At 38.1% G+C, this 144,179-nt stretch overlaps 2 protein-coding genes across 2 annotated transcripts in view; both read right to left on the reverse strand.

Moving 5' to 3' along the window:
• Nucleotides 1–1,973: 1,973 nt before the first annotated feature.
• Nucleotides 1,974–110,931, reverse strand: ADGB (androglobin; the record flags this gene model as incomplete). Its single annotated transcript, XM_084257862.1, has 36 exons — nucleotides 1,974–2,159; nucleotides 5,256–5,439; nucleotides 6,103–6,193; nucleotides 17,096–17,215; nucleotides 19,998–20,100; nucleotides 20,811–20,983; nucleotides 25,049–25,222; nucleotides 27,604–27,715; nucleotides 28,269–28,468; nucleotides 31,465–31,646; nucleotides 33,310–33,497; nucleotides 34,771–34,924; nucleotides 35,449–35,583; nucleotides 36,293–36,386; nucleotides 38,283–38,420; nucleotides 39,781–39,916; nucleotides 45,096–45,263; nucleotides 48,315–48,429; nucleotides 49,750–49,891; nucleotides 53,384–53,486; nucleotides 56,980–57,043; nucleotides 58,026–58,209; nucleotides 59,014–59,047; nucleotides 61,177–61,291; nucleotides 67,843–67,933; nucleotides 71,926–72,100; nucleotides 73,732–73,826; nucleotides 76,055–76,183; nucleotides 79,183–79,466; nucleotides 85,521–85,607; nucleotides 88,744–88,883; nucleotides 92,417–92,626; nucleotides 94,871–94,942; nucleotides 97,631–97,723; nucleotides 100,015–100,177; nucleotides 110,858–110,931. 36 exons carry the CDS (start codon nucleotides 110,929–110,931, stop codon nucleotides 1,974–1,976), a joined length of 4,908 nt encoding a protein of 1,635 aa, XP_084113988.1.
• Nucleotides 110,932–141,227: 30,296 nt separating this feature from the next.
• RAB32 (RAB32, member RAS oncogene family) overlaps nucleotides 141,228–144,179 on the reverse strand; it is a gene marked incomplete at its 5' end in the record, with an annotated part of 17,849 nt that continues 14,897 nt past the window's right edge. The window contains one exon of the mRNA XM_084228100.1: nucleotides 141,228–141,431. Coding sequence (XP_084084226.1) covers nucleotides 141,282–141,431 — 150 coding nt within the window. The 3' untranslated portion in view covers nucleotides 141,228–141,281. The remainder of the gene's footprint in view (nucleotides 141,432–144,179) is intronic.

A 144,179-nucleotide genomic window follows, 5' to 3' on the forward strand; every position in this document is an offset into this window, starting at 1 on the left:
TATTTTTATTGAGTTTCAAAATATTATATTAATTAAAAATAGACAAGAGGTTCAACCAACTCAACATTTTAATATGTTAAATATAGTTACTATAACTAATATGTACTCATGTTCCACTCACACATTCTTGCGCACACTGCACTCTCCCTCCACCAAACACCCTTGCCAATACCCTATCTACTCCCCTCCCCCCTGGTCCCTCTGGTAACTAGCAAATTGTTTCACTAAGTCACTCCAAGGATGGGCACAAACATCAGGTATCTTGAGTGTAGCCACTTGAAACATTTATATATGCTCAGTATTTTATCATAAGATTTTTATTTTATTTTTCCTTTATTTTAAATGTTGGACACTAATGTATTTGTTAAAAATGCTTTACTAAATCTATTGCTTGCTATTTATATTCTTGCCATTTTTTTTATTTTCCTCCTCTTTCCTAATCTCCTTTTCAACTAATTGAATTAGTTATTATGTCATTTTACTAGTGACTTACCTTTTATTTTTTACTAAATGATAAAGGTTAACAATATTATACTTTTTGAAGTTGTCTAAGTTTTCATTCAAATAAGACTCTAGCATCTTACATATTATTTAAGAGCATTACATTAAGAACTTTCATCTCCTACCTTCTGTCCTTCGGATTGTTTTCGTATGTCTGTGTGTTATGAGCCCCACAGATCACTGTAATCATTAATTTTTGGATATTAATAGATTTTTATTTTACCAAGTTTATCAAGATATAATAGACAAATAAAAATTGTATATATTTAAGGTGTATGGCTAAATAAATTACAGAGCATTTGTACCTCTGAGTATTATACAGCAACTAAATAGAATGATTGACTCAGAGATTTTGTATTGTTGGTGAGAAAAATCAAGATACAGGGAAGTATAAATAGTAACATATATTTTGTAAAATAAGCATGATATAATATTTATATGAGATGTGTGAAAAATATGGAAACATGCATACTAGGCTCTTGCCATGTGCTATTTTGGGGGCTAGGAGATCATAAGGTCATGAAAGTTATAGGCAAAGATTAAAAGAAGGAAAAAAATACATGAGTTCACATAAGTAAAATTTCATATACCTCTAAGTTTATATATTAAGAATTACATCTTTAATAATAAAGTGTTAAATAAATGAAAAAAGTAGGATCACCTACTAAAACGAAATGGCTTTGACTAGTAAAAATTACTACTGGACTGTTCATCTGAAAAAGTCATCAATTAGAAGTATGCTTTGGCAAAAAGTCAATTTCTTACTAAGTGTCTCAGTAAATTCATTTGTTATATTTTTCTAAAACTTGCTTACAGGTTTTTCAGTCTTACAAAAAGTACAATGTTGACACCCCTGAGGAGGGAGGTACTTATGATCTCTCCTTTATGCCTGAGTTACCGGATTAAGATTCAATTTCTTAGGACTTTGGCTGGGCATAACCCACAATAGTCCATGCCCAAGGAGGGAGGTTTAGGAAGCTCAGCTTAAAAACAAAAAACAAAAGCAAAAACACAAGTCTGAAGCATATATTTTTAAAAATATATTAAAGCCTATAAAGTTAGAGACAAAATTTCCTCTAACAATAATAGATGTTTTTCTCAATGTTAAGTTTTTCCCAAAGCAATCTGGTTGGATTGTTTCAGTCATAACTCAAAAGGCTGCAATGCAGTGAGAAACATACATTTTATTACACTCTAAATCTTTTGGAGCAATTTTTATTAAAACTAGAAAAGTTTAAACTCTAATGACTTCAAGTAATAGCTTTCTGAAAAAAGCTGACTAGTTAACATTAAAATACAGAAACTATTCCTAAGATAGAAAAAATTATTCTCAATACCTATCTACCAACAGGCAAAGCCACAGATCATTACACATGGCATAAAGAATAAATTTGGATAAGGGATAAGGAATAAATGGGAGAAGGAATAAATTCCTCTTTAGAACAAGCACAGTAGTATCTGGCGTCTCCTGCTTACTTTTTCTTTGATTTCTTTTTTCTCTGCCCATCAGGGGCCTGTGCCTTCTTCTCTGGCTCAGCCCGCTTTGCAGCTTCCTCTGCAGCCAGCTCCTCCAGTCGGAGGCGCTCAGCTTCCAGCAGCTTGTTTCTGTACTCTTCCCTGATGTGGAAGATCTTCTGCCGCTCATCATCTAAAGAATCCTATTCCAACACACAACCCCAATTAAGTCAATTACACTGACAAAGGGTTATGGTGCCAGAAAACAAAACAAAACAAGAAACAAAAACGTAACGACTTTATCCCTTCTTTATGCGATAGATTCACATGGGCAGTGATTAAGGAGTGATGAAAATTGGTTGTGTTCTCAAATGTCTATCAATATATAAAACATAAGCTAGCAACAAAACCTTCGTGAGGGGGGGGCCTCCCTGGTGGCCAAGGAGTTATAAGTCTCAGTGCTGTCACCACTACAGCCTGAGTTCGATCCCCCGGCCAGGGAGGTGACCCACATGGCGCAGCAGACCTCTCCTGTCTCCCCCGCTGCTCCCCTCAGCAGTGCATTTGAGTACATCTGCCTGTTCTGTTCCCCACTCTGTCTCTGGTGAATCCTCTCTGCCCCCCATCTCTGGCCTACACCCCAGTTCTTCTAAGCCAAAAAAAAAAATAAAGGTACTTTAGATCTTAACAGAATGGTAAATAAAAGTATTGGAGAAAATCAAAGAGAAAGGTGAAGAGAGAAACAGGTAAAGGTTTTAGGTAAAGCAACTATCTGCTTTAAATGAGTTCTAGTATAACCTATAAAGAACAGGAGGCTCAAAGTCTCTCACCTACTAACTGCTCAACAAATTACTAGTTCCCACATGTATTCTAGCTCTGAAAAATATGTCTGAGCTGTACTTGAAGAACTTTCAAATAATACCACCTCATCCCTGGGTTATTGCTGCCATTGTCGGTTTGTTTTCATTCCCACTACTCCAAAATAACTTTATCAAGGAGACCAGTGACCTATATGTAGTTAAACCCAAGATCATTTCTTTTTTTTTTTTTAAGATTTATTCATTTATTTATTATTTATTTTATTTATTTATACAAGCACTGGGTACAGTCAGAAGCGCGGGAGGGTGAGAGAATTCACCAGAGCCAGAGAGGGGAGCAGAGCAGGCAGAAGGACCGAAGGACACTGCTGAGGGGAGCAGCGGGCGGCAGGAGGGGTCTGCGCGCCATGTGGGACCCTCCTCCGGTGGCTGGGGAGCAGCCGGGGATCGAACCGGCACCGCAGACGCAGCGGGCAGCTTCGCAACCCAGAGCTCAACCGCTGCGCCACCAGGGAGGCCCAACCCAAGATCATTTCTAAGTCCTATTCTTCCTCTCTCCTCCTGATGAACTGATTTCACCTGGCTTCTTGGACACCACACACCTCTTGAACTTGTCATGGATCTCACTAGCTGCTCCCTCTTAGTTGCCTTTGCTGATTTCTCCTTCATCTCTTTGTGTTGAAGTGACAATGTTCAGGGTCACAGGCCCCTTCCCTGTGTGCTGTCATTCAACCCTCTAGTTAAATTACACTCATGTATTTTTGGGTCCCCAATTTTTTTAAAATCTCCAATACTTATCTCTCTGTCCCAAATTTAAGAGCCAATAGAGAGTGCTGAACTTCTACTCAACACCTTCACATGACTATCTGATATATTAAAATGCCCATTTTGATATAAAAGCTATATCTAAAATTGTTCAAAACTGATATCCTCATCTTTGTTCACAGACCATCAGATTTGAGAGTGACTCAAACAATCAGTTGTTTAGGGAAAAAAAAAAAAACTATTTGCTAGCTCCTCTCTTTCTCTTATAATACAACAACTGATCAGGAAATCCTGCTGTCTCAACTTTCAGAGTAACAGTGCCCAGTTGTTGCTCACCACCTCTGCCTCCCACCGGGTGCACCGCCATTACATCTCACACACTCAAGGCAAGGAAGTCCTGTGTAGCTTAGAGATGGGGATACTTTCTGGGAACTGCCTCATTAAGTGATTTTGTTGTTGTGTGAACACTTATCAGCAGAAATTTTGAACACTTTGGGGCTGCGATGAACCAAACAACCTGAGATTAAATCAAGCAGGTAAAGTGATGCCCTCAAGGGAGGCATTCCTTGATGTATGAGGCTATTGCTGGCATAAAACATAGGACATGGACAGCTATGAAGTCAAGAGGTGGCAGGGATTTGGGGACCACTGTAGTTCATGGTGGTCTGTCCTTGATCAAATGTCCTTTTGAAATGCATGATTGTGGCCTCTGCACAGATGTCTCTCTCTTCTTTTACATGTGCTCACTTTTCTGTATCTTTCCCATGCATGTGTGTTGCAGACAAGAGGGAAGAAAAAAATCATTCTATTTGGTGGAAGTTCATCCATGCACATTTACTGAATTTTCCCATTCCCAGTTTGGTACCTTTCAATTAAGTCTGATCTTTCATGCTGCAGAAATGTCTGGATAAAGCCCCTCTGTTCTCTGTTCTGCTGGACGTGTGACGGAAAGTTGAGGTAGAGAGCTGCAGTTCTAACTGCTGAGGAAACAGCTTTAATCTGAATGTTGGAATAACCGTGCATTTCTTCCTCTCACTTCACTTTCACATCCTAATATGGCTGGTATCTCCAACTTCTGAGCTTTTGGGAGACTCAATGAAGCAAATTAGGTGGATCTGAAGTTTTTCTTTTATTTTCGGCTTAGGATTTGACTGTCTCAAGTCTGAGTATGATCTTCATCCAGCTATTTTGCAACTTCACATATTTTGTTGTGTTCTCTGTCATTCTTCACATCTTTGTGGATAGATTTCCAATAATGCATTTTAGAGGGGTTTTAGGAAGTTGGTAAAATTAGCTGTGTATATGCAATTTGCCATCCTTTTTTTTTTTTAAAGATTTATTGGTGCATAAAAGAACTGGGGTGGTGTAAGCCAGGGGTGCAGAGGGGGTGGTGAAAGGATTCACCAGAGAGAGTGGGGAGCAGAACAGACAGATGTACTGAAATGCATTGCTAAGGGGAGCTGTGGGAGAGACAGGAGAGGTCTGCTGCATCATGGGAGCTGCTCCCTGGCCAGCCAGGGATGGAATTTGTGCTGCAGTGGCTGGCAGAGCCTGACAGCGCTCTTTAACCCCTGCACCACCAGGGAGGCCCAATTTGCCACCCTTTTCAAGAAGTTGTGAACCAAATGTTTTTAAGACATTTTAATATGCATATGCCATATTAATATTATAAAGTATTCTATCAACTATGGTCCATATATGCTCTTATAGACTCACCCGCATTTCTCCATACATCCTCAGGATTTCTTCCTTTAACTGAGACCTTTGCTCTTGGTTCCAGTTTCGGATACTAAGGATTCTGGTCCTGTATTGCCGGAACTGATGAATCTCCTCTGCCTTTTCCATTGCCTGCTGCTGGCTGAGTTCCTCTGTTTGCAGCACAGGCTCACTTTCTGTTTTCCTTGAGATGAAAACATCAAAAGAGATCTATACATCACTTGGGAATGCCAGAACGAAACTTAGCACTCAGTTAAAAATCCTATCAACAGTGTGGTGGTCTGAATGAAATCAAATATTAGAGATAGAAAGAATAAAACATTATTTTCAAATGACTATCCTTCATTGAGTTGCTGAAATTTTAGGAAATTATTTTCAAAAGCATCAGTAAATTTAGAAGTGCTATTCGATGAGGTGATTTGTGTTCACAACTGTGATAATATTTTCCATTTTAATTTTTGTAGCTCAATAATCTTGAATATATTTTAGAGCTTTTCAATATACCCAAGTAAAAATCTCTCTCATATCTGTTTAGTTCTTAAGGAAACTGAATCAAATTTAAATAATAGCAGCAGGTTTAGTGGTTATTTTCTATACTTAAACTCACCTTAATCAAACTACAAATTAAATCTTTATGGAAAACATTTAATAACTTTTATGACTGACTTAAAAGTTTTTTGCTAAATCTGAGATGGCAAATCATGTGCTTCTAAAATTTTAGATTCACTGAAATTTATATTAAGCTTTAATTTTCAAATTTTCAATGGTTTAGCAACTTCTCATTGGCAATGTATTCAAAACTCTATAAATGGGGATGTCTACATTAATCATACTTATTAAAACTTACCGTAGGTATTGAGTTATGTCTACGTTCTCTAGCTCTTTCTGAATAAGTTGTGGAGATACTGTGAAAACTGTCGGGGATTGTGAAAAAGGCCCTGTTTAAAAAAAAAAAAAGTCTTAGACATTTAAAACAGAATCAATAATGATTAACTAAATGATGTTATGTCTCATTTTATTTATTTATTTATTTTTTATAAATTTTATTGTTATATTCCCCATACAATTGCAGCCCCCCCATTCTGACCCCAATCCCTCCCCTCCCGCCCCCGCCCCCCTAAAAGTGTCTCTGGTTCATAGTTTTTTGTTGATTTTGATTTTCACTTTCTTATAGTTATTCATTTTCCTGGTCCCTTATTTAAGTTTTCTAGATTCCTGCTATGAGTGAGACCATCCGGTATTTTTCTTTTTCTTTTTGGCTTATTTCGCTGAGCATGATCCCTTCCAGCGCCATCCATGTTGCTGCAAATTGCATGTGTTTATCTTTTTTGAATGCTGAGTAATATTCCATGGTGTATATGTACCACATCTTCTTGATCCAGTCATCTATTTTTGGGCATTTGGGTTGTTTCCAAAGCTTAGCTATTGTAAACAGTGCTGCTATAAACATAGGGGTGCAGGTGTTCTTTGGAACTGATGTTTCTGTGTCCTTTGGGTAAATACCTAGGAGTGGAATTGCTGGATCATATGGAAGCTCTATGTTTAGTAGGTCCAGAAATCTCCACACAGCTCTCCACAGTGGTTGGACCAGTTTGCACTCCCACCAACAGTGCAGAAGAGTTCCTTTTTCTCCACACCCTCGCCAGCATTTGTTGTTGCTAGTTTTTTTAATATGTGCCATTCTCACTGGTGTAAGATGGTATATCATGGTAGTTTTGATTTGCATTTCCCTGATGGCAAGTGATGTTGAACATTTTTTCATATGCCTGTTGGCCATTTGCATTTCCTCTTCAGAGAAGTTTCTTTTTAGCTCTTCTGCCCATTTTTTGACTGGATTATTTTCTTTGTTGTTGTTGAGTCTCATCAGCTCTTTGCAGATTTTTGTGATCAGTCCTTTATCATTAGTGTTGGGTGCAAAAATGTTCTCCCAGTTGGTGGGGTTTCTCTTTGTTTTTGTTATTGTCTCTTTTGCTGTGCAGAAGCTCTTTAATTTGATGTAGTCCCAGCTGTTTATCTTTGCCTTCACTATCACTGCTTTGGGTGATGTGTCTGTAAAGATGTCTTTGATGTGCAGATCACGTAGTGTTTCGCCTATATTTCCTTCTATATATTTTATGGTTTCAGGTCTTATGTCTAGTTCTTTAATCCATTTTGAGTTGACTTTTGTGTATGGTGTGAGGTAGTGGTCGAGCTTCATTCTTTTGCATGTAGCGACCCAGTTTTCCCAGCACCATTTATTGAACAAACTTTCTTTGCTCCAATGCATAGTCTTTGCTCCTTTGGCAAAGATTAGTTGACCATAAATCTGTGGGTTTATTTCTGGATTTTCTATTCGATTCCATTGGTCTGTATGTCTGTTCTTGTTCCAATACCATGCAGTTTTGATGATTATGGCTTTGTAGTATAGTTTGAAGTCTGGGAGTCTGATGCCTCCATTCCCTTCTTTTTTTTTCAGGAGAGCTTTGGCTATTCGGGGTTTTTTGTGATTCCATATGAATTTCATCAATAATTGTTCTATTTCTTTGAAGAATGACATTGAAATTTTGATTGGAATAGCATTGAATCTGTATATTGCTTTTGGAAGGATGGCCATTTTAATAATGTTTATTCTTCCAATCCACGAGCAGGGGATGTCTCTCCATTTCTTTGTGTCTTCTTCTATTTCTTTTAACAGTGTTTTATAGTTTTCTTTGTATAGGTCCTTTACCTCTTTTGTTAGATTTATTCCCAAATATTTGATTTTTTTTGTTTCAATAACAAAAGGGATGGTTTTTTTGATTTCTTCTTCTTCAGATTTATTGTTTGTGTATAGGAAGGCTACTGACTTTTGCATGTTGATTTTGTATCCTGCCACTTTACTGAACTGATTGATGAGTTGAATTAGCTTTTCTGTGGAGTTTTTGGGGTTCTCTATGTATAATATCATATCGTCTGCAAATAGTGATAGTTTGACTTCTTCTTTTCCTATTTGGATTCCTTGGATGTCTTTCTCTTGTCTTATTGCCCTGGCTAGGACTTCCAGTGTTATATTGAAAAGCAGTGGTGAGAGTGGACATCCTTGTCTTGTTCCAGATCTTAATGGAATTGCTTTCAGCTTTTCACCATTGAGAATGATACTGGCTGTTGGCTTGTCATAGATGGCCTTTATGATGTTGAGGTATGTTCCTTGTATCCCAAGAATTTCAAGGGCTTTTATCATGAATGGGTGTTGCACTTTGTCGAAAGCTTTCTCAGCATCTATTGATATTATCATATGGTTTTTATATTTCTTTTTGTTGATGTGTTGGATAACGTTGATTGATTTTCGGATGTTAAACCATCCTTGTGCCCCTGGAATGAATCCTACTTGGTCGTGGTGAATTATCTTATGGATACATTGTTGGATTCTGATGGCTAAAATTTTATTGAGGATTTTTGCATCAGTGTTCATTAGGGAGATTGGCCTGTAGTTTTCCTTTTTTGTGTTGTCCTTGTTCGGTTTTGGTATTAGTGTAATGTTGGCTTCATAGAACGTGTTTGGTATTGTCCCTTCCTTCTCAATTTTTTGGAAGAGTTTGTGAAGGATAGGCACTAATTCGTCTCTGAATGTTTGGTAGAATTCATTTGTAAATCCATCAGGTCCTGGGCTTTTGTTTTTGGGGAGGTTTTTGATTACCATTTCAATTTCGCTAATTGTAATTGGTCTGTTTAGGTGTTCTATTTCTTCTTTATCTAGCTTTGGGTGATTGTAGAGTTGTAGGAATTTGTCCATCTCCTCTAGATTGTTAAACTTGTTTCCATATAACTGTTCATAGTAGTTACTGATTATTCTTTTGATTTCTGCTGTGTCCGTTGTGATTTCTCCTCTTTCATTGATGATCCTGTTTATTTGTGCTTTCTCCCTTTTTTCCTTTGTGAGCCTGACTAGGGGTTTGTCTATTTTATTGATTTTTTCAAAGAACCAGCTCTTGGTTTCATTGATCTTTTGGGTTGTTTTTTTAGTTTCAATTTCATTTATTTCTGCTTTGGTTTTTATTATTTCTTTTCTTCTACTGGTTTTGGGGTGTTTTTGTTGTTCTTTTTCTAGATCTTTGAGCTTCGAGATTAGGTTGTTTCTTTGAGTTCTTTCTTGTTTCTTGATGTGAGCTTCTATTGCTATATATTTTCCTCTTATTACTGCTTTTGCTGCATCCCATACATTTAGGATATTGGTGTCCTCCTTGTCGTTCAATTCAAAAAATTTTTTAATTTCTTCTTTGATCTCCTCATTAGTCCAGTGGTCTTCCAGTAGTGTGGTTTTTAATCTCCATGAGGTAGGAAAGTTCCTTGCCTTCTTTTTATGGTTTATTTCTAGTTTGATGCCTTCATGGTCAGAAAAGATGGTTGATATGATTTCAATCTTGGTGTATCTGTTGATGTTTGTCTTGTGCCCCAGTATGTGATCGATCCTGGAGAATGATCCGTGTGCACTTGAGAAAAATGTGTACTCCGTTTTTTTGGGGTTTAGTGTTCTATAGATGTCTGTTAAGCCCAATTGCTCTAGGTCCTTATTTAGAGCTTTGGTTTCTTTACTTATTTTTTGTCTTGTTGATCTATCCATTGTTGATAGTGGTGTGTTGAAGTCTCCCACTACGTATGTGTTTTCTCTGATGTCTGTTTTCAGAGAGGACAACAGTTGTCTGATATATTTTGGTGCTCCTTCATTTGGTGAGTATATGTTAATGAGTGTTATTTCTTCTTGAAGTATTGTCCCCTTGATCATAATGTAGTGACCATTGGGGTCTCTTTTTATCTTTTTGAGTTTGAAATCTGTTTTATCTGATATAAGTATAGCTGTTCCTGCTTTCTTTTTTGGTCCATTTGCTTGTAGGATTGTTTTCCATCCTTTAACTTTGAGCCTATTTTTATCTTTTGTAGCTAAATGTGTTTCCTGGAGACAGCAAAAGGTTGGGTTTTGTTTCTTAATCCAGGCTGCAACTCTTGTGTCTTTTTATTGAAGAGTTTAGTCCATTTACATTTAGAGTTAATATTGATATGTTAACATCTGTATTTGCCATTGTGTTTGTCTTTCCTTTGATTTTATTTATTTATTCTTTTAATAACTTTTTTTTTTTTTGGCCTTCTTTCATTGTTATTCGTCCCTCTGAGGTTCTGGCTTTAGGACTCCTTGTAGTATTTTTTGGAGTGGGGGTTTAGTTGCAATGAAATTCCGGAGTTTCTGTTTGTCTGGGAAGGTCCATATTCTTTCTTCAAAGAGGAAGGAGAGCTTTGCGGGATAGAGTATTCTTGGTTGGCATCTGTTTTCTTGGAGTCTGTTGACTATATCCCTCCACTCTCTCCTTGCCCGTAGTGTTTCTTCGGAGAAGTCTGATGTCAGCCTGATTGGCTTTCCTTTGAATGTTATCTGTTTCTTCCCTCTTGCCAGCTTCATTATTTTTTCCTTGTCCTGGATTCTTGGGAGCTTTACTATTATGTGTCTTGCTGTATTTTTTCTTTCGTCGTGGAAGTTTGGTGTTCTTCTTGCTTCTTGTATATCAATTTTCAGCTCCTTCTTCACATTTGGGAAGTTCTCTTCAATTATCTCTTTGAATATTTTCTCTGTTCCTACTTCTCTCTCCTCTCCTTCTGGTATTCCTATAACTCTTATATTTCCTTTCCTCATGGAGTCAGATAGTTCCCGAAGTCTTTCTTCATTCTTTTTCCTTCGTACTTCTCTTTCCTTTTCTGTTTTGGTTCTTTTTATTTCTGTGTCTTCAAGAGCACTTATTCGTTCTTCCATTTCATCAATTCTGCTTTCATTGCTTTTCCCAGAATTCTTTAGTTCTTCCACTAATTCTTTGATCTCCTGCATTTCTTTTACTTCCCTCTTTAGGGACTCAATTTCATTCTTCTGATCGTTGATTATTTTTCCCTTATCATTGTTTTCCTTTATGACTTCTGTCAGTTTTTTAATCACGGCAATTTTAAATTCTCTTTCTGGAAGGCTCAGAAGTTCTTCCAAGTTACTGTCGTTGCAATCTGGGGGCTGGTTTTCTTTTTGTGGTGTGCTTTTTCTCTGGAGAGTTGCTAGGTTGCGTGTGGTTCTTCTCCTCCCTACTGTCTGTTTTCTAATTTGCCGTATGCGTTGGGACACTGTGTTGTTGGGACTGGCCGGCATCTTGGGTGGGCTTCTCTGTTCCCCTCTGGTTCTTCCAGGAGTCATCTGTCAGTTTCAAGCAGCCTTTACTGGAGAAAGGTCCCTGTCCTAAAATGTCGATGTGGGGACACACTCCCCTGTGCGCCTGGTCTGCCCCGGCGGTGGGTTCCTGCTCCCCCTCTGGGCTTGGACTGCAGGCCAGAGGGGGTCTGGCGTGGGCGGACTTCCCCCGCTCACCTCTGGCTCCTGAGGAAGCCTTCTGCAGGTAGTCTTTACTGAAGAAATGTCCCTGTTCTAAAATGGTGATGTGGGACACACTCCCTGCGCGTCCGGTGTCAGGCACACTCTTCTGGGTGCCTGGTCTGCCCTGGCTGTGGGTGCTCGCTCTCCCTGTGGGCTCAGACTACTTGTTCGGAAGGGTCCGGGTGTGGGCTAAGTCCCCAGCTGGCCACTAGCTCCTTCAGGAGCCTGTGCTGGCTACAAGTCACTAGGTGGCGCCAAAGATCTCTCCTAGAGCCCTTGGGGAGCTGATTTTCCACCCCGTGGGACAGGGAGCAAAGCAGGGATGGTAGGGTACACCTCAACGGCTTTGGGGTGCTGTGTCTACCTTGTGCCCCACCGTCGTGGGGAACCCACGCCCCTAATTTCGTGCCCCGGGTCTCAGTTCCAAAGCCCTCAGTTCCAGGACGCGGGCTGTAGCCCAGTTCAGTGGCGCGGGAATGGCGCCTTTTGCACCCCTCCCGTGCCTGGGCGCCTGGTTCCTGCTTACTCAGGGAGGGACCTTCACCTCAGTGAGGACCTCCGCGCGTTTCCACGCAAGCCTAGGTCATCTCCCAAGCCTAGGTCGCAGGCGCGGGGACCTGGGCAGCCGCGATCCTGGTCTGCACTTGCTTTTCAAGCGCGCTGAGCGCGCCGCTATCCACGCAAACTTACCGGCAGCCCGGGCTGTGTGCGCATCTCCCGGGGTCTTTGTTCTTCTCTAATGGCGCCCGGAGCCGTTCGCTCACCGCTGCGGCGAATCCTGCAGGGTTCGCCTCAGCTCCCGTTCAAGGGGTGTGGTGGCTGCAATAGTTCCTTTCCATTCACAGTCCCGCTTGCTGCGTCCGTTTTTCTTGTTGGCCGTTTTGGTTTGTTGTTTTCCTCCTCTCTGCCGGTCGGAGAGTGCCGCCTCTGTGGGCGGGGGAGGGGAGCAGGGTTCTGCACTTCCCTCCCTTCTAGTCCTCTTTTATGGCCACTTTCTTCTTCGGGTAGTTTGCTGGAGTCACCCGTTTATCTTCCGTGTCCCGGTTCTCACTGGGACCTGCCGCTTTTCCCCCCTATTAACTTTTTTTAATGGGAGATCTTACTCGCAGCGTCTCCCAGCCGCCATGTTGCTCCGCCCCTCTCTCTGTTATGTCTCATTTTAATTGAAAATAGTATTTTCTGTTAACAAAATCATTGATTGGACTTGGCTTACTTAATATGGTTTTAATGTGGTTGCCGGGGTAGAATATAAATGTGTTTTAAGACACAGAGTCATTCCTTCAAGAAATATTTAACCCAATGAAGTAAAAAATATGTAAGTAAACACTGCAAAGCAAATCAGTAAGAGCTTTGACTCCATAGATCCATAGTAAACCTGGTAAGAAGAGACTTGAGACATAGACTGAGTCAAAAACATTAGCTATTTAACCTGTTTAGATCATTTCATCTTTTTCAATTATTGAAGTATAATTTACATACCATAATATTCACCCCTTTAACAGATATTTTAAGATTTTAGTAAATTTACAGAGTGGTGCAACCAACACAAAAATCTAATTTCAAAACATTTCCATCATCTTTTTTGTTCTTTCAAAGCCATTCTTCATTCCCAAGACAAGTTCCAGGCACACAATAATCTATTTTGTATCTCTAAAGTTTTGTCTTACCTGCATGTTTCACAGGAGTAAGGTACTTTGGTAAAATTATGTTTGACTTTTAAAGAAACTTTCAAATCATAATGCTTTAAGTACCATTATCTTCACAATATATTCTGAAGTCACAAAGGAAAAATTCTCCCATTTGGTTCTTTTTCTTTTAAATAATTGGTTTATAAAACATTATATAAATTTCAGGTGTACAGTATTACAATTTAACATGCCATCTAATGAATCTACCAAATGTCTAGTTTCCATCTACACCCAAGAATTGATCCCTTTTACCAAATACGCCCATCCCCCAATCTCTTTCCCTCTGATGACCAACATTTGCTCCCATTATCCATGATTTTGTTTTTTGTGTGTTCATTTGTTTATATTTTTATAAGATTCAGGTGTACAGTTGGCAATTCAACATCTGTATGTATTACATTATGATCACCACTGAAAGTGTGCTTCCCATTCATCACCAAACTATTCATTCTATCCATTTTACCCACTGCTACCCTCCCACCAAGTGCCTCTCTCTGGTAATGTTATTATGTTGTCAGAATCTAAGGGTTTGATTTTTTTTTCCACTTGTCTCCTTGCTTGTTTGCTTTCTTTCTTTATCTTCCACATGAGTGAAGTCATATGATGTATGTCTTTCTCCATTTGACTTATTTGACTTTAGCATATTCCGTGTAAGATCCTTCCATGTTGTCATAAATGCCAGGATTTCTTTTTTTTTTTTTAATAGGAGTAGCATTCCAGTGTGTGTGTGTGTGTGTGTGTGTGTGTTTGTGTGTGTGTGTGTGGTGGATGGAAACTAGACTTTCGGTGGAGCCATCACATAGCAGGCTGAGTTGTAATGCTGTACACCTGAAACATACAATGTGCGTGTCTGCCCATCAGTGGGCATTTAGGTTGTCTCTATTTCTTGGCTCTGTGAATAAAACTGCAATGAACATAACTTTTAGTTTTATTTAAATGGATGATCTGGGAGTTTTTTTAAAAAACCTCCTTCACTTGCTCAAATCCCTGCTCCTACTCCTTTCAGAATCTTTGAAGTGGGTGGGATAAAGGAATGAAAGGGTCTGAATTATTAAAAAATATTTCTTGAGCGCATACTTGTATTCCTTTTTTTTTTTTTGGATTTATTTATTTATTTATACAAGAACCGGGGTATAGGCCAGATGCACGGGAGGGTGAGAGGATCCACCAGAGACAGAGTGGGGAATAGAACAGGCAGACTGCGAAATACACTGCTGAGGGGAGCAGTGGGCAAGACAGGAGAGGTCTGCCATGCCATGTGGGACCCTCTCTGGCTGGCCAGGATCAAACTGGCACTGCAGAGGCTGCGGACAGCTTCACAGTGCAGCGCTCAACTGCCTGTACCACCAGGGGAGGCCCACATACTTGTATTTCACCAGAATCCTTTACTATTCTAAATGTGTCTCTGCTTCTAACTCAAATTGAGGAAATGTGAGATCTTTTAACAGTTTCTCAACACCAAACTATATTATTTTACATCATTTATAAATATATAGTATGTTGGAAATAAATGAAGTATGGGAAATTAGCTTACATACCTTCAATCAAGTTAGCTAATATATTTGTGTATTGTTTAAATAATGCAAGGAACAGTAATGTCATACTTATATCATTTGACCTAATACCTTGCATTTTCAAAATGCTTTACATCATTTTCTAAAAATTTCGAGCTCAAAAAAGAATGTAGGCTACAACTTTGATGTTGCTGTGGAGAAGAATAGAGCTATCTAGACCTAATCTGTGACGAGCAAGCTATCTGAAAATTATTTAACTTATGAACATTACTTTGTATATGACTATGATTTGGGGTATTATTCAGGTATACATCTTATATTAATTTACTTTTAAAAATTATTATGCTAAGGCATTATCTTATTAAAGGACATCAATAAATTCTCATAAATTCCCACTGAATGAATTACCTTTTCTTTAAGTGATGGGAGACTTCTAAAATTTGACAGCATTAAAGTTGTAGAATAAAGCAATTTCACTCTTAAGTATCTATCCATAGAACACAGAAACACTAATTCAAAAGGAAAGTGAATGCCCATGTTCATTACACCATAACCATTTACATTCATCAAGCTGTTGAAACAACCTCAGAAGGTTCAGATACAGATGAGTGGATCAGGAAGGTGTAGTGCATACACACAATGGAATACTATGGGAATCACACAAGGATATGCTTTAGCCATAAACTGTTTTAAGTGCTAAAAGTCTTAGGCTGCTCTAGCAATTTGGAAAAGAGAATCATTGTTGGTGAGAGTGGAGATGTCTCCTTCCAAAATAGTCCCTTTCCTGGCTGTGTTCTGAACCAGTAGAGATGTGACTGGAGAAATGAAGTGTCCTGTTGGAGGCCAGGGGCCATTTTCATGGGATGCTAGAACAGGCCAAAGCCTCCACACCCTAAGTCTTAAGTAGTGCCTCCGACCTAAGGCTAAGCAGTGGACTTAGACTTGCCATGTGAGTCCAGTGCATTCTTTCCAAAGGTATCAATCAGATAAGATACTTGGCGTCCTTAGCCACAGAAAGACAAGTAGTTGCTTAGGGGGAAGTCCTTCCTCATAGTGACTAGGAATGTGACAGACATTTCACTGTAACACCTTCCAAGAAGGATTTAGGTTCATTTTAGTGAATAAATGCAAATCCACTTCACACAGAAATAATCCAAGTTAGGGTGTGGTTTGCATACCATGGAACATTTCTCTTCAACATTTTGGATTCCAAATAACTAAAACTTGTTATATAAGGTACAAAGAAAATCTAAGGTGTATCATACTACAGTAAAAAAAAAAAAAATCTGTGTTTACGACAATTTTATATAGAATAACTGTGGTGGTCTAATGTTGGGGTGAGGTCAGGGGCGCAAGGGTGAAATAATTTACCAGAGACAGAGGGGAAGACAGAAAAGGCAGATTTTGAAATACCCTGGAAGGGAGCAGTTGGCAATAGGAAACATACATCTATGGGGAAAGAAGGATTTCGGGCTCTCAACATGTTTCCGTGGGCTTTTTCATAAGTGGGGGAGTTGGTCTCTGCTGGTTGTTATCTGTTGGGTCATCAGGTTTTGGTGGGTTTTCTCACAGGTGTCCTGCCTGGTTCTGTTTGCCTGTTTCTACATTCCCCAGAATTCTCCATAGCTCCCTATTGGTCATGTGGACCCATGGCTACTCCATCAGTTTCTCATCCATTTTGTCTCTCCCAGCATTGTTCAGCTTGAGCAAAGTGCCGAGACTATATTTTAACTCTATTAAATGACACCCCAACAGGCACTGCAATTTTATCTTCAAGATTTGTAGACACAAACAACAGTACAAAAATATACCTACACTTTATTTTTTAAGTTTTGTCTACTTTTATCTTTAGGTAAAGACTCTAGTAATGAGGTCCTAGAGTAGATTATCAGCACCAGTAAGCGAAAGGGAGAGCTATGAATCCAAAATACATGTTTCCTATGTGATAAGCTTAGCCATCATATGTTTAAGTTACTACCTTTGCCAGAATTTCTACTTCAAAATATTCATTTATGATGGCTGTCTACAGCCACTGCAGCATGAGTTCGATCCCTGGCCAAGGAGTTACCCACATGGTGCAGCAGACCTCTCTATACTCACCTGCTGCTCCCCTCAGCAGTGTATTTCAGTAGCTCCACCTATCTGCTCCCCACTCTGTCTCTGGTGAATCCTCTCACCCCACACCTCTGGCCTACACCCCAGCTTTCGTGTGCACAAATAAGTAAATCTTTAAAAAATATATTTGTTTATAACAATGATAATGACAGCAACACTTCCTACCTTTTTCTTTCTGTTCTCGTTCCTCCTTCCCTGCTGCAGATATTCCACTTTCATTGTTCACCATTTTTGCCAGATCCCTGAAACCCTTAGTCATTTGCCACTTCTTCCACAGTAAGGAGCCTGATGGTATGGTCTCTCTGGTTTCCAAACGCTCAGAAATCTTGGAGCCTGGCTCTTTCAAGGCACTTGAAGATGTTTCCACTACAACATGAAATGTGCATTACTGAAAACACTTGTGTGGGATAACATCACATGCAACAAGTAACAGGGCTGATGGGAGCACAGAATTGGAGCAGAAGACTGGAGGAAAGCTTCCCAACGTCTAGCCAGAGCAATCCCAAGTAATCCATGGTACCTCAGAAGATGGCATAGATGGCCCTGGCAGCCAGTCTATATAGAAGCTGCCTCAAGATGGGATAGTAGGGACTTTTTGGAGGTGAGACATGACAAATAGAAAGGGGCTTTCTGGACCAGTGGAGCTGCTGTTAGGTGGGGCACGAGAGGCGTGTGCTTGGAGAGGGCTCTTCTCTCTGGGGAGGGAATCCTGTGTATAGAAACATGGTGACATGTCCCCCTTTTTGAGACGCATATGGTGTCATATTTCACTCTGAATGAGTGGCAGTACTAGGTTAGTGCTTAAGAGCAGGGAGACATGGTGGAAAAAGAGGAAGTCATTCAGTAGTCAAAAGTTGGTTCTTTAAAAATGTTGTTAGAACAGGTGCACTCCCTACAGCAAGACTGATAGAGGGTTAAGAAGAACTGGTGCACTCCCTACAGCAAGACTGATAGACGGTTAAGATAAAATTTGTTGCAGGAAGTTTAACTTAGATAAAATAGACAAACTTCTTGTAAAACAAAATTTACTAGCCCTAATTCAAGAAGAAATATAACGGCATATAGAGGACAAACTGATGAGTGCAAATACATGAAGTTCAAGAACAGGCAAAATTAATTGATGGTGATAAAGGTCACTCTGGTATTTACCTGAAGGAGAAGATGACTGGGAAGGGAATGAGGAGGACTTGGAGAATTTTTAAGTGTTTTATATCTTGATCTAAAGGTGGCTCCTGAGTGTACACATATGAGGAAATTCATCAAGCTGACCGATTCAGATCTGTGGCTTTATTACGTGTAAGTCGTAGGACTAGGCCAGAATCCTTTGACCCCTATGTCCTCTAGTTCTTCTCTTTGGAAGGAGATCTCAAGTTTAGCAAAAATCCTGCTGAACTGATTTATTACGAACCCACACACTATATATTTATAGTCAAGCAGCCCTCTCCTCCCCACTTTAATCAAGTTCCTCTTCTCCGACCTTGACACCCAACCAGGTTCCTCTGGGTAATTTTCCATCCACTCCTTGTCCTGCTTGTTGGCCGAATGTCCCATTTGCCCAGTTCTATGAAGTTAAGTTCAATGTCTCTGCTATCACAATAGTCCTAAATTTTTTCTCGCCATTTTAAACATATGTCCAGAGCAATGTAGATTTTTACTTAATAGTACATTTTTAACAAAATTTAGAGCCTAAAAGCCAAGAGCTGCAGTCTATTCATCTCTGTATTCCTAGACTTTAATGATCAGGGGTGTGAGTGCATTAGGAGTTAGAAATGTTTCAGATGCCAACTTCGTCACTTTTTAAAGGTGGGGCTTAGGAAAAACAAGGCAACTTTGAGTTTGGTCTCTTTATCTGTAAAATGGGGGTAGTTATGTCCACTTCTTAATCACTGTAAGTTAATGTAGGGTAATAAACAAAAGGCTTTGAACAAATGCTCTCCTCAGGATAACATGATTAGGGTGATATTTGTTGTTCTGTACTCTTCACATAAAAACTTAAAGAACATTATTTTTATAACAGTTATTAAGTTATACTCCTGCAGATGTGAAAGTGTAAAAGCATGACTTGGTATGTGACTATCTTTAGACTCCCTAGACACAGCCCCCTGTAGTAATGGACTGAAGCAGCCAGGTGTTTATGAGAAGACACTGGGTTCAGAGAGAGCTCTGTCTCTGGGTATCTTAGAATATTACTCTGGCCCTGTATCCTTATTTTTTTTTAAAGATTTATTTATTTATGTGTACAAGAACTGGAGTGCAGGCCAGAGGTGTGGGGGCGGTGAGAGGATTCACCAGAGACAGAGTAGGGAATAGAATAGGCAGAATGACTGAAATACACTGCTGAGGGGAGCAGCAGGGAGACAGGAGAGGTCTGCTGTGTCATGTGGGTCAGCTCCCTGGGCAGGGATCAAGCTCATGTTGCAGTGGCTGGTGATAGTTTGATAGTGCTGTCTTTTACCCCTACCCCACAAGGGAGTGGGCCTGTATCCTTATTAGTAAGTTGGAATAATATTATTTGTCAGTGGGTTGATGTAAGTAGAAAATGAAATAATTAGTATTTTACAGTTCTAGGCCCAAGGCAATAACTTAAAGCAGTTAGTTTTACTATTATTATAATTATTAGTTATAATACTTTTACTATTATAATAGTTTTACTATTATTATAACTATTAATTACTGTTCTTGTTATTAGAAAGTGTTGTCAACTTCATATACCACAATCTTCTACTCAGATTGTACCCTGATTTCTGGTTTATCATTTTTTAAATAGGGAAAATCACATCTGCTAGGGGACGAGGAAAACATAAACTGGGTAAAAAGAAAGCATCTCAAATTTGTGTGGACTATGAGTGATTTGTTGGTCACCGCCCCTTGGCGGTGATAGCTGAGGGGGGCTCCTATGCTTCCCAAATACCAACAATAATGTCAGCCAATGTTTCTTTCTATTTTCTTACAGGGTGGTATGAAACTATTTACAATGCTTGAAGCAGTACAGTCTGAAATGTTTTCTTTTTATCAAGTAAAGCTTGCTATCTTTTAAAGAAGTGCAAATAGGTGGCGGGACACTGACCTTCTTCTGGTGGTTTAATCTGGCTTTCGGACACAAAGACATTCTCAGCATCAGGTATTTTCTTAAGATACTTGGTCACGTAACGCAGACGAGCCTGCAAAGCCTGAAGAACAAACATGATCAACCAACAGTAGAAGTGATAGCATCTGCATACTCTTAAGAAAACAGGAAAATGTGCATGTGTAGGGCAGTTTGAACCACTGAGGCTCTTATTTTCACATAAACTCAAATTCTGAACCCTCCATGATTGTGATAATTATTTATGAGAACTAATGAAGAAGCAGTCTTAAAACTAATTCCCTGGGCAGGCTGCCTCAGAGCCAGTGTCTCCAGAACCTTTTTCATCTGCCTCACAAGCTCTGAATTGGAACATGAAGTGCATGTAATAATGTTTCACTCTGTTAGTGATTCTTATATACACTGTAGGGCTTGGGAGGTAAGAGGTATGTGTGTCCAGCAAGGACCAACACCAGCTCTGCATCTAGGGCTGTGAAAGCACACATCAAATTCTGTGTACTTTCTTACTGGAGATCCTCAGGGACAGATATGGGTACAGCACAGATGAAATGAAACCCACAGTTGTGTCAACAGCGACACGATTACATGATTTGCTTTTGCAAATCATCTGGTGTCAGGAGGGTGATAGCTCATAAGATGTCCAGGTGCGGTGCTAACATTTAGGTGGCCCATGTATCACAAAATTTCAGAGACCTTTCCTAAAGGAAAGACCATGTTGCTTCTCTAGTGTGGCTCTTCCCCCAGACCAAGCTTAGGGATTAAAAGTAAAAGTACAACTTTTCAAGCCATGGTGACCTTAATTGACCGTCCTGGCTCGGCCATCTCCCAGGCCTGCTTCATAGCACGGATTTCATCTGCTCGCTCTGTATCTTTTTTCACTTCAATAAATTCTGCTTCATTGTGTTCAGTGACCAGCCTCAGAATCCAGTAGGGTTTATTTGGGTCTTCTTGTTGAGAGTGAATCGTGGCTATCTGAGAAAACAAAATCATTTCTTTGGGTCAGATGCTTTTCCTCTTTCCAAAAGTTCTAGTTTTCATCCTCTATTTCATCATTTTACTTTATAAGTATTTGTCCAGGTGAAGTAAGAACAGATATCCACAAAAGATTTGGACAATCTTTTATTCATAATAGCCAAAAGAGGAACAATATAAAAGTCTACCAGCTGATGAATGGACAGAAATTTTGTAATATATTAATAGGAAGGGATATTAATGAACATTAAAAAGTAAATTAATAGCATAACCCACAGTACAATTGGATCTCACAGGCAGACATTATACTGAGAAAAGAAGCTGAGCACAAAAGAAATCATCTTGCATGATTCATTCATATGAAATTCCAGAACCGCAAAACTGTTGTCTGGAGTTAAATTTAAATTTAATCACATGTATTTTCACTGATAGGATCACTTTATAATTAGTAACATTGAATCCAAACTGCACATGAAAATTTTGTCCAGTGGCCCCACCATCCCTACTTTGCCCCACCTGCGTCATTAGAGATAGGCAATTGACATTGTCTGTAAAGTGCTAGTAACCACACCAAATTCAAGCCTTTCTCCCTATCAGATTGCCATCAGTGAATCTCAATTATATAGACATTTTCAAGCCATATGTCAAGCTGCTCCCAACTTATGGTTCAAGAAAGTGATCCTATGAGACAGAAATATTGCTGATGTTCCTAATAAATTGATATCAGGTATGCACAGACCTGGAAATGAGCAACTATTGCTGCCCTCCTTTTCGTGAAGAGATCCTGTATGTGTTTGGACGATTGATAGAGTAAAAGGCAGTATTTGCATTTTAGAAAGTAGATAGTAAAAATAAGCAATTTAAATTTAAGAAAAAGTTAGCTTTTCCACATGAAAGAAAATCAATGATAAAATAAAGTCAACATGATTATGATGATTAAAGTGAAAACACAAAATATAATATGATTGTTTCAGTTTCTTACTTGGGACATATATTAACAAAATTTCAAATATTTAGTCAATTTTCAAAAACCTAATGTTTGCAGGCAGAAAGAGGAGCCCCCAAACTTGCATGCTCTAAACAGATCCTGCCATCCCCCACATAAAGACAACACACACACTAGTACACAAGACCTTCAATAGAAAAGAACTTTAATAGACTTAGTGTGCATAACATAAAAAAGATAGCAGATAAAGGATAATTTCCCAATAAAATTCCCAAAGTTACCCATCCCCTGGTGTATAAATGCCCAGCCAGATAGGTTTGTCCCAGAGCGGGACCACTGAGGCCCAAATGCTTGCCACAAGTCTAAGTCATCTTCTACTGGTAAGCCATAAGAAAAGGGCAGAATGGGTCAGGCAAATCTGAAAGGAAAGGAACAAAAGCAAAGCACAAGTCAAGATAAAGCCTGCCCCTGTCAGCCTCCCCATGTGTCTCTCACCCATGTCTCTTGTCTCATCCAAGTGTCTAGTTCTACATGCCCTAAGTCCCTGATGTACGTTCAAGGCCAAGAAGCAAGCATGGCTTGCTATGCACACTACCTCTATTGATGTTACTTTCTATTCAAGGTCTTACACACTACTAGTATATTTTGTCTTTATGCAGCAGATGGCTGAACCTATTTAGAGCATGCAAGGTTTAGGGGAATTTGGGGTGCCCTAACAGAATGACTCTCTGAATTGTGTAGTATGTAGTTATGTAATGGAAAAGAGTTTGTTTACCTTTATTTTCATTTGTGCACTGTGATTTCCCTTTACTGGAAAACTCTTGAAAGCATTCAGAGATTTGATGGTTTGTTTAATATTTTTCTGTCTTAACGATCTGATTCTTAATTGATGCTTTTTAAAAGGTAGTTGAGAACTTGACTTAAAATGAGCTAAACTTGAAATCATTTCCTCTAATTGCCAAAAACAGCCTTTGAAACGGAGCTTGGCAAACATTTAACATGGAACCGAGGAATGTTCACACGTGGAAGTCCCTGGCAGAAGTGCTAGGTTGCCAAGTCCCAACACATAAATGTGACATATTCTCTGATACTGTTTAGGTGAGCACAAGAACGGCAGTTGCTGCTTCTTTGCTTCCTGCACAGAACTCTTGCACAATGGACCACAACTACTTCTGCAGCAGCAGCTCCTCTCCACTTCATGGTATTGACAGAGGCTCAGTTGGTTTAAATCAGCGGAACTCCCAACATAAATAGAAGAGCAGCAGCCCCTGCACCATCCTCTCAGTTACCACCCCACCCATGGCGGAAGTCACCTCAAACTCGTTTAATGCACAGTGTTTCCAGGGTAGACTCCAGCTAAGAGAGTAAGTCTTGCACGTACAAGTGAACAGGTGTTTTTCATTATCAGACAAATCACCATCATCTCTTATCCTAACCCATTAATTTTCCTTTATTGTCTATTTTATTAGTGGTGCCGACATCCTATATTGTTAATTCAGCTGGAAATCTGGAGCTTATATTTTATTCTTTACCACCCACCTTGGTTTAATAACTGAGATGCTCTTTTTTTCCCAGGAAGCTCATTAAGTCCCCTTCTCCCTTTGGACCAGTTCTTGGCACACCTTGTAGATTTTTGCCTGGAGGAAGCAGCACTGAACTATTTCCCCTTATCTTGTCCTTCCCTCTTTAAATTACTATCCTTAAAAAGCCACGAGAGAACCTGAAGTATAAATGTGATCATGTCATTACACTTCTTAACCACCATGCCCTGCTTAGCCTAAGCAGTGCTGACAAATGCTGGGGAGATTTTGTGCTCTTAAGAATTTAGTTTTGGGCCGCCCCTGGTGGCGCAGGCAGTTGAGCGTAGCACTGTGGGGCTATCCGCAGCCTTGCAGTGCTGGTTTGATACCGGCCTGCCAGCCAGTGAGGGTCCCACATGGCGTGGCAGACCTCTCCTGTCTCGCCCGCTCCTCCCCTCAGCAGTGTATTTCAGTCAGTCTGCCTGTTCTATTCCCCGCTCTGTCTCTGGTGGATCCTCTCACCCTCCCATGCATCTGACCTGTACTCCGGTTCTTGTACAAATAAATAAATAAATAAATAAATAAATAAATCTTAAAAAAAATAAAATGTTTAAAAAAAAAGAAGTTAGTTTTGAGTTCAGTGTTTTTAAATAATTTGCATTTGAATATCTTTTGGTCTGTGTTTGCATTCCATAAATTTGCTACCCCTATCCTCTTCCTTTTATCAAATCATTGTAATTACCTAACTGGAGGCAATTTGGAATGATGACCTCTGGGCAGTAGATAGAATCTCTAATGAGATTTCTAGGTCCTTCTCTATCTGATCTTTGCCCCTCTAGCTTTATCACTCATATTTTCATGCTCTCACACACAAAAAAAGCATTGGTTTTTTGCCTTAGATGTCTTTGCTCATTGACATTTCAGGACTTGGCTCCCCTAAAAAGAGGTTGAAATCGGTATCTATTCTACTACCATTGCATATACAATATCTAGCATTAAAACTCTGTTCACATTGAGTGCACTCCATTAGAATATGAGTTCCTGAAGGGTAGAGACGGGATAACATTAATTTTAGAAATCCAACTGACAATAATGGTGTCTTATGTGCTAAAAGTTGTTAACACTTTCTTTTTTTTTTTCAAATTTATTTATTTTTATACAAGAACCCGGGTACAGGTCAGATGCGCAGGAGAGTGAGAGGATTCACCAGAGACAGAGCAGGGAACAGAACAGGCAGACCCACAAAATACACTGCTGAGGGGAGCAGCGGGCGAGACAGAAGAGGTCTGCTTTGCCATGTGGGATTCTCACTGGCCCACCGGGATCGAACCCAAGCTGCAGAGGCTGCGGACAGCTTCACAGTGTGGTCCTCAACCGCCTGCGCCACCAGGGAGGCCTCAGTTAACACTTTCTGATTCTGAACTATGGAAAGGAAATTGCAGAAAGTTCCAGGAAAGTCCTTACAGTATCTAGGAGGTTGCTGGAATCAGGACGATGGAATTTTTCACAATTTTGTATCCAGGAGTGATGAGCAAGTGGAGACCCAATGAACCTAAATTTATTAAATAACTTTAATTAAAAAAAAAGTAGTACACCCACCTGAGGCTCAAAACGAGGTGTTAGTTTTTCTTTGGCTATCTTTTCCTTTTCAGACTTTTCTTTGCCTTTCCTTGTTGATTTGGAAGTTCCTGTAGATTTCTGTCCCTCGCTAGGGGTATGGATATCTGGATTTCCAAAGGTAATTAATTCTTCATGTTTCTCTGCATGAGCTGGAGAAACATAACAATATAGGACAACAATAGACCAATGAGACATGATATACAGTAAAATAATGTATGCATAAATAGAAACAAGGAAAGCAAGTCAGGGGGAAATGGTTCAAGGGTTTGAGTTTCTTTTTTTTTTTTTTTAAAAAAAAGCAAGACATTTTATAAAGATGTGTCACTTCCTTTTATAAAATTGAGAAATAATTCACATACCATAAACTCATCCAATACAATATTGAATTGATTGATTTCTATTTTAACATTTTTTTTTGTTCTCTTCCTTTTTCCTGCTTTGGGCTTAGTTTATCCTTCCTTTTCTAGTGTTATGGTTGTTTGAGTTTTGAAGTTTAAGTTACTAATTTGAGATCTCTTTTAAAAGCAAGCATTATAGCTATAAATCCCCTTCCCAGTACTTTTTTCATCATATCTCATTAACTTCAGTATGTTGTACTTTGTTTTTCATTTATCTCTTAAGAATTTCTTCATTTCTCTTGATTTATTCTTTGATCCATTAGTTAAAAGCATGTTGCTTAATTTTTATATATGTGAATTTCACAGATTTGTTATTCATTTCTATTTTTTTCTGTTGTGATCAGAGAAATCATGCTTACCATGATTTCCATTCTTTGATGTTTATGTAGACCTATCTAACTGCTCTAGACATGGTTTATCCTGCAGAATGTTCCAAGTGCACTTGAGAACAATGTTTATTCTGCTGTCATTGAACAGACTGTTCTCTAGATATCTGTGATGTAAAATTTGCTATAGTGTTGTTCAAGTCTTCTACAGCTTCTGACTGATTTCTGCTTGGTTATGTGTATCCATTATTACAATTGGAATGCTGAATTTTGAACCATCATTGTTGAAGTATCTATTTCTACATTTAATCCTGTCAGTCTTTGCTTCATATCTTTTGAACTCTTGTTAAAGTCATATACTGTAAAACTTGTTATATTCTTTGATGGAATATTATATTCTGAATATATCATTACAGTTAAAGAAACAGTGTTATAATCCCACTAGTAAAATTTGGGTGGCACTTGAAACCAAATACTTTTGAGAATAATACTAAAGTTTATACGTGTATTTTCAAACAGATAAGAATTTCAAAGGTACAGATAGCAACATTTGGCAAAATATACGAATGCAACATTTGGCAAAAGGATTGCAACATAACACCACTTCTAATTCTATATGAAGACAGTCACTATCACTATGTACTACCAGTTTAAGAGCCTCCTATTCTATTTCCTTAAGTGAAAGTCAGTTTCTCAGTAATTTTTGCTAAAACTTAGGTATTGAGTTATACTAAAGGTGGCGCTGTTGCCTCATTTTAAACAGAGACCAAGCCTCCAAAACTTTACAACAGAAATATCCTAAGCTGTACAAATCTAAATTTCAGTTCTTACATTTAATCATGAGTTATAAAGATGTGGGCTTCTGTTTCACCGTATCCTTACTAGCTTTTGGTGTTTCATTATATTTTTCTTGTAATGTCTGTTTGTATTTCATTTTAAAATAATATGCTATTTTTTATGATTAGATGATCTGCTTAATTTATTTAAAAGAAAATATATTGAAAATGCTTATCCTTCAGATTCAGTTATTACATTGTATAATGTGATATTAAGCTATTTGATATTCCACTATTTACAAAGCACCAAACTATCATTTACTACTCAGGAATATTGACAGCAGTTTATATTTTGAGAAAATAAACCTAAAGTGTCCTTCATGAGCATATTCTCTCTCTCTTTTAATTATTGTAACAATTTATCTTTTGCCTTATACTTTCTGAACAACTTGGAAAATAAGTATAGCTAGAGACAATTCCTGTTCATTTCTAATGTAATCATCAAAGAATTTTACCAAGACAAAATGTATTTAAACTAGTTTTAAACAATTAAGTATTTTTGGCTTTTATAAGCTGGCAGTAAAAATATTGAAATGTGGGCCTCCCCAGTGGTGCAGCGGTTGAGCGCTCGGTTGCGAAGCTGCCCGCAGCCTCTGCAGCACTGGTTCTATCCCCAGCTGCTCCCCGGCCACTGGAGGAGGGTCCCACATGGCGCGCAGACCTCTCCTGCCGCCCGCTGCTCCCCTCAGCAGTGTCCTTCGGTCCTTCTGCCTGCTCTGCTCCCCGCTCTGGCTCTGGTGAATTCTCTCACCCTCCCGCGCTTCTGACTGTACCCAGTGCTTGTATAAATAAATAAATAAATTAATCTTTAAAAAAAAAATTGAAATGTACAATTAGTTAAAAAATATGAAATGTTATGGGATAGGAGAGATAAATTATGAGCAATACTGTCTTAATAATTACATGACTAATTTATTATTAAACATTATGTAAAGTATAATTTCATGAATAACCATTTAGAGTGACATACCTTTGGTGTCATTTTTCTCTAAGTCCTTTAGTGCTTGAACAAATGTCATTTGACTTTCAGTGAGAGGCCAGCTGTTATACAATACCACACATTGTATAATATACTTGGAATTCTGTGAAATAAAAATGCAATGTGTAAGCACAAATATGAGACCCTCATACTTTATGATGTCAGGTATATAGTAAAAGCATATTATTTTTCTAGATCATGCATTCATGATTTAATTAAATACTACCAGATGTTTTCAGAAATTGTGTAATACCACATCAATAAAAGTTTATCCTCACATCCCAATCAATACATTAGCATTTACAACTTTTGCATTCAGGTTTATAAATAAACCTTTTTTTTTTAACTTTTGTTAGTCATCAGTTTGGGAGTCAGAATTACATTACTCTCGTAAAAAGGATGGGAAAGTTGGTATTGTATTTCTGTGTTATAGAACAAGTCACTCCTAGAAAGTCTGTTGTATCTACCCCCTAAATCCAGACTAACATGCAGATTTTTTGAAAGGGAAGACTTTATTATTTCAGATTTACTATTCATTATTGGTAGTAATACTACTACGAGTAGTAGAAATAATATTAAGACCATTACTATTATTTCATATTGTGTTAGATGTTTAGGAGTCACTCAGTGCAGTAGTTTTCCTTAATGACACAGACCTGCTGTGGGGTGACCACAGATTCTTCTGTGGTAGACACACTGGTAGACTCTTCATCCATAACAGACATACCAATGTCTGCTATTGCACTTCCAGGCCTGCTCTTGTAGGATTTCTGACTTCCAGCAGTAGATTTCTTCTTAACAGACACTTCTTGTTCTTTCTTGGATGAAGAATGAGATGATAGAAGTTGCTTGCTAGCTGAGTAGGAGAAATAATAAATTTAATCTGTAATTTGTGAGCATTTCCACATCTTAGCCATTGTGAATAATGGTTCAAAGAGCTAAGTGGTACACAATTCTTTTCAAATTAGCATTGTCATATTCTTAGGTATAGTCCCTGGAGAGGGATTTCTAGGTCACATGGCATTTCTATTTTTAGATTTTTAAGGAATCTCCATACCATTTTCCATAGAGGCTGCACCAGTTTGGAAGTCATAATTACATTACTCTCATAAAAAGGACTGGAAAGTTCATATTATATTTCTGTTTTCTAGAACAAGTCACTCCTAGAAAGTCTGTAGTATATACGCCCTAAATCCAGACTGACCTACAGAGAAGGAGAGTTCTTTTTTTGTCGCACCCTCTCCAGCATATATCGTTTCCAGTCTTTTTGATATAGGCCATTCTCACAATGTGAGGAGATATCTTATTTATAATGGCATAAAGAATATATGGCATATACATTCAATGGAAATACTAGCCGGTTGCCAGAAATAAGCCAGAAAGCGGAAGACAATTATATAAACAAGACATGATGGCAGATCCAGAAAAGTATTTTTATCAATATGAGTATAAATGGATTACATTTAAGATGAATATGGGACTGAGTAGGAAAAAAACATATAAAATAAAAATTCAAGAACTAAGTGGACAAACAAAAATGAACAGGTGAGTGATAACATGGAAAAATGAGTGTTAATATCAGACAACTTATTAGTGTTGAAGAAAGACTTGCAGCACAGCATGGAAATATGTTGATATGTAAGAGATAAAATTTTATAGATTATACAATGAAATTATGGAAATACTCATTTTTCTAAAAAACTTACAAATTAAACAAAATGAAAATGAAAACCTTGAGATTTTTTTAAATACTACAATTAGAAAATTTTATTTTCATTAGAGAGAGTGTGGTATTTAGACATCATAGATATTTAATTTCAAAATAAGAGTATCCATATTCTACAGAAAATGCAGTGCAACAATGATCAATCTGGTTGTTAGAATAAGGTCACAAGAAAACACCAATGAAATCCTCAAAATAGAAAATGTATAATCCACATTATCTAACCTCACAAAATGTATTTAGATACTGATAATATAAAAAAATCTTGCCAAGACTGTTTTATTACTTAGAAACTGTAAAAATACTATAAATGTTTAAAGTTACAGACAAAATAAAAATTCACGGTTAACTACAATACCACTCATAAAACTTTATAGTTTCCTGTACAATATTATATTGTAAAGCTATACTTATAAAACATATCATTAAATATATTTAAATTAATAAAAACAGACTCAAAACATGAAACTAGACAAAAGAACATTAAACTAACTTTCAAAAGTAGATGGAAAGTTTTAAAAGATTAATATGATCACTGATAAAGGTGATGATAAATATGAGCTATTAGGAGTGATAAATGAACCCAAGAGTTTATTCTAAGAAAGAAGCAGGGAAACTTCTGAAAAGTCTAATCAAGATTACATTTTAAAAAAACAAATGAATGGCAATATTTAAAAATATTCAGACAAACATACATAGAAGAGATTTGAAAATTATAACAGAATTTTGGATACAAATGTATGCAAATAATTTTGAAATACTAGATCAAACTGTCATTTGTACATAAAAATTCATGTTGTAATATTGAAAGTTTGAAAAAATTAATCATGGGGAATTTTTACTTATTTATTTACTTTTCTTTGCCTGGATATTCCTTAAGCTTTTCAAAGGAAAACACTAGTCATAGAAAAAAATTAATTAAAAGTGGGATAAAGGCAGCCTTTGAAAGTTAATCCTTTTAAATTGCTTGAGTGTCTCAGAATTATTTTCCCCCTTTTAAGCAAATATAATATGTAATAATATATCTGATTAAATTGGCTTCCTGACATTGCTTTGAGGTAGTTTTGCCAGAAATGGAATTCCAATGAGGCTGATGGAGTGAAGCCTTGAGGATCCTTACTTCCAATAGTGTCAGCTAAGACCCTGGAAGCAGGGGTCCTAGGATTGAGTTTTAAATGGTCATATATTTTGTAAAATTTAAAAATCATAAGATATTTTAATCTGCTGTAACAGCAATCTGTTATATCCACTTTCTCCACTCCAGATTTTTAAAAAGGTTTAAAATGAAGAAAAATATATACCCTAATATCAGACTTAGTTTCAAAGTCAAACCTAAATTCTTAAAAAATACATGATTTCTGTAGCATTTACATGGTTTCCAAAGTTAGATTCCAAATTTATTTCAAGAATTTGTTACATATCTAACTTGAGAACCTGAAAACAGTAGCAGATAGTCATAATCGCACAGAGAACTCCCATATAGATCTACAACTACTACTATAATCCAGTAAACTAACCAAAATAATATATTCTTAACATGAATGTACTAAAACATCATTGACAGATTGTATTCCAAGAATGCATCAAAATTAAAAATTAATTTATGAAATTCAAAAGGGTAAATTTTGATAATTTCTATAAACAAAATGTAATTAATTAATAAATTTCCAAATCCATTCCAAGTTGAAATTCCAAGCTATTAATAAAAGAACTGTTTAAAATTTTACAAAGCACACTTATTAAAAGTCAACAGTAAACATAATGCTTAATAGTAATCATATTACATTGACAGTAATAACTTTAAAGTTTCTGTTAACTTTATAGAATTTTTTTAAAAAGAGTGTATTGGGAACAAAAAAATTCATTCAAAACAATAAAAATGTTATTTCTTATTCAGAAATTTAAAAAGATGAATTAAAAACTTTTTAGTACAATACTATTTAGCTTTCAGAGACTACTCTGACACATAAATATAACAGATTTTCTGTAAATATTTTATTCTAACATCAACTTTTACAGATTTAAATGCTTAGTAGCTATTTATCTTAAAACATTTCTTTAAAAATCAGTTATATGATCATAAGATCTATTTATGGATCACAATAATCAATTTAGAAAACCACACTTACACTGGGAGCTCAAAGCTCTTTCGCCCAGGAAATTAATTGCTGGGATGATAGCTTGGCCTTTTCCAGTAGTGCTGATGATAGTTTCCTCATTTTCGAGGATCTGTAGCTTGATGAATGCATCAGGTTTGGATGTGCGTACATGTATGGTAATAGGATATAATAATGAAACTTTAACTGAATACCTGCAGAGAAAATTCAATTTCAGGAGCAAATATTTTGGATTTCCCCTCAAAACTGTAAAGGAAATGAAATCATTTGCTGATACAATCTTAAAGCAAAACCACTTTGTAAAGTCAACTAGAATTTTGGAAGTATTATTGCTATTATAGATTTTGGCAGATCTTCTATATGCCAAAATCTCTATGCAATGGTCAACTGAAATAAATATGGGATGTTTATTATCATCCAATTCTAAGGAGGAAATGTAGCTTTCAACACGAGAAGCAATTGCTTCCGTAACTTGATAGATCTGAAAACTAATGCCACACTAAACCCTGTCATTACGCTCTGGTCTTCAACTCTGAAAAAGAGCACACACAACTGGCAGGAGCAGTGCCCTTCAAATCACTGTCAACAGTGTTACCTTTGCTTCACAAAAATACAGAGAAGTTGACAACAGTCCCCACTGATTGCACTTAGGCCTTGACCATGCAGGCTGAGAACTTCTTGCAAATAGACTGGCATGGAATGTCTAACTCCATGCCAGCACCCTACCCACCCCAGCTGCTCCCTGATAATACAATTGAAGAGAGGTTTTATTGGTGGAGGGGATTTTCACCCAATTTTAGGTGAACTACTTGGAAGTGCTAAGGATCCTATCAACTTTAAATTTCTCTAGAAGTTTGCTTTTCTGAGTATCCTATATCTTGAATCTCCCCCTTTATTCTTTCTCTTGTTTTTTGTACACAAACAGATTTTTTTTTAAAAAAGATTTATATTAATGCATACAAGAACTGGACCACAGAGCAGAGGTGCAGGGCGGGGGCGTGGGGTGAGAGGATTCACCAGAGACAGAGCAGGGAGCAGAACAGGCCGACTGACTGAAGTACACTGCTGAGGGGAGCAGCGGGCGAGTCAGGAGAGGTCTGCTGCACCATGTGGGTATCTCCCTGACTGACCGCAGATTGAACTCATGCAGCAGAGGCTGCAGATAGCTTCACAGTGCTGAGAATTAACCCCTTATGCCACGAGGGAGGCCCCTGTAGCAGATCTGACTCTTTAAAAACAGATGAAAACAAAATCAAAAACAAATCAAAAAATCTTCATTCAACCCTATGGTCTCACCTTGACTCTATTTCACTCTTCTCTGACTCACCATTACAGGAGAGTTACCTATTTTCACTGTCCTCATCTTATTCCTTTCACTACCTCTCAGCTGTCCACTCTCCCCACCTGAGTGCTGAGCTTGCTCTGCCCAGGGTTTTAAGCAGTTTATCACCACACTGTAAAACGTCAGTTCTCTGGCTTACACCCCAGATCTTGTATGCATAAACAAATAAAATAAATTTTTAAAAATAATAATAAAAAAAAGAAAAATAAATAGATCCCACTAGATACAACTACAAGGAGTGATCCTACATAAGCTTTACCAAATCACATTACCTATGTTAGTTGTTTCCAAAAGAGTGTAGAAATTGGAAGTCAAAACTGACTCAGGATTTTACTATGCAATGCATTGTTTTTAAAGATACAAGAGAAAAGAAAATTATTATTTACTAGATTTGGAATTTATCATTTTGATAACATTCATATTTAAAATAAAAATTCAATAAATTTAAAATAAAATATTTAATAAAATGAAATATTAGTTTTTTAATAGAAAGCATTTCCCTTTTAGTTTTATACCTGAATAAAATATTCTTATCATTGGGTATGTAGTAATCTCTGATTTCCTTTACAGCAAAGGTATTGCAGGGGAATTCCCGAATAAGGAATGGGAGTGGATTATAAGGGCCAATGAGGCGCAGTTTCCATCGTGAAGATGACACATACATGTCACCAGTAAATGCTTCAGCCACGAATGTGTAACCTTTCTGCAGGGGAGAAGAATTACACAGAAGTAAGTGACACTGTCATTAGTCTCTCAATTGTACAATGCGTTTTCATAGCACTTAAATGCTCTATTATCTTGATGTACATAAAGATACCATAATCTCCTAAAAAACATCAAATCACTAGCATGATGTCTTGAAATCCCTTTTAGAAAGCACTGTCTTACAGGCTTTCAGAGAAAATGAACAATCCCAGCATTTTTGTTCACGTAGTTTATCACTGCCTCGTAATGGAATAGCTCAGTACCCTTCTACTTATTTTTTCTGTATTTTCCAGAATCATCTTTCTAAAATATAAAATGAGAGAAGCAGAAGAGTTTATGGAAATGTAGTTCCCTGAGATCACAGTCAGCAGATGAAGTCTCAAATTAATGTCAGAGCTAGTTCATGGAACCCAAATGTGACCCAAAAGATACACTGTTTAGGAGGGAGAAAAACAGCAGCTAAGGAACTTAGGAAAGTGGTAACATCTTTATGGGTAATAAACAGGTTCACCATATTTGGATATCTGGTCAAGAAATCAGTAAAGCATGAGCATGATATTATAATGAGGTACAAAAGTTCAAAGCAATGCCGAGTTTATAATTCCAGACACTTCTAGTAAAGAAGAAAAGTTAGATTTGTATTCCAGTTGTTCTCTGATGCAGAGGAAGTTCTCTGATATGTTTAGATTTCCAGAAACACAAAATTAGAAATACAGAGACAGAATGAATTCCTACCTTGGAATATTAACCAGAATCCAAATATCTGTAATGGAATGAGAAGGGCAAGACCCATAAGGACTTTTTAACATTATTTTTGGGACTAAGATAAAAGGAAGGTAAATTATGTTTGATAAATTATTTTTACATGTGAAGTTTAATGCAGAGATTTATTGTAGTTTTCGGCTTGCAGTACTAATGCACTAAGGAAGCAGAAAAAATGAAGTTGGAGAGTTAATACTACTTAACTCTAGGACTTACTGTGAATTTTCAGTATCCAAGGTGGTATAGTATTGGCAAAAGAATATACAGATAGATCAAAGTGTAGAGAAGAAAGTTGAGGGTTGTGAGAGTGAATGTTCTAGTCACTGTGAGAGTGAATGTTCTAGTATCTCCTGCTGTCAAATAAACAGGACTTTAACAGAGAAAGACCAGGATCTTGTCTCTCTGCTAAGTAGATAGAAAACCCATCTGCTTCTCCTTCTGGAGCCTCTGCAAGGTGCTGGCCCCTCATCATGTTTCTATCATATGGGGAGGATCAATTATATACTTACCTTATTTTTGGTGTACAAATAAGGCACCACTCTTTGGAACACCTTTGGCACTTGCTCCATTGTGTCATTGTTAACGATGTGAAGCATGCAGACTGGAAGTGTAGTGTATACTTTGGGAAGCAAAATCATATCTTGAGGAACTAAAAATGTTTCTCTGTAATTACAAAAGCATGAATTTTCCCTTGACATGAAAAATACAGCTTGAAATTCACTTTGAGGCACAAAAGTGTAAATATAAGTTTAAAATCCCAAATAACTATAAGGTGTGCACACACATTGGTTACTTTTAAAAAATACTAATATGCTCTTTTCTGACAAAAATGCAAACCCTTTAATAAATCTAATTTTGTATGTAATTTTGACTTTCACCAAATAGTCTACTGACTAGAAATGAAATTATTTCTTTCTATACTGGAAGAACATCAATTTATTATGGTGTGTTTATCAAAATATACAAAAAAATTATAATAATTTCACAGTGTTTATATTTTATTTAAAAACATGAATAAAAAGTTCTATAGCATTTTATTTATGCATAAACGATGTGGAAGACATTTTAATTAAGCTGTAAAAACCACCTAAAAATTCATACTTTTGATACTCAAAAAATAAAACTCTACAATATGAATATTGCATTCCATCTACAGAGAGACCACTCGCAATGTATGATAGCCTCACCTGAATACTATAAACCAGCTATTGGGTGGCTGGTCTCCATAAGTCACAGTATAGTCAACAAAAGCAATCTTAGTGTCTTCATCTTGATAGCATGGATAAGCTTTCATGGAGTCACACTTGCTTTTAAACATTAGTCTGTAAATGAAAAAAGTAACTGAAGTACCAATGACACAAAGCAACTTTTAAAATAGATTTTACTTACAGATCAAATAGGCAAAAACTTATCAGAAAAGAGTGAGTCCTTGCTCAATTCCTTCTGGGGATTTCTTTTTTTTTTATTTATATAAGCACTGGGTACAGGCCAGAGGTGCGGTAGGATGAGAGGATTCACCAGAGACAGAGTGGGAGCAGAACAGGCAGATGGACTGAAAACACTGCTGACAGGAGCAGCGGGCGCAACAGGTAAGGTCTGCCGCACCATGTGGGTATCTCCCAGGCTGGCCGGGAATCCAACAGGCACTGCAAAGGCTGTGGACAGCTTCACAGCACTGTGCTCATCCCTCTGTGCCACCAGGGAGCACCCCCCCACCCCCACCCTCTTCTGGGGATTTCAATAAGCAATTTTACTGTTTACCAGAGTCTCCTCCCTAACAGGATCTAAAGCTCTAATTTTTGTTTCCTCCAAACCATAGGCTTCAAGAAACTCTGTTCTTCGCAGAGGCTTTCTGCTTAGAGGTTTAGGTATGTACAATTAAGAGAAATGAAAGTGAGTAGCATAGATGTGAAGCTGACAAAATACTGTGGAAGTTCAGAGCAATGGTGTTTCTAGCAGCAGTGATTATGGAAAACTCAATGAATATGGCTGCCAAGAGACTGCAGTGAGGAACTGCATCACAGACTTTACCTTAAGAGAGAGGTTGCATATTGTTCTAGATTCTGCTCTAGCATAACCCAAGTCTTCTGTAGAGTGTCTGCAACACTGGTATTTTCCTTTGTGTCTAAACAAACAATGGAAAACAATAGAAATGCTGTAAGGTGTCTGAAAGATGGTCTTGTTCAGAACTCTTTCACAGACGAAGCTGAAATTCACAAGTAAGGTGGTGTCCAAGGCATGGGCTTTATTAGCAGCAGAATCGTGTACAAAATATAGAGCTGTGAACTCTAGTCAGGAACTCTGCTTGCCTTTCTATGCCATTTCCATTCAGCTTTGGTTAAAAATTATAAAATGTTTTTTGATCTAATTATAGATACTCACCAGAGTTTACAGCCTGAGATCTTTCATTACATCAAAAAATTCCTCAGCAAAAACTCTTCTCTCAGAAAAAAGAATCCATCCATTTTTTTCCAAAGAACATGACTACTAGCACCCCACTGAAGTTCAATGTAGAGTGCATTCCACAAGGGCCTCAGCAGGGAATGATTTGACAAGAAAAAATGTTAGTCCATGTGATGTACCTCAAATTTAACATGCCAGAGACTGACCTTTTTCCTAACTAGCCTATCTATCTTGATTTCTTCATAGCACTTACCAATGACTGAAATTGATGTCCTAATATAGTTACTTGTCTTTTGAATGCCTACTACTACCAAATACAGGACGCCTCCAGAGCAGAAAGCTTTGTCAGTTTTACTGACTTTTGTGAGGCCACGGTCTAGAGCCAGCACTGTGCACACAAAGCTGGCCAGTAAACACAAATGTAGTGAAAGAAAAGCAAATGTTATTAGACTGGCCCAGTTTTTGTCTCTAAATAGAGAAAGGAAAGCATTAGAGCAGCATGATTTTTACAACGTAAATGAGCACCAACAATATATTTAATTTGATGTATTTATGTGTTCTAATAGAAAAACCATAAAAATCAGGCCACAGTTAAATTTTTCTGTTACAAAATTAGGAATGTAGTTTGCTTTATGTTGGTATATTTGTAGTTTTTACTGCTAGATGAACAGTGGTTATTCTCATTAAGTGTTTCAAACAGAAATATTTTTCAGACAAAGCATTTTAATATACTTAAAGAATTCTATTGGAACTGAGGATTTTCTGATGAAAATGCCAGCAAAATTGTACCATGAAAATACCGAGTATCATTTTTGCCTCCAGTGTTTTGTTTTAAGCGGTAAAGTAGATCATTTTGCAGATATAGTTTATTTTACATACATATATTTTATTAATACAGTAATACACCTAAAATGCATTTTGTCTTCTAAGTGTACATCATTATTAGTACACTTCTTATGCTATGACAGACACATATTATGACACTTCTACATTCATCATTCAATTTTTTAAAAAATGGTCTAGAAGGTAAAATGATCTATGTCTTCACATACATATAAATATATTTTATTAATAATGTAATACGCCTAAAATGTATTTTTGTCTTCTAAATGTACATCATTATTACATACACTGCTTATGATATGACAGACAGATATTATGACACTTTTTCATTCATTTATCATTCAATTTTATTAAAAAATGGTCTTGGAGGCAAAATGATCTATGTTCTAACTGAAACTACAGCCTTCTGCAAGACACTGGGGATGCACAGAGGAAAGACCAGCTCCCTGTTTTCAAGAATTCACAGTAGATTGGGGACACTATTGATTATTCTCCTTGTTCATTCCTTTCTTCCCTTCTCTCCCCCTCTACTCTCCTGCCCCCCCCCTTCTTTCATTCTTTTGCTCTCAGTTTTGTGTTCATACTTTGTGCCAAGAACTGAGCTAAATTCTGGGAACAAGAAAGGGAGTACACTGACCTCAAGGACTTCAACTTTTATAGCAGTTTTAAAATTTATCTGGGCCATAATGGATGACTCCAAAATAGGTTTCATTCACACAGAAATACGTATTCTTACATAGGCAAGTTCATTTCATAAACAATTGGAAAATGATACCTGGTGTTCTGGCTTTCATAAGCAATCTAACATAGGTTCCTCTCCATACGGCTTGAATTTTCGTTGCTGCTGATACTTCCTCAGGAGAATACTCTTTATCACTTACTGGCACAGAATATTTAATGTCTACCCATTCCGCTGGAAAAAGAAAAACAAACTTTGGACTGAAAGCTACCTTTAAAGCCTAGCCTTGTTTTCAGTGCTAGTGACATTTGAAGTATTGAAATAATTAATTTGTTATTATATTTAGACTTCTTTGCTGTTGATGCCCCTTTTTAGCATGTAAACATTCTTGAGGAGGAAATCGATACTGAATATTTGACATCATAGTGAACTGTCATCGTTTTCCTCTGTAAAAGTAGCAAGATGCTCTCTCAAAATTGAAAAATAATGTTAAGATCATCTTCATTAACATTAGGATTTCTATGGATCTTATCATAGCATGATATCCTTAGAAAGGGGAGGTTCCAGGTTCCTGGGCCCAACCAAGGAAGGTGGAGCTGAGCTGTGAAGAGAAGCTAGAAAAGACAGGGAGAAGGGCATGGGAGAGGAAGGAAAGAAAACATTTAGGAGAAGCCTGGAGATACACGGAGGAAAGACAGTGAAGTAGTAGCCATGCTTGCCTCTCTTCCTTGGATATAAGGGACTTGGGGGACATGGCAAGAGACGCTTGAAAGAGACAGAGACGTGGGTGAGAAACACAAGGGGAGACTGACAATGGCAGCCTTTACCTTAGCTTGTAGTTTGAGTTTGCTCTTTTCCTCCTAGAATTGCTTGGCCCATTTTGCCCTCTTCCTATGGTTCCAGGCCAGAAGGTACCTTAGGCTTTGTGGCAGGCTTCTGGGCCTCAGTGGCCCCACTTTGGGTCAACCCTGTTTGGCTGGACATTTACCCATGTGGGGATAGGTAATTGAGTGTTTTGTGGTGAAACCATTTTAAGTATATTCTTTTTTTTCTCTCTATTGCACACTAATTGCATTAAAGTTGTATTAATGTACACTTTAATTATTATTAAATTATATTAATATTAAGTTGTATTAAAGTACACATAACTAAGAGTATGTTTTGTCTTTATGTGGTGAATGGCAGAACCCATTTAGAGCAGGCAGGTTTGGGAGTCCGAGGGGGTGCCCCTTATTCTGCCTGCGAACAACAGGAGTAGAGCTGAGCAGAAAAAGGGAGGGTTACTTGACTGTTAGAATTATCCCAGAATTCCTCAACTCACCCTGTATAGATTAATGGACTTTCAGGCATTTTAAGGTCAAGGATAAAGGGAACAGGAAAATCTAGGGCTCCCTTGAACATATGTGGGTTCAGGGAACTAGATCAGAGTCTTGGAACTTTGTGTATTCCCCAGAGGACAGCTTCAACTTCACCTCTGTTGGTAAAAACCTATTCTACCGACTCCACAAAAAACTCTGAGGACCTTCTTCTCTATTATTTTACATAAGTTTAGGAAAATTCTTTATCAAATACATATCCCAGAATATGTCAGTACCTAAGGAGACATCTTCCAAGGAGGAATCGAGTAATTCCATGTCCAAGATCATGGCACGGAATGCAAATTTGAAGTTCGGGGGAGGTTTTGATGATTGAACTTTTTTCATTAACCGCCATAAAGAAATTTGAAAAATCTGAAAAATTAAAATGCATTAGTATATTTATTAAACCAGGAAGATGCCATTAACTGGCACGACACACTTTTGAAAGAAAAATACATATGTATTTCAAATCCACACATAATCTGACAGGAGACACTCAAATTCTCCTTCACACAGCAAAAGACCAAAATTATTTATCATTGGAGTATTTCTAAGCCAATAAAATTTAATCACTCCAACCATGTTTATAAAGTACACTCATTCAAAATATAATATTAAACTGATTAAGGAAGCATACAATTCTTCAATAATGCGGTCCTTGTATTTAAGCAAGTTAAATACCACAGTTCACTGATGATAAGGCGCCAGCCATTGTAAGAGGCACTATTATTTCATTTATTACCAAAAAAAAATGCCACTAACAGGTTTTATTATGTATTGATACAGGGCAACTAGGCACACTAAAACTGGCCCAGGACAGTGCCCAGATAGTTACAGGTCACTGTCTGAGTTCTTCACCAGCACACACAATTGCAAGACTACTCAGGTTCTGGGAACAATAATGGGATTTATTTAACAAACCAGGGAAAACAAGGAGTCACTGAGGCCAGAAATGGCCATCGCATTTTTTTTCTACTTTTCCTGAGCCCTGGAAATCACTGTCCTTGTTCCCTTGAGAGGCTCTGTTAAGCCATCAGTTCTCTTCCCCAGATTAGGTTTTTGTCAAACAATACATGTATTGCTTTTGAAGTGGTGACAATATGAAACCTTATTAGCAAATCCTTGCATGGAGAAGTCTGCAGGCCACCAAGCCAGCAAACGTTGGAAGGAACCACCAACTTGAAAACACATCCTGATTCCATTCTGATGTGAAAACATGAAATGTTTGGATTAAAATTGATGAAATACAATGCCCTTCAAAGGGATGTGACTTGTATTTCTTGCTTAGTCCACATTTTCTGACAATCTCACCCCATCCCTTCAGTAGAGAAATAGGAACCTAACTCCACTATCTATGTGCCAGCAGTAGTGGGAAGGCCCATGAGCAAGCATTAACCAATTAAGCAAACTAAGCTGGACCAGTCACTGTCATTTTGGACAATAATTTGAAATCAGGTCCAAGACCTTCTAAGCTAGTCATATATGGGGAAGGAAGGTAAAGCTCAGGAGTCATAATTGTCATGATGTACACTTGAGAGTAGAGAAAACATGACTGTCAAGGGGGCTGGGGGGGAGAGAAGATGATTAGTTTGAAGGGCCTTCCAGTCTCTTTTTGAATTTCCTCCAAGTCATTCTTTTCTGTGTGCCAGAAAGATGTCTCTGTATCCTTATAATAAATCAAATCAGCACACCCAGCTCCTTGTTTTGTCTTAAATGAGTTAAATGTGTTTCTGTGACTTGTTAATGAAATGCCATAACTATTTCAAAATCTAAGCTGAAAATAAGAAAAATACATAATTATGTTAATGCTCCCACTGTAGTTAACTGAATGTTTAACAAAACTGTCTTCTTTCGCATAACTGTCTTCTTTTGCTTCTACATTTCTGAAAAGATTTTCTGGATTTGCAGGAAATTTTATTTTAAAATCATTTTCTCCCAGCAACACCAACTTAAACTGGAATTACTAATACAATGAACTTCTGGTATAGGTAGGTGAAGCTAGAGAGAGACTGGGAGAAGAGAACCTAGAGGAGGCACATTGAGCAGAGAGACATGTGAAGAAGCTACACTTTTTTTTTTTATTTATGCATACAAGAACTGGAGTACAGGCCAGAGGTGTGTGTGGGGGGGTGAGAGGACCCACCAGAGACAGAGTGGGGAACAGAACAGGCAGATTGACCGAAGTACACTGCTGAGGGGAGCAGCGGGCATGACAGGAGAGGTCTGCTGCGCCATGTGGGTAGCAACCTGGCCAGCTGGGGATCGAACTTGTGCTGCAGAGGCTGCGAACAACTTCATAGGTTGCGTCTTTATCCATTGTGCCCCCAGGGAGGACCCTACACTTACTTCTTGGCCTTGGACTTTAACCTGAGACTTTGGGTCAAGGAAACAGATGAATGAGACAGAGATGTGAGTGAGAGACCTATGGAGAGGCTGACAATAGCAACCTTTATCTTGATGTTGATTTTGCTCTTTTCTTTCCAGACTTGCCTGGCCCCTTGTGCCCCTTTCCTATGGGTCCCCACCAGAAGGTGCCTTAGACTTGTGGCAAACTTTTGGGCCTATTGGCCCTGCTTTGGTCCAACCCTATTTGGCTGGGCATTTACCCATGAAGAGATAGGTAATTTTGGGTGTTTCATGTGGGAACTATTTTATCTATTCTTTCCCTTCTCCTTATTGCACACTAATTGTGTTATAGTTCCATTCCATTGAAAGTCTTATGCATTAGATTATGTTTTGTCTTGATGCAGTGAATGGCAGAACCCATTGAGAACAGGTAGGTTTGGAGGTATTGGGGTGCCCCTCAGTTTCTCTGTAACAGAATGACTCCATACAGATATTACAGCTTCATGAAAATTAACTCAAAATTCTAGGCTGAAATGTTAAATAGAAGATTATGAAGGGCCTCCCCTGGTGGTGCAGGTGGTTGAGTGCAGTGCTGTGAAGCTGTCCGCAGCTTCTGCTGTGCCAGTTTGATCCTGGCCAGCCAGTGAAGGTCCCAAATTGCGCGGCAGACCTCTCCTGTCGCACCCGCTGCTCCCCTCGGCAGTGTATTTCATCAGTCTGCCTGTTCTGTTCCCCACTCTGTCTCTGGTGAATCCTCTCACCCTCCCGTGTATCTGGCCTGTACCCTGGTTCTTGTATAAATAAATAAATAAATCTTAAAAAAAAAAAAACACAAGATTATGAAGGTCTTAGAAGATGATAGCACAGGAGAAAATCTAAGACCTTGTGTATGGCAATGACTTTACAGGTACAACACCAAAGTCATAATTCATAGAAGAAATGACTGATTAAAATTTTAAAATTTTCCTCCATGAAAGAAAATGTCAAAAGAATGGAAGACAAAACAGATGGAGAGAAAATATCTGCAAAATATACATATGATTAAGGATTATTATTCAAAATATACAAAGAACTTTTAAAACTCAACCATAAGAAAACAAATAACTGGTTTAAAAAATGGACCAAATACCTTTACCGAAACCCTACCAGAAAAGATACACTGACAAGCAAGCATTTGAAAAGATTCTTCATGACCATCATCAAGAAAATGTCAATCAAGACAAGACACCGCTACATACCTAATAGAAAGTTTCAAATCTGGATTACTGTCAGCACCAAATGCTGATAAGGAGATGAGCAAAAGGAGCTTTTATTCATTAGTGGTAGAAATGAAAATTGGTACGGCCACTTTGGACAATTTGGTGATGTTTTTAGAAAACTAAATAAATCTTACTATACAATCCAGCAATAGTGCTCCTCAGTATTACTCAAAGGAGTTGAAATCATATGAAAACTCAAAAACCTATACATGGATGTTTATAGCTGCTGCACTCACAGTTGCCAAAACTTGGAAGCAAGTAAAATGTCCTTCAGTAGGCGAATGGGTAAGTAGACTGTGCCACATCCACTCAACGGAATATTTATCAGGACTGAAAAGAAATGCATTATCAAGCTATTAGGGTCCAGGGAGGGGAATGAGGAGGGCACGAAGCATAATTTAGGAGTCATTGTTTGACCTCTGGCCTGTTTGCTCTAAGCTAACTTCCTAGTTCAGGAGGTACCTGGAAGACTGATGGATGCATCTGCAGAGACTGAGCCTTCCCAGAAGAGTGAAGTGCTGTAAATGAGATGCCAGTGGAAGGGGAGCTGCCAGGGAGAGCAGCAATAAAACTCCCAGAAGTTGTTAACCGCCTAGAGTGAAGGCTCCTCACTGATAATTAATGGTCTTTGTTTAAATCACCATAGAACAGCCAGTTAGAGATGAGGTATAGAACGGTTACTTTGGAGCATGATTCCTGGCCCTTCTCAGATTAGCTGATTTAATAAAAAGTGCATATTAAAGATCCAATCCTCCCCTTTGTCTTTTGGTTTTGACAATTGCGGCAGGCAGAAAAGCATCCGGTATTTCCCAGCAACAAAGACATGGATGAATTTTAAATGCATGATTTTAAGTAAAAGAATCCAATCTGCAAGGTCTATATACTATATGACTCTAACTTTATGACTTTCTGGAAAAAGCAAAACTATAGAGACCATAAAAACATCAGTGGTTGGCAGAGGTTGAAATAGCTGAAGAATGAACAAGTGAAGAACGGAGGGTTTTTAGGGCAGGGAAAATATTCTGCATGATATCATAATGGATGTATGACATTTTACATTCATCCAAGCCCACTCAAAGTGCCGCAGCAAGAATGAACCCAAATATAAACTACAGACTCTGGGTCATAATGACCTGTCAGTGTGGGATGATCAACTGGAACAGAACTTGACAGCAGGAAAGGCTCTGCTTATGTGGGGAAATGTGTCTATGAGAGAAATCTGTAACTTCCTCTCAATTTTACTATGAAACCAAAGTTGAGCAAAACTGCTGTCCTGTATTTTTACTTGCTTAAATTTGAAATGTTATCCCTCTCCTCACCCCCAACTTTTGGACATTTGACAAAGTCTAGACTCATTTTGATTTGCTGTAAGTTGCTACTTGTGTCTAGCTGGCGTTGGCTGCCCAAGATGCTATGCATTTTAAAGTGCTTGGGGGGGGGTGCCCCAACAGCACTAGTTACCTGACCCAGAAGGTCAGCAGTGTCCAGGCTGAGGAACCTGGGCCTGTGGGAGCCACCGTGCTTCACTCCCTCAGGGCCCGCTGTGAAGTCAGAACGAGCTCACCACAGAGGCCCTACAGCTGTGAGGAGGCTAATGCCCGGAAGGCAACCACCTATCCGTGGGGGAAGGTCTGGTGCTTGTGTCACAGTATCCCCATTAGTTAGTAAGGACCCCAAGTGCTCACCTATAGTCTGTCAGGTTCCCGGATGGAAGACAGAGTTCTAGTGCCCTATAATCATCACTTCCTTTCACAGTTTTCTGTTTCTCATTTCATTCTCTCCACTCCCTTATCTCTGCTTGCTAAAGTCACCTCCCAAATAAGTCTGTCTCCATTGTCAAGTGTCTTCTCAGACTCTCAATTTGGGTCGGGAGGGCACCTAATAAAATATATATTATCGCTACCACAGAGCATCCCTGCGGGAGCTGACATCTTGGGCCTGCTCACCCGGAAGTGCTGCGCCACCAGCACTTTGTCGTGGAGGCATCTGGGGTAGAGGACAGCGTGGAGGTCCCTCAGGGCTGCGTTCAGTTTTTCCTTCTCTTTGAAATTAGCAATCACGTGGCCAACAGCTTTCATAATGACCATCGCCTGCTCTGTGAACCGGTAGCTCTCCTGTGAAGACAGAGCAGAATTGCCAGCCTTGTTTTCCATTACTTGGGTGTACTGAAGTTTACAAAAAATTAATGTCTGCTAATATATTAAACCTCTGCTAAACAGCTGACTTAATAATTATTGATCCAGGACTTGATCAAGGCTTGATTGTGCTCCAAGCTGTGGCCCTAGAGACCTTAAACAGGGACATTGTTCTTGCCATGCAGGAACACAACCTCTTATTGGGGGCAGGGAAATTTCTCCACAGTATAAATACCTTATTTAGTGTGGAAAGATGTCTAGAGTTTAATTAGTTTGACAACAACTGTGGGGTCTGATGGGAAATGAAGAGTAAGGCAGAGAATAACAAAGATCAAGAAGACAAAATGGTGAACAGGCTGCCCTACTGCTTCCCGCCTGGTGTGAATTCTGAGGACAACTGATGTGATGAGGAGATGGGGATTTGAAAACAGCATGGAGGCTCCTCAGAAAACAGGCCCACAATATGATCCAGGGCTCCACTGCTGCTGATGTAGATAAAGGAAAGCAAAACAGAATATCGAAGCAACCTAAGTACTTCCACATTCACTGCCCATCATTCACAATGGAGTGGAACATTAGTCGTAAGAACGAAGGAAATCTGCATTTGTAACAACAGGGATGGGTCTTGAGGTCATGGTGCTAGGTGAAAGGATTCAGATAGAAAAATACAAGTGGAGCCTCCCTGGTGGTGCAAGGGGTTAAGCACCGCACTATGAAGCAATCCACAGCAGCATGACTTCAATCCCTGGCTGGCCAGGGAGAAACCCACATGGCGCAGCAGACCTCTCCTGACTCGCCCGCTGTTCCCCTCAGCAGTGTCTTTCAGTCAATCTACCTGTTCTGTTCCCCACTCTGGCTCCTGTGGATCCTTTCACCCCCCGCATCTCTGGCCTGTGCCCCAGCTCTTGTATGCATAAATAAATCTTAACAACAAAAAAGAAAAATACAAGTGGTAACACATACATAAAAGCAAACAACAACAAACAACAAAAATTCAAACACATAGAACTGGAGTAGAAAAGTGGCTTCCAGAGGGAGTCTGAGGGTTGGGAAACAGGGAGAGGCTGGCAAAAGAGTACAGACTTCCAGCTGGTGGATGAATCAGGTTCAAGGACCTGATATAAAACATGGTAACTACAGTTAATAACATCATATTATAATTGACAGTTGCTAAGAGAGTAGGACTTAAATTTTCTTTAAAAAAATAAGATAAACATGTGAAGTGTTGGCTATAGTGAGAATCCTTTCACATTGTGTATGTATATCAGCCCCTATGAAGTGCATATACTATAAATACATTACCATCTTAAATTGGTCTGTAAGAAATGGATAGTATGAAACCAAAAGAAAGTGTGGAAGAAAGGAGGCAGAGAGGGAGAAAAGAAGGGAGAGAGGGAGGGAGAGAAGGACAGAGAGAGTCCTGAGGAGTCTGCCAGGTTTCTAGGGGTGTGGGTTGACATTGGTGGAGCTGATCGGAATAGAGGTGTTTAGAGGCAGTAGAAAAACAGTGAATGAAGTTGGAGAAAAAAAAAATCTGTGGAGTTTGTTTTTGACCCCTTTCCTAGGGATTTCATGACCCAATTTTCTTCTTGCTTCCCTGGAGAATATTTGAACAATGCTCCAGCAGGTGTGCCTCCTCCATTCCCTGCTCTGGGGAGAAGAAGATGCGATACACTTGGACCCTGATAGCAGTTGCTTCCATCACTTATTTTCATTCCTTCCAAAGTCTAAGGGAGCCCCTGCTCAGTGATGTCTTCCCCAGGTGAAAGCACAACCAGGAGAGCTATCTTTTCAGGGGCAGCATTGCAAGTGATCACGCATGACACTGAGCGACAGGAGCCTCTGCTCTTAGGTCAGTCCATTCCCTCCTGCACCCTCTCTTCTCGCTCCTCTTGCAATGTCATTAGAATGGAGGAAACACAGGGCCATTGGCCATTGGCTTTGAGTCCCAATAATTTTTATAAGCTGGAGGAGGTGATAACCTCAGGGGAATATGAATTCACAGACCAAAATAACTGAACATCTAGGAAGCTGAAACATCTCAAGAAACAAAGTGGATAACCCCTATCTAAAGCAGCATTTTTTTAAAAGAAAAAAGAAAGAAAACAAGAATTTAAAATAAGCAGCGTAAACACAACGAAGGAAGGAAGTGACACAGACATATAAGGTGAGCCTGCTGATCTTCCTTCCCTGTCTGTTGAACAGAAGAGAGAGGGATGGTGAGATATGGCAGTGATGGCGATCCTGTGCACCCCTGCCCAGAGAGGCAGGAATGGGTGACCGGAGCTGGCTTGAGCAACCTTGACCATGGCCACGAGGTTTGCTGGCTGGCAGAGCAGAGCCCATCCCATTAACATGAGACTGTGCTACATGGAGATGGGCTGGGGTGAGGGGATAAAGTGCCATTATGACCCCAAGATGCTCATGCCCTTTTATCTAAAAAGGGTCTATTTAGGAGGATTCCTAAAACCAAGCAGAACCCCAGGAGAGATGCTGACACCATTTATTCCATGTTTTCTTTCAGAACTTATCAGCAGAGGAGCAAGAGAAACTAAGACATCACGAGGAAAAAGAGAAGATGAAAGAGAAGTGACAGACATTCCGTGGACCCTCTCCCTGAGTCCCAGAGACACACACTCCAAATTCCTGAGGCCAAGGAAGGGATGGGAGAAGCATATGATACCCAAACATTAAATTGCATTAAAAGGGGCTGTGCCAGTCTTTTATACCCCCAAAGGACTTACTGTACTGTGGGATCTGCCTGAGCGATTAACAAATGTGAAAGAAATTTAACAGAGCAAAGGCAATGGTTGGGGAAACAAAACTAAAACTATTTTATTTGTGTACCCACAGAGTGTAGACAGTTTACTGCACATGCTGGATTTGGAAATTTCTTGCAGAGTATGTTTAATAGTTTTAAAAGGTTAAAAAAAAAAAAGGTTAAGCTGAATAAAGAATAGAAATACGATTTAGTTAAAAATCCTGGAAAATAAGGCACACCCCAAAAAGTATTGTTGTTAAGATATTTACCAGCTCAAAGTTGGGGAGCACATTGTCTTCATCCCCAAAGACAAAAGTGACCATACTGCAGATGTGAATCGAGTGTCCGACTGCGGAATACGTATTGAAGAGCAGCATGTGTCTCCTAGAGAGAAGGGACACTGTGAGCACCAGGAGCTTCCTTTGCAGCAGTCCTGACCTGTTCATTTCTTGCTGACGGTTTGTGCTCAAATGAAGTAACGTGTTAGGAAGAGTGGAATTCTTTTTACTCTGAAAAGACTCTGAAGAGAGGATGCAATCTATCTTTCACTAATTATGTTGGCTAGAAACAGTTACACTAAATGACAAACCTGCACTTGCTGGAGATCTCTCCCATGCACTGCAGTCACACTGCAAAGGACTCATCTTGTTCTTCCCCAAATAACAACAATAATTCATGCTGGCATAGGGCGTTGTGGATTTCCTAGTCACTTTCTCACAAATGCATGATTTCATGTGTATTAACTGTGCTTTCCCTACCAGCTTACACCATCACTGAGAACATTCACCACCCCTCAGTATGACACCCTCAGAACATGGTGACGGGCTAGGCTTTGTGGAGGGGGAGAATTTGATGTAAGAAGATTAATAATTTGGTGGATGAACACTCAGAGTAGTGATTTCTGGGAGAATCTCACTATGTCAGAGTCTTTAGAGAAGATGTGAGAAATACAGATGTTTTCAAATTTATTATTTTCTAGGAATAATGGATGCTTGGTGTGCATTATTTTAGCATTTGATTTTATATCTTAGTTTTGCTTCCTGTGCAAGAACCCTGGTTTTTCATTAATTACATAGAATTAGCATGATTTCTCCTAGAAAATCTAGCAAAAACAATACTAATTTAATCTAAATAGTAAGTCAATATTTTGAATTTTATTTATCAAAATCAAGGAAACATTTCATTGGCCATTTTTTCAATGGAAAATGTGATGTATTTAAGCAGATGTATCTTAATTTAAAATAAAGTCTAATAAAAACAAATTACAGACAAAACTATAACTTGGCAGGCGGAAATGCTACATTCCTCAATCTGTTTTGAAATAAAATCATGGGTCTTGGTAAGGAACATAGCAGGATTTAAAAGGGATCAAAAGGGATTCTTGATAAATTAATTTTAGAAAAAGCTGGCTTCAAGAGGTTTAAACTACATTCTTTAATAGATAAATTACTAGACTCCCAATAATTATGAATCTTTTGAAGGGAGATTCATAATATAGCATTTCATTTTTTATATCTAAAGAATCATTAAGAATCAAGATCGAAAAAAACAAAAGAATCAAGATCTGTATTTATGAATTCACGCTAGGAAGCAATATCCTAGATTCCATATCATTTAGTTACTTAGTCATCAATGGTTTATAAGACTTAAAAAAAAAAAAAACAACTGTTAGAATGGGAGAAATGAAGTCCCCTTCTCACATACCCGAGAGGCAGGCGGATCACAGTGGCTTTGGTGGCATAGGTGTGAATCTTCAGTATGGGATCACGTGCCTTCACAGACTTCCAAGAAACTGTTTCAGCTGTGAGGAGTCCAGGCTCTACAGGAGGACTGTCTTTTGTTAAAGCTTTAGAAAAAGTGAGAACTATTAGGGGCCTCCCTAGTGGCGCAAGGGGTTAAGATGCAACCTATAAAGCTATCCTCAGCCTCTGCAGCACAAGTTTGATCCCTGGCCAGCCAGGGAGCAACACACATGGTGCAGCAGACCTCTCCTGACTCGCCCGCTGCTCCCCTCAGCAGTGTACTTTGGTCCATCTGCCTGTTCTGTTCCCTACTCTGTCTCTGGTGAATGCTCTCACCCCCCCCATACCTCTGGCCTGTACCCCAGCTCTTGTATGCATAAATAAAATCTTTAAAAAAAAGGGAGAAATATTAATATTTAATTGTGAGAGTATAAGTGGCCTTCACTAGTATTGCCTTTTATCTAGTAACAATATTAATGAATTATAGCAATAATAATAAGAAGAAGAATACACATCGAGGACTAGAAATTTTCTAAACATTTTCATGACACATTAAAAATTAACATGGGTGAATCATGCTTGGAAATATACTCAAGTGACACCCACATCTTCCTCCCTGTCCTTCCCATAATCTTCCCTGAAGGTAAGAAACCAGGAATGGGAAAGTTAGGAAGAGGACAGAGAGGGTGTCTCCCTGTAGTACACCATCATTTTTATTATATATGGCAATAATCACGACATCCCTCTAGATACAATCTTAAAGGAGGAAACAAAAAAACATCATATCTGGAAAAATAAGAGATTTTTGACCTGACAAAGCCAGGTCCACATAGCCCATTGTTATTTTTGTTTGTTTGTCTTTTAAAGATTTATTTATTTATGTATACAAGAGCTGGGGTACAGGCCAGAGATGTGGGGGAGGGGGTGAGAGGATTCACCAGAGACAGAGTGGGAAGCAGAAGAGGTAGATCTACTGAAATACACTGCTGAGGGGAGCAGCAGGAGAGTCATGAGAAGTCTGCTGCACCATCTGGGTAGCTCCCTGGCCAGCCAGGGATCTAACTTGCACTGCAGAGGCTGCGGATTGCTTCATAGGTTGCATCTTAACCCCTTGCGCCACCAGGGAGGCCCCCACATATCCCATTGTTTATCTAAGCTTTCACCTTTGACTCTAAGCTTTCACCATATGTAGAAATAGCAAATCATTAGCAAAACTTTAATTTTAATATCAAATGTTTCCCTTAAAATGAATAAACTGTAACAACTATTCTTCATCAGTAGCTTAATGCAAATTATTTTCTACCTTATTTCCAGGTAACAGTCAAGGAGACAAGATGACAACATGACTTGAAACCCCTCCACACAAAAGAATGTAAATGTCTGGCCATACCTTGTGGTTTAGGGGCTCTTTGTTAAGTGATCTTGGTTACAGACACACTGAACTCATACCACTGAAGCTTATTCAACAAGTACTTATTTCCCACCTTGGTAAACCAGACACATTTCAAAACACTGGTGGTATCTTGATGGAAAATCAGAGTTCCCGCCCTTCAAGTTGGGAAGACATCCCATATTAAGTATTCAGCAAATATTTACCAAACATTTAGAGTGCCAGATTGTGTGTTAAAGAGAAAGTTTTAAACCAAACAGGTCAAAGAACTGAAGAATGATGTTTTGTGCCCGTGCAAATGTGTGTGCAAAGGGCTGCATTCAGGGAAGAGCAGGGACAACCCACCCATTAGGACAGGAGGGAAGGCTGGGGGCCTCCCTGGTGGCACAGGGGGTTAAGCACCGTACTAGGAAGCGATCTGCAGCCTCTGCAGCACAAGTTTGATCCCTGGGCAGCCAGGGAGCAACCCACACGGCACAGCAGACCTCTCCTGACTCGCCCGCTGCTCCCGTCAGCAGTGTACGTCAGTCAATCTGCCTGTTCTGTTCCCCACTCTGTCTCTGGTGGATCCTCTCTCCCCACCGCGTCTGTGGCCTGTGCCCCAGCTCTTGTATGCATAAATGAATAAATCTTTAAATAATAAAAAAAAAAGAACAGGAGGGAAGGCTGCCCAGCGCTTGTAGAGTTCATTATGAACAGATAAGGTGGCTCGTTTCTGATTTGGCCTCTCTCTTCAGTGAAAACAGCCACAAGGTCACGACTTAGGGAAAGAGTGAGGAAGAGAGTAGGTGTTAGCAAGAGAGAGAAAGCAGAGGTACGGAGGGTGGGAGAGGAGAGATTTGAATGTTTGAGGTTGTCATCCACGAGAATGAGAGTGGGAGAATGAATGAACTAGTGAAATGCTGGCATTGCGTTGGGGAGTTTTTAGGAGTTTTTAGGGATTTGTGATCTTTGATGTAAGACAGGGTAGCTAGTATGATTCTTTCCCTCCCCAGTTGAAGCTGCTCTGATTCAACTCCAGGTTAGGCACAGAGATGAATTCAACCAATATTAGGATTTTGTCAGGAAAGTAAGATGAGAGCACAGGAAAACGCCTATGTTGAAGGCAGATGTGAGGATAAAATTACATGCCAGACCATGGAAACTATGTTGGAAGTGATAAAACTGAAGACAGGGGTGAAGGGCGCAGAGCGGGGTGTGGCTGACAGATGGCGGATCCTGAGGAGTCAAAGGACTGTCGAGTTGGAGGTGAAGAGTGACCAGGAGTGTCAAGGGTTGGTGGGCAGAGAACTTGAAACTGAGATGACGGAGATGGTGCAGCTTTTGGTCCAGTAAGTTTATTTTAAAAGATTTATTTATTTATGCATACAAGAGCTGGGGTACAGGCCAGAGACACGGGAGGGTGAGAGGATTCACCAGAGACAGAGTGGGAAGCAGAACAGGCAGATTGACTGAAATACACTGCTGAGGGGAGCAGCGGGCGAGACAGGAGAGGTCTGCTGCGTCGTGTGGGTAGCTCCCTGGCCCAGTAAGTTCTAAAGTACAGACATGAAGTAGGAGGTGAGGTGGGATAGAAGAAAACATCTTCAGAATTGTGAAATCAAAGAAGAAAGTGGGGCCTCCCCTGGTGGTGCAGCGGTTGAGCGCTGGGCTGCAAAGCTGCCCGCAGCCTCTGCAGCACCTGTTAGATCCCCGGCCACCGGGTGAGGGTCCCACATGGCGTGCAGACCTCTCCTGCCGCCCGCTGCTCCCCTCAGCAGTGTACTTCGTCAATCTGCCTGCTCTGCTCTCCACTCTGACTCTGGTAAATTCTCTCACCCTCCCGTACTTCTGACTGTACCCCAGTGCTTGTACAAATAAATAAATAAATATTTAAAAAAAAATTAACAAAAGAAGAAAGTGTTCGTGTCCTCAATATATTTGGAAAATATTAAAAAAATATGATGTATAAGTGGAAAGAAAAACAGAGTGGCTTGGGGTGCCAAAGAGGTAAGCAGATGACAAGAAGTGCAGGTGGCAGGAGTGAGCATCAGCCTTGATGTCTGAAGAGAACGAAGATCATAGGAGATGGTTTAAGTGTGACTCTTAGAGAGGCTAAAGAGGGAATAATCTCCTCCATCCAGAGCCTAAAGCCCTGTTATTGTATCCCCCCTGCAGTGAAGATGAGCTGGGCATTAGGACTATAATTTTCTCATCACCCTCTTACCTCCAGATTCTCCCCAGCGTACCAAGGCTGAAAAGCAAACCAGGAGCTCAATAGGTTTTAGACTGTCCACAAATAAATAGTAGGACACACGCTCATCTGAGAACTGCAAGAAACGAGACCAGTCAGTGAACTTAATTTTAGTCTAATAGGTGATTTCCCACTTCTACTTATAATGCGATGGCTAATGCTTACTTTGTATGTTGTACTGTGTTCTAGCTCGATTCACAATAAGAACTTGATGGTGTTTAAGGATGGGAAGAAAATCACACCAGATGAATGCTAGGAATAGTCTACAAGTAAGGCTTAAGTAAACTGGGAACCATGTCAGAGAGTGAAATCTTCTCTCCATGAACAGAGAAAAGGAATATGCTTGTTCTAGAAATGATGATGAGGGGGACACTGGACCATGGCTGAGCAGCAGGCTTACAGAAGGGTTCCTGGGAGCCAGGCCAGAGAAAATTTGGCAGAGGCTAGAATGGTCTTATGGGAATGTAGTATATTTTACAGAGTGATATATGATAGAAACCCTCTATTCCTTTATCTACAAGATCTGCAGAAACACACCCACAGCCATGCTAGCACACAAGGCTGAAATTTGGTTTTGGAGATGCAAGAAAGTACTGAATAAAACCAGAACTTCTCTTAAAGAGAGCCACCTAAGGGAGATATATATATATATATATATATATATATATATATATATATATGTATGTATCTCCAAGGTCTCAATTCATTCTATGTGGGCATCATCAATATTCATAATTATGGTTAAGCAGCTGAAACACAGGTAAGGCAAGCATTTGCCTCAGGTCACCAAGTTTGCAAGGTGCAAAGCTGAGATTTCAAAGCAGGTCTCTGGGGCCTCCCCTGGTGGCGCAGCAGTTGAGTGCTGAGTTGAGAGGCTGCCCGCAGCCTCTGCAGCGCCAGTTCGATCCCTGGCCACCAGTGAGGGTCCCACAAAAACAAACAAACAAACAAAAAAAAAGACAAAAGCAGGTCTCTGTCCACCTGACTGCGGGTGGTGTTCTGACTGTTGAGCTATTATTGCCTCTCAGTTTTCAAAGTCCCAACCTAATTGTGACTGACAGCAAATGGTAAAGGTGTTAAATGAATTTCACTGCCATCCACATTAAAAGTATTTCATATTAACTTCCCACAATATTTAAAGAGCTCAGTAACATCTGACAGGAAGATCTCCTGTAATATGGTGTGCAAGGACACTTTCTTACTTCAATCAAGTATGACAAGATTTTTAGAAATGCTTGATGCAGTGATTGCTTGTCCCAATTTAGCATCTGACACGAACTCCTTTGTTTCCTTTTAGCTGGTAACAGACCTTGGTTTTAAATAGCCCCTCTCTGAAAGAAGGGCCCTGGATCCTGGAATCCTGGATCTGCGAGCCTACAGTGCCAGCCTTGTGGGGGTTTCTACTCAGAGACCACATGCTGTTGTTTTAGGGGTCTGAGTATGTGGAGGTGTGATGACAGGGGTGGGGATGGGCACATGGAGGGACTTCACCCTGGTGCCAACACAAGGCATCCTAGAGAGTCCTCAGCCCCAACCTCACCAGCATCAGAGAGCCTCTGTAGAATGTGTGCAGGGGAAGCCTCAGGCTCGCTACCTCTAGCTCACCAGGCAGTGCCTGTGGCCACTAAAATCAGAAATGTTGGTCTCATATCACCAACCCTTCCTGTCAAGTCACACTAAAGGCCATTGAGTTTGAGTTCCAATGCTCTCCAAGGAAAAGTTATCATTTTCTCACACCATTAATGTTTACAAAACTTTCAGGGAAATAGAGACTCACAGAAGAATCTCATTATTTTATGTTCCCACACTGGGACTTTAAAAAAACAAACAAACAAAAAGCCACTATGTCTAGCCATCACTTCATAAAATCAGGGTCAGAATAAAGAGGAGCGGGGCTTGTGACTGCACATATACACGTATATACCAGATGGTGATGCAAAGGGAAACTCCTGCAAACATCTGACCTCGATTTTCACTTGTTAAGCAACAGGCATTCTTCTAAGCATTTTGCATACATGATTCCTCAATTCCCTGATAAAGGTCTCTTATTTCTGCCATTTTGTAAATAAGCATTGAGACAGAAAACACACATAAATTGCACAATCGCACCCCAAGTGGAAACTTTTCAAAGCCAAGTGGTCTGGCCCAGAGCCACTTGTCTGCTTCTTCTAGCAGTGACCCTGGTGGAGAAGAGCCCAGGCCCCCCGCGTCTTGTGACACTCACACCACTGAGCAGTTTGGTGTCTTGGGCATTTGACCGAAACCTGACATGACTGCAGACCTGATTCTTATTTCTGAATTTAAAACTAGGGCCACAGAGCCCCCTTTGAGGCGTGGTCTGGTTTTCTCTGTCTATATTTCCATGCAGTACAAATGTGATGGAAAAAGTCAACTGTAAGACTCCTCCCACATCCCAACCCCCCATCCTGCTGATGGAGAAGACGTAAGAGTATCACTGGGGCTTGTATGGCCTTGTTCTAAGATAGGAAAACATGCAAGTTTGGGTATAATTTGCTTTCCCGGAATATGTTTCATGTTTTTCCCCCAAATTCCACTCAATGTGGGATTTATTAATGAGCTCATTTGACAATTTTGTATTGAGTTCTTACTCTTGCCAACACTGGCATCATAGTGGTGAATGAAAGGATAGCACTAAAGATGCTGAACCAAAGTGACCAGCAGTTGAGGAGGGGGAGGGGGTATGGGTTAGCATGGAGTGTGTGCAGAATGTTTGCGCAAGACTCCAAGACCAGGGAAGAAGGCCTCAGAGGCTCAGGGACATCAACGGCATCAGCCTGATGGAGGCATTAAGATGAATAGGATTAATCTACAGCAGAGGGATGAACATGGGCAAAAATAACAGAAATGGTAATGAGAGGTGCTCATGTTTTAATAACTGCACACTCCTTAGAAAACACAAATTGAAATCAAATATGCTGAATTTTATTTGTGTTTCTCCCTCATAAATCAAAAGTTTCTTCATGTGAATTTGCATTTCTATCATAAAGCATCCCATGATTGAACCACTGTTCTGAATAAAGGATATGAAGAAGAACCTAAGAATTAATTTTTAAAATATAATCATATTAACAGTTCAGAAATGGGGCCTCCCCGGTGGTGCAGCGGTTGAGCGCTGGGTTGCGAAGCTGCCCGCGACCTCTGCGGCGTTGGTTCGATCCCCGGCTGCTCCCCGGCCACCGGAGGAGGGTCCCACATGGCGCGCAGACCTCTCCTGCCACCCGCTGCTCCCCTCAGCAGTGTACTTCGGTCCTTCTGCCTGCTCTGCTCCCTGCTCTGGCTCTGGTGAATTCTCTCACCCTCCCATGCTTCTGACTGTACTCAGTGCATGTATAAACAAAAACAAAACAAACAAATAAATAAATAAAACATGACTCTATAAAAAAAAAAAAAACCTTAAAAAAAAAAAACAGTTTAGAAATGTTTGATAATTTTTTTGTTTTGTTTTGTGTCCCTCCCCCAATGTTTGATAAAGGTATCATTCACAAGCATGGTTTTATCCAAAATTTGAGTGTTAGGGGGGGAAAGAGGAGAGATAATAATATACTTACCTTAAATTCTGATTTTTGAAAGTTAATACAATATGAATTTGGCCTGTGGAAAATATATATATTCCTGAAAAACATTATTTAGAACAGGCTATTATCATTATATATCACAGACTGATACTACATGCTAAGATTCTTAGAGTCAAGTAATTCTAGGCATAAGAAGGTAAAGACAGATGTAAGCTTAAAAGTAACAGTTCAGGGGCCTCCCCGGTGGCGCAGCGGGTTGAGCTCCATGCTGTGAAGCTGTCTGCAGCCTCTGCAATGCGGGTTTGATTCCCAGCCAGCCAGGGAGATTCCCACATGGCACGGCAGACCTCTCCTGTCTCACCTGTTGCTCCCCTCAGCAGTGTGTTTTGGTCAATCTGCTTCTTCTGCTCCCCACTCTGTCTCTGGTGAATCCTCTCACCCTCCCACACCTCTGGCCTATACCGCAGCTCTTGTATAAAAATAAATATATCTTAAAAAAAAATAAAAGTAATGGCTCAGTACATATGTATTCACTGGGGACTGGGAGCTGGATGGGAAATAGGGAGAGGCTGGGAATAGGGCAGAAGTTTTCAGGCATAAGACAAAGTCTGAGGGTCAAATGCCTAGTACTACCATTGATAACACTGTATTGAAAATGTTCTCACTAAGGGGGAAAAAAAAAACATATGTAAGCTAATGCGTGTGTTAATGTTATATATATGGAGAGAACATTTCACAAAGTATATATATCAATTCATCACTACATACACTTTAAGTATCTTACACTTTTATTTTCAATTATACCTTAACAAAGGTGAAAAAATAATAGCTATTGAAATGGTTGCTGTAAAGGGACAAAAATACTCTCTCTTTCAGTGAATAAACTGTCCTCCTCTTAATCAACAAATAATTTTTTGAGGAGAAACTGAAACTGGCCTGAGATTGGTTGTTTTCCCTTCTAAATTTTTGATGTTTTAGCTACGCCCGACTAATGCTGGTGTAACTCTTTTAAATGATAGCTAAGAATTAATAGTTTCTACAACTACTATTTAAATGCACATAAAATGTTATATACTTACTGAAAACATGCACAGAAGTCTTCAAAATCAAGCCATATTTCATCGGAAATACCCGCATTCATTGCTATTATTTCCTCCTGTGATTTTTCCTGTGCTGCTGTGGTCAAGCTGACCACCTCTCTTTCCAAGCTAAATCCCTCAGATTGGTGGACAGCATCATTCACCCCCATGTCTGTTAGTTCATCTGTACACAGAAGACAAACAAATCAAACATGCCTATGTTATTACATAATGAGTTATTATTAATAAAATAGGAGAATCCAGAGAGGGGAGCTCATCTATCAGAGTCTATTTTTGAGAAATTATTAATTGAGATAATCATTCACATGCAAGTCTCAGAGGATGGAGAATTGAATCATAATATAAAGATCATAGAGTGGTCAGGAGTCTTGAAATCACATCCATACATTTGAACTCACAATCTTTAGTGATTGTGAAGTTATAAAAGAAATCATCTAGATTTGGTGCTTAAACTTTGTTGCAGGCAGACATACTGATTTAAGAGAGACGGCTCAGTCACCAGAGGAGAGAGAAAACCTGAAAGATGTGTTGTGATTCATGTATTTCCACAAACCATTGAACAGCTCCCCACATTTGGTGATGCTATATGCTCATGTTTTCAAGTAATACAATACAGTGCTTATAGACTTCTTGAATCAAAATCATCTATACACACAGGCTACCTAACACTTTTGTTTTTATATTAAGGAATTGAGAAATCTGCCATAGTCCTAGTGCCTTGACCACAAAATGCACACATAAACTACGTAAATTTCTTCATGGACCCATGGTCTTTGGTTCTGACTTTAAACTTGAATTTAGCAAATGATATTATCTGATCTTTCTGTCTCTGAGCAGATCAGCCTCAGCATCACGGGACACCTTCAAAGGAGGCTGGGAGTGAGGAGAAAGGTGAACTAAACAATTGTCAGGTGGAGGCTCCTTTGTACTTTGATGTCTGAAACAATGTCACGGAAGATGATTTTACCTTTTCCAGCTGCAACTTGTGAAACAAAATTACCCTGCAATTGAAAGGAATACATTAAGAAACTACTTATAAATCTAATAAAACACTGCAGCTGCTTAAAGTACCAAAGTTTTTAAAAGTTAACAGTCTTTTAAACATTGAAGAAAATAGACTTCCTCAAATAATTACTAAAACATACAGTAAGAGAGAAATTAATTTTTACTTTTAAAATTTAAATGAGGTAAATTTAACTTTAAAAATTGAAAATTTAAGTTTATGAGTCTTATAATAAAGTTAAATTAACACAATAATATACTTAAGTAGATACATTACTTGCTTTGGGTCATCTGTCATCAATACAGACTGGGCATAATGAGATTATGATTGGCAATTATGATTTTTTGGGTAAGTTTGCTCTTTACACCATTATATACAAAAGGTTAAAATTTTAAAAATATAAAATTTTCTTCCCCTTATATCTCATTTGTTAGTTTCAATTAATATTAAAACATCTTTTCAATTAATATTAAAACATCTATTTTCCTGTACACGATGGTTGCCCTCTATATATCTCATACCAGATGTTGAAATTGATAAACTATGGCTAATACACATACTGAAATATCATGTAACTTTAAGAATAAAGACACTCTTTAGGTATAGAATATAGAATCGATAATTCTTTTGCTAAATTTTTAGTAGGAAAAGAGGTGGTAGAACATTTTGTGTGTGCTTTGCGTTTACATGAATTAACCCTAAAGTGCCATACAGAGGGCTGAGGGGTGAAAATGGAGACGTGCTTAAATGGGAACAAGACTTCTTAATGAGTGTCTTGTGTTTTTATTTTTGAACACGTGAATATATTATCTCTTAAAAAATACCTTTTACAACCAAAGTTGAAATATCAGACGGTATGTATTGGCCATGATGTGGACAATAAAGAAAATTCTCAGCTAGCACTGATTGGAATGGATGTTGATAGATGGGTATTGAGGAAAATTATTTGGCATTTTTATCCTAAGGTTAAACAGGTGACAGCCTCAGGACCCACCAGTAATACTACCTGACACACAGTCTAGAGCAGTGCTTGCTAGTCTAGTGTCCACTGCGACCAATGGTTAGATTTCAGGAATCCATTAACACGGATGATTTTTAAAAACATTTGGCTGACATTCAGCATTTTCTTCAATTATACAATTTATCAATGCACTTATCGCAACATTGTTAGTAATAAATGACTTCATTCACAAAAGAAAGTTTAAAATGACGGTATATTATAGTTGTTGCAAGTATCTTAGAACACGTATGCTGGCCACTGATTTGCAATTACAGCCTTTATTAGGCTGATGGTTGCATGTCATGCGGTCACGTCTTCCTGTCTACAGATATTTCCCTAACCCACAATCACCCAGCTAATCGGCAACTCTGCTTAACAGTCACACAGCCACTGCTAGTCAAGCGTGGGCTCTTGCAGTGCTGAGCAGACAGCTATATTCCTCCCACTATCAACAATATTTAACGAATATGCAGAAATAGATGAGTTGTTCTCATTGCATGTTAAAATTTGGAAAATTGACAAAGGGCATCATGGCACATAAAAGGTTACAAACCCAGGAGATAGAGAGATTCTTGCCCATATGGGACATTCAAGAAAGTCAAGGCACCCTTTCTGGCAATAATAAGAAACAAGCAGCCATGAACAGTGCTATTAACACTGTGAAAGATTAATGGAAAAGGTAGTTAAATACCCTTGACCAGTGAAATGAATGAACTGGGATATGCAAAAAAGACAATGTTAAGTAAGAGATGTTCCAGAAGAATTGATGATGCAAGAATTCACTTAAATAGAACTATGTGATAATTATAATAATATTTATATAAATACATAATATGTATAAAAGAATTATAATAATATATTATTTATAAATGATACCTAATTGGCCAAATTGGAAGTATATGGAGTTAAACAATTCTTCCAGAATGGCAGACAAGAAATACAAAGGAGATATATTGGGTCCTTCTATATGACAGGAATAGGTGATGCTATAGGAGGGGCTATTCAGAGCTGTATTCCTTACTCTGTTCAGAGGAATGGTATATATTCTTTTTTATGTACATTTCACAATTTGAGAAAAAATCTTTTATAATTAAGAAGGGGGCCAGTAATAAGAGTAACATAGTTACCTGAGATGTACTTTTGGTCAAATGATTGAATTCGGTCTGGCTAAAGGTTATCATTTCATCATTTTCAGGAAGGGAAGATAAGGTAGGTGCTTTCTTAACAGATGGTACAAAATGACTAATGGAGAGGGGAAAAAAAACACTTGTTATCTTGCTCTCACTGAGAGTTACTAACCAATGAATACAGTTTTTTATTGAGATATAATCAACATATTACATTCATTTCAGATACACAATGTACTGATTCCATATTTGTATATTTTTAAATATGTTCACCACAAGATCTAGTTGACACCTGTCAATAACTTTACAACCTTTTCTTCCTTGAGATGATCTCATTGAAATCTATTCTGTTGGCAACTTTCAAATATATAATACGGCATTATTAACTATTGTGACTACTGTACATATTACACCCCTTATTTATTTATTTTATATCTGGAATTTTGTGCTTTTCAACCTCTCCTCTCATTTTGCTCTCCCTCACTGGAAATCACCAATCAGTTCTTTGAATTTTTAGTTTGGGTTTTTGTTTGTTTGTTTTGTTTTGTTTTAGATTCTACATGAAGTGAGATCATACATTTTACTCATTTTTCTCTGATTTATTTTACTCAGCATGATGTCTTCAAGGTCCATCCACACTGCCACAAAAAGCAAGATATACTTTTTGTTTTTTCTTAAGACTGAATAACATTGTGTTTATTAAAAAACTACACTTTTGTCCACAATGGAAAGCTCTGTAATTGCTCATTTTATCATTCTCATTCTTTTGCAACCATTAATATTGTTTTTTGCTTCATGTCAAAAACACTGAATTGCTTTCTGCTCTTCTGAAGAAATATCTGCTGTCTGTCGATATGTTGGTATACAATAATCTAGAATACTATCTATTTTAAAGCTATGGTCATCATTTATTGATCAGAATATAGGAATATGACAACATTTAGAATCAATTTAACTAAGTTCCAGAGAAATGGATCAATGAAATAGGACTCAGCATCAGAAGCTGAATGATGACTCTTGAGCACTTAAATATCTAACTGTGGCACACATACCAGATGCCCAATTTCCTTCCAAGTAATTGCTGATATGACCCAAATCACTGCTGCCAGAGGCAGAATAAAAAGACATTTGTTATGGTATAGATATTTTAGGTAAATGCACTTTAAAGGATAAAGTTAAATTCCATGTAGGCAGACTTCCTTACCTTTCAGATTTTTCCTTGCTAGTGCTCAGTAAAGCTTAATTGATTTTAAACTGGATGTCTCTGATTCACCTGCCACTAGAGGGTAGCACAAGCGCATTTGTGGAGCTCAGATTCTATCCAACAAAGCCAGGGGCCAGGAACCAGCAAGCCAGGCTTGTTGCTCCAACAACAGTGTTCCAGTCAGAGGCAATTGCCATTGCAGTGGCCCTGAGCACTCACCCAAGAAAGGGCTACTCTTAAGCTGACCTGAGAACTCTGACTGCAGGAAAGTAGGACAAGGGATGTTTCTTTCACACAGGATGAAATGCCTTTCACCTCACAAATGCTTTCTGCTCTGACAACAGAAAGATTACGCAAGTGAACTCCTAACATACTCAAACAGTGCGAAAAGTGGCTGCATTAAGTGTGCAAGTCCCCTGCATCTGGGTTATAAAATTTTATCCACCTTTGTTGAGTAATACAGGTGAAAGAAGGCATAATAAAATCAGGTAAGGGAGTAACTTAAGTTCAGATTTGAAACCAACTCATTTGTATTCCTTATTGGCATAGGGATTCTAGAGGTCTGGGTGTGGTGTCTTGAATCACAAAAATGTCTGTCCTAGGCGTCTCTAGCTCGTTATTACAATCCAGAAAATCTTTGATTAGTGTGCAACTTTAGTCAGCTGAAATAATCCAAAATTATTTGTAACGGTAAAATCACCATTTTAGTGACAAGATGATTAAGCATAAAATTAATTACCAAAAGTATAAAGCATTAGCATATTTATGTTAAGTTCAGGAAAATCCTGAGGATATATGACATTCTGAACCTATAATATGCAAAACAATTTATTATGCTACATAGTCCAGAAGACTAAATTTTAAAAAGTGTTGCTTGATATTTAGTTTTAGTTTTATAATTAAGTTCAAAGGTAAAGATTTATAGATGTGTAGGAAAAAATAAAATAAAAATAAAAATAAAATTCTGCAAATACATGAGTTTTAACTTATTATTTGAACTTTTATAATGATTTTAATACTTAGCAAGATCTACTTTCTACAACTTTTGGCTTTTTGTGTAATTAAGGAGAAAATAAAAAAGAGAAAATAGGTTGTCAATATAATTTTAAATGTTTATGTTAATTCAGCTAACAAAATGTATTCCACCTATATGTTCTTTAAAAAAATAATTTTAAAAGGAAGATAAATGGAAATGTACTGACTTAATAAGCTTAATAAGTGCTAAACTCACTTGCACAAATCAGTTGTTGAAACATCTGAAAATCCAAAGATCCAAAAAAATGATTACGTAAGTTTGCATTCTTATTAAGTGAGAAAATGTAAAAAATCTGTATGTTAAAGGAAGTGTTTAAAATTGGGTTCAACTGAATGTGGGCCATGCCACTCCCACCATCAAAACACCAGGCACCCCCCCACACAGGCAGCATTCATTTGAAGAGGTGTGGACCTGTACGGAATACATACGCAGTGCTGTAACCCAAAATTACCTCAATAAAACAAAATTGTTTGGTAAATATATAAATGAAGTTGTTGGATTCAAAATACAACAAATGTATTTCAAACATTCTTAGAAATTAATGTTTATGTAGAAAATAAGATTTATATTAAGTTAAAACAAAGTGGGAGAAAAAATAGATTTATGAGTTGGTAACAGTAACACTGGACGGACAAATTCTATTACATTTGTCACCAAAGCATATATTTCAATTCTAAAATAATAATGAAAAGGTTCAGATGCTTTTAACTATCACATTAGGATTTAAATTCAACTGGCCTTCTTAGTAGAGCGAAGGAAATTTTTCTAAGTTACACTATATAACATAAATGGATTTGATCTCCTCATGTTAATTTATAAACAGAAATATAGGCCCAACAATAAAAACTATAGTAAAAGTGCTACTATAAAACACTTCTTAGGAGAAGTCATTTATTCAATCCTTTTAACATTTAAAAAATATGAATTTAATGATGAAAATATTACTTTAGAATAACTCACCCTTTTTTTTTTAAAGATTTATTTATTTATGCAAGAACTGGGGTACAGTCAGAGGTGCAGGAGGGTGAGAGAATTCACCAGAGACAGAGAGGGGAACAGAACAGGCAGACCGACGAAATACACTGCTGAGGGGAGCAGTGGGCGACGGGAAAGGTCTGCCGCACCATGTGGGTTTCTCCCTGGCCAGCTGGGAATCGAAACCACACTGCAGAGGCTGCGGACAGCTTCACAGCGCTGCACTCAACCCACTGTGCCACTGGGGAGGCCCTAGAATATTTCACTCTTGATCACTTGAACTGTGACTAGTTCACAGTTACATTAAATTTACATAGTCACATGTGCCTAGTAGGTACTATATTGGTCAGTACTCACTAAAAATTTTGAATAACTTAAAATGCCTCAAAGGTATTTTCAGTTCAGTTGATATTCACTGAGCACCTGTCACAGCCAGGATACTATTTAAATATCAAAGCTTAATAATATAGATATAAAGTCCATCTGCTACTTTGAAGGTGCCCATTCTAATTTATATAAGCCTACATTAACTAATTGTAAAAATTTAGTAATGTTTCTCATTGTATGCAGAAAAGTGGAGGCAAATTTGGAGAAGACAAGGCTACAGGAAGCAGACAATATTGAGCAGAGATAATGAAGTCATTAGTACTGTGCATACAAAACTAAAACTGTAACATAACCAAGTTGAGGTTGATATTCTGGAACTGCCAAATGTTAGCATAAGTGGAACTTCTTAAAATCTCTCTGACATAAGAAGACAGTGTAGTAATAGTGTTGGGTATGATTAGTCCAGGGAACAGGGAACCTTTTAATTATGTTTTATTATTAATAAGGAAAGACAGTGCTTAATATATTTATAACACTGATATATTCATGCACATTCACAATATGGAGAACACAACACAACTTTTGTCCAGGATAATGTCCAAAAAACCAAACAAACAAACATGGCAATAGTAATGCACTGCATTTATGTTTTATTGCACTACCAGTTAGGACTATTTGTGTCCCAAGTGTCAAAATGTCTGATTCATAGTAGCTTTAATAGGAAAGGAAATGGCATTGGCTTACTTAGACAGTGTTCTATTCCTGTCTAGGAGCCTAATGAGCAAAATGGAGTGTAGCATATAATTGTTGTGAAATATCTGCAGGTGTTTCAGATAGAAAGAGAATGAAGGGCTGAATCCTATTTTAGCTGCTTCATAAGTTATGCCATTTAGGGGAAGGAAGGTATTTACTTAGGATTCACCTTGACAGAGCATGTACTTGCCACATAAAGTGGGTTGGGTGATGTAAGTGGGGCTTTGAGGAGATAGTCTGAAGAGGAAGCACAAGAGAAAAATGGAGGGTTAGCTTGCTCGCTGAAGACAAAATCGGAGGGTGGTAAGAGAAGCAGAAAACATGGAGGCAATAGACTATCCAACAGGATAAAAGCTGGGTGATGATGGATAATGGCCAGTGGCAATCCCCAATGAGGAGTGATGTTAAAAGTAGGAGTATCTAATTTTCTCTTCATTATTTCAGTTACTCTAATGTTGGTTTTTAATGACGAAACCATTAGAAAATCTGCTATGTTCACAAATAATTTGAGCATAATTCTTATTGTTTTGGATTTGTTTGGTTGCTTGGTTTTAATGGAATGGAAAATGGAAGGAGCTAAGGCTAAATAAGTCCAATCGTGGTAGGAACAGAGGGAAGGAATAGCTACGGGAAGTGAAATGCACATGAAAAGAGCAGAAGCAGGAAATCACAACCAGAGACACACATTCACTTCAAGATGATAGACAAATCAAATGTGTCCCTCTTCCTCCCTCCTGCAAGCTGATCAGGGTCTCTTAAGAAATTAATAAATAAAAACATTCCTACAGAATTAACAGAATAGGCTTGCCATGATTAGTGATACCAGCCCAGCCCAGTGGGCTCCAGAGTCTCTCAGTCAAGAATGCAGTGTGGGGCCTCCCCAGTGGCGCAGCGGTTGAGCGCTGGGTTGCGAAGCTGCCCGCGGCCTCTGCAGCGACGGTTCGATCCCCGGCTGCTCCCCAGCCACCGGAGGAGGGTCCCACATGGCGGCAGACCTCTCCTGCTGCCCGCTGCTCCCCTCAGCAGTGTACTTCGGTCCTTCTGCCTGCTCTGCTCCCCGCTCTGGCTCTGGTGAATTCTCTCACCCTCCCGTGATTCTGACTGTACCCAGTGCTTGTATAAATAAATAAATAAATAAATCTTAAAAAAAAAGAATGCAATGTGACTTTGAGACCCCAAATACAGCAGAAGCGTTGGGCTTTGTAAGACATGGAAGAGGAGGATTGGCAATATAGAGTGCCATGATTGGAACAATACATTCCTCAGTGCTGGATGGAACAGAGAGATGGCAAAGTCCAACAGAGCAGGCCACTCTCTTGTTAGTACAGAAGAGAGGGCATCTAAAATCGGTGAGGCTACCCAGAAGTCTATCTGGGTTTTAATCTTAAGGTTAATACAGCATGTGGGCAGTGTAGCAAGAAATGCTGAAAAGGGAGGTGCATTAATTACCCAATCACCTTCACAGCAGCAGACTCCAAATTCTGCCCTCAGGTAAAGCCTCCATGTGGCTTTGATGTGCAACTTTAAATTGGAAGGTATACATGGGTGATGGGGAAAAAGAACCTCAAACACGGGCTATTCCTATGGCCACCATTATGATGAGGACTCCTGATATCTACAAAGGGTGTCCCCTGTATCACAGGCTGATGATAAGTTCACTGACATTAGGACTCCTTTAAGCAGGGTTCAAATAACTTCTGCAGAACATGTTCTTTGAGGTAAAAGCATAGAATTTGGGACATACCTGTGCAATGGCAATTCATATATTTTATGACAAGTTTTCACTTTTCTTCCCCCCAAAGCTGGTATCTATGGAGGGCAAGGGAAATGAACTGTTTCCTTCCATCTTCAAGTTAGATAGTGCCTCACTGTATGAGTCTACTGGGGTTGCCATAACAAAATAGTAACAGGATGGGTGACTTCAATTATAGCAATTTATGTTCTCACTGTTCTGGAGGCTGGAAGTCTGAGACCACAGTCCCAGCATGGCCAAAGCATGGTGAGGGCTGTCGTCCTGGCTCCCCTTCTCACCCAGCTCTCACATAGCCTTTCCTCTGTGCATGGGTGGGGGCGGAAGGGATCTCTCTGTATCCTGGTATCTCATCTTATGATGATACTATTTTTATGACCCCATTAAATGGCACCTCCTTAGAGGCCTGACCTCCAAATACAGCTATATTGGGTGAGGGTTTCAACATAGAATTTTAGGAGGATACAAACATTCAACTTATAACACTCACACCTAATAGGTGAGCAAAAAAAAAAAAATTGTTAAAGAAGTGAAATAATGAAATCATAAGCTGTACAAGATCAAGAGACGTCTTCATTTGTTAACAAGGTGCATTTGCAGAAATGAATGTCATATACTTACGTTTCTCTTGGAATTGTAAATGGAGTCATTCTGTAATCCAAAAATGGACTTGATATCTCAATAAACTGGTCAGGCTTCTTTATCACTACTTCTAAAAAGTAACAGAAGTAACAGACAATATGGTCTACCTTTTGAATAATTTTCAATGATTACATGAAGAACTTAACATTGAATGGAGGTCTGATGCAATCACTAATATCTAGTGAATGTCAGTGGAGTAAAGTAGGAATGTACTAGGATATATTTTGCATTATCAGAAAAGTCATGATGTATTTTTGCTTGAAAAACTGAAAAAAATATGTCATTACTTTACCAACAATTGAATATTTTTTTTTAAATTGAAAGTGATTTCTGGATCATGCCAATATTAGACTACATTAGTCCACTTTTCTTGTTTTCCAAATTTACAATGTGAAGCAATGAAGTCTCAAGGGGGAAAGTTAGCACATCTTCTAGAATTATCACTCAGGAACAGCTGCTATTTTAAACACAGGAGTGACTTTCTATAAAAGTATTCACTAAAAAATGTGTTCTCTTAAACTGTACAACACAATTGCTGAAGACATAAAGAGGAAATGTGGACTAACACAAGGAGGTAGTAGTCAAAGAACAGGAAATGTACAAAAACAAAGATCATAAGTAGAAAAGAAAGCAATAGAACAAGAAATCACCTGTGGAAACTTCTAAAGGAACCTGAGGCTGATGGAGAAGCAAATTCCCAATGGCTGTGATACATATCACCTCCCTCCTGTACTAACATGGTGAACACAGAAATTAACCATTAGGGATGATTATTTAAATAAAAGCTCTTGTTGTTGTGGGTAGGATGCACATTGGAGGAAAAATTTCAAGGTCTGACACAACACACAGAACTTTTCTGATTGTTCTGTGGCAATCTCTAATATAAGCTCTTTTTCCATTTCTTGTTAGTTTTCACTTTAAATAGTTAACCCACGAGAGAGAAGACAGTTACGTGGTGGAACAGCTATGTGGCACAACAAAATTACTGAATCTCAACAATCATTAGATTTTCTTCCCCACCTTGCAAAAGAGCTCTCCAATGCATCGATTTGCACAGCAACCCCTACTAAGTCAGAGAATGTGTATATTCAATATTTTTCATTTGCTTCAGGCTACTCTTTGATGTTCTGAACAATTTTTATTTATTTATTTATTTATTTAAATAAATTTTATTTTTATATTCCCCATACAATTGCGACCCCCTTATTTTGACCCCAATCCCTTCCCTCCCTGCCCCCCACCACCCTTAGAGTGTCTCTGGTTCATAGTTGTTTGTTGATTTTGATTTTCACTTTCTTATAGTTATTCATTTTCCTGGTCCCTTATTTAACTTTTCTAGATTCCTGCTATGAGTGAGACCATCCGGTATTTTTCTTTTTCTTTCTGGCTTATTTCGCTGAGCATGATCCCTTCCAGCGCCATCCATGTTGTGGCAAATTGCATGAGTTTATCTTTTTTGATTGCTGAGTAATATTCCATGGTGTATATGGACCACATCTTCTTGATCCAGTCATCTATTTTTGGGCATTTGGGCCCTGAACAATTTTTAAATTATGATTTTATGCATTGAATTAAAAATAGCATTTAAAAGCAAAAGATATTCTTTTCCTTTCAAGCACTATACAGATGCTGATCTTTAGTTCAGGGAAGACAAAAGAGAACAGGGAAGAAGGAGGAAAGAAGGAAGGGAGGAGGGCAGGCGGTTGAGCGGGGAGAAGAGCAAGACTGAAGGGAATAAAAAGAAAGAAAGGAAAAAAAGACTGAAGGGAAGGAGGTCAGGAGCTTTGGGAGCACCGCAATGGGAGCACCGTAAGTCCCAGCAGCAGCAGACACCATGCTGGCACCAACAGCCCATTCCTGAAACATTAAGAACTCTACAGAAATGACTGAGATCATCAAGCAAGAGGGAGAGAGGCCGACAGACCTAAATAAAGAATAAAGAGACCATATCTCCTCTCCATCCAAACCAGATTTTTCAATCTTTGTTCCTTTCTGGCTGGGATAAAACATGTTGTGTTAGAGAAATCTTTGCTTGCAGCTGTACTGGCTGTGTCAATGTAGGCAGAAAGCAAATGTGAGGAAAATTGCATAGCTATCGGTTGTTATTTATATTTTTTAAAATGCATGTAAGTTATAGGTGGCAGGAGGCAGTGAGGTGCAGGTATGTGTTGCAATCTATGTGACCATGGCAGTGTCAGGAGCCCGAGTGCCCCTGAGAGCGCGTGTTTCACTGTGACGGGCACACGATCTTTCGGACACCCTTGGCAAAGGATCAGCCAAGCCAGCACCACCAACAGGGGCACAAGCCACTATCTATGGGACCAGAGGCTTAAGTCATGTGTATAAGCGTCACAACGGTGCCTTCACTAAATGGGCACTCGGAATGTTCACTGCGGCTTTAATGCCACTTGTTCATTCAGATGAAAACGCACCCCCTAGGGCATTAACCTCTCCAACCCAACCCGGCAGTGGATGAATACAATCAGAAAATAAGGAGGTATCAGAAAAGACAGAAAACGCAAAAGTGAGACTATGAACACAAAAGACAAAACCAAAAAGGTGGTTTTTGAAGAAAAATAATTTAAGCTCTTTTGGAATTATACACACACTTACATATGCATAAGCCATAGCACTCCCTTCCTTTATCATTCTTCATTAAAAACTGCCAGCACTAAATTAGCAATGGGAAAGCTGTGTATGCTGAGTATACAAAAATTATGCTTCATGCTGCTATGTCTTAATTTTTTCAAGCTTATTTATTTATGTATACAAGAACTGGGGTACGGCCAGAGGTGTGTGGGAGGGTAAGAGGATTCACCAGAGACAGAGCGGGGAGCAGCACAGGCAGACTGACTGAAATACACTGCTGAGGGGAGCAGCAGGCGAGTCAGGAGAGGTCTGCCCTGCCATGTGGGTCAGGTCAGCTCCCTGGCCAGCCGGGACTTGAACTCAAACTCATGTTGCAGAGGCTGCAGACAGCTTCATAGGTTGTATCTTAACCCCTTGCACCACCAGGGAAGCCCTATGTCTTAATTTTTTAATTGTTATTTTTTATTTTTTAAATCTCTTCATGTTAAGCTTCTGCCTTAAAATCAATTTTTTTTTCATTTATGGTCTCATTCATTTCTTTTCTTGCCACCTTGTCTCATTTTCATTCAAACGTGGTGCTAATGATAACAGACTGATGAATGAAGACCTGCACAGGAAAAAGTTGACAATTCACATACAAATTGTGAGAAATTTAGGCATGAACTTGTAGACTGTCTCAGCTCCGCTCTCAGCCCAGGTGGGCTGATTTATGTCTAAGGACAACTACTGTTCACTCAGTGACTCTGTGTCAATAGTAACACAGAAACAGAACTCCTATAGAAGCTGCAAGTGGAAATCAGTTAATTCAAAGATTATGTCCTGCAGGGCACTCTAGATTGATTCCCGTAGTATAAATATACCCCAGGGGCTTAACAAATGCTATTTAAGTTTCTATATAGTTTACTACAAACCACTTTGCTTCACAGTAGTAATGACAATGTTGTCACTCAAAGAATGGCCTTGATATACCTGGTCAGTTTAAAAGAGAACAAACCATTCAATTCCTGAGATGTAAAGAACTGATCCTCTAAAGACTCAACATGGGGCCTCCCTGGTGGCACAAGGGGTTAAGCACCACACTATGAAGCTGTCCGCAGCCTCTGCAGCATGAATTCGATCCCCGGCAGGCCAGAGAGCAACCCACATGGTGCAGAAGACCTCTCCTGTCTCACCCACTGCTCCCCTTAGCAGTGTACTTCATCCAGTCTGTCTGTTCTGTTCCCCACTCTGTCTCTGGTGAATCCTCTCACCCCCCACATCTCTGGCCTGTACCCCAGCTCTTCTATGCATAAATAAATAAATCTTTAAAAAAATAAAGACTCAACATTTGGGCATAAAATTAAATGTAGCCTTTGTTGTGATGTTGGGTAGCTAACCATGATATTCATCTTTCATTACAAATGAATGAAACCATTAGAACTTCACATAAAAAAATGTTAATTTGAAAAGACTTTGAAATAATACAGGCCATACCTTTCGGTTCATCTGTTATAACAGTCTTCTTTTTTTGGCGAAAGAGCTTCCAGGCCGGTACAGGAGGTGATTTCGGTGGTACGATTAGAGGACAAGATCTCGTTCGAGTGACCAGCACAGGATGGCTGTAGATGTGGGAAAGGCCGTATTCTCTAAGCTTCTCAGAAGAACTGGACTAAAAGGTGGAAGCAGATTTATAAGGACTCTAGCAACTGACTCAGATCTTAAAAACAATACTCAGATCTTAAAAACAATCCTCTGTCAGAGGACAATAAAGGAAAATGAGCCATATTAATGTGTCCATTAATATAAGCACCATTACACTTACATCACTTCCTAGCATTTCACTTTTTCTGGGCACCCAGTTTCCTTCTTTACAAAACAAGAGAACTAAAGTCCACTGTGCAGTTCTAAGAGTTTCAGATTATATGAGACGGCAAAAAATTTAGCACACCAACTTGGGTTCAAAATGAATCGACTGTTATTTTTATGGATAAAAGCTTTGATGCAAGTGTTTAATATGTAATGTTTGTTGCTGTTGCTTTTCGCCACCAGCAATTGCCACACAGCATGCGAGGTCGAGCAGGAGCTACGTGGCTGCCTTGTCCATAGTTTATGGCTTCTTCCTCAAACAGCCGCTCCCCCAGAGGGAATCCCCATGATCCTGCCTAACAATGGGGGCTTTCATAGAGGACAGAGGCTGCCCAGCACGCTGCCACATCAAGAACTTTCTCAAGCAGATGCTTCCCCCATCTATCCTGAAGCTCCTATGCTTTGGAACAACTCAGAATGATTGCTGTTCACTTGTCTGGCTTCCTCATTAGACCCTAAGCTTGTGGAGAGAGACATTGTACTCAGAGCTTGTTCTCTGCTGAGCACATCAGGGACAAAAGACATCTGTTGTTGCACACAAACCTAAGTGAGCCTTTTTATCTTTGAAATTCAAAGCTCACTTTTGTTTTGATGTTAGTTTCTCAGAAGAACAGTGAAAAGATCAAATGGATGGTGCTATACTCTTTCCTTTTTGTAATGCATTTATCCTGTTCTTGTACTTTGCAGTTATGGAAAATGTTTAAGTACTTCCTGTACATGAGGCCATGACACTCCAAGCATGGTTTGTGTCCTTCATGGGCCGCTGTGTGGGTGTTCAGTGTGTCTGGAAAATCGAAGACAACACCTGGGCCTGTGCCACGTAAAAGACTAAAATTAAATCAGGGCTGAGATGACCAGTTCCAGCTATACGCATGACTCACATTGGATTTAATCATGATCAAATGAATTAACTCTGAATTAAAAACAGAAAAACTACCACTATCTCTGTATTGATAACAGCTCATTAGGTCCCATTATATTGATATTATCACTGTGGTTATAAGGGAGTCTTTTGGAGAAAGGAATGTTTTCTATATGAAATGGAAAGTAGAGGAAAAGCAGGGAGGAGGAGGAGGAAGAGGAGAGATGAATTACATTATAACTAATAAAAATATGTAATTTACATGCCTTTTCTTTGGCATATAATAGAAACAAGCAATTGATAAAGAGCATGTGAGCCTACAGCTTCATTTTCTTAAAAAAGGGAACTGCTGGAATCATTTGAATGTCCCGATCCCTGTGTTAGTGTCTAATTTTATAGATAAGGAGACTGAAATCCAGGAATACGATTTTAATTATTTCTGGTAAAATTCTGGTATTCCTTTCTAGCACAAGTAACTTTATTCTGTCTGCCTGTCTCTGTGTCTTTCTCTCTCTCATGTGCACACACACACAACATAAATAATATTGTGTTTTCTGGCCTTAAGTGCTTACCATCTTCTTTAATGAAAATATCTTCCTTTCAAACAAATAGAGAGGTGTGAAAGTAGCATAGACAACCATGTGAGGGTACTGTATTGCTGAAGAACCTGTAAAACCAAACATAAATAGTTTCATGGAATTCTAACCCAAATGGGCTTGTCAGCAGGTCATCTCAGCTTGATCAAATCCTTAATGAGCTCATCTGGGCTGGTAAAATGTACGTAAATAACTCTGAGAGTATTTAATAAATGCTAAATCTCAAATATGCACATATCTTATAGGCTGTCTTACTAATTCTACCTTCACAATAATACCTTGTAATTACCTAAGAAATAATTTTACTTCTCTGAAAATGCTATTACACAAACTTACAAGCTCTCAGTCATTGTAACTTAGAATGAAAATAATGATGCACAAATGGAGTGTTTTGGAATTGAGTGATTTATTGAGGATTCCATACTCCTGAATCACACACAGTGTTATAAACCAATGTAACCCCAATAAATCAATAACTAAAATTGAGATCATTAGTAACCTCTATAGATAACATTTAAATAAGACCAGGAGTTTCTATCTCATTTCAAAAAGAAAACATAAACAAATGAACACTTCCATGGAGAAAACATAAGTAACTTAATTTGAAATGTTTAATGCTTGTAGAAATTACTTGAGAGTATCACATTTACTTATGCATATGATTCTTAGCATCCCTGAAATTACTATATTTAATTCAGTATGATATTTTGTTCTTTAAAGATTCTGTCCAAAATTTTAGCACTTAACTTATTTTCCTTTCTTATCTTTACTTTTAATCAAAATGATTTATTTTATTCCTTAAAAAATATTAAGCACTTACATTTAATTCTAATATAAAATAGTATTTTTTTGAAGAAAAATGCCTTTACAACCACAAAATATCAATTACATATGAGCCCAGAATCTCTCTAGAATAGATTAAGATGTGAAATATGCCAAAAATAAAAACCCATTTTTACATTTAAAGGCTAAACTTTATATGTCTTTCATGGAATGGAGATTTGAACTTGGCTTCACCACACAGCACAACCTCTGAACCACATTCTGTATCTTGACATTGAACTTATCTGTGAGTTTGGTAGGAAAAAAAACTGTTACTTGTGACTTATGTTTTCGCAAAGAATGAAACTCAGAGAAAGATTTGACAGAGATGAAGAATTATTAATTTTGGGAGTGCTATGTCATCCACCATCAAAAACATTGCTTAAAGTCTTCAATATAAGAGAGAATATTTACTAAAGACGTAAAGATGTGACTAGGGACTTTTCTGTGTCAAACGACCAGATGCTTTTCTGTTAAAAAGTCGTAATTATTAAAATTTGCACACAAAAACCTTAATAACATATTGAAAAAGAGCATGAAGTGAAAATAAACTAGACATGGCATAGACCTGGAGTAAATGGAGGTATTTTTAATCACACAGTGAATTATGAGCTGAGAATCTTAATCTATACCCTAGAAATACCAAAACAGATGACTCAACGTTAGGACTATAAACTTAGCTATAAAAGGTTACATGTATGTATAATTATTTTAGCAGAGGAGGACACATACTTATATAACTTTATATGTATTATATATAACACTATATAATTACAAATAACATTTATTATGTGTATAAATACATGGTTATATATTTATATATATCTAAATATATGTAATCACGTATGATAAATGTCATGCAATAACATTTTAATATATTGATATATTAAAGTACAATATATATTTATTAGTATACACCTTCCTACTGAATCATAAGAACTTGGACAACCTTGGTGTTTATCACATGCAAAGGCCCTTGCCAGAATATGCACACCCATGTGAGATTCTGACAACTACTGGCAATCTTGAATGCATTTATGTAGATATTTTAGAAAAGGAAATACATTTCTATGCTTCAAAGTTGTTTTTTTTTTTAATTTTTCCAGTTGCCTTTGATTGGCTCCCAGCTTTATTTATTTTTTAAAGATTTATTTATTTATTTTTATGCAAGCACTGGGTACAGTCAGAAGCTCAGGAGGGTGAGAGAATTCACCGGAGCCAGAGCGGAGAACAGTACAGGCAGACTGACGAAATACACTGCTGAGGGGAGCAGTGGGTGAAGCAGGAGCGGTCTGTCGTGCCATGAGGGACCCTTGCCAGCGGCCGGGGATCGGGGATCAAACAGGTGCTGCAGAGGCTGCAGACAGCTTTGCAGCCCAGCGCTCAACCGCTGCACCACCAGGGGAGGCCCTGCTTCAAAGTTATTTAGTATTTTAGAAAGAGCCAGAACAGTGATTCTAGGAGACTGAGCACTTACAATCTGACAGAGACTGCAGAGAGTACTGTACTTCTGAGGAGGGTCTTGAACCATGAAATGACCATTTGAATTTTTCCTTCTCTCCATCTTTACTCCTCTTTTTCCCAATGTCTTTTACATCTGATCTTTCTAACAAATTAAAAAAGACAACCAACGTTTTAAGCACAAAGTCTCAAAGTATATATCTTATTCAGTCATTATGCTGAATAACAGACCAAAGCAGCAGCCCTATATAAATACAAAAGCATAGCACAGATTTCCCAAAACAGTATTCGCCTCTAACAAGAAGCAAAAAATAAAGCAAGGGAAAACTGACATGGATTGAGAAAGATATATAGCAATAGTTAATATTAACTACATAAACTATAGGTTAGATGCAGCTAGTCACTAGAATTTAAGTTATATATATATAATTACATGGTCAGGATAATTCTCTCATTTTCAACATGGAACAGTAAAGCATATACTTAAATTTGAATCCTAAATGTGGAACTCACTCAGATCTTCCTTATTTGAAGCTCCCATATCAAGGACACACAGCTTTCTGTTTCTAAGACATACAGTATTTTTTTTTAAAGATTTATTTATTTATGCATACAAGAGTTGGGATGTAGGCTAGAGATGCGGGGGGTGAGAGGATTCACCAGAGACAGAGCGGGGAACAGGACAGACAGACTGAAATACACCGCTGAGGGGAGCAGCGGGAGAGACAGGGGAGGTCTGCTGTGCCATGTGGATAGCTCCTTGGTGGCCAGGGATCGAACCTGTGCTGCACAGGCTGCGGATTACTTCATAGTGTGGTGCTTAACCCCTTCTGCCACCAGGAAGGCCCAATATCCAGTATTTTCCAATGGATTCTGGGTTCCTACCAACACTTTATTGCCAACACAGCTCACAGAATAAAACTCTAAACCCAGAACTACCTCTATCATATAATTTCAATCATTTTATTTGCATAATTCCATGAAACACATTCTCCCTTCATCTTAAAAAGAAAATCCGTCAAGATTTTTTATTCCCTAATAAATTTCTCCCAATTTCAGATTCTGCCATTTTATTTCTTCATTATCTGCTCATTTTTTGAAATTTACATAAATAAAAACTATGTATACTCACAACTGGCAATGTTCTTATTCTGAGGTATTCCTGTCTCATCTCCTAGCCTTCATAGTATATTAAAAATCTATGTCAGATAGTGAAGGCAAAGATAAACAGCTGGGACTACATCAAATTAAAGAGCTTCTGCACAGCAAAAGAGACAATAACAAAAACAAAGAGAAACCTCACCGACTGGGAGAACATTTTTGCACACAACACTAATGATAAAGGACTGATCACAAAAATCTACAAAGACCTGATGAGACTCAACAACAACAAAGAAAATAATCCAGTCAAAAAATGGGCAGAAGAGCTAAAAAGAAACTTCTCTGAAGAGGAAATGCAAATGGCCAACAGGCATATGAAAAAATGTTCAACATCACTTGTAATCAGGGAAATGTAAATCAAAACTACCATGAGATACCATCTTACACCAGAGAGAATGGCACATATTAAAAAAAAAATAGCAACAACAAATGTTGGGAAGGGTGTGGAGAAAAAGGAACTCTCTTGCACTGTTGGTGGGAGTGCAAACTGGTCCAACCACTATGGAGAGCTGTGTGGAGATTTCTGGACCTACTAAACATAGAGCTTCCATATGATCCAGCAATTCCACTCCTAGGTATTTACCCAAAGGACACAGAAACATCAATTCCAAAGAGCACCTGCACCCTATGTTTATAGCCACACTGTTTACAATAGCTAAGCTTTGGAAACAGCCCAAATGCCCAAAAACAGATGACTGGATCAAGAAGATGTGGTACATATATACCATGGAATATTACTCAGCATTCAAAAAAGATAAACACATGCAATTTGCAGCAACATGGATGGCGCTGGAAGGGATCATGCTCAGCGAAATAAGCCAGAAAGAAAAAGAAAAATACCGGATGGTCTCACTCATAGCAGGAATCTAGAAAACTTAAATAAGGGACCAGGAAAAAGAATAACTATAAGAAAGTGAAAATCAAAATCAACAAAAAACTATGAACCAGAGACACTTTTTTTGGGGGGGGGGAGAGGAGGGATTGGGGTCAGAATGGGGGGGGTTGCAATTGTATGGGGAATATAAAAATAAAATTTATTATTTAAAAAAAATGAAAAAAAAATCTATGTCAGAAACAAAAGTCAAGATAGCTATAATGTTAAGTTTTACGAGGTAGATCTAATTGGCGACCATACATACATATAAAAAGTAGGTTTTCAGAATTTTATCCTGTGAGTTTTCTATAAATATTTGATTTAAAACCATTTTTAGGTAGCTATATGACTGAATGTATTATTTTAAAGTAAGATTTTATAACACCTTCAAATTCCTACCCAGAATTCATAATATAGACATAATATATGATAAAATTTAAAAGGAGAAAAAAAATACGCTTTCACATAGAGATGCATATAGTGTGCAAGTCTTTTTTAAACTGTGCTACTGCCAATACTCTAGATAAATGTGGTGCTCCTCTGTCACTGTATCCCATCCATCTAGCAGGTCCCTCTCGCAATAAAATCAGCAGATGAGCTGTAGTGGAGATAATTTTCCTTTAGTTCTGTAAACATTTACCACATCTACTTTAAATCACCATGAGACTCTTTATCTTCCACTTTCCAGTGAATTATCAGCAAAGCATAATCTAACTGTGTCTACTTTCCATTTCTTGAAAAATCTACTAGTTTTCTCCTTTGCCTTTTAGTTCATTCTACTCTACATGTAATATACAAAAAAGCATGTATGTGATGAACATTGAAAATTTAATGTTTCTTCCTATATTAATACCATATGATGTAGCACTGTCAATATGTATATATATAATTATCTTCAATTTCTAAGAAAACGATACATGGAGTAATAATTAATATGAATCTGGTACGTTCTAGAATCTTAGAAAAGAAGGATCTTATTATATGGATGTTTTCACAAGAGTTAATAAATTATACTACTACTAATAAAGAGGCACTAAATTTAACAATGTTTCTAAGGCATTTATATACAATATTCATATTTAATAACATGGTGATAAAAAATATCTTACCCTTGGGAATTCTGTCACTTCTCTCAGGCACTTTTAGTGTTGACAATGAAATTTCAGGTTTGGATTCTTTGCTGTCTTTTCCATCTTTAATTTCTTTGCCATTTTTCACTTCTTTTCCTTCTTTCCCATCCTTCACATCTTTGCTATCCTTCAGTTCCTTCCCAGGTTCTTTTACTTTGGTTTCTGTCACTGTAATTTTGCTTTCAGAACTGTATTCTTCTGTCAGCTTAAACTCAGGCAATATGTCTTTTAAGAGGTCCCAAATTCTGTTTGTATATGTTGGGCTTAGATAAAACACATGGATATTAATTTCAACCACTTTCAACTTTCTTTCATTTCAGACCAAGAAATTATTACAATAAAAAATCAACTTACTCTTCCATATACAAGACTAATTTCAATAGCAACTTCAAATTTTTGTTAAAAACACCACTTGGTGCATTCACTAATTCAATAAACTTTGATTCAGTGTCTACTGTGTGCTTTCCTTTATTAATGCAAAAAGACCAGAGGGCCTCCCTTGTGGTGCAAGGGGTTAAGCACTGCACTATGAAGCAATCCACAACCTCTGCAGCACAAGTTAGATTCCTAGCTGGTCAGGGAGCAACCCACATGGCACAGCAGACCTCTCCTGTCTCTCCCGCTGCTCCCCTCAGCAGTGTATTTCAGTCAGTCTGCCTGTTCTGTTCCCCACTCTGTCTCTGGTGAGTCCTCTCACCCCCACATCTCTGGCCTGTACCCCAGCTCCTGTATGCATAAATAAATAAATCTTTAAAAAAAAAAAAAAGACCAGAGTTTTGTGTCCATTGATGGATGAACAAAGAAAATGTTTTACCCAAATAAGATGTGAGATATATGTTATATATTTTTTGTGGCTGTAGTCACACACACATAATATATATAACACATATTTGAAATATTATTCAGCCATAAAAATAGAAGGAAATTTTGTCATTTGTGACAAGTTGGATGAAACTTGGCAGCATCATGCTAAGTGAAATATGACACAGACAGACAGAGGTTAATATGATCTCATATGTGGGATGTAATCAAACCAAACCAAAACAAAAATATGTACTCACAGATAATAGAAAAGAAAAATTGGTAGTTGCAAAACTCAGAGTCTTGGAAGTGCTAAAATTGATGAAGGGGTTCAAAAGCTACAAAATTCCCAGTTTATAAAATAAACAAGTTTCTGGAGCACGATGCATACAGCCTGGTGACCACTGTCAAGAATACTGTATTACATATTTGAAAGTTCAGAAGGTGGACCTTAGGAGTTCTTATCACAAGAAGAAAATTTTAACTGTGGGGCAACAACTGTTAATAGAGTCAATATACGAATATTGAATCTTTGTGCTGTATACCTGAAACTAATATAATGTTACATGTCAAATACATTTTAATAACAATCATGGCCTTAGTCTTTTTTTTCATTTTTAAGATTTATTTTTATTTACTTATACATACAAGAACTGGGGTATAGGCCAGAGGTGTGGGGGTTGGGGGTGAGAGGATTCACCAGAGAGAGTGGGGAGCAGAACAGGCAGATCTACTTAAGTACACCGCTGAGGGAAGCAGCAGGCAAGAGAGAAGAGGTCTGCTGCACCATGTGGGTCAGCTCCTGGCTGGGGATCAAACTCAGGTCACAGTGGCTAGTGATAGCTTGATAGTGCTGAGACTTTAAACCCTGCGCCACTAGGGAGGCCCCACAGAAATATGTCTCTTAGTCTTAAGGGTCGCTCAGGCTGGCAGTAGGGATAGGCATATCACAGTCATGACAGGGAAAATGCATGTGTTTGAGTATTGAGTATCAGTCACTTTCCCATACATTATCATTTATGAAAAACAACTTTATCCTACCTGAATTCTCCACAGAATTTAACAATATTGCTATTCTACCTTTCTTTAAAGTCTTCCCTGAGGCATACAGCATCTCTCTTTTCTGGTATCTTTTTGTTATAGATATTATTTGCAGACCCCTTTGAAAACTCTCTTTCCTGTGGTTACTTTTGACAAATGAGGGTCACTCTCCCAAAGTACTTCTCCTTATGATCATATTATCTTTTAGACGCTTTTCTCAACAAGTGAGCAGCACCACATTTTTAGTTTACATAGATGTAACCCTCGAATCATTAACTTCAGCTTAAACCTCTCTTCAGACATCCAAACCTATATGTTCAGCCACCTAATGGATAGCTGTCCAAAAATAAACATAAAAATCCATGAACAAAACATACTATCATCTTCCCACCTATCAAGCAAGTCAAAAAACTGATTGTCAAATAAATCACTTTGTCCATCAATCCTACCACCTCTAATTCTAATAGATTACCTGTTCTCCATTCTTATCAATAATTCCTCTATAGAAGCTCTTGGCAAATCCCTCTGGATTCCTGCACAAGCCAGTTCCCACACTCCAGTCCAGCCATCTGCTCTATTGCTCCAAAGTGTCTTCCAGTTTCACAAGTCTGATAAGATCATTCTCTTGTTTAAAATTCCTCAATGACAATGCCTCCTCTACAATCCTGTAGCACAAATTCCAGTCATGCAGAACCACATGCTTTTCTGGGAGTACAACTACTTACCTTGCACTTCCATGCGATTGTTCTCTAAGTTGGCTTTCCTACCGCAATAAGTTGCATTGTCTTCAACTAATCCTTGAGGTCAGTTCAAGTACTACCTTTTTTGGAAATTAAAATACATGTTCCTGCTCTGAGTTCCCAAAGAATCTTTACATATTTTAAATTTAATACTTTTAAAATTTATGTTTTAGAAGATTAATCGGATTACCATATAGAGAATTATTTGGGGAAGAGGAAGGTAGACACAAGAGGATTGGTTATAAAGCTATTACATTTTTGCATGTAAGCAGTGACAAGGAGTTAATCTGGGATAGGCAATAACAGAGATTCAGGACAATGGATAAATTCAAAATGAGGGAAGGGTGTTCTATTGACAGAGATCAGTAAGGGCTATGCATGAGATTGAAGAAAATGATTAAGGCTGTCTCTTAGTCTTGTTCTGTTTGTGTTTTAGCTTGAATCTCAATACATGGCTGCCATGTATTGAGATGAGGTAGTCTAGTAAAGGTATAGGTTTGGGATATTGAAAATCAAGAGTGCTGTATATTTTCCATCTCATATAAATTTTTGATATCCACTCACTATCTATGCGATGTATGTGATTGAAGTAGTATATATACATACAGGCTATGGTTCAAGAAAGGTGATCAGGCCTGGCAACACAGACTTGAAAGTAACTGTCAAATATATTGTAGTTTAAGTTCATGGGATAGTATACCTATTACACTCTCCACTGTGGTTGAGGAGACAGTTATTGAGGAGCTATCCAAGAAGACTGAGAAAGAGCAGCAAATAAAATAGAAAAACTCAAAAGAGTGTTGGGCCTCCCTGGTGGTGCAAGGAGTAAAGACACAGCCTATGAAGCTGTCTGCAGCCACTGCAGCATGAGTTTGATCCCTGGCCAGGGAGCTCCCCACATGGTGCAGCAGACCTCTCCTGACTCACCCGCTGCTCCCCTCAGCAGTGTATTTCACTGTTCTGTTCCCCCTCTGTCTCCTGTGAATCCTCTCACCCTCCCCCACATCTCTGGCCTGTACCCCAGTTCTTTCTTGTATGCATAAACAAATATTTGAAAAAAAAAACTCAGAGTGTTTTGCGGAAGCAAAGTGAATTAAATTTTGCAAAAGAAATAAATTATTCAAGATCAAATACTGGGGTGCCACGTCAATAGAGAAAAAGAGGTGACCACTGGACTTGATAATGTCAAGGCTTTTGTTGACATTAAAAATCAATTTATGAGTTTAGTATAGGATGTACAAAAAGTTGGGTGAGAAAAGTTTGAGAGGTGAGAAAATAAAGTATAGACAATTCATTCTTTTAAGATTGTCTCTGAAAAGGAAGATCAGCTGGTGACTTCAAGATAATTACTGATTTTCTTTTATATCTGTGGTTTACTTGAGTACCTGAACTGCTTCCTGTTCATCACTGGGTCATCAGTGCTTAGCAGAGAGTGGGCACTAGTATATTTCACTTTGCTTTAATCTTACAACAACTCTGCAACAGAGGTATTAAAATCCTAAATGAGGCTTAGGAGGCTGTAAATTTTAATGCAGTAACACAATCCATATTATCTTTCCATCCACAATATAAGAAAGTGCTATGCTATGAACAAGAAACATTCTATCACAGAATTAGACCATATAACTTTTTGGGTGGTTAGCTAAAATATATTGGATGGCAGAATCTTCTATTCATGGATGAACTACACCGACATCAAAGAAGTATGCCAAGAAAAGTCATCTCTTCATTTGAAATTACCAGACTTCTTACATCCACTCACAACTATCATTGATTGTATTCTATTACTATATGGAGAATCTGAACTTTCTTGTTTTTTTTCCAAGTGGTAAAACTGCATTAATTGTAGAAAAGCATAATACACAAGGTCAACAATTGCAAATAGAGCAGCTGTCCTTTGCTCCTGTGGGAGAGTAAAAGGGTAGCTGGTGTCTGTGGGATATGCCAGTGAAACACTTTTCATATGGAAAAAAAAAATCAGCAGTCCACACAAGTTAGCACTCTCCTTGACCTCTGTAAAACCATGACTACGACTGGCACATTCTAATCCTTCTTAGTAGCAGAAACATTTCACTGAACATACTATTTCGTGACTTTGATCATACTGTTTGCCTACCTTTGGTGCCCCTGTCCCCTTCCATTCCTTCAAATCAAACCCAGCCAGTCAACAGGAAAGACTCCAAACAAGTCAGAAATTTCTCCATGAAGCCTTACTCGATCCCTGCCTATGCTGAGGGCAAAGGCGACTGTTGCCATATTTCAATTTAGCCAGTTTCATGACTCTTTTCTTTTTTTGGTGATTTCATAATTGCAGTATGATTGTAACTTAAAATTAGATGAATAACATGACAGAGTGTTCATAAGAAAAATCCCATAAGGCAGTTCACAGTATGTCTTTCTCAAGTTGTATTTAAAGGAAAATTGACAGGTTTAAAATTCTGGTTCAGTCTCACTTTTTTATACTTCTTTTCCCTGTATCTAATGGTTGATTACCACGTTTTTACAAAATAACCTAGTGAAAACAACTAGAGAAGGAAAAAAAAAAAAGCTTTTACATCCCTCTACCATATGCTGGCTACTTATTTTTGACAATTTCACCTACTCAGTTTCAGAATATATAGGAGAGGTCATTTTATCTCCATTTCACAACTGAAGAAACCAGGATACTGAGAGTTTACATTACTAAGACTACTTCGATCTTCTCCAGCTTCTACCCTTGGGAAGCATAGTTTCACCACATTGATCAAAGATCAGATATGATCTGTGTTGATAAATGTACTGTGGATTTGATCATCTTGTAAAATTTAGCATCTAAATTGGTGATTTGTGCAGATCCATTGATATAATTATTTTCTATGTACCTTACCCCTATCAATTTCCAATGTTAATGCTAATATGATCAAACTGTCCATAACATTCATGTAAAAACACAACTATTTGTGACATTTTACATATGGCAGTAAGTGGCTTCTCTGTTCCATTATTTACCTGCAAAGCATTATTTTTGGACCTAGATGGCAAATCTTCTATATCTAGAACCACATAAGAGAAGGACTGTGGGCAGCAAGACTGCTATCAAATTGTTATCGCTGCCTCATAATAAATTCCAAACTGAGCTTCAGTTTTCTCATTAGTAATTACTTATACCTAACTGATGGGGCCATTGGGATGATGAAATAGGACAATGGGCGCTATGGTGGCAGGTGGTAACATAAATCTGAAGAGATGTGATCTCTTACATGTACAGTATTATAAACTAATGTTATCTCAATAAATTGATCCATTAATTCATTAAAAAAGAAAGTATTTTAAGGACTGTGGTCTTTAATTAGCAATGTTACATTAAAGTACTCAATGCCTAATGAGTGTTTTATTATTTTTAATCATTGCCAAATATGTATGGCTAATTAAAAACTTCTTTTGTGTTTCTGTACTTAATATATGTAATAGTGGTATAAGTAAGAAGGGACACCTGTAAATATTTTATCATAATAAACTATTACCATTGTTTTAATATCTGTAATCCAGATATTTAAAGATTAAATATATGTGGCGATGGAATTTATCCTGGAATTCTCAAGGAATTTTATGTAATACTATGTTATTTTCCCAAAACACTTTTTGTAGAATATGACATTTTTAAAAATCCTTTTAATAACGGAGAACATTTCTGTTAAAGAAACTTTACTAGGGATGAAAGAAAACAAGAGATAAGGAACCAAATGGCAAACCTACTGGATAGAAACCACTTCAGGGAGCCATCCTGTGAGGGTGTGAATAACGGTGAACTCCCCCAGTTCTCGCCTCTCTGCTATGTGGATGCTAAAAAAGGAAATACACAACAGTATGATTACTAAACTTTGGAACTACAGAGTGGTGTTTCAGGAATGGGGATCACTAATAAACAGGGAAATATTAAATGCAGGGGTCATGCTGGTTATATATTATTACATAGGAAAACGCTAGATAACTGGTTTTGTTAAAATATTTAAACCAATTGAATCATAAAATTTCATGTCGACTTATAAAATAGGCTTACAAGCATGATTACAAAGAGAAATAAGTTAATATTAATGTCCTTGAATAACATCTTTTTGTTCAATGTTGAAAGAATCCAATCAATATTGAATGAAATGATGCTCAGAGACCTGGCTTCCTTATTTAAAGCTTCATTTAAAGTTGCAGTTTCTGGTCCAACCACTGTGGAAAGCTGTGTGGAGATTTCTGGGCCTACTAAACATAGAGCTTCCATATGATCCAGCAATTCCACTCCTAGGTATTTACCCAAAGGACACAGAAACATCAATTCCAAAGAACACCTGCACCCCTATGTTTATAGCAGCACTGTTTACAATAGCTAAGCTTTGGAAACAACCCAAATGCCCAAAAATAGATGACTGGATCAAGAAGATGTGGTCCATATATACCATGGAATATTACTCAGCATTCAAAAAAGATAAACACATCCAATTTGCAGCAACATGGATGGCGCTGGAAGGGATCATGCTCAGCGAAATAAGCCAGAAAGAAAAAGAAAAATACCGGATGGTCTCACTCATAGCAGGAATCTAGAAAAGTTAAATAAGGGACCAGGAAAATGAATAACTATAAGAAAGTGAAAATCAAAATCAACAAAAAACTATGAACCAGAGACACTTTTAGGGGGGCGGGGGCGGGAGGGGAGGGATTGGGGTCAGAATGGGGGGCTGCAATTGTATGGGGAATATAACAATAAAATTTAAAAAAATAAAATAAAATAAAACTTAAGTATACACACTGAAAAAAAAAATAAATAAAGTTGCAGTTTCCAGTAATCTATCAGTGAGGATGTATCTACATAAAACATATTCATACAGAGTATTACAAATATATAAAAAGCATATAATATTTTATATATTCAATATATCTACTGTATATGATCATGTGTTGTTATTTTAAAGAGGGAAGTCTCTTTAATTTTTCTGATTTCAATAATTAATCTAAGGTGACTATGAAATTAAGCCAGTCTCATACATGGCAGTGTAAAATGGGCATCAACAAATCTTAATGAAATCCTTTGATAATTGCAGAGAAACTAGGAACATCTGTTCTATCCTGTACAAAAGTGTAGATCTGCCATCACAGCATAAATTCAAACCAGGTTGTGACTGAGCAAATATGTTTCTTCTCATTTTAGTCCTTTCATTTTTTTTTTCCTAAGCTGGCTGGTCCACTTACATTACTAAACATAAAAGCCAGATTCCCATTTCACCCAAGAATTACAGTTTCAGCCCAGTGTATGCCAATCAGTGACAGTGATTTATGGTTTTGACCAACAGACTTGTCCTCTTCAGAAAGAAATCTTACAGTCCTTAGTCACTCATTCTGTCATTTATTCATGTGCACTGATTTGTGATTCACATATTATAAATTCTGGTGTATCTACATATATCAGAAACAACAAACATCTATTGGGATAGTTTACTGTCTAGTTTAAACTCCCCTTTGAATAATTGTATTTATGAATTTACTCTGCAAACTGATAAAAATAATGCTTTTTCTTTGTATATCTCACATAGATATTGAGATGACTACTCTACATTAATTTTTAAGTGTAGAAATATAAAACATGAAAATAGTCGCTATGTCATACAATATCTGAGAAAATGCAAAGAAAAATATAAATGTTGCATATAGTGCAGATTTCCACTAGAAATTCTAACAAATATAGTTCACTTAGTCCTGTACTATTTTCAAGCTGGACTGCTTTTTTTTTAATTAACAATAACTCTATATTGCTATAAAATTTGAGGGCACTAAAGCTTTAAGAAAGACAAATGCCATTCCACTTATCCAGGCATTAAATGCTTCACCTGACTTGCAGCTCTAAATTCTCAGAACTTCAACTTAGGCCTGAGAGTCAGCAACACTAATTTCTCTCAAAACAAGTAAGCATAGTTGTCACCATTGTGAGTACTTCATAGATTTAGTTATCTACAAAGACATTGTTTTTTGAACAATCTTTGAAATTAAGGGCTGCAAGCAGGGTGAAACAAAGTTCCCAATAAAAAATTGAGAGTTGGTAAGAGAAAAAGAGAAATGCAGGTGATAGATGCAGGAAAGGTTTCTGATTTGTAGCCTTGGAAGAGAAAAAGGAAGCTGAGGCAGAGACAATGCACTCAAAGCACAAGGGCTTCTGAGAAGGGGAGGGGGCTAAGCTTTGAGCAAAAGGCTGACATGGCCTGTTAAAGGTGAGTGTGTTCTGTTGAATATTAAACTGCTGACACAGGCTTAAGAAGGAAGGACGTCAAGTTTAAGCAAGTGCAGGGTAGGAAAGGATTCTACTTCAGTGACACAAAGTTGCCATGCACAGCTCGAGCATCTAAGCTTTTTTTGCATTGCTCATGCCAACATGAAACTAAAGCGTTGCATGTATGCCTTCTATATGTTGGTACATAAATCACACAGATTTCTCAAGAAGATCGAAAGAAATACTACCAATTTTCACCATGAATGCATGAAAAGAACCAGTGTTACCAAAAGCATGATGAGGACACTGGGGTTCCTCCAAAAAGCAGATTTTTCAAGGCTGCTAAATAATTGCCAACCAAAAACTTTTATAGGATTCTAGTATATATTGTTCATTATGAGCTATTTTTCCCCTATAAAACTACATCTTTCTCCCACTAATCTGAAACATTATTTTCCATGACTGATTTTGCACTCATAGTTAGAAAACACTGAATTTAAGAAATAATGGTGAAGTATTTTTTGGGGAGACAATTTTGTCTTATTGTTGCCTAACCCAGTATTTCATGCCCGTGGCTATGGCATGTTCATTCTTATATTAGAGCATTTACATTGCTTGGGAAGAAATATTTTTAATTTTTCAATGAAATTCTAGAATATAGATGTATATTTGTTGCTATTATTTGCTTTTTTGTTTTTATACAAATGACTAATTCTTCACTCTACTTACTCAACATTTGTCAACTTAATTATGGCTTTAGACAAGAGCATTGGCCAGAGCTCAAATTCATTGGTTGTGGCTGGAAGCAAGAGTTTGTTATCTTCATCAAAAGGCAGAGAATCATCAATAGTTATCTTTCTCCAGCAACCCTAAAAATGAGAAAAAAGGAATGTGCCATCAGTGATTTGTTACTTCTGCTTATACATTATTGATGTTATTATAATACTGACATTATTATTTACTGTTTTATAATTTTATTTTAGTTCCTTCAATATAACTTTTGTGGAGAATTTTAACTTACTATTTTATTTAATATATTATAGCATATCCAGACCTAACTAAATCGACAGTGTCCTTATTTAAGAGGTACTGTTAGGACATTTTGGGGTACCTCACCTTATATAATGCAACTAATTAATTCTGTTTCAAAGAGTGGAACTAAAACATTATGCAACCATTAATAACTGGGGCATAATCAAAGAACTTAATATAGTCACATTGCAAATTCTCCAAATATAACTTCAGTAATTATCACTTATCCTGATAGGCTCCATGATATCACACTTCCAATTACCGTATTATTCTTACTCCTCATCAAAGATTTAATTTTATCATGAAGTTAATTAATAGTTTGTAATAAAATCAGTATATAAGCATATTATTTCACAAATAAAAGCTTGAAATAAATGATAATATTAATAACTATAGCTCGATTTTTTATCTCTGATTTAACATGCAAAATTTATTACAAGTTCATTCCCAAATTTGACAAAGAAATATTTTCAGCAGGGATACAAGCATTGTGAACAAGAAAATTCAGCATCACACATGGCCTATAATCATTAAGCTGCATATAGTCTAGTGAGGGAAGGCATAAAAGAAAACAATGTAAAATGCAATATGAGGTGCCCTAGGATCAGAAAGGAATGGGGAACTAATTTTGCTTGAGAAAAGTCATCACAAGAAAGTGACATTTGAACTGGGATTCTAAGGACATTATACTTTTCCAAGCTAATACTAACTATAGAGTGAAAAATGTATTGTTTTGTTCTGTTTTTCATGATACTTATAACTCTGAACTCATGTTGCCTAATGTAGTGGTTATATATCTTTTTCTTGACATATAAAAGCATGATGTAGGACAGGACAGGGTTAAAGTCACATAGTTTAGCAACTCCATCTTCCAATTTCAAATGAATTGTTCCCTCAAAATCACAACTCAAATAAGTCAGATGCATAGGGACAGATACAACATGACTCCACTTATATGAGGTTATCTAGAAAAAGCAAATTTATATAGACAAAGGCAGGACAGAAGTTGCTAGGGGCTTGATGGAGAGGGAAATAAGAAATTAATATTTAATAGATAGTTTTTGTCTGGCATGATGAAAAAGTAGTGGAAATAGTGTGACAACTGCACAGCATTGTAAAACTACTAGTGCTACTGAACTGTACATTTATGATGGTGAAAGTACTCAACATTATTTGATGTCTATTTTGCCACACAACCTATAGTAGGAGTTCCCTTACTACATTTTGATTTTCAAGAATATTTTAAGTGGGGGCAGCTGGATTCCAACTGAGGAGCTCCCAGCTGAACAATGCTATCACATCAGTAAAGAATGCTTTGATTACTAGGTAAGTCACATGCATGTATGTTGTATCTCAATCAATCTGCTACCAGAAAAAGATGAAAAAATACACAGGGATGAATGTTCAGTATCACATTTCTAAAATAAAATTTGACTAGACTTAGGAATTTAATTGATTCCTTGATATTAATACATTGGTTGGGTTTCCCTAAATTGTATAAAGAAATGAAGGAAAATATTATACACATAATTTGAGACCTCATTACAGAACACTGAATTATTTTTCATTTATTATTTTGTGTTACTGTGTGTAGAGGGGGTATAACAAAGGGCACTTTTTACTGAATTGAGTGTGTCAGCACCACATGATTTTTTTTATTATCGAGGTAACATGGGTTTATAACAATGAATGTCATTTCAAGGTACAAGGTCACACCACGCACCATGCCTGCCACTGAGGTACCCATAGTCCTTCACCACAGTCCATTGAGCCTCCTCTCCACTTTGAGTCTCCCTGTCCCACTCCCAGTCTTATAACCTAATACAAGAACTGGGGTGTAGGCCAGCGGTGCGGGGGTGAGAGGATTCACCAGAGACAGAGTGGGGAACAGAATAGTCATCTCAACTGAAATACACTGCTGAGGGGAGCAGTGGGGAGACAGGAGAAGTCTGCTGCACCATGTGAGTCATCTCCCTGGCCTGGGATCCAAGTGCTGCAGTGGCTGCAAGAGCCTGATAGTGCTGAGACTTTAACCCCTGCACCACCAGGGAGGCCCTAAGCTGATGCTTTTATGAAAGCCTTAATCATTTGACCTCACTCAAGTTTAGGCAAATGAGCAGAAGTGGGGGACATATACCCAGGTATTTGACCTGCTCATCTTCCTAGGTTCATCACCTTCTAGAATTCCTCAACATTTTCTGTTCCGTATCCACTTTCTTATCCCTCTCTCCTATCACACATTTAAACTCTAAAGTCTAATCTGTCAAATCTGCCTCCTGTTAGTAAATAAAAGCGATAAAGTAATTTAGGGAGTTATTTTCTCTCCTAACAGTTTGACTTTCAAGGTCCATTGTCTTGTGGTGAATATTAAAAAACCCAAAATCCTATTTCAGCTATCAGAAACTAACATTACCTTCTTTACTGGCACCTTCTCACTGTAATGATGCTATTATTTCCTAAGCATTGACCTTTCAATATTCCCTATCCCAGGAAGATAGATAGCTGAGGGAAATGTCATGGCCCTAGAAATATATAACATAATGATTAATATTCAATATTTTCCCTACTCCCTCAAATGTTCAAGAACTTTTGAGCCCTTGACCAGCCATTTGTCAGCGACCAGGCCCAGTGCCATGGGTGCGTCAGCAAGTCAGTCACTTGGGACCCACACTTAGAAGGACCCCAGACTTGGCTTAAAGTGCAGCTATCGCTGTCCTAAAATCCTGTAGCTAGTGCTGCCTATGACTTGGGGCCTCTAGGAAGAGAATTCTACCATTAAAAACCTAAAGATGTGGGCTATACTCTAGCAGTGCTAAATATGGTGTGAATCTACTTTGCCATAGCAACCAGCACAGGTCATAATTCTCTATTTGTGCTTCCTACCATCACATTCATTTTCTTTTGTGTCAGCCAGAGGTCAAAAATGACTTTGTCAGATAGAGGTTGGTTAACATGAAAACAGATCTCAAGTTCAGGGTCAAATCCAGTTGAGATCTTGGCCAGCAGCAGCAGCCAAATCCAAGAAAGGAGGACTAGACCATACTCAAGCACTCCTTTCGGCCCATGACCGTGATGTCACATTTCAGAGAAAAAAGGAAGAGAGCTTTGTGCACCTACCTGCTACCCAGCCAGCCTGACTCCTAGGGCAGAGGGATGCACTATCACAAGACTGGTATCACAGGAGAATCCGCTGTGTTTCTTAGTGATCCCAAATCCCAAATGATACTGGAGTATTTCTCTCCAGTACTTATACAAGTAACATCCTGCATTGACTGCATCATCTTGCATTAGCCGAGGTAGCCGCATGCAAGACATACATTTCACTATGAAAGCAACATGACAGTGAAGGCATAAGAACATGACGACTTACCATCCAGTAGAGTTTCACAATGTACTTTCCATAGCTGTTGAACAAAGGCATGTGCCCCTTCACAGCCTTGCACAGAGAGTAGATGTGTTCCCAGGGCTTCCAGTTGAGGACAGGTGGCTCCCCAGCACTTCCTTTAAAATAATTGCTTAAAACACTCCCATTGAATATCTTCCAGACAGCGGAGAGTTCACTGATAATCCATCTCATCAGCTAGAGACAAAAAACTTTTTAGTGTTAATTAGTTCTTTTTCAGTGGTTGGTATGGCAATTTAAGCGGGGAGGGAATCCAGTCCAAAATCAACTTTAAATAGTAACATTAAAAAAAAAATAGTAACATTAAATTCTACATGTATTTCAGCTTTTGATTTCTGATCTGTGACAAAATCATAGATTTGCTTTGGTTTTCAGAAAATGTAATCAGAATACAAATTTAAAAATCCATTATGAAACACACACCTGGGAGCTGTCATCAGTAGTGGACTATCTGTAATTTGACCTTCATCTTCATTTCAATTCTCTGTGTGTGTGTGTGTGTGTGTGTGTGTGTGTGTGAGAGAGAGAGAGAGAGAGAAGAGAGAGATTGAATCCTTCTGAGTGAAATGGTTCTTATATGTAATAAACTTTTTCTAAAGGAGTAAGCTATTTTTCTATAAATGTTGACAAGTATGAGAGAAAATGACCTTTTATGTCCACAGGACCAATTACACTAAGAATGCAACATGAAAGAAATAAAACTGCACACGCACTAAGAGATGACCTGCATCTCGTGTTTCACACCTTGAGGTGCAGGTACAGAGCACAAATGTTTGGCTGATGCTCATTGTGGGGTCTGTAACTGTGTAACTGCCACTGAGGGCGGGAACCAATAAATTTCAGAGTAGCAGAGACCAAGGTTGGAATCCTTCAGATCCTTCTGCTCTTGGGCAAATCACCTTGACTTCTCTCAACTGCAGTTTTTCATTTGTGAAATATATACATTCCACTGTCTATTTTTCAGCATTTCAATCTATCAGTAATTTCTGGGTTACAGTGAGTGTTAAATAAAGACATTAGTACTTCAGTAGAGCTGGATTTCCTGAAATTCCCTGTCATGTTTAACTGCTTGGCTTACAAGAAAATATATACATGAGACTGAACTCATAAGATTTGTGCTTTTCTGAATGTCAGTTTTTGAACAAACTTCTTAAAGTTTGTTTAAGTTGAAGAGGGCAAATCAGAGAGCCTCTTATAGATCGGGAAATTTTACTGGAGAACATTTATATGTCTTTCGCTTAACAAATTAAAAACTGAAGTTGAGGGCCTCCCTGGTGGCTCAGGCAGTTGAGCGCAGCACTGTGAAGCAGTCCACAGTCTCTGCAGCGCCGGTTCGATCCCCGCCGGCCGTGGAGATACCCACATGGCGAGCAGACCTCTCCTGCCTCGCCCCCTGCTCCCCTCAACAGTGTACATCAGTCAATCTGCCTGTTGTGTTCCCTGCCCTGTCTGGTGAATCCTCTCACCCTCCCGCAAATCTGGCCTGTACCCCGGTTCTTGTATAAATAAATAAATCTTTAAAAAAAAACACTAAAGTTGGATGTGTATTTAAGATTCATAAAATAAACATCTTTAAAATTGAAAATAAAAATAATCAGATATTAGAATTTTATACTAGTTGGTACAACCTAGTAGAAGCAATACAAGTTTTGATTTTATTATTGACAAGATATTAAAGATAAGAAAAAGTGTTTGAATCAAGAATGACTGTGCCTCACTCTTCTGATTGGGGGTTAGGAGAATATTATCGAAGTCCCTGTTTTTCCTTTAACTACCTTCAGGGACTAGACTGGGTCTGTTTGATGAATTAAATCCCTAGGTGGGAGATGAGAAGTGGGGAGGTGGGAAGGTGGGGAGGGTGGGAGGGAGAAAAAGAGGTGGGGAGAGGAGGAGGAGCAAGGAAGGGTGGAGGAGGAGCTAACAGAGAGGAGGTGGGGTGGAGATAGAGGTGGGATGTGCGAGGCAGGGAGCTGTGCTCCAACAGGAAGAAGGGCTATTATGCTCAAACTGTGGTTTGTTTCAATGAGTCCTGGGAATCCAACTATATCCCATGATTTCCCCACATTTGCAACTCTGCATCACGACATCCTACTCTTGGACATAATGGCTGGCAGCAGCTTCATGCAATTGCTCCACACCTCATTCAGGGAAGAAATGGCCAGAAGGTGAGGACTCAGCAACCCTGGGACCCTGGGCAGGAGAGTGAGATTCAGTCAATCTGAGTACTAGCATTTTCTGACCACATGCATTCAAGACTCAATTAAAGAAGCTTCTCTTCCCTTTTAATATCTGGCATATAAAATTCTTTGTAAGAACAAAACTTCAAGGGGAGGAGGAGAGAACAGAAAGTGACCAGGAGCTGTTTGAGCAGGTCCTGAAGGCACTCTGCAAGGAGGCTTTAGTTCCTCCTTGACCACATACCTCACTGCAGAATAAATGTTCATTTGCTGAAAACAAGTCAATCAGGATTTCATTTTTCACAACTACTGGAGTCTGAAATAAAAAGAAAAAATATAAAATAAGATACTAGACATGTAGCTTAGTGCAATAAAGTTTCATCTGCCATGAACAGGCCAAGCTTTGCAATCAGAGGAATTAGAAGAATTAAAAAAATAATTATTCCACATGATCACCCTGTCAGAGCTATCAGTGATATTCATTTAATAATATAATGCATATAAAATACAGTATTTTAGCAAACAAAATGTTTTGTGATTTATGCAGATAAACTTAGCATGCAAATGCACACAAATGAAGTTTATAAAGTGATTTGAAATTTAAATTAGCCCCTCAAATTAAACCTGAAGCTTAGTTAACATCTGGTAACTGAAAAAATATCTTCATTTTGGATGAACATATTAGCTGTGACAGCTTTCTAAACTCTTGTCCAACTTGAAATCCTGTTATCTTAAAAAAAAAAAAAACAACTGGAGGGCTATTATTTAATTGGTCTCTATCATCTTTCAACATATTTAGATCAGCAAGGAATAAACTTAATTGGAAAAGTAAAACTTGTGACAGTTTTCAAATAATGATTACAATTTATAACTACCTTTAAGTAAGTACCAATATGCATTAAAATTATTTAGGGATAAACAAATATTGAAGTTTGAAAGATTAAGCTGAATAGAGTCACCTGCTGACAAAGGAAAAGAAGGTACTGGCGGTTGACAGAAGATATGAGGTCTTTCTAGCAGTATTCTAGCATCCCCCCACCCCATTCCTGGACAAGCTAAACTTTCACGTATGTTACATTTGTTCACGTAATCAATGCTCAAAGGTTTGGCCACCAATATCTGGTCCTTAAAAGGAAGCAGATCTGAGTATTTCTCTGTGATCAGAGCTTGGGAAACGCCTTGGCTGGAATGACTGATGTTGACTCTGATATCTTAAATCCATGCTTAAGTTTTTTTTAAACTTAGCTTCTCTTTGATTGAACAGAAACATGTCTTCTGGCATTATCTTTTGCTTAGACTATTGTGCGGTATGTTTTTTAGTTGGACTATGCTATTTAAATAGCATAGTCACTAATAGTCAGTGATTCATTAAATCATTTTAATGGCTTAGGAACATATATATGTATAAAATATGTATATATGTGGAATAAGTTAGACTAGAGTAGATCTCACATAGAACGGTGATTATTGTTTTGTAATTTTTTCATTTGAACTTTACATTATATAGAGTCCATATTTAAGGTAAAATGTACTTATCACTGTGGACTTAGACATACAAAAATTGAAAACACTATTCTGAGACTTTGCTACTTCACTAGACTTTCAGATCTTACTGTTCTGGCCCATAGTCTAGCATGATGGATGGAGGGATCAAGTCAGAGCAGAGGGGGAGATATTGAGAAGGATGCAGCATTATGTCATCAGCTGTAACAAATACATTTATTTTTAGTATGAGTTTCTCTCTCAGAACTAAAGTATACTAAAAAAGAAAAGAAAATGACCCAAAACTTTTCTATTCTCTATTCTATTATTCAAGTTTACAACAATTTCACTTCACAGACTTCATATCCTTTACCTGCACAGCATGCAATCTCTGCACTGACATTGAACGGAGCCTGAATATTATTACATTACACTAATATTATGTTATATTAACTTTGCAGAATTTACATTCTTCATGTCAAGGCTACCTAACATTATATATGTAATTTAAATGCATGGTTCACGCCTTTTCTTAAAAAAGTCTTAAACAAAGATTTATAAAGTCTTACAAATGATATTCAACAACTACCCCTATGGACAGAGATGTACCTTCTTATTTTTTCATTTTAATAAGTATTTTTGAATTTAGGATTATTTGACTTTTCCAAATAGTAACAGAAATTGGAAAATATGGTGGATAAACTGTATTTTCTAGCATTAGTAGCAGTGTTTATGAAAGCTAAACCTTTAAGGAATAAAATCACTGTGTAGAAACAAATTCAATGGACTCCACACAAATGAAAGGATCAAGTACATCACAACCATTTGACTAGCACTAAGTAACTAATTTCGCCTGCAGGTTTTTATGTATTAAGTCAAAATAGTAAGAGATTCACGAAGGATAAAAAGGCATTAGTGATAATTAAACCCTGGGAAACACCAAATATATTCAGACTATCACAGTTATTAGGAAGATGCACCAGTGGGTCTAAAGTTTAAATGTACATAAAAACCATCTAAAACGAAGGTTTTCGGGCACCATCCTAGTCAATGAGATTCACATGGCTGGGTGTAGGGTCCAGAAATTAAAGTCCTTAGAAATGGGGTCCTTTGAAAATGTTTCATGAATCTCTGAAATAGATAGATCCCCATGCAAACCTCTTGAGCTGGAAAATTAATGTGAATTAACACTAAAAGGACATTCACATTACGTAATTTCCTGCTAGGAAGCAGAAGAAAGTCTGTCAGATATTAAGGAGTAATTTTTCACAGGGAGAGGAGAAAACTCAAGCTTCTAAAGTAAATTTCAAAATTCTCTTGAAATCCAGTGCAAGAAATAGTCAAATACACTGATAAACATTTATTTCTAATTTAAATGCCCCAAAACATAGTTACTTATTTTTACTGAATACCTCAGAGGAAAAATTACCCTACATTGCTTTAAAAAAGCAAATTTTCATATCTAGGACATTCCATCCCATTGTTAATGTATATTTTGTTCAATAGTAAAAATATTTCTTACCCGATTAAATAGAAATTCCTGGGGACGTTTCCAGGAATAAACTTTCAGCGATGGTGGTAATTCGATCTTTCCTTCAGGGTCTTCAAACACATGCTATATAGAAAGTATATATAGATATATTTTTTTGTAGAAATAAAAATAACTCAGTACTAATTAAAATTAATCAATAAGTAGAGCATTGGTAGAGCAATTTGTGTTTGTTGTCAGAGCTAGTTCATGGAGTACTCGGAGAACACTGACATTAAAATTATATTTAATTAATTAAATTTTGATTTTTGAGGTGTGTTTTGATTGCAGAGGAAGCAATCTGCATCAGCTGCCTCGGTATGTGAATTAGGTATGGTAGGAAAACAATTTCGCATGGGCCCAAGGTGGCCAGATTTTTGACTGAAATGAAACTGTTTTATCTGAGTAGGGAAGACAGGAAAATCCTTAATTTTCAATTATTAGAGTCATAACCAGGATTATGTGTAAGGAAAATTTATACCTTTAATCTGACTGTTCCTGTTTCAATTAAACTTGTTATTTTAAGATAATTACTGCCTTTGTATGAAATAATACTGAGTTTCTGTGTTCTGTTTGGCCACCTTCTTTAACATCTTCCAAAACTATAGGACAATCACATAATCAAGACACAGGCACTCCATCAGCATGAGCATCCTTCCTGAGCCCTTTATAACGGTGATAACACCCCACCCCACCCACCCCCAGCCTACTTCATCCACCCACTGAAAGACATCTCGGTTGTTTCCAGGTTGGCACTATTACTAATAAAGTTGTTAAAATATTTATTTGTGTCATCATAAATTTCCATTTCTCTGGGATAAATTCCCAAAGATATAATACATTCATTCATTTTTGAACCCATGATATGGGTTAATTAATGATCTCTGGAGAAAATAATAATATCTAAATCTCTACTCTGAAATGATGCTAGCAGTATAGCAAACTAGAAAGTCATCAGGTGGCTACTATGTAAAGGCTCTCACTACTCAGAAGGGAGAAGAGAGAAAAGATCTTTATAAGAAAAAAAAAAAACAGAAAAATTGTCAGGAGTACAAATAAAATGCTTGAAGAGTATAAAATATCTGTATGGGGGGGGCTAAATTTCACTTGAGTGAAAAAGTCTACACGGTCTGACTACAGGGACTGACAAAGGTATATTTGCAAGCTCAAGTCTCTAAAGAACATTATATCCTATTTTGATCAAATACATCCATTCTTCCCTGCTCCTTTGTATCTTCAGACTTTGGAGTGACTCATCTCTAGATCTTTCGCAGGGTTCAACTGCTCAGCTGAGGATAAGCACAATCTATCTTCCTGAAGCAAAGTCACACAGTCCCGTAAGTTTTGAATTACTGATAAAAATATGTGGAAATGTGACCCTTTCCATTTGAATTCAAAAAACCCTTTGTATGTAAAAGTTCGATAATCACCCTCAACACAGTACAAAGAATGCATTCCCTCACACATTTTAATTTGAAATTGTTCAAGTACTAATAGTTAGCAGCTATTCATATTTATTGAATATCTTTTGTAAACAAATTACTGATATGAATCACGGAGTTTGTGATCCTGAATTTCACAAAAGCAATGTTTCAAAATGCAAATGTGAATAAGTACATTGCAGACTTCTCTATGCAAACTAAGACACCAGAGTTCAACTTCGCCTTTCCAACAGTTTTGTTTGCGTTTTGAAAATTCTATTATGTTCTATACACATTTCTGTTAAATGAAATGCTGTACCAAATAGGTCATATTTAGAATGCAACCAATACCCAGAGTGTCCACAAATAAGTCTTCAGAAACAGAGCAAACACTTTTAAATTGGCAAAAGAACCTAAAATAATATAACTGAAAAAATGTGAGATGTGGGAAGCCCATTGGCAGGTCCAATCTTGAGGACATATGATGTCTAAATGGCCTCAGGTAAACAAAGAGTAACTGAGATCTCTACCCACACATCTCAGGGAGGGGAATATCAAGAGGGATTCAAATCTTATCTTACAGAAACATCTCTTTTTAAAAATCTTCTTTCCTATTATCTCCAATAACAATCCAATGTTGAATTCTCTCATTTTCAAAATCACCATCTGTAAATGTCTGGTACGCAAGTCTGTTTAAAATCCTCATAATAACCTGTTCTGTCAATTTCCCTTTTCTTCAATTATGACCACTTTCATTTACCCAAGTGTGATTCACCAAAGCTCAGGACTGGAGCTTGAAAGACAAGGCAGGAGGGAGGAGGTCAGGTGCACGTAGACACAAATTCTTTTTTGAATGAAGAGTATGGGGAAGAGTAGGCATGCTCACAGGTAGCAAATATTATTCCATTATAAAACTACTAACCGAAATAAAATCTAGTCACTTTCAAATCTACTTACAAATACAGGGCTTTTTCCACTTTTGTCCTTTTCTTTTCCACTTTTGCCTGCGTCCCACTTTTCTGCATTTATGTCCGCTTCATTCCACTCTGGCCAGATTGGGAATTTGCCCTTCTTCTGCTCAGCAGAACTAGATTGGACGTTACCGCCAAAAGTGTAAAGACTGAGGACAGAGGAAGTGGTGGGTTAATTATAATTTAAATCCCTGAGATAAAATATCAGATTGATTGCATGACATTAAGTTCAAAAGACATGTTAAATTGAGCTTTCAAAGTAAAAAATCAAAATCAACAAACAGGGCCTCCCCGGTGGCGCAGTCGTTGAGTGCTGGGTTGCGAAGCTGCCTGCAGCCTCTGCAGCGCCGGTTCGATCCCCAGCCACCGGCAAGGGTCCCACATGGCTCACAGACCTCTCCTGCCGCCCGCTGCTCCCCTCAGCAGTGTGCTTTGGTCCTTCTGCCTGCTCTGCTCCCCGCTCTGGCTCTGGTGAATTCTCTCACCCTCCCGCGCTTCTGACTGTACCCAGTGCTTGTATAAATAAATAAATAAATCTTAAAAAAAAATACTTATAAAAAAAAACAAAAACAAAATCAACAACTATGAACCAGAGACACTCTATGGGGGGGTGGGAGCGGGGAAAGGAGGGTTTGGGGTCAAAATAAGGGGTTTCTTTCAATTGTATGGGGAATATAAAAATAAAATTTAAATTAAAAAAAAAAAAACAACTGAGCTTTCAATACAGTCATTCCAGGATTTGAAAAAAAGGTTCAGCATCAGAATCGGGATTCTTTTTATTTAGGCAGACACCAGAGAAAAGCAAGTTTTCTCTTCAACTTTCTCCACATTTTCTCATTCAATTTTGAAAAGAGAATTAAACTTTGGAAAGCCACAGCTGTATCTAAAGTGGCAACACTTCCTTTCCTTATCTAGTCTTAAGACCTTATCCTTTATATGTTAAAACAAAAGATTCTAATTTCATAAGACCGAAAAGCCTTCTCTAGGGAAGCATTAGAGGCCCAGCACTCTAACCTTCATTTACTATTTTCATTTTTGGATCCTGAAGATTTTTACTTATCTACATAGACATTAGAGGCACTTTTAAAATCTTAATCTACCATCATTGTGCTGGAAAAGAAAGTCCAAAAATTACAAAGGAGTGTTCCTAAGTTATGTAAGAGAACACAAGAGACACAAATAATTAGAACAGATTTTAGGGGGACAAGGTCACATTTCCACAATAGTAATAGACATCAAAATGATGAAAAAAAAAAAAAAACCTTCATTCTGGAAATTCAAAATCTTAAAAACTAATTTTGTAAAAGGAAAATCTAATTTCATAAAATAAGAACCCTACGAGATCATGTTTTGCTTTCCTTTTCATTCTGTCAAGTGCAAGGAAATGTTCAGCTCCTTCCTTAAGCTGTGAAGCTTTATCACTAGCTTATAAATATATAAACTTTATCACTAGCTTTATCACTAACTATACTTTCCTTGCGGCACATCAACTATATTGCCCTCTATATTGACGATTACTTGAAAAGACTCTCATTAGAAGTATCTTCTACCAGCCCAGTGACTTACCTATAGTGCTACACACAACATAAATGATGCCCAACACTCTCCAGTGTCAAACACACTGCAGACTTTTCAAATGGGATTTTTGAAACTCTCCGCACAGAGTGTTCACATGTGCGCCTACCCTAGCATAGCTGGCATTCTTTAAATGGTCTAAGAACATTATTCCAAGTGTCATCAATTCTTAAACCAAGATCATCTTTAAATATAAAAGTGGGCCTCTCTGGTGGCACAGTGGGTTAAGCGTCACCCTGTGAAGCTGTCTGCAGCCTCTGCAGCTAGGGTTCTATTCCCAACCATCCAGGGAGAAACCCACATGGCGCGGTAGACCTCTCCTGTCTCGCCTGCTGCTCCCCTCAGCAGTGTTTTCGGTCATCTGCCTGTTCTGCTCCCTGCTCTGTCTCTAGTGAATTCTCTCACCCTCCCACGCCACTGGCCTGTACCCCAGTTCTTGTATAAATAAATAAATCTTTAAAATAAATAAATAAATACAAAAGTAACCCAGGACTTTTGAAGATCTGGAAACTGCAACTTCCAGGAGACAGATGTTGTGAAATTTTGGAAATTTCAAACATGCAAAGAAACCAAAATTGCCACATTGAAATATCAGGGGTACTTTCAGAGTTACTCAATTCACATAACAGGTTCTAGTTTACAATTTAATTCACAAACCTAGGTACTACTTAATTATTCAATTCATTCCAAATTGGAGGTTATATAAAAGAGTTCAACGATAAACATAATCTCTAAGTATATGTTCAATGTTCTCTTCCCATATGGTGTGTCCAAATATATTACTCAGATAGGTGAGTGCCTCTGATCCTTTTAGGAGAAGCTAGAAACATGTGTGCAATCTCTGTTTGTGGCAATTCATTATTTTGTAAATATTTAAAGCCATTGGGCAATGTTTATATTATAAAATCTGTATATTCCAAATGCCAAGTGATATTCCAAAGAACAATGATATTTGGAGGGAGGAAAATTTTCAAATAGCCAAGCAAGACATTTATCTCCAGAAATAGATATGATGAAGGTGCTCCTGGGGGAGAGAGAGGAAGCATAAAGAAAGCAAATTATTGACAGATCAAGTCAGACAGAATAGTTTGATATGAGGATGGTACATATCAAGTAAACGACAAATACAATGATGCTAAGATGATTATATAAAGAAATAAATATAAAATACATTTATATGTATATATTCAAAATATACATATATTGAGATGGACTGACCATTGCTAAGAGGCACTGAAAAATGTCAGTGTAATTACAGAAAGAATTTGTGGTGATGTACATGGCCTGGAATAATGGAATTGGACTTGAACATGGTTATCCAAGCTTAAACCTTTATATGTCTATTTTGGGAAAAAAGTTGAATTTTCCCTAAAATTTCAGAAGAACAGAAAGAGGCTGCGGGAATGAGCAACTGACTTGCTGAGGAAAATAAAAATCCTCCAATCTTCAAAACAAGACCCTGATTAAACTCTTATTTCAAAAGTGAAATGGAAACATTACATTTATAAAAGCATTTAAAAACTGAGTTTACCATCATAGCTTCTTTAAAAAAAAGAAAAGAAAAAGAAATTATTGAAGAATTTATCTCAGGAATGAAAATGTAGGATACAAATAGCAATTCTAAACAAATGAGACAACTATGGAAAATCTTGTTATTTTTTAAATTTTTTTAAAAAAATATTTTTGTATAGAGGACCTGGCCAGAGGTGTGGGTTTGTGAGAGAATTCACCAGAGACAGAGTGGGGAGCAGAACAGGCAGACTGTCTGAAACACACTGCTTAGGGGAGCAGTGGGACCAGACAGGAGAAGTCTTTTGTACCATGTGGGTCAGCTCCCCAGCCAGGGATTGAACGCAAGCCTCAGTGGTGATAGTGCTGAGACTAATTGCCAGGCTAGCAGAGAGGCCCAATTTTGGTAAAATCTTAAAAACTATATTCTGTAAGTAAGAAAAATAAAAGCATTGTCAAAAATAAAAGATGAGAAAAAGAATTCAGAGGGTCACAGTGTTTTTTCTTTAGGAATAATATTGAGTAATTCTAGACTTTGAAAGTATTTAAAGATAAATACGTATTTTTAAAAGTTAATATTGTCTTAGTTCAAGCTGTTGTGGCAAAGTTAATAGCGTAGGTAGCTGATAAGCAATAGAAACATATTTCTCACAGTTCTGAAAATCTGACATCATGGTACCTGCCTGGACAGGTTCTGGTGAGGGCCCACTTCTGGGCTGCCGATGGCCGATTTCTCCTGGTGTCCTCACTGGGTGGAAAGAGAACTGTCTGGCTCCCTGGCTTCCTCTCATAATATAGGGCACTAATCCCATTCACGAGGGCTCTATGCTCATGACCTCACAACCTCCTCAAAGCCCCAGCTCTCAGTACCACCACACTAGGATGAGAATTTCAAAATATAAAATGGAGTGGGGTGGGGTGGGGGTGCTCCACATACTGTGAGTCCACTGCGAGGATGGTCTGAGAAATCCAATACAAGACTTCCAAAACACGAGAGAACAGGAGGAATGGGTTTGACACTAGAAACAACTCACCGGAAACTCTGGCTTGACTGGAAGGGAAATTAGTGAGTGGAATTCCGTTAATTAGAGTCAAATTAACCAATATATCTGGAAACTAAAGAATTTTAGAAAAACACCACTTCAGAATGACAAAGGAATCTCATGCAGCCAACAGTTCACTTATTTTTAACTAACATGTACTGAACACCTGCTCAGTGACAAGCCCTGCACCAGATGATGGGGTTGCAGGCTCAGAATACAGATCTCTGTACTTGAGTTTATTTTAGAATGCAACAGAAACTTTCGATATAATTTGGTATCTGTATAGAAAGAACTATTCACACGTGGTCAAAGGGGGACATTTTGCCCAAAGTGAAGCAACTAGGAGAAATCTGAGCTGTTTTGAAGGGAACCTATCAATAGATTTTTTTCCAGTTTGAAAAAGGTGAAAGGGCATCACCAAGAAGAAAGGACTATATGGAAGACAATGTCAGGCAAAACATAGCAGACTCGGGGCAGAAAACATGAACTCTTCTGTGTATTGGTATAGGTGGGAGGGGGAGGTAATCAGGTGGAAGGAAACACAGGGACACAGGTAGCACCGCAGGGAGTGCCTCACTGGGGAACTTGAACTTCAGTTCTTACAGTGCTGACTTTGCCTGTTCTACAGGGACACTTACTCATAATGGACCACTAGTTTAAAATAGAAAGCATGAGAAACACTCAAGCTGTTTTACAACTTAAAAACGAACACAGAGCCTATGACTGTGAATACCTGATTGAATATAATTTTCCTCGGATCTGGACATTTCATTCTTTTCATTTGTGTGAAACTGGTAGTAATCGCCTCACTCTTTTCTGATTTTAGTAATTTACATCTCTCTCATTTAGCTAAACTTTTGTCAACTTGCTGATCTTTACAAAGAACCAAATTTCAGGTCCATTAATTTCCTCTATTGTTTTTCCACTATATTGTTAATTTCTGTTCTAATCTTTGTTATTTCTTTCCATCTGCTAGCTTTGGTTTACGAACTGGAAAGAATAGGACTAGTCCTGAGCCTGTATGAGTCTTCCAATCATTAAGTACACTTTCTTCTCAGGCCTGGGATACTTTCTCATGCACAAGATTTTTTAAAAAGGTGACTTAAATGCCTACAATAACAACTAAAATGTCTGAGAACAAAATACACAAGGATATTAATGGTAGATTAGATATAGAAAATTGGTAGATTAGATATAGAAAATTAATGAATTTGAAGACATAACAATAGCTTGACCCAAAATGAAATATTAAAAAAATGAAAATGAGGAGCATCAGAGAACATTGAGATAACTTCCAGTAGTCTAATTTAAGCGCTATTAGGAGACAGGAAACCAGTCAAAGAAATAATGGTCACATTTTAAAGAACTTTAATGTATTTTCAAATCCACAGATTCAAGAATTTCAAGGATCCCCAAACTCAAGGAACATCTTTAAAATCATGCCAAGTTACAACATAAGCAAATGAGTCAAAAGCAGTTGTAAAAAGAAAATCTTAATGTATTGGGGTTGGGAATGGGGGTGGTAATAAAATTTATATGCAGAGGAACAAATAAACGGAAAATGAAACTTTCATTTAAAGTAATGCCAATAAATCAACAACCCCTTTAAAGGACTAAAACAAAAAATCTGTCATTAGAATGCTACACACCAAGTGAAAATATCTTTAAGAAATGAGAGTTATATACACACTTTTATTCTTACAGTATAAGCTGAAAAGATTCATTAGCAGAAAATCTTCACCACAATAAAAAATAAAACAATGTCTTTTAGGCAAAAGAAAAAATGATATCACATGGAAATACAAACTATACAAAACAATGAGAATCAGAAGTAGTAACTAAAAGACTAAATTTCTGTTTAAAAATATTTGTAATTAACTGTTTACAAAGATAAATGATGTAGTAAAGGGTTAGTAACATAGAAATGTCAATGTATGAAAGCAGTAACTTTTTTTTAAAAAGACATTGTTTCGCTTTTTAATTTTTGCACAGAAGAACTGGGGTATAGTCAGAGGTACAGGGTGGGTTAGAGGATTCACCAGAGGCAGAGTGGAGAGCAGAACATGTGAATTTACTGAAATACATTGGTAAGGTGAGCAGCAGGTAAGACAGAAGAGGTCTGCTGTGCCATGTGGGTAGCTCCCTGACCAGGATCAAACTCAAGCCCTCGCGATGATAATGCTGAGGCTTAACCACTACCTGAAAGCAGTAACTTAAAGGTGTGAATGAATGTGTACACTATTGTAATATTTGTATATTGCTGTGAGCTCATTTAATCTCAAAATGGTAGGGTGTATGTTAAAGTTGCATACTGTCAACTATAAAGTCACCAATAGAACAAAATGATATATAACTAAAAGCAACAAAAGGAATAAACAGAAGTTAAAAAAATTAATCCAAAATATGACAAAAGATAAAAAACAAACACAGAAAAGAAGAAAATAAAATAAACATGGGGATTTTAAAAGACAAATTAAGGAAATTAGAAACATCGTTTTGTCATAGCAATAGCTGTTCCTAAACTCATAATACATAGTTCAATGAAATCTATGATATATTTAATTGCTCAGTCATATACAGTAAAACACATTTTGTCTACAACCTCCATGTTTCTTGCGCATTTGTGATAAATTAAACAGCCTGCATATTTTGGAATGGAACAAGTCAAATTGCCCTTATAGATAATGAAAACAGTATGGAAGTGTATTAAAAATATATTTCATAATGCAATTACTAATAAAAACTAATGGTACTTTAAAACTTAAAGCCACTTAAGAATTACATACTTCGCAAAGATGAGGCAGTTATTTTTTTCGATTCTTAAGTAGCACGATTACATAATAAAATAAACAATATACAAGAGCTGAAAACAGCTGGTTAAGTCAATACAAACTTTTAAGTAAACCAAACCAAACCAAAACAAAACAGGAGCAGAGTCTGATATAGACACATTCGGAGAGACTCCTATAGATGCTCTAATTAGATTATTTTCACTGTAGGGAGGTTAAAACCAGTAAAATGAGGATCTGAAATTTGGCATTGCTTTTTTCAGGCATGCTGTTCAGTATAAGGACATGATTTTATTCATAGTGGGAGGCAATTTATTTATGCAGTGTGTAATCAGCATGCCTTCTTGAGTAGTGGTAGTTAATACCCTGAAGGAATCAAATATAATTAGAATCACACAATTGACTTAATCTGGGTTAGGGGCATCCTGAGTTGGGCTCTTCAGATATATCACATATGTAAGAAAATAAAATGCAATCTCAAAAAAATTTAAAAATTAAAAGAAAGTTAAACCTTGGCTGTTGTGTTGAATTCTTTTTCTCCTGGTTTGATTAAAATTATTTAATTTGGCACTTAAGTTTTAGAGTTCAACATTTTTTTTTTCAATTCATTGTGTTTGGGTGATTGCAAAGGTCAACAAGACTCAGTTTCTATGCTAAAATAGTGAATTTAATTAAATGGTCCTGCATTGAAAAAAGAGAAAGCAATTACAAAAATAGAAAAATTATGTGTTCCGTATCACAAAAATATTGGTGCAAGAATGAACCCTAGAAGAGAAATTTCATTCTGACTAACACTGAACAAATGTATAGATAAAATATGAACAACGTAATGTAAAAGCCAGCAGCTCAGTTAATTAGCATAATGTTCCTCAGTCATATTTACCCATTAATTTGGTCATGACTAGAAACAGATGATTCTGCTTTATCAGCTGTAATATCTCAGGTTTTGAACTTTGCCAACAGAGCATCAGATTTGGAGAAATGGGAGGGAGAAATGGGCTTCAATTAAATTCAGAAGGCATGAAAACTAAGCTAAGTAACTAAAAGATGAATTCATTTAATAAGCAAATGACAAATGTTTACATGTGTTAGCCACCATGGTAAGCAAAAGCCAAATGTGATCTTATCCCTCAAGCAACATGTAATTTTAGGGAGTAAAAGAGATAGACTATAGGTTACCATCCCAGAGAATCAAGAGTCTCCAAGGTGGTCATTTTTAGGACTGTGAAGACTTTTCTCTCCTTTCTACATCTAAGCCCATGTTTGAGTTTGGTGCATTTACTACTGGATACATAGCCTCCAGGTATGGTAAAAAGTTACCTTAAAATTTACTCAAATTGGGGCCTCCCTGGTCATGCAAGGGGTTAAGCACCACACTATGAAGCAGTCCACAGCCTCTCCAGCGCAAGTTCGATCCCAGGAAGCAACCCACATGGCGCAGCAGACCTCTCCTGACTCGCCCACTGCTCCCCTCAGCAGTGTATTTCGGTCAGTCTGCCTGTTCTATTCCACACTCTGTCTCTGGTGGATCCTCTCACCCCCTGCATCTCTTGTATGCATACAAAAATCTCTTGTAAGCATACATAAATAAGTCTTTAAAAAAAAAAAAAAACTTCCTCTAATTGTCCCCAGTAAATTTTAAGGGACAATTACCCTGGAGCCTTGTTAGACTTGATCCCTAGACCCCAGACTGTTACATTGTCTGTTTTATCTGATTTGCCTAGTACCTATGGTTAGCTTTCATTTCATAGGTAATGAACTTAATGCTCCATCACCAAATGCTACAACAAAATCTAATAATTTGACATTTGATACTCAATAGTTTCTAACAAAGCTAGATTTGGTATATAGTTATTTGCTATGTTTGTATTTTCATAAATATATGACATTTTTATTAATGTAATACAACTCAGATATTTCTGGAAAAAATAAATATGTTAGAAGTAACATTAACTTAAAGAGAAGCGGGAAGCCCCAGTAAAGGAAGACCTAGCATCTATCTTATCAGCAGGACCTTATCTCTCCCTTGTGATACAAACATCACAGGATCAGGCCACTAACTGTGTTTTATGGAAACTGATTTGATCAGTTTCTTTGGAGAAGTTAACAATATCATCTCTTTCAAGCTATAAACTCTTTAAAGCCAAAGATTTCCTCCCAAGTCACTATGAATTGCAAACCTTCACTGTACATTATAATCATCATTGACCAAGTTATTAATTGTTCTGATGTATTTAAAAATTATTTTGTGATCCTGTTATAATATCTAATTTAATCACTGATTTATTCACTAATTAAGTAAACATTTTTCAGTGTCTGTTACATGAGACCCAGGATTTACTCTAAGTACTAAAGATTCAATAGCATATAAGATAGAAAAAAAAAAAATCCCTGCCTTCATAGGAGTTAAATTCTACTACATGAAAAAAATGAATTAACATATTTAAAAATGAAAAATACAGCACGTTAAATGAGCAAAAATAATAAAGAAAAATAAAGCAGCGAAGGGAGTATTATGGTTTTGAGAGAAAAAGTGGAGGTTGCAATTTTAAAACAGCTAAAGAAGCTGATGTGGAAAATGGCATGTGATAAATACCTAAAGCAGATGAGGGAGCAAACCATATGGAAATAAGAAGGAAAGAGCTTTCTATCAGCAGAAACAGCAAGTGCAAAGGCCCTGAAGCAGGGTAAGGTCTAGCTATCATTCCAAGTAGTGGGGAAGAACTGGTGTGTGACCTGGGGGAAGCAGAGAATAATAAGGAACCCAAACTTGCAGGGCCCTGTAGGACTTGGATCTTTGAAAATGGAAGCCACTAGAAAATGCTGACATGGCATGACTTACATAGGGATGCAGCAGGAGAGTGATCACTTAGATATGCAACATAGGATCAGACATGTAAGTTAATAAAATGAACAGATTATCAGGAAGCCTGCTTCTGAGAGAGGGCACAATTAGGAGCTATAGAATGGAAGACATGGTAATGAGTCTTGGAAAAGAGTCCATAGAAAGGAAAGGTTTAAACACTAGAGATCAGTGAACAGAAGTCCAATGAGAGATTCTTGAGGCAAGGAAGGAAATGAAGAAGCAGGCATAGAATGTATGAGAATTTTATGGAAAATAATTTACTGGCCATTCCCTACAGGTATGGAGGGAAAAATGCAGCTGATCCTAAGAAAGCAGGTTTGGCAGCTGGCCCTCTCTCGAAACTGGAGTAAGTTCTGGAAATTTTATAAAATCAAATAATAACCCAAATTCTGTCTACTAATTACTGGGTATCTCTAGAGAGAAACAAAACAGTGGTGGTCATTGGGCGCTACATGCAGACACAACAAGCAACAACCCAGGTCAGAGCAGCATCAGAGAGTCCGTGCATGCTTTCTTGATGGAAGGATCAGTAACAAGAACTGCATATTTATATCATTTTAACATTTTGAAAATCATTTAGTGTCTGATAGCATCTGATTAAAGATCTTTCCTTGTTGGAATCACCATACTAGGAACTACCTCCTTCCCTCCCTGGCTAGGTCAGGTGTTGAGGCCCCAGGGGAAGTCCTCTGAGGGAGGCCTCATTTGTAAGCAAGTGGTAAAAGTTGTAAGTGAAGAGGAGAAGGGAAAAGGGGGGCTGCTAGAGGTTAAGGGGGGGAAAGCATGCTGATTACACACTGAGGCAGGAAGCCCAGGTGCTCTGGAAGGAATTTGGGTCTAGGTAAGACAGGACCAGCAAGCATGGGGGAGACCAGGAGCAGGACCTCTCCAGGTCTGGGCCCCAGGGAAAGGTCTGGGCCCCAGGGAAAGGTCTGGGCCCCAAGGAAAGAGAGGAGTTGCCAGATCAGGGAATCCCCTGCCCTCGCAGAGTTTGCTACAGGGCAGCAGTCACGTGTAAAGGCCAAAGGACGAAATAAGGTTCCTTACTCTTTAGCTTTTTCCGGACCATGAGCGGAGTTGATGCGGTGCACCTCTTTCCTTTTAGTTTGTTTGGTAGTCATGGCAAAGACCACCCAGGCGGAGCTCTGCTCCGAGCCGAGAACCCGCTCCGAGACCCCGGAGCCGCGTCTGCTGTTGCCAGGCAACGGCCGCCTCGCGCCCCAGGTGTCCGTGTCCTGGCGCCTCCGCCCGGGCGCAGAGCTGCGCTGGGGACGCGAGCGCCCCGAGGGCGGTCTGTGCATCCAGGGGGTGGATGCGGTCTGTGCAAGGGGGGTGGTGTCTGAAACCAGGGTGCCCACGTGCATGGATTTTCCAGTAGGAGTCAGGGGCAGGGCCGATAAACTGGAGTTCTTTGGTCAGAAGTTGCCCTTCCAAACCACAACAGAGCCGCGCTCTTTGGGATTTTCAGCTTTTTAAAGATGGCTATTCTGCTAGGTCCTCTCTCTCCACCTCTCTGCTCTACTAGTTCCTCCAATAATAAGGAGACATTGCGGATGCACTGATTTTCCTAAGGACTAGAACACAGTGGCGCCAGGAATCCTGCAGGGAAGGCCGAGACAGTGACTCCAAGAATAGGAGTAATTAAGCACATCTGATATCTTGGTTCTTGGAAACACTTGGAAAGGTACCAGTGACAGGATCCAAGCACAAATCCTATTAAGACTGGAGCTTAATTCTCGGCTTATCCTTGCTTTTCAGTTGTCTTGTGTTGGTTCCTCCTTACTCCTTTGTAAACAGGAGATGGCTAATACCTGACTCACAGTCTGTTTTGAGGATAAACAAGATGTACTTAAAATGTTTAGCACTCCACAGAAACACAGCAAATCAGGGTCCCTGTTTTTGGAGATGAAAATCAAATGGCTTCAAGGAGCAGGCAGATAACATGTGAGCGAAACTGAGAAATGCTTACCCTGGACAATCTTGAAAATTCATTAAAATGAAACAAACACTATGTTGGACCAGGCCCTCCACACTTCAGCCAGACTTGGCCACTCACAGGGCTGAAATTTAAGACCACTATCATTCTTCCGCTTTTCCCACAAGCCTAGAAATTAATATTCTTTAAATAAGAAGTCCCATTTGCTGTTAGGGCAGCAAAGGGCACTAAACCTGGCCAAGGACAGTGCCCAGATAGTTTACCAGTCACTGAGTTCTTCACTTGTGCGCACAAATGCACGACTACTCAGGTTCAGCGAACAATAATGGGATTTATTTAACAAACAAGGGAAAACAAAGAATCACTGAGGCCACAAACGGCTGTTTACCTTACCCCAAGCAGTGTCCAGTGATTTTTTTTCTTTTAAGATTTATTTATTTATACAAGAACTGGGGTACAGTCAGAGGCGCCGGAGGGTGAGAATAGTCACCAGAGACAGAGCGGGGAGCAGAACAGGCAGACAGACCGTAGACACTGCTGAGGGGAGCAGCGGTCGAGGCAGGAGAGGTCTGCCCTGCCAAGTGGGTTTCTCCCTGGCCGGCCAGGAATCAAACCTGCTGCTGCGGTCAGCTTCACAGCACTGCACTCAAGCTGCTGGGCCACTGGGGAGGCCCCTGTGTCCAGTGTTTTGAAGTCCTAAACACAGTCCTGGTGGTGCAAGGGATTAAGCACAGCACTATGAAGCATTCCGCAGCCTCTGCAGTACGAGTTCCATTCCCTGCCAGAGAGCTTCCCACATGGCGCAGCAGACCTCTCCTGTCTCGCCCACTGCTCCCCTCAGCAGTGTATTTCGGTCAGTCTGCCTGTTCTGCTCCCCACTCTGTCTCTGGTGAATCCTCTCACCACCCCCAACCCCGCATCTCTGGCCTGCACCCCTGCTCTTGTATGCATAAATAAATAAATCTTTAAAAAATATAATAAAGTCCTAAACACAAAGGCTTCCAAGAAGGATTTGATAGTTACAAATGACCAGTCTCTTCGATAGGCATTAACAAGTTTGTCTTTTCCCCATTTCTTGCAATTTCCCCTTATTTAGCATTAACAAGATTAACAGTTTGTCTTTCCCCCATGTGTTGCAGTTTCCCCCTTGTTTGATAGGTTTATCTTTATGACCTGGCCTCCCAGATTGAAGAAAAACAAGCTGGCAACCACCCGTCTCCATGCCAACCCCTCCCTCTCCCCTTCGCAGACCCTAGCCTAGTTCCATCTTTTTTCCTTTTGTATAAATATCCCTGCTCTCTGCCAAAGAGCAGGACGGCTGTCTTTCAGACCTGAGTCTGCTGCCCTCTTCATTTGCCGACCAATAAAACCACTTTGCTTTCCCTCAAACTCTGCTTCCTTTTATTGGCTGCGGGAAATTGAGGCCAGCCATGGCTATCAGATTCTTCCTACCACTGAGGCTGTGGAGCTCCTACCCCGAGCAAAAGGCCAGGCTCATGGATGGTGTCTTCCTGGCACTGCGGGCCAGAGCACATGGCAGCCAGACAATAGGCCAGGACTCAACTCACCAAGACAACAGCAGACACAACAGGCGATGCTCCCCAGAGCTGCCAAGTTGAGCCAGCACAGCACCAGACAAGAGGACAAGAGACACTGGAAACAACAGTGGCAGTGGCTGAATGACCCAACAAAGCTTCACACTCACACAGCTCAGAAATGCCCAGGGCTCCGGATCTCTGCCTTTTTCCTTCAGGTTCTAACAGCAGCACAGCTGGGAACAGTTTTAGTTGCTGGGCTACCTACAAAGCCTCCGAACTTTTCTCCTCTGAGGTTGGCTGCTAGAAGCCTCTCCACTTCCTTCAGACCCCACAACAGCCTTCTGGAAGATCAGCTGGGTGGGGCAGGGATGGCGGACCCCAGAGTCACTGAAGATCCTGAAATCTGGAATGCTCAGTCCCAAACACTGAATCCTGGGAGCCTGCTTCTGCAGACCTGAGTCTCCACCCACTGCTGATACAGTGTTCGCATTTCACCTGGGGCTATTCACCCTTGCCAGCACCCCCTCCAGGGGCCCCACCCCTAACAGTCTTTGGCGTTAGTCTGGGGTTACATTAGGACTGGGCTTTCCTCAGTGACCCAACTGAACAGTAATGAAGCAGCTTCCTTGCGAAACAAACTTTTCAACTGCCCTAATGCCAAGCCCTCTGCACCCAGGAGAGCCTTTGCTTGTCAGAACCTTGGTCTTGTTATTATTGAGAGTCACATAGATGACAGTCAGCCAGCAGCTTCATTGCATTTCCGTATGCAAGAAAAACAAATTCAGGGGCCTGCTGAAGTTAAGTCTCAACGCTAGAGGTTAAGTCTCAGCACTATCACAACTTAGATGTGAATTCAATCCCCAGCCAGGTTGCTGGCCCACATGACGCAGCAGACCGCTGCTGTCTCGCCCACCGCTCCCCTCAGTAGTGTATTTTAGTAGATCTGCTTGCTCTGCTCCCCACTCTGTCTCTGGTGAATCCTCTCATCCCCTGCACCTCTGGCTGTAGGGTAAATGGTTTTCAGGCTTTTCTGCCCTCCCACCATTAGGATTGCCCTGCCTGATGGGGCACCTGCATTTTGTTACATCATTAGAAGTTATGTTGTTTACTTCTGTGGGCCATGGCAGCAGTATTGAGATACTTGCCAAGAGAAGCAGAGGCTAGACGAGAGACAGAAGAGAGAGGGGGGAGAAAGAAGGACAGAGAAGCCCATAGTGAAGATTTGCTGGGGGTTTGGAGGCCTTGTGGCCTCCTGTCCCCTGGGCACCCCCCCTCCGCCTGCTGTGTACCTGGTTGCTGCACCACATGTAACACTCAATAAAAGCCTGAGAAAGCCACCGAGGGCTCCAAGACTCCTCCTTTACCCCATCTGCTGGATCATAGAAAACCTGCTCTGTGCCCATCCTGGCACTACACCGGCCTATGCCCCAGTTTATCTATGCATAAATAAATAAATAAATCTAAAAAAAAGACAAGAACAACTTCAAACTCACTAGTGTCAATATACAACAGAAGTTCCCTGCAAACATCTCCCAAAAACATCTTGAGGACTCTACCTCATTTATCTCTTGCTTGAAATTCCCAAAGAGCTATCCTGAATGAAAGCAGAGAACCAAACTTTGATAAAATAGTACTTAATAGTGAATCTTACCAGAGTTATTAAATGCACAACATAAGCATATACAAAAACTAGTAGGTGAAAATAGGGCTATTTTAAGCAGCCAGACTATGGACAGGAGAGTTTTCTGAAGCTGGAGCTATTCCTGAGCCATTGTTAATGGTTGTGAAATGCCAAAAGTATAATAGAAGAAGGTCTTAAAAATAAAATGATCTAGGGCCTCCTCGGTGGTGCAGCGGCTGAGCACTGGGTTGCGAAGCTGCCCGCAGCCTCTGCAGCATCAGTTTGATCCCCGGCCGCTGGGGGAGGGTCCCACATGGCTCGCAGACCTCTCCTGCTGCCCGCTGCTCCCTCAGCAGTGTGCCTTGTCAGTCTGCCTGTTCTGCTTCCTGCTCTGGCTCTGGTGAATTCTCTCACCCTCCCGTGCTTCTGACTGTACCCAGTGCTTGTATAAATAAATAAATAAATCTTTAAAATAAAATAAAATGATCAACCACCCATCCATATTTTATAAATGAAGAACCCTAGACAAAGAGCAGAGAAGTGTCTTATAAAAGAAACTGCACAGCTACTTAATGGTAATGTTTGGACTAGAAGCATTATTAAAGGAAGACACACTGGTTGAAACCAAACATCACTATTCCACTCAGACGACCTTTTAATTTATTAAAAATAAGGATAAAAATAAGAAAGCCAACATATTAATGGAATGATTTTTTAAAAAATATATAAACTGCTTCTTAAATCCTAGTTGAGTATTCATAACTATGTTATGTCTGAAATGTCTGAAAATGTATAAATGGAAGTTCTCTTCTTTCTGGAACTGAATTCTGGTCAGGTCAGGATTCTACGAGGTAGATTTTTCCCACCATGAATCCTAAGGTGGTATTTGTATGCCAAGGAAAAAAGAACAATTAGCCCGACATCTCTTTTTTAACCCATATTTTTTATGTGCTGATGGTAATCATAGTCCATGTTCCTTTGAAATGTTAGTAGTAACTGTGGTTTACAGCATTCTTGCTTCGTTCCAGGTGTAGGGAGACTGTTAGGCTCCTTGGAGCATAGGCTTTAGGGACAGACCTGAATATAAATACTAGGTCTTATCAGTTGACTCCCCTGGGTAAGTTATTTGAACATTCTGAATTCCATTTTCTTCATTTATGAACAGGGAAACATAATACTTCAATGTGTTGCCTGGGACATAATAATCCCTCCAATAATGATAGCTAATATTATCATTGTTCTATCGGTAAAGAAATTGACATTAAACAGGGAAAGGGACTTGCCTGCTAGGAGGCAACTGGCAGGCAATTGGCACTCTTACACTAGTCCAGGCTAATCATGCAGGCTGTGATTTTCAGAGTCACTCCTGAACACAGCAAATCCAGATGTTTGACCTGTGACTCATCTTAGGAATTTCCAAGTTCTCTTGCTGCTGAAGAATTTTCAAAGACTGAAAAACATGGCATGATTTTATCAGAGCTAACCAAAGTGGAGTCTCTCTCCAATGAATGCTTAACTTTTTGAGGAAGCATTCTTTGGCTCCAGGCTGCAGTAACCCCAGCTCCATAGGGAAGTGGTTAGAATTACTTACTTCCCCATGCCAGCAGAAGTAGAGCAGGCTGGGTCTTTTTCAGGGATCTGCTGAAAAGGAGAAGTGAACTTTGGTACTTTGCTAACGAAATCTCCACCCATTACTGCAAGTCTCATTTTGGGGGTGAGAAGGATTTAGGGCAGGGAGAAGGGGCAATGTTTCTTTTTCTTAAAACCACAGCTCTGGGCAGCTTCAGACACTTGACCCTTATATAGATGGTGCTACTCCACTCCCCCTTTGCAATTAGGTCAATAAATTTGCCTAGAATGTAATCAGTCAAAAGAGGAAGTCTAAATTCTACATGTTCTCCAACAGTTCTAGTTAACTGTCATTTCAAGTTTTTCAATTGTCACTTTTCCTTAAAAATTAATATCCTTCTTTATTTTCCATCGGACTTTCTTGTCATCTTTTAAAATACTATGATGTTTGGCCTTAATTTTGCCATCACTTCTGCCCTGCCATTCTCAGTGATGGTGATGTCACTTTAGCAGGACCTGTTCTGCTCCTCTTCACCAAATACCAATCAAACTACAATTCCCTTCAACATCTACTCACCAGAACTGACACATAATGAGCACGTTCTATCTGTTTGACACTCTATTAAGCTCTTTTTCTGTATGTACTCATTTTCTGCGTGTACTCATTTTCATCTTTATTTTTTTATTTTAACATTTATCATTTTTTAAAATTTTTTAGACAATATTTGCTTTCCCTCAGCCCCTCCTTATTAACACCCTAGGAACTGGATATTCTTATAATCTCTCTTTTGTAAATACGGAAGCGGGCAGAGAGCTTGTATTAAATTAGTAAGAGACTAGGCAGAGTTGGAGTCCATATAGCCTGGACTCATGCTCTTGGCGCGTGTTTGTGCCTCTGACTTCCTCAGTGAAAGCAACCTATAAAATGTTATAGGAAAGTAAGCTGTAGCGAGGCATAGCAGCTTGAATCAAAGTCCAAAGCGCAGGGGAAGTAGTTAGGATGCAAATGTGAGCAGTGTGGCTTCAGAGAGCACTTCTCAATTTAATTTAATCTTTTTTGTTGTGGTAAAAACATTAAAAAATGAGATCTACGCTCTTAACAATTTTTTGTGTACAGAGCAATATTGTTATTATTGGTGCAATGTTGTACAGCAGGTCCCTGGGACTTATTTACCTTGCATAACTGAGTCTTTATACCTGTGCTCACTCTCAGCCTTTCTGACACTGCTCTTCCAACAGAGTCGAGAGAAATATTTACTGCATGCCACTAAAAATATCATCACAAATGACAAGGTAGATTCAGCTTTGCCCTAGTGTTCAGTCTCTACAGAGCCCTCCAGTATAAGGGACTGGTTATCTGGGCACTGAAGATAGAAAATCAACGGTCCCTGCCACAGAAAGCCCATGATTTGAGGGAAACATTAGCTGATAATTTTAATGACTTTTGAACAAAAGAAATTGTCCATAAAGCTTTTTAGAAAAATGAAGAATAAGGAAGCAAGATCTTTTCATGATACTGTTAAAAATTATTTTCATTTTGATAAGTTGTTTAAAAGAAGCAATAGTTTTCCTTACTCTAAGTGTAATAAACACTTCATCGGGGTATGAAACTAACTTGCTTTTGTATAATGCTGCACTCACCTCCCTCTGCAATGGACGAGTGGTACTGATCCAGATTCCCCCCTCTGGACAAAGGCAAGGACTCCTCTACCAGAGGAAATTGCCTCACTCCACCCAAGGTTATAGCCACTCTCTGAGAGCTTCCCAGTGTGTATAAGGCAGGGGGTGTCACTAGGACAAGTCTAAATGTCATTCTCTCTCCAGAGTCCCCTTATTCTTGGTAGAGATTCCTACTGCAACAAAGGTGAAGAGAAAAGGAGACAGAAAAATTTATATCACATGGAAAGTAGGGGCCTCCTTGGTGGCGTAGAGATTAAAGACAGCACAATCATGCTATCTCCAGCCACTGCAACAGAGTTCAATCCAAGTTCAATCCCTGCGGCCAGGGAACTGACCTATATGACATAGCAGACCTCTCCTGTCTCACCCACTGCTCCCCCCAGCAGCGTATTTCAGTAGATCTGCCTGTTCTACTCCCCACTCTGTCTCTGGTGAATTCTCTCACCCCCTGCACCTCTAGCTTAAACCCCAGTTCTTCCTTGCATAAATAAATAAATCTTTCAAAAAATAATTTTATGGAAAGTAATGATTAAAAATTAGCCAAATTTTATAAAAGCTATAAATCCCAGAAGGCAATAAACCCTATATCCAAAAAAATATGAAAAAGTTTGTACCCAGGGACATCATAATCAAATTGAATAAAATCACAGTTAAAGGGAAGATCTTAAGATCACAGTTGCACTGTGAACTACTCAAGTAATGAAGAGCCCAACTCTGGTGATGGATGGAGCATTATCAGCCTTGACATGGAAATTCAGTGCAACTATTAAACTTTGATCTACAATCAACCAGGACAGGGTATGAGTGATGTCCTGTAGGTATATCTCAGGTACATGATAGGTCTAGGGAATTAACAATTATAAGAACTAAGACACTGCATGGCTATTGCCATCTTAAAAATTTTGAAATTTAGTTATGAGAAATGGTTTCATGTCTTTATTTTTTTTCAAGATTTATTTATTTATGCATAAAAAGAGCTGGGGTACAGGCCAGAGATGTGGGGGTAAGAGCATTCACCAGAGACAGAGTGGGGAACAGAACAGGCAGACTGACGAAATACACTGCTGAGGGGAGCAGCAGGAGAGACAGGAGAGGTCTGCTGCGCCACGTGAGTCACCTCCCTGGCCAGGGATTGAACTCATGCTGCAGTGACTGTGGATAGCTTCATAGTGCTGTGTCTTAACCCCATGCTCCATCCACCAGGGAGGGCCCAGGTTTCATGTGTTTATTCAAACTATAACCTGCATCATTTTTGGATCAGTTTCAGTTTGTTTTACAAATCATAGTGGAATATGTTTCCCTCCTTATTTTCTACAATATCTGTTAACCACAAGAATTTGTGAATTTCACCTTGTTTGTCACTGGCAGCATATTTTGTGAGTAATAAGCATGCATTTCTTTTACAACCTTAATTGCTTTTCATATGGAGGTGTAGTTTACCTGGAGATTTAATTTTATGATTTGGGAATTTCAAACGAGAGGAAAAAGATTTGATTCATAATCTTGTAGGGGACAAACAGAAACTAGAACTGATGCTCACAAAACAATGCAAGAATTTCTGAGAAAAGATGTGAATCGAGTATGATGAAAGGCCAAGTGAGGACAACCAGAGGCTGTGCAGCGCATGCTTGACTGGAGACCAGTCTCTAGCTGAGATCAGAGACACTCGGGTATGGGAATAGGACAGATCCATGGTAAGAAGGTAGAAGTGACAGTTCAAATATGGATCAAGGACCAGCCATGGTAACATGCTGCAGCAAAAAGTTCTGGAGAGAAAGAGGTGGTGCTTGGAGGAGCTTAGAAAGAGTGAAAGAGGAGATGAAAGAACTCCAGGATAAACTTCCCTATTTTTTCACTTGTGCAAAAAAGTGCCACCAAATTGGTTTAAAAGATTCTGTGTAGAGAGCACAGCATGAGTTTATTGGCAGGTAAACCTGGGTTTCAACCTAGTTCCACCACCTATTGGAAGTGTGATATTAAGCAAACTCATTAGCTTCTCTGAACCTCATTTTACTCCACTGAAGGTAGTATATTTATAATTGTGAAGACTGATTGAGATGCAAATATTAAAAACAAAGTAAATCTAATCTTAGCATAGTCATTCTCCTTGGAAGACCTTTATTTATATGAAAATTCTAAAATAACTTGGTAGAACTTGTAGTTGCAAAGATGAGACTAAGAGAATTTTGAGTTACGATGATCTCTGAAGACTGAAGAATTTCAAGAAATTTGGGAGGATATAAAAATTATTTGAAGTGTAACTTGAAAATAAGAGGATTATAAGGAAAAAAGTAAGACTTCATGATTCCAATATGGTATAAATTTTTGTATACCTGGTCACTTAATTGCTAGTAATTCTTTACATCTATGAAGCTTTTTCAATTTTCTGTGTGTATATATTGATATTTCATACACTAGTACAAATACTTTCTCATTTTATGCCTACTGTTTATACAAGAAATATTCATGGTTATATCTTATTGTTCAAAATGCAGACCTAAAGTGAATCAGAAGTGTGATAAAGGAGAAAAGTTTAAAATGTTCATTTATTTTAGAAGTATTCATTTTCAAATTACAAAAGTATGAGAAAGAAAAAGTGTCTACAATTTCATATTCTACAAATGACTACTGATAACATTTTCATGCATAGAGCCTTCTCATCACATACATAACTGTTTTATGATATTGGGATTATGCTATTTGATTTTTTTCACTTAGCTATGCTGTCAATATTTACCAATATCATTTAATGATTTTCTACATCATGATTTTTAAAAATTGTGCATTAAGCCATCATATGAATATACATAACCATTATCCTAGTTTAGACTTTTAGATTATTTCTTATACTTAATGTGAAAATAGGTTGATGAAACGCAGTACAATGGAGATTAACAGGAAAGGGAACTGGGGTTCTGACTTGTAAGGCCAGCTCTGAGTGGTTTTGGATAAGTCATTTCACTGCTGTGTTCTAGTTTCTTCACTTAGAAAATGTTGAGGCTGAACTAGATGAAGTTCCAGATCCCCTTTAACTCTAACACAGATGTCAGCACTTTCAGAATTAAAGAGCACTTAGAGGGGGAAGGTCTTAAGTGGGGCACTTCAGTGGAGAAATCTAAACAACTAGAAGTCGCCCAAGGGCCTCCATATATGCTGTTTCCAGAACTACAACATCAAGAAGGCAGCAGGAGCTAGGCCTGAGGAAAGTGAGGACACATCAAAATATCTCTGATTTTGTCAGCCCTTTCCTGTCCTCTGTGTGCCCAGAGGATTGACATCTCAGCCTGCCAACCCTCTGGTCTCCAGACCTCCAGGCACATGTGGGTCAGCTGAGTGATGCTTACAGTGTGACTGGAGACTTACACTCTCTGTATTTTGGCATATTTTCAGTTTCATAAACAAGTTTTTTAGAAACAGGGTTTAAAAGTTAACATTAAAGGCAAGTCTTTCAAAATAATTTTGCTTTAATCAAGGAGTCATTTTAAAAAGTAGAGTTAAAGTTTGGGAGTGAAAGGAAAGCATGGATAATAATAACTCCAGTCTTTGATTAAACAAGGGTTTATTGAACAACTACTACATTCTGGGCTGGTCCAAGGAGATGGAAAGACATATGGAGTGTACAAAAGAGACAAAGCCCTAAACTTGGTGAATGTACATTCTTGGAGGAGGTTACAAACAATAGACACACACAAGTATATCATGTTCTTACAGTATGCCGGATGCGGCTAACTGCTAAACAGGAAAAAGGAAATGAAATGAAAGAGAAAACGTGGGAAGTAGGCAGGAGGTTGTTGCTATTCTACTTCGGGGGCACAGGAAAGGGCGCTTTTAGAAGGTGAAGTTGGAAGAGAGATCAGAGGTGTAAGAGATCAAGCCAGACAGATCTGTGGGGCATGGTTTTCTAGGCAAGGTCAGTAACAAGGTTTTTGAATGAGAAGGAGATGTAGCTTGTTCTGTGCCGCTGTGAGCAGAGCAAACGAAACAAAGAGAAAAGTAGTAGAAAATGAAGTCAGGAGAGCGGAAGATTCTATAGCCCCTGTATGGAACATGACATTTATCCTGTATCAGATAAAAGCAATGAAAATATTTAAGGCAAAGAGATCTTTTTGGATGCTTAGCTGAAAACAGACAGAGGTGGACACTGAGGAGTGAGGAGGGCAAAATCTAGGACAACAAGCTGAAGTGCTATTGCGGTCACTCAGGGAAATGCAGTAATAGCTACTTTAAGGTCAAGGTCAGGGGCCTCCCTGGTGGCACAAGGGGTTAAGCACCACACTGTGAAGCAATCTGCAGCCTCTGTAGCACGAGTTCAATCCCCAGACAGTCAAGGAGCAACCCACATGGCACAGCAGACCTCTCCTGTCTCACCCGCTGTTCCCCGTAGCAGTTTGAGTCAGTCGATCTGCCTGTTCTGTTCTCCACTCTATCTCTGGTGAATCCTCTCATCCCACACATCTCTGGCTTGTACCCCAGTGCTTGTATGCATAAATAAATTAATCTTAAAAAAAAAAAAAGGTCAAGTTCAGAGGGTGGGAACTACTCTGATGCTGCATTTCCAGAGGATGTGCCCATAGGTAGGATACAGGTGTCCGATAAATACAAAAGCAAGGATACCAGCTAGGAATTGGGCTGGACAATTGAAAGACAACACTATTATCTATTGAAATGACAACTTCAAGAACAGGTTTGGAAAGAAAATTAGGAGTTGGGGTATGAACATACATAGTGGGCCCATGAGAAACACAAGCTCTCAGGTCCCAGGAGTACTCGATGTGTGACATCCGGAGTTCAGGGAACAGGCCTGGGAGAGAGAGAGAGAAATTTGGGATCATCATTATAAGATGAATTCTCTAAATAACTTTACCCACCCCATAAGAGTATTTTTATTATTAGAATAATATGTAGAAAAAGACTCAGATTGGAAAATTATTAATAAGAAGAATTTATGTCTGACTCTTCCCACAAGTAAAGTCATCCTGGTTATTATTTTTAACTCAATCCATGGTGTTTAGATGAAATTCCACATAGAACAATGTTGTTGCTTTAGATGATTAGCTGATTCAAAACCTTGTTCTCCTTCTGCACAGAGACATCATTGACTTACATGAAATTTCTATCAGAAAGGAGTCAGGTTGCACAGGCATTCCTTTATTAAGAGCTGGAATGGGGCCTCCCCTGGTGGCTCAGCGGTTGAGCACTGGGCTGCGAGGATTCCTGCAGCCTCTGCGGTGCTGGTTCGTTCCCTGGCCGCCTGCGAGGGTCCCTCAAAAAAAAAAAAAAAAAAAAAAAAGCTGGAATGGCGTTAATGATTTCACTTAACCTAGGATCTCATTTTACAAAGAGGTAAAAAAAGCAGAAGTTCAAATGGGGAAGTGACTTTCCTGAGTCATTGAGCTAGTATACTTACTATTTACTCAGTACAACAAATGTTTACTGATGATGTACTAGGTGATGTACTCAGTTGTAGATAAAGCAGTCGACAATGAAAATAAAGACTGCTGCATGGGATTTATAGCCCCTTTGGGAAAGCCAGACAACAAACATTGCAATGTACAGAGTGACACTGAATTGATAAGATTCACAAGTGTCTTAAAAAATGGACCAGCGAAAGCATTGGGTGATAAGCAATTTATAGTTCAAGTTGAGGTACTTTTTAGAATAAAGGGAATTAAAAACATGCCAGGTCAGTAGGCGTAAAATGCAATGTCCAATATGGGCAAATGACAATGTAAGTTCAGCCAGATTAGTAGGATCAGGTGTTAGTGGCGGGATGGGTTTACTTCACCTAAACTGATTAGGAATAAAAGATATGGTACCATCTGAAGAGAAACGTGAAGGCTGTGACAGAAGGAGAAGTGCATAGTATTGGGGTAGGGCTCTGAGCCAAAGGTAACAACAGTGAAAGTCTCTGAGGATGGAAGCATTTGGAGAAGCAGTAAGGAGTTCAGTCTGGCTGATAGGGAAGGAAAAAGGGGGAAAATTGTAGATGAGGAAGGATGATGTAGGAATATTTGAGTTATGAAAGTGACTTGACTTTGATATTTATTATACTTGGTAGAAAAAGCTGTTTGGTTATGGAAGGATGATTAGCATTATCTAATTTTCATTATAATAATAATTATAAATCTGGCTGCCATATTGACAATAGATTGTGAAGGAGAGGATTAAAAATTATACCGTTTATAATGAGAACAAAAAGTAATAATAAATTTTAAAATGCTATACTAGGCTTCCACTTAAAATTTTTGTAATTAAAGGCCTAAATTAATGGAGAAATACATTATAATCATAGGTTAGAAGACTCAATCTTGTAAAGACTCAATTTTCAAAGAATTCTATGGAATCAATGCAATTCCATCTGGTCTGATAAAACTGCTGACCAACAGCAGCCCTGGGCCTACCAGAAGATGCTTGGTTGTGGACCCACAAAGATGGCAGCTACCCAACAGCAACAACTTCCCATAGAGAGAACTTCCTCTTCTTGGTCATAATGTATTAACTGAATGTGCTTGGCTTCTCTAATTCCTTACAAGTGTTGATTTGTCCACTTGCACTGGTATATTAAGTGAACTGATTAGTGACTCTAACCCTCCAACAAAGCTTCACTTACTCCATCTACTCTCACTTTTATGTAAGGTCATAGTCCTATAATAAACCACTTGTTTCAGTAATACAGTAGCTTTGCTTCCCCTGGTAACCCTTGATGACTATTATTCTTGGCACCTTATTGCAATTGAATCTGATTCATAGAACTAGATCCTTGACTATGAGTCTGATGCCATCATTATATGAAACTTTTGGGAGTTCTGGAATGAAGTTCATTATATTTTTCATGTGAGCATAATACAAATGACTTGTGGTAAAGGGGAGATTATACTAGCCTGCAAAAAGGTTTCAAATACTTCATATCCCTGTAGCAATACTCCTTTACAATGTGACTTTTCAGTTTTTTCCATTAGAGGTGGAATCTTTTTCTCCACACCTTAAAATTGTTCTTGGTATCTAACTCTCTTAGGCTACTTGGACATTAGCAAACATGAACCAAACAGAGAATTTGATATATAAATATAAATATCAAATGTTGTGGCATGCTAAGTAACTAATTTTCAGTCACTGACGATGGGAACTGACCTTGGAAAACTATTTATCAGTTTCTTACAAAGTAAAATACATTATCTACCTTAATATCAAGCAATTTCAGTGCCAGGTACTTACCCAAGAGAAAAGAAAACATGTATTGATGCAAATACTTGTATATGAAACTTAATAGAAGCTTTATTCATGATAGCTAAAGTTGGAAAGAACCCAAATGCCCAACACAAGGAGAATAAAGTTGTGATATAGTCAGTAATACCATTCAATATTAAAAAGGAATGAAATACCAACACATACATGGATAAATCATAAAACATTTGGTTAAATGAATAAAGCAAGATGCAAGAGCTTTTACTATCTAATTCCATGTATGTAAAGTTCAAGAACAGGAAAAACCCAGAACACTTGTTTTTCCAGGAAATATATATATATTTCCCCTGGGAAAAATATATGAAAAAAATATATATGAAAAAAAATATATAAAGAGGAAAGGAAGTAATGATATTAATGATACATATGATTATAATGACCAACCAATGGACTCCGAGCTGGAGAGAAACTGAGGACATGAAATGCTGATGAACAGCAAATCAGAGGCAGGACCTAGAAAGTACAAGTCCTGGATAAATTGAAATGAAACAGAGACAAAAGAGGTTTTGTTAGAGATTTGAATGCTTGAAATTGTCACGTAACTTTTATCTTCTGTCTATATGATTATTTTGTTCTCTTCTTTCCCCATCATTTCTGCCATGTTTATGTTCCTACTAAACATTAGTTAACTCCAGAGGCCTTAATGAACAAAGCAGGCAAAGAAACCACAATCTAAAAATAATGTTCAGCTTTGGACTTCAGCAAAATGTAATAAAACAGTTTCCAGAACAGGCAGGAAAAAATGCACCATTTCTAGAAGCAAAATTATCAAGAAAATAATTTTAATGTGGAAAATCCCTTCCACTCCTGAAATGTAATCATATTTGATTACTTGTTTTGAAGAAAAGTTCCTCCAGCTAAACTGTCAAGGATGGTTATTATTCTGTTCTTGTGATTCAGATATTGAGGGAGAGTGTGTTGATGACCTACACAAAAAGACATAGCTAGCAGTTTTTCTCAATGCCATCCCCAGAAGGGAATCTGAGTCCTGTGTGCTGTGCTTCTTAGTGGGCTCTGTATTGGAAAATATGCTTTGTCAACACAGAAGCATGTGCTCATATTTAATTCAAATATTTGATCTGTTGTAAAATCCAGCAATGCGTATAAAAGTTACCAACCAATGCATATTTGGCTCACTAATTCATTCAAAAATTAACATATAAGCATTTCTATTCATATTTTACTGAATCTAAAATTTTATTTTAGGGCAAGTAGGTTTATTGATTTGGGGGGTGGTTTGCTTAGATTTGGTCATAAGACACTCTTCTGTTCTTTTATTAAAAAAAATGATTTTACTAGGGTAAAATTCTAAATAAAACCCTTGTCTCATGCTTGAAATTTAGAGTAGAAATAGTACTTTCCATGTCCTTAATTGGTGGTATGTATAGATATTTCCCATCTTTTGCGTTTTATAGTTATAAAAATTGTTTATTAAATAATCAAAGTAAGTCTACAAAACCCTGGAAGAAGTATGACAGATTTGACCATGTGAGAGCTGTTCCAATTAACATGAGCATGAATTTAGTTTATAAAGACAGGAACAGTAAGTCATTGACATTAAGAATGTAATTATTTTTGATAAAAGGGCTTCTAGTGCTAAGTTGTCCAGACCTAAAGATATGCTGATGCTAGAGGAAGGCAATGCAGGATGTTTTATAATTATGTTTATTGAGTTAATACTGATTGATAACACTACACATTATTTTTGTCTAGGCTCTAGTGGAATATAAATTTGGCTTTAGAAAAGAGACCAGGTCTGAAGGCAATCTTTTAAATTAGTAATATTCCCTCCCATCTAAGGAGTCCATTAGGTGCAGGCACATTGCTGACATTTATAAATTCACCTATTTTCTCTTCCTTCTATCATTAACACCTAACTTCTAACACACCATACATGTGTATACACGGTGATTATTTGATGATCTATTGCTGCGTAATAAACCTGCCAAAATTTAATAGCTGAAAATTTCCATTTTGTTATCCTTGCAATCAGCTGTGTCAATTTGGGTCATCGGGTGGGTCTATTCCTGCACTCTCTCCTGGGGCCACAGTCCTTGGGCGGCTCTATTGGGCCAAAACAGCCAAGATGGCTCTCTCCATGGCTCAGTAGACTGCAGGCTGGGGGCTGAGTAGGATGTGCTGACCACCACATCTGTACATGTCCTCTCCTGAGTTCATGAGACAAGGTTTAAAAAGTGAGTGACTGGATCAAAAAGATGTAGTATATGCATACAACGGAATATTATTCAGCTATGAAAAAAGATAAACTCATGCCATTCACAGCAACAAGGATGGAGCTGGAAGGGATGATGCTCAGTGAAATAAGCCAGAAAGAAAAAGAAAAATATCAGATGGTTTGACTTATAGGAGGGATGTAGAGGAAAACAAATAAGGGATGGGGAGGGGTGGGGGAGGGTGTAATTATAATAAATGAAAAATCAAAATCAACAGGCATCTACAAATCAGAGACATTCTGAGAATTTCACAGGGACTACACCTGAGAGGAGAAAGCATACTTTGTACAAAAATGAAGAATGATGTGAAAAATTTATAAAATTTTAAAAAAAGGGAGTGTTCCCAGAAGCTGGCAGCTTGGCAGTGAAGTGCTTGACAGTTGTCAATACTCTGAAAGGCTAAACCTGGAATTGCCATGGTGTCACTTCTGCCATAATCTATTGTTTAAACTGTCACAGGCCAGACTAGATCAGGCAAAGGGAAAATGCTCTCCCCTTCTCAAACGACAGTGTTACAGAGGAATTGCAGCCATTTTCAGCCACCAAATCTCATCAATAAATAAAGCTGTGGATTCTGTAAAAGAGGTTTTTTTGGCGGGTGTGTGAGGGGGACATTTCCTTTGTCCTGTGTTTCTTCAAAGTGTCTCTCAATGATGTGCCAGTTAAATGGCAATAAACACTCCTGCCACATTTATTATTAGATTACAATCTGCATTGTGTGCTTTTCTTTATTGGGTATTCTTACTTCCTTTCTGTAGGGTACAACTTTAAAGGCACAACTTTAGCAATTTGTTCCACAATGAAAGACTTCTCTTCCCTGTTTACTTATGTGAAATTAAAGTCAGAGGTTCCAGAATGCTTTTCAGAGCTTTAAGATGTCTCTATCACTGGGTCTTGTTTTCTCTCTCGAATCACCAGCTACATCCCACACAGTGCATTAAATATGAACCCAAATGACCTTTTTCATTATTTATTCCCAATTTCTAACCTCTGCATGGTAAAATTATAACTGAGTGGGAAGCAATTTCTGTTCATTTCAAGAATCTGTGAAAGTTATTCAAGCAACCTGCCCACAGCAACAGAAAGAAGCCACAATGCCATCCTTGCAGTTTAATACTGAGCTCTGCAAATTGTGCAAATACAACTTCTTGTCATATTTCACAAAGATGAGCAGTTCAAGTGCCAGAGCATGTATGCTCCTATATGAGCAAACATAATATATAGTCATACATTACAAACCTACATTAAGGATTTAGAATTTTCCCTGTCATTAGCATTTTCATTTTATTGGAAAATTCATCTTTAAATCTTGCATCAAATGTGTTACTGTATTTAGTGAACAGAAACTTACTTGTTATATTACACAGCATCTGCTCCTTGACTCTTTACTGGAACTGACTCTGTGACTATCTTGATTGCTGTAACTATGCACCAAGTGCTGAAACGAGGAGGTGTAAGACCTCTAAGGCTTATTCTTCTTCAAGATTGTTTTGATTATTGGGTGAGCCTTGCATTTGCATAGGTATTTTAGGATCAGCTCAACCTTTTCTGGAAAAAAAAAAAAAGGCAATTTGACTTTTGATAGGGATTGCATTTAATCTGCAGAATCATTTGATACTATTACGGCAATATTGTCTTCCAATCTATAAACACAGGATGTCTATTTATCTAATTCTTTCATTTAATAATGTTCTGCGGTTCTTAATGTAGAAATGTTATGTTTTGTTGGCTAAATTTATTCATACTTACTTTAATATTTTAATGGTATTGTAAATGCAATTGTTATTATTTTCAATTTCATATTGCTTATCTTTAGTGTATAAAAATGTAATAATCTTTATATTTTGATATTGGTCTTGTATACTGCCACTTTGCTGAGCTAAGTTATTGAAAACTGAAGTAACTGACTTTTTAGTGGTTTCTCAGGGTATTCTGAATCAGATCATGTTTTTGAAAATAAGTATAATTTTATGTCTTCCTTTCTGATCCAGATACCTTTAAATTATTATTATTAATGCTTTTTTTTTTCCTTTCTAATTGCCTGGACTAGAACCTTGAATGAAAGTGACAACAGCTGACATTCTTATTCCTGATTATTTTTAGTATTTCACAACTAAGCTTGATGTTTTCTGTGGGTTTTCAATAGCTTTATATCACTTATCAGGTGGCAAAATTTCCCTTTTTGTCCCTAGTTTGTTCATCAAGAAATGGTGGTGTATTTTGTCAACTGTTTTCTCTGTATATGTTGAAACCATGAGTTTTTTGTTCCTTTGTTCTATTATTGTGATGAATTGATTACTGATTAATACTAAACTTGTTTATTACAATTTGAAAAAAAAAATGTCCTTAAACTCAAAACATCCTTGAACCTTAAACTGGAAAAAAGAATGATTTTTTTCTTCAAGATAACAAAATTGTCTCTCAACATTCATCTGCATTTAAAGTTTCTTGGTTCCTCTTGGTCTGTGTTTTCACTGGAGTTGAATGATTAGACAATGTCATGGCAAATAGCATGTAAGAAATAGACACATCCTCAAGAATAATAGCTGATTACTCCATTAGCAGTTTCAAGCAAACTAATCACATTCTCTGCAAGTAACCATTGATGTTAATAATGTTACTCAATAATTATGAATTTATTTAGTTTTTATTTAGATTATTTACATCTAGTAGATTCTAATCTACCAGTCTAATAAGCATCTCATATATGTTCAAAACTAGCAATTCTAAAGTCTCATTTGTCATATAATTTGTCTTTGACTTAAGAAAAATTATTACAATGTCTCACTGTATTTTTGCTTCTAACTAGTAAATATTATTTTACTTCTATAAAATAGTTCATAAAAATAAAGAGTATTAACTAAATTTCTGTTTCCAACATGTCCTACTGTCAATGGCCATTTCATGCCGCCTTTCTTTGTAAATTTCCTTTCTCTAAACATTTCTGTGTGAAAACCAGAAATTGCTCTATGCAAACATTATTGAAATTATTATTAACTTGCCATGCTGTTAAATTTACCATACCTCCATGTCCAAATGCCTGAACTAAAAAATCAGCAGAGTATATTTAGTAACATTTTAACATTTTAAAAAATATAGTTGCACAACAGAATATAATCAGGAGTAAAATTCTCTTTTCAGTAATGCCTTCTAAATGCAATTTTTACTGCAACTCATAATTGGTATAATCTAAAAAAATCTCCCCTTTGCTGCTGAATGCTCTCAGAGGCTCACAGAGCAAGTATTTCAATGACATTGTCCTTTGAGTTCTTAGTTTCCACAGACTCAAAGCTAGAAAATTGTCTCAGAACATTCTAGGCAAGTCTTTTGTTTTGAAGTTTGATTCATGGGGGAAAAAAAAAAAACATGTTTTGAATACTTTGTTTTTTCTCTAAGACATATTTTTCGTATTTGTATTCTTCATTATGACTGATTTCACAGTTTCATTCTTCTTGACACTAAACCAGGAATGATAAGAAAACACAAGCAAGACTGTAATGATGGAGTTCATAGTTTTCTGTTTTCCTTTTTTTTCTTTTCCCCCCACTTACAGAAAGTTGACTCCCACTGACTCCAGGGATTTAAGTTTGGGTGTGCAGGTCAGTATTCTTACAACCCTTGGGATTCATTGTCCTTGTGTGCCAAAATGACTCACCATTCAGCACTTCTCATATCCCTAATCTCTAACAACTAATCTTCCTCTAGTTATGTATGATAGAGATTACTCAGGAAATGACTGGTAACTCACTGTCGTTAACCATTCAACCCTAGTTATCAACACGGTATTCACTGCACTGCAAAGATAACCTACATTAGAATGGAAAATTTTCTTTGTTCTATACTTGCAACAGTTTAAATAACATTGAAGATCAATTCCTTAAGTAATGAGCTCCCTGTGATACATAAGAGATCTGGTGTACTTTTGGTGATGGTAGTTATAAGGAGGGCTGGATGATCTTTCTCTGTGGGACAGTTTAAGAGATTACTTTCTCTTTGAATTCATTTGCATAATGTTGAGCAAAGTTTTCAATTAAGATTTTTTTTACTTTCTCATGTAAATGCAATTTTTTTTTAACCACCATTTCAGGATTATCCATTTCATCTTCTCCCTACAATAATTATTCTGTTTTCTAGCAAATGGACTTCTACTGCTAGCATTAATTTCTTCCTTCTTGAAATTCTTGAAGCTTTAGTCTCTTTTCAATCATTTAGAAACATTTTAATGTTGGCATTATTATCTGCAGCTCAGAGATATTTACATATAGTATCTTTATGGTAGTTATTTTCCAGATATTCTGTAATTTTAAGTTCAATTTTCTCCTGAGTTACATGTCACATTAGTTTTTTGATGCTGTTGGTTTGGTGGTGTGATTTTTGCTGTTTAATGATTTTACTGCTTTGTGATGAGTGCTGTCAATTCTACTTTTTTGGAGTTTGAGGATTCTTTATGGCTATTCCACCATGAGTTTTGTGATTGTTTTTTCCATGATTAGTGGAAAATAAAATATTTCCTTTGTGTGTGTGTTTGCGAAGGATTTATTTTATGTTATCTCACATTTTATGTATTTTTTTTTTTGTTTCTGTGTCATTTTTTTTTAAAGATTTATTTATTTATTTATTTATACAAGCACTGGGTACAGTCAGAAGTGTGGGAGGGTGAGAGAATTCACCAGAGCCAGAGCAGGGAGCAGAGCAGGCAGAAGGACCGAAGTACACTGCTGAGGGGAGCAGCAGGTGGCAGGAGAGGTCTGCGCACCATGTGGGACCCTCCTCCGGTGGCCGGGGAATAGCCGGGGATCGAACCAGCGCCTCAGAGGCCGTGGGCAGCTTCGCAACCCAGTGCTCAACCACTGCGCCACCGGGGAGGCCCTCATTATTTTTTTTTAAGATTTATTTATGCATATAAGAACTGGGGTATAGGCCAGAGGTGCAGGGGGGAGGGGGATGAGTGAGAGGAGTCACCAGAGACAGAGTGGGGAACAGAACAGGCAGCTTGACTGAAATACACTGCTGAGGGAAGCAGGTGGTGAGACAGGAGAGGTCTGCTGTGCCATGTGGGCAGCTCCCTGGCCAGGGATCGAACTCGTGCTACAGAGGCTGCAAATAGCTTCACAGTGCTGTGCTTAACCCCTTGCGCCACCAGGGAGGCCCTATGGCACATTTTATTGAGGAACATGCAGTTAATGTTTTGCCATGATTTTCCCCTAATACTTCCTAGAATCTGTTATATGAACATATACAAACATTATTTATAACTTAGACTCATTGTAGATTCTTCTCTTTGTAATGAAGTATCCCACTTTGTTGAATTTAGTACTTTTTCCCCTGCATTCACCTTGTTTGATATTTGTTTGGGGGAGTTTTTATTGACCAACTATGTCCTTTTTCATCTGATGACTTTCAAATTATAACTCACTGTATTTCAGCATATTTGGAGACATTAACTTTTTTATCTTTACCACCTATCCTCCTTGGTGTTTTCTGATACTTTTCAAACATTTTATTTCTACTTCTTTTTGCAGTTTTGGATTCTATGCCCATCATTGTGTGTCTGTTTCCAATGTGATCTTCACTTTTTTCCCCCACTTCTACCTCTTTCTCAGAACTATAAAAGCAGAACTGGTGTTAGGGTATGTATTCATTCCTAGGTTTACTGTAACAAAGTAATTGGGCGACTTCACATAACAGACTTTTAATGTCTCATAGGTCTATAAGCCAAAAGTCTGAAATCAAGGCATCAGCAGGCTCATGGTCACTCCAAGATCTGTCGAAGGACATCAGCTTGATTCTCCAGGGTCTGGTGGTTTCCTGGTGGCTTTTGCCATTCTTGACTTGTAAATGCACCACTCCAGTCTTTACTTGGCTTCTCCCTGCCTGTGCACAGCCATCTTCTTTTAAGAACACTAGTGTGCAGGGTGATGAGTAGGGAGTAGAATCAAAACAGGGGTGGGAAGAGCACAAGGGACTATGGTGATGGTACACGGGTGAATTGGTGGTAGGAATTTCACAGGGACTGTAACTGAGATGAGAAAGCATACATTGTACAAAAAATGAAGAATGATTTAAAAAATATATAAAATAAAATTTAAAAGAAACAAAACAACGTTTAGGCTCTAAAAACAAAATAAACAAGCAAACAAAAAGAAAAAAAGAACACTAGTTACACTGCCTTAAGAGCCTGCCCTACTCCTGCATGGCCTCTTCTTAACTAATTTCATCTGCAGTCACACTATTTAAAAAAATATACATCATATTCTGAGGTGTTGGAGGTTGGAACTTCACCATATCCTTTGGGGAAAAATTATAAAAGTCGTAACAGGGCGTATAGTCTGAGTTCCTCATTCTGACTCATAGCTTCTTTTTTTTTTCATTTTTTATTTTATATATTTTTACATCATTTTTCATTTTTGCACAATGTATGCATTTTCATCTTGGTTATAGTCCCCATACAATTCCCACTCCCCTTTTTCCATATAATTCCCACTCCCCTTTTTTACTTTATTATAGTTGGTCTTTTTCCTGGTCCCTTATTTAGCAATTCCACTCCTAGGTATTTACCCAAAGGACACAGAAACAGAGCTTGTTTCTTTAACAATTGCTAGTTAAAAAAATCTTGGAAATAGGGTTGGTTATAGAGCTATTCCTTGCTAACAATGTTTCTAGTTAAGTGTTTATCATCTTTTTGGTTCTTGTGTATTTTTTTTTTTTTTTGCCCCTTGTTATCTTTGTATAAATCCTGGCTTGGTTATAAAGACTAACAATGTAGTTTCTCTTAAAAATGCAAGCAGTCCGTGGATATAGAGAAACAAAACAGTCAGGAAAAAAAAATTAGCAAATCCTAGAAATCTTACTGTACACCTGAGCCTACTAGAGGTGGGTAGGGAAGAACAAAGTGGGGAGGGGTACAATGAACTATGGTGGAAAAATAAGAGTAGGTGTGGTGGGTTACACCTGAGGGGTGTGGTCCTATACCTCTTACGTGTTTACAATGTTGTCAACCAATGTTACCTCAATAAAATAATTTAAAAATATAAGCAATCTTGTAGCACACCAAAATGCTTTCTAAGCATGCTAATTAAACAGATCAGTGACTTTGAATTCAGTGTGTTATACCTCATCTTCACCCAAATATGTTTTAAAGAGTTAACATTGATTTTGCTATGTTTAGGTTATATACTAATGCTGCTTTAGAAATAACAAACTCAAACATTTTTAAATAACTTGTAAAAAATGTTAGAACAGAGTTAACCAGACATGACCTATGGAATATTTATTTAAAAATGGGATCTGAGATCTATTGGGAGTTGGCTAGAATTTCTTCTCTATTATAAGCAGACCGAGTGAGTAGATAATTTCATAGGCAATTACATTTGACATACCTGCTTTATTTTTCTTTTCAAGGTCACCATTAACCTTGGTTTGAAAAGGACAAGAACACTTCAAAAATGTCCTACAAGGTTAACAGACAGACTCTTTCATAATACGCAGTTCCAAAACTATCATTACTAGTATTAGCCATTTGGTAACTTGTCCAACTTATTGCAGAGAAAAATAAAATATTAGATTCCCTTCTTTACCAGCTTACTTAATACACCGCACAAAGTCTTAAGGAAGAAGCCTCTAGATGGATTCTGTAAATTGTAAATGCAGGGTTTTGATGCTGACATTTCAGTGGTGGGCCATGTCCATGCAAAATCACATTTTAAATAAAGGGTCAGTTATCACATCAGACTGTCTGGCACCCACAATTCTGGACAGTAATAAATAACAGGGAGCTAAAGGACTTGGGTACAAGTGTGAATTCCATTCTCAATTCAGCTCAGTTTGATTCATTCTGGAGCTATTTTAAAATCTACCTGAAATAAAATTTTCTTTGTGATACTTCATTGAGAAGTGAGATGTCTTAAACATTTGTTACAGTGATATATTTGTTCTATGTTTGCTTGATAGCTAAATAAAAATGACTAGTGAGAATGCATTGAAATATTTTAACATATAAATTTAAAATATCAGAATATAACATTTTAAGCCAAAGATTGATTGAGCAATGTCTTCATCTTACACTGAGTAAGGTCTTTAGATATTTGATTAGGTTAGTGCCTTTTATTTCAGAACACGATGCGCTCAGCATACACATACCTGAGGAGTGACTTACTTATCTATTCTGTATCTGGTTTCTATTTTAACCCTCTGTATAGAGTCAACTATTGCAAACATTGCACACCACTGGTAACATGCATGGGATTTACCATTAAATCATCATCCTGTAAATAAGATTGGATAGAAATATGCTCAAAAAATAGCCTAGTGTATATATTCCATTCCTAAAGGCATTATGCCATGAAAAATTCTACTCCCAGTTATCAAAGTCATTCTGAATCAAACTGGTCCAAAAGAACTAGAGTAATTTATAGCACCAGATTTCCATCAAAGTTTTTGAGGAGTATCTTAGTTTATAATCAATAAAGAAATTAATAGAATTTCATTTTTAAACCACAGTTTGACAGTGGAAGTGGTACACTGAATTGAAACTAAAGTCAGATTCAACTAGTATTATTATAAGGTTTCACTTAAAGCAATTTGCTGTGTTACTTTGCAGGCTTTCAAATAATTTAACAGCATGGCTGACACTATACTAAAGACTCAAAAGCAAGTAAGTGTTCATAAAAAGAGAGAAATGGCAGCTACAAATTTAGTGTTTCCAAAAATCAACTAAGTGATCATACCACTAGCATGTTAGCATAGAACATAACCATAATTTAAATTATAATATATAGCCACATATTTGTAGAGCATGTTTGGTAGTGAGAAAAAGACTGAAAGATGAAGGGTTTGGCTTGGGAAATGCTGATGAACTGCAGGACAATACAGGTAGTATTCAGATGACTTTTGGGGGGCAGTAGATTGAATTGCCATAGATAAACTACTAGAGGTATGCTACATGTGCTGCTAACCTTGTCATCCTCATTCCTACCGCTTCCTCTTCCCAACATGTGTGCACAATTTGAAGACCCAGAAACAAGAAAAGTCATGGTTTTGCATGTTCATCATTCAAAACAAAATCCTGTAATAAATAAATGGGTTGTTTATAATATTTTACATGCACAGAAAGCCTGCTCTTTAAATTGCATATTGTCTATTCTTGCACGCTGGTTAGGGCAAGTAACAATAACAAAAATTCACCATTAACAAGTATAATGGGCATTTTCAACTCCTGAAACATTCCAGACATTAATGTTAAGAAAGGTAACTGATTTAGCAAGTAAAATTCAGTTAGATACGGATTGAAGAAGGGCAAGCTCATAGGTGATGTTATGAAAGGTAGTAAGAAGTAAAGAAAATTCAAAGCAGTTCTTTTATTTTTTTTAAGTACCAGGTTTCAAATGAGAATGTGCCTTTTCATTTCAGTGATAGTGTAGGAAGGATACTAAAAAGTGTAAAATGCATTTTGCCATGAATGTATCAATATTACCTATAAAGCTAAAGTTATACTCAACCAGTATTCTCATTTCCAGCCCAGCCCTGAGGCAGTTAAAATCAGAAATTTAGTACTTTTCTTTCTGAAGATAAATGCTCTTCATAGGCTCACACTGTCTTTATATTTTTCATACATATTTTTATATAAATATTAAGTCTATGACTATACAGTAGCTCATATGGGAACATGATTGCCTATTTTATTTCTCTCTACAGATGAGCACTTACGTTATTACTGTCTATTGATCTATCAATCGATTGGTCTATCTATCTATCTGTCTATCTAATCTACCATCTATCTGTCATCTATCTAGTTTGGGTTTTTGCAGGTATATCCAAGCATTGCTCCAGAAAGCAGCCTTCTCTACAGTCTTTCTTGTACACAAAAGTGGAAGTTTATCCAGAGCTGATTAGGGCAAATGAAACTTAAAAATAAGAGGCTTAATTTTCTCCTAGAAAATGAAACTTCCAGTCATTGCTTCCTCCTCCTCTTTTCTATTTACATTTCAAAACTTATAAACTCTTAGTCTCTTTTAAATGTAAGTGAAACTTTTAGAGGCCAAACAAGCCTCTCAACAGCATTCTTAAGGATCTGGGCACCATCTTTTAGAGATGTAAATATCAAAGAAGTTCCAGGCACCTCACCCAGTCCCCCTTGAACAGTTAGGAGCCTAACCTTGGTGGGACCTAACACTAAGTAGCAAAAAGACCTGCCAGAAGTGTTACAGCTCTTTTAGAATCTGTCTGGCAGGTTTTCCAATGGTCCCCTAAAGACCCTCATGTAGAGAGAGTAAAAAAAAAATAAAGACTTCCTGCCATAAAGATTGAGAAGTATATGTTTCCTTTGGAGAAAGTCAATTAGCTGACACAGATGGTCACACAATGGTGAAACGCCTTTAGAAGGAAGAGTGTGATGAAGGGTGTCCTCCTACCTGAGGAGTGAACAGTGGGTGCCCAGGTGAAAACACACTGGATGGCTTCTACCTGCATCTGTCTTCCCAAGCCCCAGCACATTGCCTGTGCTGAGAACATTCAGGATTCACGCACTCAGTAATAAAACCACCTTCTTTCTTTTCTACCTCTGTGGTAGAGGTTTTCTGAGTGAGATATTAGTTTTAAGCATATATCGTCCCCAACAGTAGTTCCACTTCTTGGACTTGCATGTACACGGAACAGGAGAGAAACGTGGAGGTGTCTATCAAAACAAATTAGTCAACAGATTATGAATACCTCTTTTCCTGTTCATCTGTATTAGGGATTAATCAAATTTATACATTTTGTGAAACTGATAACGCTTTTGTTTCCTAGTAGTTAGGGAATGATGCAAGAATGGCCTCTTCTGTAAAAGTCTGGCTTATATTATTCTTCACCCATTTCTACTCATTGCCTTAAACAGTCTTTTATTTATCCTGCTTAATAATCTTTCCCCAATTACACAAGTTACAGATATTACCTTTTGTCTGTTGTTACAATTTTGCTTATATCATCTTGCTTCAAAAGATAGTATTTTAACCAAATGTACCATTTTTTCCTTTTGGTTTTTAAGCATTTGGGAATTCAAAAAGAATCTTATTGGTGAGAGTCAGCATTTTTTCCCATAATTTGTAGGTTTTATTTAGATCATCTAAGTTATTAATTTTCAGGTTCTGTCATTTGGGGAAGCCTGTTATGACTTACGTTTACCAAATGGCCAACCAATTCTAGCAACACTGCTTGTCAATTACTTCAGCCCAACAGAACCTTTAAGCCTCTGTGGATGAAAGTAAATCTAAATTTTGTCAGTGGGTGGAATTGAATTTATACTGCCATCCACTGTGTAAAGTGTTTAGATTTTTCACAACACTGATTTAGGAATGCAAGTTAAAGTGCTGTATTTTAAGAATGTCCATGTTTTGCATAATAGAGATTTCAAGCTGAATTAACGCTACTGTTAATTGTCCGGGAAGGCTTTAAAAATGAACACCAAATATTTTTTAAGAGTAGATTATGAGTCCCTTCCCCCTAATTTTTTTCAGTAATTCTGAAGGCAGGCTCAGGAATTTTCATTAAGCAATAAGGTCAATAAAAAAGTCAGCCAAAGTAAATTTTCTTTAGCCGTTAAGTTTATCTTAAATTCAAATTTTATGTTCAGATTACAAAAATGAGTTGCTGTGAGAATTTTGGAGAAAAGCAAAAACAGTTATTCAGCTTTACTTCTAAATTGTGGGGAATAAACAGTATAAACTACCTCACAATGACACACAGAAATCAGTGTTTATAGACAATCATGGCCTTGTCGAGTCTCAAAATTACTAACAAATAAGAAGAATGGTAAAGATGAGCAAGGAAAGTGCAATACTTCTAATTTTGAAACCACTGCCAAAAAAAATTTAAATGTGAAGAATTTCTTGTTACTAAGAAAAGCAGTACACACATACACACACACACACACACACACACAGAGAGAGAGAGAGAGAGAGAGAGAGAGAGAGAGAGAGAGAGAGAGAGAGAGAGAGAAAGACACTTCAAGCATACTTCAGTCTCTTTCAGTGACTACTCAGAAAAAACTTTACAGTTTTACATTGGTGTTTGGAACCAACATTTCATCCTATTCACACTGTTTAACTTTGGAATTATAAAAAGTTAAAAGCTGTACTTTGTACCTAGACTAGAAAATATCTTGACTGTGTTTCTTAGAAAGCAAGGTTAATTCAATTTTTTCAAGAATTATACAATAAATATTACTTAAATCAAGGTCTTATTTCTATTCCTTAACTTCAAAAAATCTGATTCTAACTTCAAAAAATCTGAAAGAATATGTGTCCAAAGTGGTCAAAGAGTTTATTTTCTTAAGTATAAAACAAACAAGACACATCTGTGATTCCTAGATAAGGCAAAGGTTTAATGGGAAGAGAAAGCTCTTCCCATTATGGGAACTACTATAACTACTAGTATTTTTTTCCCATAATACACCTGTTAGAACAAATGAAATTCTATGCTATTTTTTATTTTCTGCTCTCAATAAATGCATGGATCATTCCCATCCAAGTTCATACTTAATGGATAAGACAAAATTTGGTTAATGCCTCATTTAATACTAACATCAGATTGTCACAAAGGCCAATTAGATTCCTTTGACAGAAATAAATTGGAATTTTCACACATAGTTATGTTCCTTAAAAAGAAAAGGCAAAAGTATTTTAAGGCAAAGAAGTATCCTTCACATTACCTTCTATAAGTACATTAACTCAAAGCTGTCAATCAAAATATTTTTTTCTTCAATAGGGTTAAATGGCAATACATGTCATGAGACTGCCTTGAATTTCTCATGTATTCTATATCTTAAATGTGTAAACTTGATCTAAAACCACACATGACTAAGTTTCTTTAGCAACAAAGAATAAATAAATTCTCTTCTTGAACGGCACTATTCTATTATAGAGTTGAAAAGACCAGCTCCAGTTACAGAAACTGCAACTCTAATATCACTCAGGTCTCCAGTTATACATAAACACCAGGAAAGGAGAAAGAAGGGAATGGGGAGAGAAGGGAAAAAATATGTCAATATTGTTTCTACTGGTCACCAAAAACCCAGAGTAGGAGACTGGTGAGGGAGTTTCTGGAGTCATACGGAAGGGTGTTTTACTGTGTCGGGGAGGAATAACCACATGCCACACTAGCCAGGACTAGCTAAATTATAACTTTCAAGGGTAACAATTTGACATGAATCCCCAGAGTTTTGAAGAGGGAAGACATGGCTCCATAAGAACATGATGCTGACAGGTACTTCTGTGGCGAAGAGTCAAAAGCCCCTCCTTTGAAAGTGAGGATGGACCATGGAGACGAAAACACAAACTCATCCAGGTACTGTAAGACTTCAGGTAAACTTTTATTACCACCCCAGGTTATGTTAAGTGCTACAACTTGGGTGTCTTACCAAATCCTGAGGAGCGGATTTTAAAAGATGCTTAAAAGGATGTCAACATTATCCTGAATACAGTGGCAACGAGAACAGAAGTGCTCCTGTGTGAAGGTGGTGGGCCACTGGCAGGACGGCCTCCCTAAAGTCCCAAGCTCCCAGGGTGCCAGCAGCTGGGGGGAGTCACAGGGCAGGAACCACACCTGTGACCTGCTCCCTGGGGTCACTCTGGACTGGAGGGCTGCATTCTGCCCAGGTCAAGCCGAAGTCCTGTCAGCAACACTGGGATTTGCTCTCTGCTCTCAAGGTCTCCTGTTCCAGTTTAATTTTGTCTGCATCGTTTTCTTCATTCGGAAAGCTTTGCTGGTTGTCAAGAATATTCTCCACGAGGAACCGGGCTGCTTCATCTATGTTTATGTTATCCTGTAAGAGAGAAGAAGCAACAGCATCAGATCGTAAGATTAATTGTAATAAGAAAGCATTTCTTGGACGATTCATCAGAGGGGCCATTTTCAGTATACCTGCTGCCTTCTCCAGTGGTAGTGTTTGCTCACTAAGTTCTCTGCTACTGAGTAAGGTGTTAGGGAACCTTCTTTGTACAAAGGATCACCCTCACTGATGTCCCTGTTGGAAGCTGTTGCCACTGAGTTCCAGTAAGCTAGCCTGATAGCTGAAAATTAATCTTCACCCACTTTCTTAAGGTGTGACTCACATAAATGAAGCACTAAGACTAAAACAAATTCATTCTTTGAACATCTAGTTCAAACATTCAAAATCCACTGTGAAGAAAAATATTGAAGGTCTCAAGCCATACAAATGATGATAAAGACATCAGCTCACTCCCGCCTCTAGTTCCGGTTCATACTTGCAGTTATCATTTTCAAATGAGCCTGCAGCAGCGTGGGAAGTGTGATTCCTGCACACACCCTAGGAGCCATTATCCATCACGTTTGTGTGACTGATTTATGAGCTGTCATTGAAGATACAATAAATAACACATGGCAAAAACTGCGCTGATTTTGAACAAGTACTTAACTTTTCATCTGTAAATAATTTCAGATTTATAGAAACATCCCAAGAACAGTAAAAATGCCTACAGGTCCTTTATTCAATTTCCTCAAACATTAACATCTTAGATAAACAGAGAACAACTGTCAAAATCAGGGAAATAGATGCCAGCGTTGTGTCCATGTAAATCTATTAACCTTATAAAAATTTCACCAATTTTCTCTATGTCCTATTTCTGACCCAGCTGACCAGCAGTATTTTGTCATCACGCCTCCTGTGTCTAGAACATTCACTCAGTCTCCTTACCTTTTGTGACCTTCACAGAGAATACTGGGCAGAGAATATCCCTCCATTTGAGTGTGCCTGATGTTTCCTTATTCAATTCACCTATGTTCTGGCAGGAAGGAGACATAGGTGGTTGCCTTACAAGCCAAACAAGGGGGCACACTTGCTTCTCGCTGAAGTTTCTATTTTTCCCTTTCTACTTATATAGATATTCTGTCCTCACCATACTTTTTCCCATTAATATCAGCATCAAGGAATTCTTCCTAAAACAATGATCACTGCGGTGTTTAACGGTGACGTTCTATTCCCATAATCCTTCTACATTATCAGTTGGAATGGATGGTGGAGAAAACCTTTCTCTTCTCTCTCATCTGTTTATTCATGTCCAGGATCATTACTTTATTCTATGCATTAAATCCACTGCAATCTTTACTCACTTTATTGCTGGACCTGTCTTAGATTTGCGGAGCTCTTTTTAGGACGTCCTGTGTCTTTCTCATACGTCTCCATCACCGTGTGGGTGCTACCACCTAGTTCAGGGACATTTTCACTGTCCTTGTCCCAACAGCCCTGGTTAGTCATTTCTCCTGGGAAGTCTGGTTCTTTCAGTTGAAAAACGGTATTTAAAGACCCAACTGTGAGGTTACGCAAGCTCATTGGTTTTGTGGTATCACTGCCTCTCAACCAGGCCTCCCAGCAGACAGACCTAGTAAATATATGTAAACATCTGACACACACATTGATATCTATTCTATGTTTATCCCTGTGTTTATATACATAAGTATGTGTGCAATGTGTTCATACATACACTTACATACAAGCACAGCAATATGTATGTATATGTACGAAATATTAAGTACACACTGAGCTCTGTGATGCCAATCCAATGGAAGGACTCTAACCCACAAGGTCCATCCCAGCTTTCTCCTTTACTTGCTGTACCTCTCTCAGAGAGTGAGAAATCTGCAAAACCTGTGCTATTTATTCAATTACCTTTCTTTTCCAGCGTCAACACTTTTTTTAACTTCCACTCCCAAGACAAGTATTAATTTTAATTACTCACTGATCCCTGGAAGTTTGAATGCCATTGCCTTTCCATCATCTCAATTATAGCACATAATTAAAATATTCTTTAGTTTGCATTTAACAGAAACTGACTAGGAAAAGAAATTTCCACATTGAGCCACCCATTATTAGAAAGCCATTATTTGCCATAAAAGTGAGAAGACAAAATTCATGAATTCAGAATTATCTTTTGGCTGTGTTCCTCCTGGAATTCAAGCGAAAATCAGATCTGAAGGTAGCTTCTGCCATTGGTATTCCTGGCACAAATAGCACCGATTTAAGTTTCAAGTAAAATTCATAACCTACATTTTACATTTATAGCCAGTCCCTTAGGACATTCCTGGTTTATTATTAATGACAATCATGGTTTATGATTAAGGCCATTCTGCAAAAGATGTTTCTAGAATATTTGTGGAAAAGCCCAGAATATGCCTGAAACATTGCTCTCAGCCAGTGCTCCCTACTCCCTTCTAAAGGAGAATCATCTATAAATGTAATGGAGCTCATGACAAATAGTCTCGACCACAGCCATGTGATACAATGGATTATAAATCTTACCTAGATTCTGGGTGCAAATTTGGATTTATTACCAGTATGATTAATTCAAATCACCTAAAGAGGAAATTTCATCTGTAAGTCATCTCCACGAAATTTGATGTTCTAATACACATTTACACATACCACTGATCTTTTTCCAACAGACCAAGGAAGTAAGCTCATCATTGTACACACACAGAGCAGACAGAACAAGCCCCACCGTATGATGCCTTCCTTCTGCAATTCTCCCTTCTCCTTTGGCTAAGTACTCATGTA

Source organism: Talpa europaea (assembly GCF_964194135.1).
Source record: "Talpa europaea genome assembly, chromosome: 2".
In the NCBI taxonomy this organism is placed as follows: domain Eukaryota; kingdom Metazoa; phylum Chordata; class Mammalia; order Eulipotyphla; family Talpidae; genus Talpa; species Talpa europaea.